Source organism: Spermophilus citellus (genome assembly GCF_964194105.1).
Source record: "Spermophilus citellus genome assembly, chromosome: 2".
NCBI lineage: Eukaryota > Metazoa > Chordata > Mammalia > Rodentia > Sciuridae > Spermophilus > Spermophilus citellus.
The window spans coordinates 154994293-155138471 of NC_138183.1; the positions used below are offsets into that span (position 1 = coordinate 154994293).

At 37.8% G+C, this 144179-nt stretch overlaps 3 protein-coding genes across 3 annotated transcripts; 1 reads left to right on the top strand and 2 right to left on the bottom strand.

Annotated features, from left to right (window-relative positions):
- Positions 1 to 5057: 5057 nt before the first annotated feature.
- Positions 5058 to 35034, bottom strand: LOC308641664 (NXPE family member 2-like; the record flags this gene model as incomplete). Its single annotated transcript, XM_081280297.1, has 6 exons — positions 5058 to 5593; positions 5980 to 6195; positions 7857 to 7918; positions 12275 to 12963; positions 34265 to 34379; positions 34991 to 35034. 6 exons carry the CDS (start codon positions 35032 to 35034, stop codon positions 5058 to 5060), a joined length of 1662 nt encoding a protein of 553 aa, XP_081136423.1.
- Positions 35035 to 36911: 1877 nt separating this feature from the next.
- On the bottom strand, positions 36912 to 89120 carry LOC308642259 (NXPE family member 1-like; the record flags this gene model as incomplete). Its single annotated transcript, XM_081281100.1, has 5 exons — positions 36912 to 37447; positions 37837 to 38049; positions 42051 to 42112; positions 44698 to 45386; positions 89025 to 89120. 5 exons carry the CDS (start codon positions 89118 to 89120, stop codon positions 36912 to 36914), a joined length of 1596 nt encoding a protein of 531 aa, XP_081137226.1.
- Positions 89121 to 113906: 24786 nt separating this feature from the next.
- LOC308642579 (denticleless protein homolog) lies at positions 113907 to 116344 on the top strand (the record flags this gene model as incomplete). Its single annotated transcript, XM_081281708.1, is given in 6 exon segments — positions 113907 to 113958; positions 114088 to 114263; positions 114267 to 114326; positions 114330 to 114495; positions 114612 to 114652; positions 114656 to 116344. Coding segments are annotated over 6 exon segments (2184 nt in total).
- Positions 116345 to 144179: the final 27835 nt, after the last annotated feature.

Here is a 144179-nt window from a genome sequence, read left to right on the forward strand (position 1 = left end):
ACAATAATACTATTTTTAAAATTTATTTTTAAGAATCTTTGTACTCTTTTTCATAATGGCTGCACCATTTTATATTTCTACTAATAGTGTGAATAGGATCAACATCCCCACATTCAAACCAACACTTGCTATTCTCTGTTCCTTTGATAATGGCCATCTTGGTGGGTGAGACCTGATATCTCATTATAGTTTGGATTTGCATTTCCCTAATGATTAGTTGATGTTGAGCATCCTTTCACATATTTATTCTTCATTTATATATCTTCTTTGGAGAAAAGTCTATTTAACTCTTTTACTCATTTTTGAATCTTGTTGCTGTTTGGGATCTGGAATGTACCTGTAAAACCCACATGTTAAAGTCTTGGTGTCTGGCCCAAGGTACTATTAGGAAATGGTGGAATCCTTAGGAGGTGCAACTTAGTGGGAGGCAGTTATGTCACTTGGGTAGTGCCTTTGAAGGGGATATTGGAGCCCTTGCCCCTCTTCTTCTTTGCCTACTGGCTGCCATGGGGTAAGAAGCTTTCTCCACCACATGCTCCTCGCCATGATGTACTACCTTGTTATAGGCCCAAAGACAATGTGGCCAAGTGACCATGAATTAAAACTTCTAAAACCAAGAGCCAAGATAATCCTTTCCTTCTCTAAGTAATTTTTTTTCCAGGTATTTGTTTTAACTACAAAAGACTGACTAACACACTGGTCATTTGTTTCTTGTACTTTTTGAGTTGTAGACATTCTTTACATATTTCAGATTGTAACCCCTTATCAGATATAATATTTCTAATTATTTTCTCTCATTTTAAAGGTTGTCTTTTAATTCATTGAAATTGTAGATCCATTGAATTGGTAGATCCATTGAATTTGTAGATCACTTCTGGACATTTTAACAAGATTAAGCCTTCCAATCCACAAGCATTGGATGGTTTTCTATTTATTTGTATGTTCTTTGATTTCTTTTAACAGTGTTTTTTTAGTTTTAAGTTTACAAGTCTTTCATCTCTTTGATTAAGTTCATTTCTAAGTATTTTAACTTTTTTGATCTTATATGGTATTCTTTTCTTCATTTCTTTTTCAGATTGGACATTGTGTGTAAAAATGTTACTGATTTTAAGTGTTGATTTTGTATTTGAAATTTTGTTGAATCCATTTATTAGTTCCAACAAGTACTTTGAAGAACCTTTGTGGTTTTCTAAATATAAGGTCATGTCATCTGTGAATAGAGATAATTTCATCTTTTTCTAATTCTATGCTCTTTATTTCTTTTTTTGTCTAATTGCTTTTGCTAGAATTTCCAATACTATATTGAATAACATTGGTGAAAGTGACATCTTCATCTTGTTCCTGATACTAGAGAAAAAGTGATTTTTTTTGTTCCATTAAATGTGGTGTTATTTGTAGTTTTCTCATATTTGGCATTTATTAAATTAGTTTCCTCTTATTCTCAGTTTGTTGAATGGTGTGTGTGTGTGTGTGTGTGTGTGTGTGTGTGTAAAACAATGTTAAATTTTATCAAATGCTTTTTCTGCACCAACTGAAATGAATTGTGTAGTATTTGTCCTTCATTTTATTAATATGGTACCTTACACTGATTGATTTTCGTATGTTAAATCATTTTTATATTCCTGGTACAAATTCTAATTTCTTATGGTATATGATCCTTTTAATGTGTTGTTGAATTCACTTTCCTGGTATACTTTTGAAGGTTTTGCATCTATGCTCCTTGGGGAATTGGCCTGTAGTTTTCTTTTCTTGTAGTGTCCTTGTCTGATTTTGGTATTAGGATAGTGTCCTCATAAAATCAATGTAGGAATGTTTCTTCATCTTCTACTATTTGGAAAAAATTAAAAAGGATTGGTATTAATTTTTCTTTAAATGTTTGAGAGAGTTCTCCATTGAAGCCATCTTATTCTGGCCTTTTCTTTGTTGGGAGACTTTTAATTTCAGTGTCTTCCTGGTTATAATTTTGTTCAAACATTTTACTTCTTTATAGTTCAGTGTTAGTATGCTTCAGAAATTTATCATTTACTATAAGTTATATAATTTGTTAGTACTTAATTGCTCCAAGGAGTCTCTTATAATCCTTTTTATTTCTGTGACATCAGTTGTATTGCCCTCTTTTCCATTTTTTATTTTAGCTACTTGAATTTCCTCTATTCTCTCTTTGTAATCTAGCAAAGGTTTGTTCATGTTTCTTTTTTTATCTTTTTTTTATTGTTGGTCGTTCAAAACATTACAAAGTTCTTAATATATCATATTTCACAATTTGATTCAAGTGGGTTATGAACTCCCATTTTTACCCCGTATACCGATTAGCTTATTGATTGTTTTCTATTGTATTTATATTCTGTTTCTTTAGCTCTACCCCAATCATTATTATTTCCTTCCTTTTGCTGACTGTGGATTTAGTTTGTTCCTTTTCTCATTCCTTGAAATGTAAAGTTGGGTGATTGACACACAATCTTTTTTTTTGTTTCTTTCTCTAACAAGTCATGTACTACTATGTATCCCCTTTCAGTATTTCTTTCACTGCAAATCATAAATTTTGGTATGTTATGTGTTGGTTTTCATTTGTCTCTAGATATAATTTCTATATCTCCTTGTATTTTCTCCCTTGATTATTTAAGAGTATATTTTAAAATTTCTACATATTTTTGGATTTTTTCCTTCTACTATTGGTTTCTAGCTTTGTTTCACTCCATTGTGCATAAATTGTTTTTGAAAGAGGCTTTATAATAATAGAAAAAACATATCTATGATTTCAAGTTACTTTCTCTTATCTTGTATGTTAACAACCTAGTCAACATCTGTTCTAATATAAAACTATCACTTCAAGGACAAAATATTAAGATATTTAGACACCAGGGTTTTTTAAAAGAATGAATAAGAAGTAAACAACTTAAAAATCAGAAATTTGACAATTACCAATATCCGATGACTTTTTGTGTGTGTGGATTAAATTTTATTTTAGAATCATTTGCCACATATAAAATATATTTAGTATCAAATAAGATAATATATAATAGACAAAATGTGATTTTAAATTAGTAGACCTCACTATTTTTACAGAAATATATAGACTTAAACTTGAAGTTTCATTTAGGTATCTATGGAATGCAAAATTTGTTATTATTACAAATAGAAGATAGAGTTTTGATATGAGAAACTGCAAAGATAATTTGCTAGAAAATTACACAGAAGTAATAACATCAAGTGAAGGTGTTACATTTTAAAGGGTACTACCTGAAAACTATTGATTATTAATTACAAAGGAAAATTTTAAATGAACAATTTAATGACATTTTTACTCACAATTATAAACAATTATAAACTATTACTGTTTTTATTTTTTGAAACATACCCCAATACCACCATCAAACTTTAAATGACTGTCTAGAGAACAATGCAAGCATATATTGTGCTGTCTATACAATGCCACTAGCTGCATGCGGTTATTGAACGCTTGAAATATGACTAGTGGAATTGAAAAAAGTGACTTTTAATTAAATTAAATTTAAATTTAAACAATCACATTTGACCAATGCCTGTTATATTGTATAGGGAAATTCTAGAAGAAGAAAAGTCACAGACCCTCATTATTCTGGGCTGACTTAAATCACAGCATTCAATTTGTTAAGGTAAGAAATGGGGTGGAAGGCATACAGACTAATGTAGGCAAACTTCAGTGCACTTGAAGAGTAATGGTAAGAAAACTAGAAACTGTGTCATAGAAAAACTGGGCTGAAGGAATTTGATGAGACCAGAGCATGAAAATGATAATTCACATAAGCAATTAATGATGCAATGGTTGGAAGTAATTAGATATTTAAAAATATCCTGTAGGAAGAATTAGAGCTAATGGGTAGCTCAATACAGGGAACAATTTTTTTTTTTTTAAATATGAGTTCCCTTATTTAGAGTCTAGTCTTAAGCTGTACAACTTGGGCTTTGTCCTGATGGTATAGCATTACAGTGCTACTTCCTTCCACTTAGAAACACAATTCAAACTGGAAACTTGGTAATAATATTCCAAATTTTTAGAAGTAGAGTATATAAATGGAAAGGGTAGATCCTATTATGATTAGAGGAATATTTAGAGAGAAATCTTATGAAGTGAGGACCTCTAGAGGGGATACCATATCACACTATTGCAGTCAGCAAGTACTAGGGTTTCAGGTCTATACGCTTTCATAATACTAAGTTGGTTTCTTTCAATGAATGTGTGGGTTTGAGATTGTGATCCATGAGTCTTAATGAAATCTAGAGGACAATTGGTTACAAAAGTTCAAGTAATTTTTCTAAGCAAGAAGACATTTTTTTTTGAGGCCATTAAGCTTTCTCCTATAAATCACGTTTTTTTTCTAAATTTGAATCATTTAGACTATGCATTCTGGCTTATACATTTCTTAGATTATGATGATTGTCTATTTATATATCAGGCTCAGCATTGGGTTTCCAGGCCTTTAAATTAATTTTCCTCTTCACAGTAGCACTATTCACAATGGCCAATTGGTAAAAACAACCCAAATGTCCATCAACAGATGAATGGATAAACAAAATGTGGTATATACATGCAAGGGAATAACGTTCATTCTTTTAAAAGAAGGAAATTCTAATACATGCTACAGTAAGGATAAATCTTAAAGATACTGTGCTAAGAGAAATAAGCCAGACACAAAATGACAGATATTTTATGATTACATTTGTATAAGACATCTAGAGCAGCCAAATTTATAGAGACAGAAAGTGCTATGGCAGTTGCCAGGGGTTGGATGTAGGGCAGAACAGGGTGTTATAGGTACAGAGTTTCTGTTTGGAATAATGAAAATTCTCTGAAGATGGGTCATAATGATGATTGCATAAAATTGTGGATGCACTTAACATCACTGAACTGCATACTTAAAAATATTTGAAATGGTAAATGTATACTTACCTACCATTTAATTTCTTTTACATTTGGTTTCCCCATGACTTCAATTGTGCTAAACTATCCTTGCAGTATGTATGAGATCATCTCTAGAGAATGACTAGGATTGTTGTTTTTTTTCTGTATTTTTCCTCTAGCAAATGTAGTTTAAAAACATGCCAATCTGATTTTCAATAACATAATCAGGTGGATGGATATTATTAGTGGAATATGCAATTGTCATGTCCCAAGCATCAATAATACCCACATTAAGATCCACAAAAATATCCTTCATGATAAGATTCTGAATATAGCCATGAAAGTCACTAAACATCTCAGTATTTTCATGTATCTCCCTGGTGTTTTCAGTTTTAAGAATCACTTTGGTCCCTGGGCTTCTCAAAAATAAACGTTTAATGGCCTTTTGAATATTGATGGCCCTACGGATAAAAATGTTGATGGGAAAGGGTCTGAAGTGTTGGCCAAGGGTAATGACAATTACCATGTCATCATCCCCTGGCACTTGGTCAATTTCCTGTTGGATATACTTTTCATTTCTCACAGAGTACAGCTTTTCAGTAACAAATGGATGACTATGTTTTTTCCACTGAATCAAGATTTTTCTTTGGATATCCAGAAGAACATGTGTTTTAAAGAACCCGGTTCCTGGATGATCAAAATATCTTAAGGCTGATGGAAAACAAATCAATAAATCTTTTAACAAAAGGAAAATGTACAACTTAAAAATGCATACAGCTTCTATAAAATCTAACCAAGATCTTTTCTAACTAGAGAATTGCCGTTTAGGCAAGGTAGAGAAGTTTATCAGATGCATCACAATTTTAACAAAGTTTTTGAACTTTTTATCAGCATACATGAAGAGGAAAAATTGTGTTAATATCTGTAATTAAAAAAATAAGATTTAACTCTCTATTAAAACTCAAAGCCAAAAATTTGGCAAACTTCACATAGTAACAAAACAAAGACCAGAAGAGGAAAGCAAAGAATTCTAATTATTATTTTTAAAATATTCTTAAAAGTGAACTATAATTTTAAAATAGAAAGGAAACACATACTTTTCACAGCTTTTAGAAAATAATTCATCCACTGGCGCAGTGTTGAGTCTCCCAGGAGGTAAATAAATTTCATTTTCAAGCAGTCACTTATATCTTGCATTGTATTGAACTTGATCTGTTTGCAAAATGCTGAAATCCAACTTCTCTCCAACGTGTAACCACTGGGGGTGGGATTCTTCATTCCAATCTGACATTTCTTTTTTATGTTTTCACTCTCTGGCAATAAAAATTCCCATAGTAAGTAACTTTTATTACCACAAATTATTTGGGAAATACTTTGCTCACTTTTTGCCCTTTGTTTCCTGTTCTCCTCTCACCCTCTTTTTGTCTCTCTGCCTTCTTTTCTTCAATGAAATCATTTTAAAGGAATAAATTAATAGCTCTCATTGGATAGTTTTTCTTGGAGTGAGGTCAGTTTTCTCTTGTGCCTTAGTAACGGCTCCCTGGGCTCCACCTTTCCCACCAAGACCACTCAACTGTTAGATGGTTAACAAAAGTCAGGGTGAAATGCGTGGTAGTAAAACAGCAGGGCTCAGTGGTCCAGCTGAATATTTCACCCAGGACATTGTCCTTGCTGATAAGACTCCTTCTCATCAAACCACTTACCCATGAAAGAACCATGAACACATTTATGAAATGAGAGTCACACATTGTTTATTTTGTGGGTCCCAGAATCATATTCTCTGGTTAACCAATAAACCTTGATGTCTAATTATATCTCAAACTGAACATAATATTCTCAATAAGGTCTGACTAAAACAGAAAAACAAGCAGGGCCATGACTTCCTTGTTCTGTTAAAATAGCCCAAACTGTATTCAACTCACACTGTACCTTCACTCCAGTAAGGTTCTGAGACCGCTTCTATATTTGCTACCTAAAAGCATATCTTTGTCATCTACTTACATTGTTGGGATTTGAGGTCTAAGTTTAGGAATTTACATTTATTCAATTTGAATTACATCAGATTTTTGGGGGGGGCTCCAAACAATAACAGTCAGTTACTATCTTCTAAGAAATTGCCTGACCTTAATAGAAATTATTGTCCAGGCAAGATGGAAGTCTAAAAAAAAAAAAAAAAGTGTAACGAGAACTTGAGTGGCTCAAGAGTCTCAGAACTTTCCTTGATATAAAAGTTGGGCATAGATGACAGTTGCTTAGACAGAGGAAGGATCTTTTTCACAGACTGAGAACATTAGGTCTAGGTCCAAGGTGTTTGGCAGAGATCTTTGCAAGTTCTAGATTCCCAGTAAACATTTGCTGAATGCACACACACAAAAAAGGTAATTGGTAAATGTGTAACTGTTAATTGTTATAATGGAAGTCATTTGCTTCACTGAAATTCACTTTACTTCCAGTATAACAAGAACATCATTTTACGAATGAGATGACTTTGTGATGACTGTGAAAGTTCATGTGATAAAATTGGAAAACAAAACACAGAAATTGCTAGTTTATAGAATGTTAAGTGAGAAGGTCTGACTGAAAATTAAATTAGAATCCATCAGAGAAATTTCCTAACTGTGAATGTGTGCATCTCGTCAACGATGTTTTCATATAGCACTAGCACTCAACTACTGGTTTGGGGGGAATAAACCTAAAGTTCAAATACAAATGGTCTGTATATTTTGAGACAGGGCAACTGAAATCAATGGTTTCCCCAGACTTTTCCAGCTGACTCAGGATGAAAATTGGTTTACATTGACATGAAAATAATTTGTAGGAAGAAAATTCCTTCTTTAAAGACTAAGGTGATTGATATCATTTGACCCAGGAAATAAAATATCAAAATGGTTAATGTAGAATAAATGTGTCAAAGAAAGAAAGTCCTTTAGAGGGGTAAATTGTGAATCTGGCAGTCAAGAGCACACAAACTTACTGTTACATGGCAACACCTTGATGGAGTTGAAGTTCTTCATCATTTCAACTCCTATTTTGGAACTTCAAGAAATGAAAAAAATAAGTTAACATCTGTCCAGATATTAAAGTAAGAAAGAATCACGGTTTTGGATGTATTGAACCACTCTTAACTCTCTGCAAATGCTTTTTTTTTCATTATTTTGATATTTAAGATATTCTGGGTGAAGTAAATGGGTCAGAAGTTTGGAAAACTTTAGAATTTGTGATTTGCCCTCCAAATGCAATAAATTAAACCTACCTATTTGACCATCCTTTGATTTTTGTCTTTGGGGTGGTTCTCTACCACAAGCAATCTTCTTCACCTTTGCCAAGTGTGGTAATTCAGGCCCTCCTCAATCTTTCACTAGGCCAGTGTTTCTCAAACACACATCAAAATTACCTGAAGTACTTACTGCCAATCAGATTACTGAACCTCAACCCCAGAATTTCCGATTCAGTACTTCTGAGGTAAACCTCAGAATTTATCATTCTAACAAGGTCTTGAAGGTCAAGCTATGGGTCCAGGGCCATTACTTTGAAAACCCTGTCCTAAATCTTATCTTTTGGCTCCTTTGGTTTGGCTCAACCTCTCAGCTACCTGTCTTATTCTCCTATGTGAATCTTTCATAATCTTTCACCATCAACACTCAGGATAAGAACCACTAGCATGCCACCTCCTATGAGTTTCTACCTCTCTAGTTTCACCTGCAGCCATTCCTCACCTTCTCAGGAGTCTATTTTCCTTAGCCTGTTATCTCCTTGACAGCAGGAACCATGTTACTCTATCATTCATTGTAACCTTCCAAGTGGCCAGCACAGTAAGTGTCACCTCCAGGTATCAGTCTTAACAAACATGCTGGTGAATCTATGTGATAAAATCAAATTCATTCAATGAGGATGAAAACCATTGGGGGAAGGTAGAACTTCCAGAAGAGAGTCACAGGAATTTCCAGGAAATATATAAGGAATATTTTCCAAGATTGAGGACAACTGCTTGAATTTTAGGAAAGCAGTTTTAGGTCAACTGAATAATATAACCCCCTATTAAGGGGGTCATACTCTGGAGAAATGAGAGGCCCCAGGGGCTAGGGAATGATAACTTCATGGTGGTGGAAACCCTGGGAGACAGTGCTATGGTCCCCTGACTTGAAAAATAAAGTAGATTGGGGTTCCGAATACTACTCTGCAACTCACTAGATATGTGACTTTGGCCAAGCTATTTAGCATACTTGTCCTTAAATTTCCTCGTCTGTAAAATGGGCATAATAACAGTCACTCAAGAATATTTTCCTAAGGATCATTAATATGAGAGAGGCATCTAGCTCAAAGACTGACACATAGTAGGTGTTCAAAAATGATAATTATTCAATGGAAAAAAATGGAAACTGATCAAACATTCTTCTTCATCTGCCTTGGATAAGGCTGAAGATAATGAGAGAGACCAAAACCTGATAACCTTGTAAATTTGGTTTACAAGGTTTACTAAAACCAAACTTTGATGATGTAGTAAGATTAGGATTAAAAATACGTATCAATGGTATGAAGGCATTCAGTTTAGTATCTTCTGTCTTTGTGATTGTGTACATGAATCATGTTTTAGAAAGTAGATTATAATAGTAACCATGAGACTTGTGAAATGTGTTGTCTATAATGATATCTCCTCCTGTTGTAACCCCATGTTTATTTTCTTATCATGATTATCCATAAAACTCTGTTCAAAAGAAAAAGACTTGGGCTGGGGTTGTGGCTCAGCAGTATTACGCTCACCTAGCATGTGGGAAGCCCTGGGTCCAATTCTCAGCATCACATATTAATAAACAAATAAAGGTATTGTGTTCACCTACAACTAAAAAAAAAATTAAAGCAAAAGAAAAAGACTCTTATCTTGAAAATGTGACTAACTGAGGAGGTAGCATCTCTGATTCTACAGTTAGGGTTCGAAGAGAGAGCCCTAGTAAGGAAATTGATTTACTAGAAGGGAAAGGAAAACAGGCTTAGTACCTAGATTCTTGGGAAAGAAAGACACCAGAGAACCTGGTTTGGGTCCAAGAAGGGAGCAACAGAAAGGTCCATGAGAAGTTCTTGGTTGTGTAAGCTTGTGTGAAGCCAACTGTACCTTGCATATGCACTAAGCACTCATGAAGAGACTCCAATTTCTACTTTCATGCAGTCGGGTCGGGGGTATGGAAATTGATAGCTTGAAGAGAGCAGGGTATCTGGGAAGGAAATGTGTCTTTTGGGAAGTAAAGCATGTTACTGTCATGAGTACAGCTCACTTCAAAAGCATGATTAGGACTTAAAAGATTTGCAGATCTTCCAGACCAGGACTTTGGCTGAGATACAGCTAGAAGACTGTGGTTCTTCCAACTCAAGTTATGATGAGAAGTACCTCAAGAGAGATCCAGATACATCCAATGGGAAATATGGAATCAGACCCAAGTGACCCCTGCCTACCCTGAGAGTCCTTTATATTCATGACCAGTTTCCTTTGTCTATTAATTTAAAAAATTATTTGAAAAGATCAGTCTTTTTTTTTTTTTTTTTGACTGAGCCATAGGATAAAGAGATTTTTCTATACCTTAATGGGTAAAATGAGAAGCGAAGATGAGGTAGTGTTGAGGGAAAATCTCATAGAGATGTAGTCAATTATATTTTAGCCCCTGTGTCATCATGAGGTGTGCATTGGATTTTAACTTGAATTCCCAGGTTATTATTCTATTCAGTTTGCTCTTCTGAACATATAACAGAAAACCAAGGCTTTTGTATAGCAGGTAGTTCCTGAGTGATGTAACTAAAATCCATCAAATTGATCCAAAAAATAAGTGTTCTGCCATTTAATAAGTTTGGGAAATGATCTATCTCTTCAGGATATTTAAGTTAAAGTTTCTGATGAGTTCTTCTGCAAAATAACCTAATTTAATAATTTTTCAAAGATGTGTATTTCACTTATTCCTTCTTTAAATGCACCGTTAATGAGAATCTTCTTGGTGTCATTGTGCTAGGCCTGTGAGACATATTGATGGCCCTCCATGGCTTCCTGATACCCAGAGATGGCCTGAGGTTCTGCCTCCCTTGCAGATGGTTCCTGGAACATTCCAGCATGTTCTTGTCTCAGGTCCTATTTCTATTCATGAAAATGGTGTTTCCCACAAAATTTTCACACCTTGCTCTTTCATTTCAGGTTACTACTTAATCAAGCCTTATCTGATCATTATGTTTTAGAACAATTATCAACCATCACATTCAAATTCCTTACTTTGATGACTCACCTGCTACAAATTTATTTATTTGTTGTCTTTCTATCCCACTAGAAGGTTAATTTCCCACACTTAGAACTTTGTCTAGAATACAGAAGGGGATGACTATAAATTGAATGGATGAAAGAATGTGAAAATAGTTAACAATTATTGAATCTCAAAGTTTATATTTAGCTCAATTTGTAAAAAGAGAATTGAAATTTTAATAGTGTAATACATATTATGTTGTGAAAGAAAAAAATGCAAGAGAATAATATAGGGTTAGCCCTTTACTCTGTAATACAAAAGGCTTCCTGGAGGATGTGCTTCCTAAACCAAGGATTGTGAAGTGCAAGAGATGAGAGACAGTGTATTCATTCATAAAATAAAAGGTGTTCAGTTTGACGGACAGCAATGCAGCATAGAGTGAGACAAGAGGCTGCGGAATTAGGCAAATTCTTGTAAACTTAGTTTGAATTTTATCCTTGATTCCAGGTGGGATGTGGAGGGGGTCACATTAAGGGTTTTAAACAAGGAAAGTAAAAACATTTTCATTTTGGAAACACTAGTCAGAAAATAGATTGAAGGACCTGATTGGGAGCAGAGAAACCAGCTCTGGAGATTGTTGCAACAATCTAATTTTCAGGTACTTTGACAGCTTAAACAAGCATAGAAGCAACAGTGATAAAACAGAAATGACTGGGTTCAGGAGACGGTTAAGAGGTACAATTTACAGAATTTGATGAGTCATTGGATTAAAGGATAAAGTGAAATAATGATAATATTCACCTTTTTTGGGACATGGTATATATTAAGAGTGAGTAGGATTTGTATTCCATGAAACACAGTATAGAAAATATTGACTTATAAAAAAATGACTGAATCTGAAAGTATTTATAAACACTGGAAAACAGTAAGTATACACGGTGCAGGGTACTTTGGTGGTTAGACTCCATTCAGCAAATAGTTCTAGAGGTGACCTGTAAAAGCCCTTTAAACACACTACCAGATGAGCTGACAATGCAGGGTGGATCTGATTATAATTTAGTCAACATCAATTGACATGATAAAGGAGCTGGATCCCACAAAGCTATTAGACAAAGTTTGTTCTCACCTGAAGCCTACCTTTGCTATCCCTTATTGTATTTAAAGACCTGTTTACCTGTGGAAGAGCTTCCATTCTTCCTTGGTAAGATAGGAAACTTTTCTATTCTTGGTGTTCATGAGAGTCAGGGCCTCACAGGGAACATGCTGAGGCCTCAGGCAGTAGAAGGCTTCCTGGTCTCGCGCATCCAGGTACTGGCACAACTCAGCACTGGTGTTTAGGACCAGGCCACATTCAGAGAGGACCAGGGTGGTGCCATTAGCAAATTGGCCCGTGAAGATCACTCTGTCATAGCCTTGGTTCCTTGCCCTCCAGAGAGCCGACACCCCTTCACTGGGGTGGATGAGCAGGAGAGACAAGGAGACCTGGCCCTCCCAGAACAGAGTGAAGCTGACAAGGTAGGTGCCATTGTGGAAGTCTGTCACCTTTCCTGAGGCGCCTGCCTTCAGGGCTGGGGAGGACATCCTGGCCCTGAGGAAGTCCCCTCCATATTCCTTCCTGCGTCCCAGGTGGTCCCTGGCCTCCAGCAGGATGTCCAGCTGGTCCCCCCTGCAGTATGTGTTTCTAGGGTTGAGGAGGGTGGCTGTGCTGTGTGTGGCACTGGTGGTGTTGTCCTCATGGGTGAAGGGTCTGGGCGGGATCAGCTGGTCTAGTTTCCCCAGGATCTCCTTTATTCTCAGCTCAGTCTCTGTTGGTGAAGTTTCCCCTTGTTTCTTGGCAATACGGTTTCTCAAACTGAAGGAGAACTGAAGAATTGAGGAGAAAGGACATATTTACTACCAACAGATAATAGGGCTTGCTTTTCAATATAAATTAGCAGGATTCCTTTTATAAATTTCTGCATGATTAAGTTACATATCAGTGATGAATTCAAACTAGTTTTCAGTTATGAAATTATAGGAATTGATTTCCAGGTAGTGTGACTTCCTCAGCTGCCAACAGATGATTTCTTTTGGGGGTCATTGGCTTAAAAAGTAACTGGATAACCTTAGGTCTGTTTATTCTACAATATATAGAAGCAACATCTCCACTTACATCACTATAATGGACCTAGACCTAGACTACTCACAGCTAACTTTATCTTTTCTCCTCCAAATATATTTCTTCCCGTGTGGTAGGAGAACTTCAATAAAAGGCATCACCAGACAAGCAGTTGTACAAACCTGGAATATAATGCCTGGTTATCCCCAACTCCTCCCCTCCCACAGTCAGTCACTCTTGCTGTCAATTCCATTGTTAAATTCACTGACTTTTCTCCCTCTTTATTATTAGGACCTTATTTCAAGTCACCATTACCTCTCAGATCAGATCACCAAACAGTCTTTCCTTACTTAGTTATTTATCAATTATTCATTAAGCATCTACAGTATGCCAGATACTGTCCTGAGCACTGGATATACCAATGAATTAATAATATCAAAATCCTTGCCTTCTGGGAGAAAAAGATAGGCAATAATCAATGAACATTATAAATCAATAAATTAATTATACAGTATAGTGAAAGTGAAAAGTATTGCAACATAAGAAGTCAAGCAGAATAAGAAGAACGCAAAGAGGTTGTATTAAGGCTGATTCTAGCAGTAAATAAAAAGGTGCGCTAAATGGTTGGAAGGAGGAGAAACTGGAAGCAATATCAGTTAAGAAAAACTGCAGAAAAGGGAAATCTGAGAAACATTAACTGGGCTACTCAGAAAATAATAAAAAAATTAAAACCCTGCGATGAAGATAGAGGACTGAAATAGAGATTTAATCGAATTAGAATCTCCAAGGCCAAGGGAGGAGAGAACCTTGAGGTGGGATGCTTGGCAGTGCTAAGTGGTACAGAGATTCACCTGTCTCCAAAACAAACAGTAATTGTGCATATATTGTCAAAGAACTAATGCTGAACAGAGAACCCTCTCCTCCACATTCTCAGGCTAAGATGATTTGTTTTAAATATTCCTTACTTCCCTCCTTCCTCCCTTCCCTCCTTCCTTCTCTCTCTCTCTCTCTTTCTCTCTCTCTCTCTCTCTCTCTCTCTCTCTTTCTTTTACCAGAGATTGAACTCAGGAGCACTTGTCCACTGAACCACATCCCCAGCCTTATTTTATATCTTTTTTTAAATTAAATTTAATTTTTTTTATTGTTGGTCATTCAAAACATTACATAGTTCTTAATATATCATATTTCACAGTTTGATTCAAGTGGGTTATGAACTCCCATTTTTACCCCGTATACAGATTGCTGTATCACATCAGTTACACTTCCATTGATTTACATATTGCCATTCTAGTGTCTGATGTATTCTGCTGTGTATCCTATTCTCTACTATCACCCCTCCCCTCCCCTCCCCTCCCCTCCCCTCTTCTCTCTCTACCCCCTCTACTGTAAATCATTTCTTCCACTTGTATTATTCTTCTCTTACCCCTCCTTTCCTCTTATATGTAATTTTGTATAACCCTGAGGATCACCTTCCATTTCCATGCGATTTCCCTTCTCACTCCCTTTCCCTCCCACCTCTCGTCCCTGTTTAATGTTAATCTTCTTCTCAAGCTCTTCGTCCCTACCTTGTCCTTGGTTACTCCCCTTATATCAAAGAAGTCATTTGGCATTTGTTTTTTAAGGATTGGCTAGCTTCACTTAGCATAATATGCTCTGATGCCATCCATTTCCCTCCAAATTCTATGATTTTGTCATTTTTTAGTGCAGAGTAATACTCCATTGTGTATAAATGCCACATTTTTTTATACATTCATCTATTGAAGGGCTTCTAGGTTGGTTCCACAATCTTGCTATCGTGAATTGTGCTGCTATGAACATCAATGTAGCCGTGTCCCTGTAGCATGCTCTTATTAGGTCTTTAGGGAATAGACCGAGAAGGGGAATAGCTGGGTCAAATGGTGGTTCCATTCCCAGCTTTCCAAGAAATCTCCATACTGCTTTCCAAATTGGCTGCACCAATTTGCAGTCCCACCAACAATGAACAAGTGTACCCTTTTCCCTGCATCCTCTCCAGCACTTGTTGTTGTTTGACTTCATAATGGCTGCCAATCTTACTGGAGTGAGATGATATCTTAGGGTGGTTTTGATTTGCATTTCTCTGACTGCTAGCGATGGTGAGCATTTTTTCATGTACTTATTGATTGATTGTATGTCCTCCTCTGAGAAGTGTCTGTTCAGGTCCTTGGCCCATTTGTTGATTGGGTTATTTGTTATCTTATTGTCTAATTTTTTGAGTTCTTTGTATACTCTGGATATTAGGGCTCTATCTGAAGTATGTGGAGTAAAGATTTGTTCCCAGGATGTAGGCTCCCTGTTTATCTCTCTTATTGTTTCTTTTGCTGAGAAAAAACTTTTTAGTTTGAGTAAGTCCCATTTGTTGATTCTAGTTGTTAACTCTTGTGCTATGGGTGTCCTATTAAGGAATTTGGAGCCCGACCCCACAGTGTGTAGATCATAGCCAACTTTTTCTTCTATCAGACGCCGTGTCTCTGATTTAATATCAAGCTCCTTGATACATTTTGAGTTGACTTTTGTGCATGGCGAGAGAAAGGGATTCAGTTTCATTTTGATGCAAATGGATTTCCAGTTTTCCCAGCACCATTTGTTGAAGATGCTATCCTTCCTCCATTGCATGCTTTTAGCCCCTTTATCAAATATAAGATAGTTGTAGTTTTGTGGATTGGTTACTGTGTCCTCTATTCTGTACCATTGGTCCACTCGCCTGTTTTGGTACCAGTACCATGCTGTTTTTGTTACTATTGCTCTGTAGTATAGTTTGAAGTCTGGTATCGCTATACCGCCTGATTCACACTTCCTGCTTAGCATTGTTTTTGCTATTCTTGGTCTTTTATAATTCCATATGAATTTCATGATTGCTTTATCTATTTCTACAAGAAATGCTGTTGGGATTTTGATTGGCATTGCATTGAACTTATAGAGAACTTTTGGTAATATCGCCATTTTGATGATTTTAGTTCTGCCTATCCATGAACAGGGTATATTTTTCCATCTTCTGAGGTCTTCTTCTATATCTCTCTTTAGGGTTCTGTAGTTTTCATTGTATAAGTCTTTCACCTCTTTTGTTAGGTTGATTCCCAAGTATTTTATTTTTTGGGGGGATATTGTGAATGGAGTAGTTGTCCTCATTTCCGTTTCAGAGGATTTGTCGCTGATATACAGGAATGCCTTTGATTTATGCGTGTTGATTTTATATCCTGCCACTTTGCTGAATTCATTTATTAGCTCTAATAGTTTCTTTGTAGACCCTTTTGGGTCTGCTAGGTATAGAATCATGTCATCTGTAAATAGTGATACTTTAAGTTCTTCTTTTCCTATTTTTATGCCTTTAATTTCTTTCGTCTGTCTAATTGCTCTGGCCAGTGTTTCGAGGACTATGTTGAACAGAAGTGGTGAGAGAGGGCATCCCTGTCTTGTACCAGATCTTAGAGGGAATGCCTTCAATTTTTCTCCATTCAGAATGATGCTGGCCTGTGGCTTATCATAGATTGCTTTTACAATGTTGAGGTATGATCCTGTTATCCCTAATTTTTCTAGAGTTTTGAACATAAAGGGATGCTGTACTTTGTCTAATGCTTTTTCTTCATCAATCGAGATGATCATATGGTTCTTATTTTTAAGTCTATTGATGTGGTGAATAACATTTATTGATTTCCGTATATTGAACCAGCCTTGCATCCCAGGGATGAATCCTACTTCATCATGGTGTATAATTTTTTTGATATGTTTTTGAATCCGATTCACCAGAATTTTATTGAGGATTTTTGCATCTAGGTTCATTAGAGATATTGGTCTGTAGTTTTCTTTCTTTGAAGTGTCTTTGTCTGGTTTAGGCATCAGGGTGATATTGGCCTCGTAGAATGTATTTGGAAGTTCTCACTCTTTTTCTATTTCCTGAAATAGCTTGAAAAGTATTGGTGTTAGTTCCTCTTTAAAGGTTTTGTAAAACTCTGCTGTATACCCATCCGTCCTGGGCTTTTCTTAGTTGGTAGTCTTTTGATGGTTTCTTCTATTTCCTCTATTGTTATTGGTCTGTTTAGGTTGTCTATATCCTCCTAACTCAATCTGGGCAGATCATATGACTTAAGAAATTTATCTATGCCTTCACTATCTTCTATTTTATTGGTGTATAAGGATTCAAAATAATTTCTGATTATCTTCTGTATTTCTGAAGTGTCTGTTGTGATATTGCCTTTTTCATCCCGTATGCTAGTAATTTGAGTTCTCTCTCTTCTTCTCTTCGTTAGCATGGCTAAGGGTCTGTCGATTTTATTGATTTTTTCAAAGAACCAACTTTTAGTTTTGTCAATTTTTTCAATTGTTTCTTTTGTTTCGATTTCATTAATTTCAGCTCTGATTTTAATTATTTCTTGCCTTCTACTTCTTTGCTGTTGTTTTGCTCTTCTTTTTCTAGGATTTTGAGATTAAGTATGAGATCATTTATTTGTTGGTTTTTTCTTTTTTTAAGCAATGAACTCCAAGCAATGAATTTTCCTCTTAGAACTGCTTTCAATGTGTCCCATAGATTCCGATATGTTGTGTCTGTGTTTTCATTTAACTCTAAGAAGTTTTTAATTTCCTCCTTGATGTCTTCTAAAACCCATTGATCATTCAGTAACCTATTGTTCATTCTCCAAGTGATGCATGATTTTTCCTTCCTTCTTTTATCGTTGATTTTCAGTTTCATTCCATTATGATCAGATAAGATGCATGGTATTATCTCTACACTTTATATTGTCTAAGAGTTGCCCTGTGACATAATATATGATCTATTTTTGAGAAGGATCCATGTGCTGCTGAGAAAAAAGTGTAACTACTTGATGTTGGGTGGTATATTCTATATATGTCAATTAAGTCTAGGTTGTTAATTGTGTTATTGAGTTCTATAGTTTCCTTATTTAACTTTTGTTTGGAAGATCTGTCTAGTGGTGAGAGAGGTGTGTTGAAGTCTCCCATGATTATTGTACGGTGGTCTATTAGACTCTTGAACTTGAGAAGAGTTTGCTTGATGAACATAGCTGCACCATTGTTTGGGGCATATATATTTATGATTGTTATGTCTTGTTGGTGTATGGTTCCCTTGAGCAGTATGTAGTGTCCCTCTTTATCCCTTTTGATTAACTTTGGCTTGAAATCTATTTTGTTAGATATGAGTATGGACACTCCTGCTTGTTTCCGCAGTCCATATGAGTGGTATGATTTTTCCCAACCTTTCACCTTCAGTCTATGTATATCTTTTCCTATCAAATGTGTCTCCTGTAGGCAGCATATTGTTGGGTCTTGTTTTGTGATCCATTCAACTAGCCTGTGTCTCTTAATTGGTGAGTTTAAGCCATTAACATTTAGGGTTATTATTGAGATATGGTTTGTTCTTCCAGCCATATTTGTTTATTAATGTTACTAAACCTGATTTGTTTTCCTCTTTGATTGCTTTCCCCCCTTTACTGTCCTACCTCCCACTGTTGGTTTTCAATGTTATTTTCCATTTCCTCTTCCTGTAATGTTTTGCCAAGGATTTTTTGAAGAGATGGTTTTCTAGCTGCAAATTCTTTCAACTTTTGTTTATCGTGGAAGGTTTTAATTTCATCTTCCATCCTGAAGCTTAATTTCGCTGGATACACGATTCTTGGTTGGAACCCATTTTCTTTCAGTGTTTGAAATATGTTATTCCAGGATCTTCTAGCTTTCAGAGTCTGTGTTGAGAGATCAGCTGTTATCCTGATTGGTTTACCCCTAAATGTAATCTGCTTTCTTTCTCTTGTAGCTTTTAAAATTCTCTCCTTATTCTCTATGTTGGACATCTTCATTATAATGTGTCTAGGTGTGGATCTCTTATGATTTTGCACATTTGGCGTCCTGTAGGCTTCTAGGATTTGGGATTCTGTTTCATTCTTCAAGTCTGGGAAGTTTTCTCGTATTATTTCATTGAATAGATTGTTTATTCCTTTGGTTTGGAGCTCTGTGCCTTCCTCTATCCCAATGACTCTTAAGTTTGGTCTTTTAATGTTATCCCATATTTCTTGGATGTTCTGCTCATGGTTTCTTAGCAGACTTGCTGAGCTGTCTATGTTCTTTTCAAGTTGAAATACTTGGTCTTCATTGTCTGATGTTCTATCTTCTAAGTGATCTACTCTGCTGGTAATATTCTCAATTGAGTTTTTAAGTTGGTTTATTGCTTCCTGCGTTTCTAGGATTTCTATTTGTTTGTTTTTTATTACCTCTATCTCCCTGTGAAATTGATCTTTTACTTCCTGGATTTGTTTATGTAGTTCCTTGTCAAAGTGATCTTTCATTGTCTGATTTTGCTGTCTCATGTCTTCCTTGAGACTCCAGATCATCTGAAGCATGTATATCCTGAACTCTTTATCTGACATTCCATCTGCTGCAGCTATTACCTCTTCTAAAGTTGAGTTGAACTGCATTGCTTGTGGTCCTTTCTTTCCTTGTCTTTTCATACTGCTCGTGTTTCTTTCTGCTTGGTGAAACTGTTGTGTTTTTGAAATTTTCCCCCTATTTATTTATATTGCTCTTGTATAGTTGGGAAATCTCCCTTGCAGGGTGGGTAGTGGCTGTGCTCCTCCTCTAATTAGGGTGATCTGTCTATCATGCTGGTCGGTCACAGGTCTGCCCACCCTGCGGGCATGGGTGGCGGCTCTGCTCTGCCCCACTCCAATTGTGGTGACGTAACTACCACGCCCTTGGGTCGTTGGTCCTGATCTGGATGTGGGCATCGGGTCTGCTCGGCCCCTACTCCAATTGGTGTGATGTGTCTACCACGCTGGCAGGCCTCTAGGCCTGTTCCGCCGGTGGGTCGCAGGCCTGCCTACCTTGCGGGCTTGGGCGTCAGTTCTGCTCAGCTCCCACTCCCAGTGGGGGTACCTGACTGCCTCTCCAATGGGTCGCTGGGCCTTTTCCGGACACAGGCGGCGGCTCTGCTCCACCCCCACTCCAACCAGTGTGACGTAACTGCCTTGGTGCTACTTGTCCACCACGCTGGCAGGCTACCGGGCCTGTCCTGCCAGTGGGTTGCAGGTCTGCCTACCTTGCAGGCTCAGACGGCGGCTCTGCACAGCCCCTACTCCAAATGGGGTGACTTGGCTACCGCGCCGTCGGGTCGCTGATCCTGTTCCAGGCGTGGGCTTCGGCCCCAGCTGCAGTTGGGGTGTCGTGATACCACGCCGGTGGGTCACTTGGCCTGCTCTGGGCGCAGGCGGCAGCTCCCCTCTGACCCCCTGGCCCCCATAACACCCAGCAGGATCCGGACCAAGAAGCAGTCACCACAGGTTCCCCAGCCCTGGGCCAAAGCAGTTTCGGGAGCCAGAACCCGGCCTCTCCAATCCCGGCCATGCTCCACTAGGAGCAGGCTCCAAGGAGCGACCCCCGCGGGTTCCCCAGCCCTGGGCCAAAGCAGCCCGGGGAACCAGAATCCGGCCGCTCAGAGCCCGGCACACACCTTGCCAGGAGCGAGCCCCAAGGAGTATTCTCCACAGGTTCTCCAGCCCCAAGCCTGAGCGATCTGTCTGCGAGACACAGGCAAGTACCAGCCTGAAATCCCCTGTTCCGTAGCTGAATGAGCTGAGATCAGTAGAAAACAGGGATGATTACATCAGCTCTCCAAGATGGCGGCTGCTGTCCTCCTCCGTGGTCCGACCGGTGTCGAGAATCGAACTGGACCGCTTCTCTCCTCTGTCTCAAAGCCGGAACTCAGCACTAAGCACGGCCATTGCACCACTGGCAGGAGCCCCCAGAATCCGCATCGCTGCACTCCCGCTTCGGCACCTCCCAGCTTCCCAGCGCGCGCCGCAGACTCCAGCTGTGGGGCAGTCCACAGATCAGGCAATGCGACCCTCCGTGCGGAGAAATCGCCCGCGACCGAGCCCCCGCAGCCGAACCTCGCGCGATGGAAATCCGTCCACTAGATTCTGGAGCACCTCAATTTCACTGGAAATTCCCAACAAGATAGCCTTCAGCTGTTTCTCCTCGTCTTTCTCCCGCACAGTGACGCGGCGCACTGGGGTGATGCACTCCCTTCGCCGCCATCTTCCGTGAACTCTATTTTATATCTTATTTAGAGACTGAGTCTCACTGAGTTGCTTAGTGTTTTGCTTTTGTTGAGGCTGGCTTTGAGCTTATGATCCTCCTACCTCATCCTACCAAGCTGCTGGGATAAGGGGGGTATACCACTGTACCGAGCTTAACTTTCATTTCTTGTCCTGATAATGAAGAACATTCAAACGAAATCACTGTGACTATCTATGAAATTCTGAAAAAAATCTGAGACAATTCCTACCTTTGTGTGGCCTTTTGAAGTGAAGTAAATGACCCCCAAAACTAAGATAAACATCAGCATCAGCATGCATTTGTGAGCAATTGCATTTGGAAACAACAGCAGTATCCTAGAAGATAAGTAATCACATTAAATCAAACCAACATGGTGTATCTCTGTACACTTTGGTTCCTCCTTTTTAACTTTCACAACAGGGTAATGTTGTCCTGTGTTTGCAGAAAGTTCATTTATATCTGGAAATCAGAAGCAAAGTTCCTCCCTGAGGCAGGAACACATCTATTTGAAGGACTCCTGGCTGCTTACTCTCAGGTTAATTCTCCAGGTATGGAGGCCCATCAGGTCACATCTTCTCTCATCCAGGACTTGGTATGGACAGCAAGGAGTTAGCAATCAGTCACTCAAAGAGATATGTTTCTTTCCTTCCCCCCTTTCCTGTCATTAGAGCTTACCAGTGAGGTCCAAATGTACGTACCTATGGATGACTATCTGCTTCAGCATGTTTTCAGATTCACCTGTACCAATTTCAGCTGTCCAAAGAGTCTGCTTGGTCCAAGAGGTCTTTGCATTTGTTTAAGGGTTGGAGTTTCCTCATAAGCTTCATTGATTTCTCTGAAGCCACAGGAAGCTCTGAAGTTTGCTTTCAGAGAAGAACATCTTGGGGCAGGGCAGGCTCAGTCACCCATGACGGAATCTTCAAGTACCCACACCACGCATTTCCCTTGCTTATGCCTTTGTTTGGTAGTTATGTGCGATCAGTCAGTTATGCCTTGTGTGACAAAAGCACCCAGAAAATTGGAGAAAAAGAAAAACATAAGTCCTATCCTATTTTTGAGCACCTAAGAATTGATCTAGCTGGCTCCTCACAGTATTTGTATGCTTTCCTTATACATTTCCTTATACAAGGGCTCAACATCACTGGTTTTATTAAGCATTATGACAATAATGGCTTAAATGAAATCTCAGGCATAAGGGGAACAATCAATAGATCTAAATCCTACTTCAACTTGCCTAAGGTAAGAATCCAAAATGGTAAACTCTGAGGATGTAGGTTTCATAACACTTGTTATGGTTTAGATATCAGATGTCAACCAAAGCCCATGTTCAGAGTGAAATTGTTACATGAGGAGACTTGTAAACTAATCATTGAATTAAGTGGGCAGTAACTGTAGGCAGGTAGGGTGTGGTTGGAGGATTTAGATTTATATTTTATATCCTCCTTGGTGAGTAGAGCTCTTTCTGCTTCCTAGTTTCCATAACCTTCTGTCGTAATATTCTGCCTCCTTCAGGCCCACAGCCATCTACCAATCATGGACTGAATCTCTGAAACCATGAACCAAAATAAATGTTTCCTCTTGTATGTTATTTTTGTCAGGTATTTTGGTCACAGTGATGAAAAAAACTGACTGAAACATAGGAGAAAAAAATCAACCTGTTTTTGTTTGTTTGTTTGTTTGCTTCATTTTAGGATTGGCTTATTTCACGTGACATGATGGTTTCCAGATCCATCCATTTACTGGCAAATGTCATAAAATGATTCCTCATTATGGCTGAGAAATAGTCCATTGGGTATATATACCACAATTTATTTATGCATCATTATGTATTAGACAAAGGGGAATAAAGGGAAGGGAAAGGGATAGGAAAAGGAAAGTCAGTGGAGTGAATCTGACATAACTTTCCTATGTACATATAGGTATACACCACAGTGAATCCTACTTTATGGGGTGCCACTCCAGAAAGCACTCTTAAGTCCAAATTTCAAATCAAAAGAGAGCTTTATTTACCTGGCCAGGGACTGTCACCCACTGTGAGACTCTAGCTCTGTGGGAGGACAGCAGCTTCCTGGTCCATCCAAGGAGAACATAAGGACAAAAAACAACAACTCAGTGACTTGCATATCGTCATGTAAGCTAGCCAATCACAGAAATTAAAACATTAATAAGTGGGACCTGTGGGCTCTAGGCAGGACTGGACTTTTCTAGTTAGCAAGCAAGCGATGAAGAGAAGCTAAAAAAAAAAAAAAAAAAAAAAGCATTAGCTTTGCAGTTCAGTTGACCACAGTCCTGGATTCAAGCAAGTCCAAGTTCTATACTGAATTTGGGTGGGGGTCAGCAGGGCAAGAATCTACTTCAAAGTCATGTAGACCTACAATGGCATTCAAACCCAGAATGTAGCTCATCATGACCACTGCTGCATCCAGAATAGGGTACAATTTGTGGGGTACAAAATACAGAAAAACATTTTTATAAGAAAACAGATTTAGTGTCTATTTCCTAGAAATGGGTCATACAGTTCACTTCACAAAGAAGAGAGAGTAACAAAGAAACTAAGATGGAGTTTCTATAGTCACATCTTTTTACTCAAATGACTACAGTGACCCTATTCCCATAATCCCAGCAAGGTGGGAATTGTTGCAAGTGACTAATGAGACTCTACCAGAGCAATTGATTTACACACTCAGTACTAGTAACTTATTTGATGCCTATTTATAACTACAGTTATCTTATGGCATATACACACATTTTCATCTGTCATTTTACTAATATCTATAAACCCTATGTCCTTTATTGTATACAAGGCTATAAGATCAAGTTGCTATGCTAATCTAACCTTATCTATATTAACCCACTTGCTTATATTTATTTATAACTATACTGACATACTGGCTTATGCTATGGCTTAAATCCTATGTTTTACAGTTATATGATTTTTCTACTATTACTGAGACTTATTCCTGATGAACTTATGTTTTACATTGCTTATCTATGTTATCTTATTCCTACAGTCTTTAATCTATGTTTTTTGCTTATTGATTATCTATTCTGTTTTGTCTTATACATATAACCTATATTGATTATATTGATCATTTCACACCATAACATTACCACCTTGTACAACCATAAGAAATTAATTTAAAATAATAATAATATCTGAAAGGACACTCACAGAGTCCATGCTAAGTTTAAGGACCACACCACACACCGGAATGTCACACAAGAGATTTCATTGTGGTAACATGAGGTATACCTTTGACAAGGCTGTCCCTTTGGCAGCCTGTTGGCACTCACAGAGCAGCTTTATATCCTGCAAGAAGAATCTCATAAACTGCTTAGGAGTTTAAGCTGGGTAGGGTTGATCGTATTTTTTTTTTTTAAACCAGGCACGTTCTTACAAGAAGTTAACAGCATTGCCTCAGGATCAAAACTTTGGAACCAACCTAAAATGGTGAATTTGATGGCAATATTTCTCCCTTTTTGTTTTTATAGATACCTGGGGTAGGGTTGATGGTCTTTCTTCTGTAGCTTCTTCCTGTTGGTTAGAGACAAATAATTTCATTCCTGTAAAGGGGGTTAGGGAGGGTGTTAGGTGGGAGCAGAGTCTCTGGAGTTGGAGTAGTTGACAATGAGTCATATGTCTCAGTCTTGGACGTCAAGGACTGGTAGTCTTTGTAGCAGCCTCCTCTGATGGAGAAGAGTTCTTTAGGAATCAGCAGGGAGCTTCAGAGGTCCTGTGAGGGTTGCCATATAGTGAGACTGATCTGTAAAGAGGGGCTTCAAAGGAGGAGGTCATCTACATATTGAAGAAGTTTAGATTAGGGGAGTGAGAGGAAAATTCCTAGAAAGGGTTTGGCCAAATAGATGGGGACTATCTCTAAATCCTTGGGGTATGACAGACCAAGTTAACTGGGTAAAGATATGAGTGTCTGGGTCTGTCCAGGTGAAGGGGAAAATGTTCTGGGATTAGGGGTGTAAGGGAATGGAGAAAAGGTATCTTTAAAATCCAAAACTGAATAATGAGTGGTGCATGAGGGAATGGTACACAAGAGTGTGTATGGGTTGGAAACTACTAGATGAATGGGGATTATAGCCATATTAATGAGGCAAACATCCTGTATGAGTCTGTAGGATCTATTTGGATTCTTGACTGTTAGGATGGGTGTGTTAAAAGGGGAGATCATTTTGTGTAGGAGGCCTTTTTGGAGAAGATCAGAGATTAAAGGTTTGAGACCCCTGAGACTCTGGATGGAAAGTGGATATTGAGGTCATGCTGGGAAATAGGTGGAGTTCTTGAGAAGTACTATCAGGGGAGGGTGGTGGGCAGCTATGGAGAAGTTTTGGAGCCCCCAGATTGAAGGATCAACCTCTGATGCAGAAGGGGTAAGAGGGGCCCGCAGAATGTGTCTGGAGTATGAGCAGGAGGGAGACAGAAGGCAAGCTGGAGTTGAGGCGAGACTCAGGAGTGAAGGTAATGGAAGCTCCAACTTTGGCTAGGAGATCCCTTCCTAAGAGAGGAACTGGGCAGCAGGCATAACCAGGAAGGAATGGGAAAGGGTAATGCCTGGAAGATACAGTAAAGCAAAGGGGTTTGTAGGGGCTGGTAAGGTAGTCCTCCTACCCCCAAAATAGAGAAATGAGATAGAGAAGTAGGTCCCCAAAACTCCTTTAGGACCAAGTATGTGGCTTCAGTGTCCAAGAGAAAAGAGATGGGCCTACCTGCTATCACAATGGTTACCCTGGCTCCTGAGAAGTGATGGTAGTGGTCAGGTAAGGGGATCCTGGTCTTCTCAATCACCCATTGCCAAAGATCTGCTTGAAAGCTTTCAGAGCCAGATGGCCTTTCACCTCTTGGTGTGTGAGAACAGTGGACATCCCAGTGTCCTTCCTGATGGCATTTGGGACTTGACCAGGAAGATTCCAGGGATTCGGGCACACTCTGGCCCAATAACCCATTTAACCACATTTGAAGCAGGGGCCATGGGGTCCCCCTAGCTGCTTCCTTGGGAGCAGGGATGCTCAAGCGCCAGTGGATGGGACAGGTTGAAAGGCCTTGGCCAGCATCTGGTATTTGTGTTTACAGGCCTTCTCATCCCTCCCATTATACACCGTAATAGCCACTGCCAGAACCTCTGCTAGAGGAGTTAGGGGTCCCTTCTCTAGGCATTTGAGTTTAGTCTTAATGTTGGGGAAGCTCTGGGAGAAAAAGTAGATGGTTAGTAATGGTCTCCCATCTGGGGTTTTAGGGTCTAGATTGGTGTTCTTAAAAGGGCCTTTGTAAGGTGGTCCAATAACATTCAGAGTTTTCCATTTTGGTCCTGAATAACTTCTGGAGTTTCTCATAGTTAATAGCCTTATGGGCCAGTTTTCTTAGTCCTGCCATGAATCAGATAATAAATTTTTTTGGTACTAGTTATCTGTCCAGCTAAATTTAATCCCAGGTGGGGTCATAATCAGGGACGGCTCAGTACTAATTGGGTTAGTGGGCAAGGTTTGGTGGACGTTGTCTGCATAGTTTTTGGCCTGTTTCCAAACTTGCCTGCGTTCCTCAGGTAGGAGTGTGTTGGGTAGGATCATATGGATGTCATGGAAAGTTACATGGTAGGATTGGGTTAGCTATTGAAATTCCTTAATGTACCTTGAAGAATTGGAGGTGAAGGACCCTAGCTTCTTTTGATTTGGGAAAGGTCACTAAGGGAGAAAGTGATGAGTACCCAAACAATTCCCTCTGACCCTGCTACTTACGAAGGGGAAGCAGAGGTGTGGTTCTGGGTAGAGGGGGTCCATGTGAGAGTGAGAGTGAGTAATGGGTGGACTGAAAGTAGATGAGGGGGGTCCTGGAGGAATTGGAGCAGAAGGTAAAGAATGGTGGGGAGGGGTTTAGTTGGCAGGGTCAAAGTCTGGGGTTTCAGGAGAGTCCTGAGGTCGAGGTGAGAGGTTTTAAGAGCAAGGAGAACCTGGGCCATAAAGCAGGAAGAGCAAAGGAATGGTTTGAAATGAGGAAAGAGAAGACCTGAACATAGGGGATCTTTTTCCATTTCCCTGAGTGCCCACAAATATTACAAAGGTCCCTCAAAATATTGGGATCCATAGTGCTGTTAATCAGCCATTTGGAATCATTGTCTAAGGTAGAGAGGGGCCAAATTTGGTTGCGAAGATGAAATTTTTTTCTGTACCTTTAAGTCAGGAGTAAGGCAGAGTGAGTCTAAACTTGCTAAAAGGCAACCCAAAGGGGTGCCTGAGGGGATGGCAGAGGTGGCTGTACCCATGGCAAGAGAGAGTCAGTAGGGAGAAGCCGAGCCATCCTCTGTGCTCTCTTATACCCAATGAGGAAGAGCTAACTTCTCTGGGAATAGTCACTACCTCATGGTGGTAGATTGGGCTAAGGCCCATAGGGGTTCTCAGTGCCTGGCACCAAGGGTTTTGACTTGAAAGAGTAATGAAGACCCAAGAGAGAGACCTTCTGCCAGAGGTGAGACCTTCCTACCTTATGGACTCAGTTGACTGTAGGGATCAACTGTAGCTCTGAAAGCTGTGGTTGGGAGTGCAACGGGAACCCTGGGAGTGATGGACATTCAAAACGGTCACTTCCTGGGACTCACAGGGCGTTTGAGTCACCAAAGGCAGGGGCCCTTACTGGAATCAGCCAGTGGTGGATGGTAAGTGGAGTCTCAGTGAAATGAAAGGCAAGTTCACGTGAGGATGGCCTAGGACAGAGTGTCGGATCACAAAGCAGCTCAGATCCCCAAAGGCAGAGCAAGGTCAATGGGAAAGCCCATCCAATATGGGTAAATGGCAGAAAGATGAATATTGGGAAGCAAGCAGGGTATGGGAAAAGGAGAGGTAGTGGAATAGGATATATCTCCTGCTTGTATAATTATGTCAAAAGGATTCTACTGCTACATCTAACTAAAAGGAACCAATTTAAAAAATTGACTGAAACCACATTAAAAGTGACAACTGGTCATAGAGATGCTATCTTCCAGGGGACCTGTTACCCCCATGTCAAAACTAACCTTATTTCCTTTGGATATAGACCCAGGAGTAGGATTTCCAGATTATATAGTGGGGCTGTTTTTAATTGTTTGAGGAATTCTGTATTGCTTTCCCACTTGCCATACTAATTTAGATGGCACAGCAGTGCACTGGGGTTCCCTTTTGTACCCGTCTTCATCAACACTTACCTTTTGTCTTTTTCATAACAGCCATTCTAACACAGTGTGAGGTGATCTCCACTGTTCCTTTAATTTGCATTTCCCTGATGATTAGTGACATTCAACATTTTTTCATACACCTATTGGCCATTTATATTCCTTCCTTCAAGAAATGTCCATTTAAGACCTTTCCCCATTCTCTAATCAGATTATATTATTTTTTTTTGTAATTGACTTGAGTTCCTTAGATACTTTGAGTATTAATTCCCTATCAGATGTATGGATTGCAAATATCTTCTCCCATTTTGAGACTATCTTTTCATTCTCTTGATTGTCCCTTTTCTGTATGGAACCTTTTTAGTTTGGGATAAGTTTCTCTATTTTTGGTTTTGTTGCTTGTGTTTTGGGATAATATCCAAAACACTCAGTGATCAGGCCAATGTCAAGAAGCTTTTTTTCTGTCAAGAGATAAATATGTCGATTTCTTTCTGAGCTCTCTATTCTGTTCCATATCTGCCTGCTTTCATGCAAGTACCATGCTATTTTGATTACTAGACCTTTGTAATAGATTTTAAAATTAGGTCATTTGAGGCTTCCAGGTTTGTTCTGTTTTCACTTAGGGTCTTTGTAGTTCTGTCTAAATTTTAGGATTGCTTTTCTATTTCTGTGAAAAATATCAGTAGTATTTTGGTTGGAATTACATCAAATCTGTAGACTGCTTTGGATAATATGCACATTTGAACTGTTAATTCTTTTGATTCATGAGCATACAGTGTTTTCCCAATAATTTATATCTCCAGTTTCTTTCATTAATGTTTTATAGTTTTTACTGTGAAGATCTCTTACCTACTCAGTAAAATTTATTCTGAATTATTCTTTCATTCTATAATAGTGGGATTATTTTTCTGATTTATTTTTCAGATAGCTTATTGTTAGTGCATAGATACTCTACTAATTTTTGTATTTTAATTTTATATCCTACAACATTACTGAATTTTTTTTAGTTCTAACAGTTCTTGATGGAGTCTTTATGGTTTTTAATATGTAAGATTGTCTTATTGAAAGAGATAATTTTACTTCTTTTTTTCTGATTTACATGACCTTTATTTCTTTTTCCTGTCCAATTTGCTCAGCCAAGGACTTCCAGCAGTGTTATATGAAGTGGTCAGTGTGGGAATCCTTCTCTTGTTCCTCAGCTTGGAAGGAAAACATTCAATTTTTATTGTATTGAGGTACATTTCTTCTAAACCCAACTTGTTAAGAGTCTTGATCATAAAAGAATGTTGAACTTAGTGAATATTTTTTCTGTGTCTGATGGTTTTCACCCTTTATTCTGTTAATGTGCTGCCTTACATCCATTGCTCTGTGTATGTGCAACTTAAACTTTTCTCCCTAGATAAATTCCACTTCATCATGGTGACGCATCCTTTTAATGTGCTGTTGTACTCAGTATTTTGTTGAGATGTATTCTGTCTATGTTCAACATGGATACTGGCCTATAAGTTTTTCCTTGTATGTCCTTGTCTGGCTTTAGAAGTAAAACGCTGGTCTCATAAAATGCTCTTGGAAGTATTCCTCTTCATCAATAGTTTGAAAGAGTTTGAGAAGGTTTTACATTATTTCTTCTTCAGTGTTTGATAGAATTCAGCAATGAAGCCATTGAGACCTGGGCCTTTTTTTTTGGTGGGGGAGATTTTTGTTTTCTAGTTCAATCTCCTCATTATAGATCTAACTAGACTTTCTACTTTTCCATGCTTCCGTATGGGTAGTTTGGGTGTTTCCAGGAGTTCATCCATTAAATAGAAGTAATCCAACTTGTTGGCATAAAATCGACTATAATATTTTATGATCCATTATGTTTCTATGATATCAGTTGTACTGTTTCCTTTTACATTTCTTATTTTATTTGAGTTATTTTCTTTTTCCAATGAACATTTATCAAGTTTATTTGTCTTTTTTTAAAAAAAATCTTAATTTTTTTGGTCTTTCTATTTCTTTTCTAGTATCTGTTTAATTTTTTGGTGCTGTGATCTTTATTATTTCCTGCTTTCTATTCTCTTCAGGCCTACTTTGTGATTTTTTTTTTGGGGGGGATGAGTAATAGTAAATTTGGGGGGATTAGTTCTCTGTGATAGTTAATTTTAGATGTCAAGTTGAGTGAATTAAGGAATACCTAAGAATTGGTAAACCATTATTTTTGTACATGTCTGTAAGGGTGTTTCCAAAGATTAGTGTGAGTAAGTGGATAGAAGGGGGCAGATATGTTCTCAATGTGTTGGGGAATATTCCAGTCAGCTAGGAGTTAATAATATAGGACAATGTCACTTGGAGCTAGGACATTGCTGTTCTACTATTGTCTTTGAACATGAGAACTCCAGGCTTTCCAGTTTTGGACTTGAACTCTTTCACCCAGCTTCCCCCAAGGTTCTCAGGCGTTCAGCCTTGGACTGAGAATTTCACCATCAGCTTTCCTGTATTGAGGCATTTCAGACCTGTACCAAGTCAGCTACAGGTATCCCAAGTTCTCCAGCTTGCATACAACCCATTGTGAGACATTTTGGCCTCCATGATTGCATGATTGAGTCCCTAATAAATCCCCTCTCATACAGTCAATTATTCTATCTGCAAGGTTTACAACCTTGGGTTAAACCAACTGCAAATCAAAATATTTAAAACAAGAATCATACTAAATTTGTACACTTTTTGTTGCCATTATAATTGTCATCATTTATAATATAATATAGCAACAATTTATATATAATATAACAACTGTTTATGTATCATTTCCATTGCATTGTTAGCTATGTAATCTAGAGATGATATATTGGAGCATGTTCACAGGTTATACACGAAGCCTGAACATCTATGAATTTTAGTATTCACAGGGAGTCCTAAAACTATTCCCTCTTAGAAATCAAGGGACAACTTATGTGTGTGTGTGTGTGTGTGTGTGTGTGTGTGTGTATATATATATATATATATATATATATATATATTTCTGGAGAACCCTAATACATTCTCCATTTGCTTAGTCATTTCTAATTTCTCAGCTTATTCAGAACTCAGCCTAAAGGACAAAATACTATTTATTGGAAGTCATTTAAAAAAAATGAATATTTTTTTTCAGTGTATGCCAAAATTGCACTTGAGTTTTTTGTTCATCTTCTCATTTAATTATTAAACTTGGAAAGTTATAAAGCATTATTCCCATTAGGGTCTGGAAATAGGGAGACGAGACAAAATAAAATAATCTTCTTATACTTCTATTCTCTATCCCTGTATCCAAGTTGAGAAGAGGATGGTACAAATTTATTGATTTTTGTACCTTGAACCAACCTTACATCCCTGGAATGAAATCCACTTGATCATGGAACATTATCTTTTTAACGTGTTTTTGTATGCAATTGCCAGTATTTTATTGAGAATTCTCACATCTATGTTCATCAAAGATATTGGCCTTAAGTTTTTTTTCCTTGATGTATCTTTGTCTGGATTTGGTATCAGGGTAATACTAGCTTCATAGAATGTGTTTCAAAGAGTTTCTCTTTTTCTATTTCAAGGGATGATTTGAGGAGGATTGGCCCAATATTCCAACATATTTTCTTAGGAACTGACTTCCTTAACAAGACTCCTAAAACACAAGAAGTAAAATCAAGAATCAATAAATGGGATGGAACCCATCTTTTGAAAAGCTTCTTCAAAGCATAGGAAATAATTAAGAGTGTGAAGAGAGAGCCTACAGTATGGGAGAAAATCTTTGTCACCTATACCTTAGATAGAATATTATTTTTCAGGATATATAAAAAACTCAAAAATCTTAATCCCAAACAAATAAACAACAAAAATCCAAATAAACCAATCAATACATGGGCAAAGAAACTGAACAAACACCTCATAGAAGAATACAAATGGTCAACAAATATGTGAAAAAAAGTTCAACATCTCTAGAAGTTAAAGGAATGCCAATTAAAACTACACTCACTTTAATAAAAATGGCAATTATTGAGAATACAAGTAGCAACACATGTTGGCAAGGATTCAGGGGAAAAGCTGCACTCATATATTGCTGGTGGGACTGCAAATTGGTGCAACCACTGTGTAAAGCAGTATGGAGATTCCTTGGAAAACTTAGAATGGTACCACCATTTAACCCAGTTATCCCACTCCTTGGTATATAGCCAAAGGACTTAAAATCAGCATACTATAGTGACACAGCCAATCAATGTTTATAGCAGCTTGATTTTCAATAGCTAAGCTATGGAACTAACCCTAGGCACCCATCAACAGATGAATGGATAAAGAAAATATAATATACACACACAGTGCAATATTACTCAACAATAAAGAAGAGTGAAATTATGTCAATTGCTGCTAAATGGATGGAGCTAGAAACTATCATGCTAAGTGAAATAAGCCAATCCCCCCCAAACAAAGGCTAAATGTTTCTTCTGATATGCAGTTGCTAGCACAGAATAATGTAGGGGGTAGGGAAGAATAGAAATTCATTGGATTAGACAAAGGAGAAGGGAAGGAAGGGAGGGAAATGAGAGTAGGAAAGATAGAACAATGAATCAGATATAACATTCCTATATTCATATATGAATACATGACCAGTGTAATTCCACAGCATGTACAACTACAAAAATGGGAATTTATACTTTGTGTATGTATAATATGTCAAAATATGTTTTACTGTCATGAATAACTAAGAAAAAACAAATAAAAAAATTAAAAAAATAAAATTGTGGTTCCCTAATTCTGTCATTTCTTTCACATGCATTATGATAATTTTTCTGCAAAGAGAGACTTTCCTTCAATTTTTATGTCTACTGGCTGTTTTTTAAACAGGAAAGAGAACATGTGCTCATATATTTCCTTTAAATTGCCAATTTTCAGAGTAAGAAGTTTGCTATCTTCACTAATGACTCATGAGCCCTTTAGTTTTTGTTTTTCCATATACCTCTCCTTTTTCAATATTATTATGAACTCAGGGATTTTGTATAGTGTATATTTTAATCAACTATAACTATTATTCCTTTTGTTGATAAATTTGTCCCATCTTTGGCCAATGAAGAGAGCCTTTGGATTACTCCTGTGTGCTATTATATGACTCCCTGTGTCTTTGATAATTTGCTTTCTCGCATAAGAAGATGCTGAGATTCATCCTTTCTATACATACATGTCTGTCCTGCCCTTATCCTGGATTCAGCCTTTCCTCTAAGGATGCCTTCTTGTTATGGGAGTGATTCCTGATAATATTACTATAGTATCTAGGCCTTTTATGAATAGAGCTAGGAAATATCTACGTAAAAAATAGAATCATGAATTTTTCACTCATTTTCAAGTTAATTAAGCATGTTTTTAAAACTGAAAACTTTGCATCTCATTTTTACACTGAAAGTCTAATTATCTAATGTCATTAATATATTCATTTACTTTATCCAATAAAGCAAAAATACTTGCATAATAATAATACTAGTATTACTTATCTATGCATGTATTTAAGAATGGTAATAAACAATAAATTAAGTTCATTGGATTAGACAAAGGGGAATGAAGTGATGGTAGGGGGATTGGGAATAAGAAAGACAGTAGACTGAATTGGACATGTCTTTCCTGTGTTCATTTATGAATCCACGACCAGTGAAAGTCCACATCATGTACGTCAACAAGAATGGAATCGCAATTAGAACAAGTTATTTTCCAAGTATGTATAATATGTCAAAATAGATTCTACTATCATCTATATCTAAAAACCCAATGTGTTAGTGGTTTATACATTTACTTTTACAATTATTTTATAGTGTTCTCTTTATACTTAAAAAAAGTTTACTGTACTTGCTGAACTCTTTTTGTCAATGGTTGTGGTCTTGTCAAATTCAAATGGAGTGTCAAACTGTGCACCAGTCATGGAGGAGTAGTCTTGTGCAGTAGGACCAGCACGGATCCTAGAAAGTTTAGAAAGATTTACAAAGACTGTTGCTTTGGTTTTCAGGATTAGTTGTGTAATATCTCTGTACTTTATATATTTTTTTGTGAGTAGGGTAGGGATGCAGTTTTTTTTTAATGCATGTATATTTTACTTTCTGAGAACATTTGTTGTGAAGACTGTCTTGTCCTCATTGCTCCATTTGTCAGAAGCACATGTCCATATTTGCAGGGCCTTTACTCTCTCCTCAATTCTGTTTCATTGATCTTTGGCTTTTTTTTTCTTTTTTGTACCAGTGCTACAGTATTCTACAGCTTTAAGGAAAGTCTTGCTGTTTGGAAATTGAGTTCTTTAAACTTATTTCTTTCTAGCAGTAATTTGATTACTTTTAGCATTTTATGTTTTCTTAGAAGGTTTGGTGCTAAGAGCCACAGCCAAGTAATATGATGCATGGCATTTTTGGTTGAAAGGTGACCCCACCTAGCCATTGAGATGATATGATTATGTTAAGATTTGCATTCATATGGATATTGGACTCCTGCTGTTCACCTCGGCCTCCTCCGGGACTCCTGGAGAGTTCCCATTGGTTGGGGAAGTACAGTAGGAGGGAATTCTGGGGGGAGGAATTACCTCTGGGGTTCCGGGAGGTCGATCGGGATTTTTCCCAGGGGCATATTGGGGATTGGCAGCAGTTTCAAAAAAATAAAATTTGTTTCTGCTTGAGTGGCTCGTGATTTTGTGCCTAGCCAGACTGCGGCAGTTTGGAATCATATTTTCAAATTATATACAACTCCATGCACACATATAATGATTGGAGTTGCATTGAATCTACAGAATGCTTTAATCCTTGAGGTTGTGGATTGTGTATATGTATATAGAGATCTTACATATCCTCTATTCTGTTTAATCCTAACCATTGAGTTAACCACTGTTTTTAAATTTTTTAGTTGTAGTTAGACATAATACCTTTATTTCTTTTTTTATGTGGTGCTGAGAATCAAACCCAGTGCCTCACATTGTGCTAGGCAAGTGCTCTGCCACTGAGCCATAACTCCAACCAAGTGTCTCTTTTTGATAGTTTATTGAGCTGTACTTTGAAGTTTTGTGCATATTTGTAAGACATAATAAATATTTGACAATAGTAAAAATTTTAAAAATACAGTAGATCAAAAGTACCAAATATCTATGATTAAGTATAATGAAAGATGTATACAAACTTTATGAAGAGATACCATGTAGTTTTAATTGTGTCATATAATTTTGACTTTTAAAGAAGCTGTTAGGTTTTGTATATTGAACTTGTGTGAGGGCACCTTCTTCTACTTAGGCTTTTGATTGTTTCCTAAGAGGATGATGAAATAGGAGCAGTTACTCTGTTCTTTTCTGACATGTACTGCAGTTGATGGGTGGATAGAGCTAGTGAAAGGTTCTTGGGTTTGTATCTGACTAGTAAGAAATGATTTTTGTGCTTCATTCAAGAAGTGATGTTGCTTGTAGTTTGGGGGTAGATAAATTTTCTCAAGTTAGGTAATTTTTGTTTATTTCTACATTATTATTAGTTTTCTACACAACATATGAAGGATTTTTGTTCAGTTTTTCTGAATTGTTAGTTTTAATTTTATCAAATTTTTTGTTTTAAATCAGGTAACAGTGAAATATTGTCTAGAGCGGCTGGGGATGTTGCTCAAGCAGTAGCGCACTCGCCTGGCATGCGTGCGGCCCAGGTTCAATCCTCAGCACCACATACAAACAAAGATGTTGTGTCCACCGAAAACTAAAAAATAAATATTAAAAATTCTCTCTCTCTCTTTTTTCTCTCTCTCTGTTTTTTTTTCTTTAAATAAGAACCACACTGCAATGTGGAACTTATTACAAAAAAAAAAAGAAATATTGTCTAGAGGATAAATACAACTACCACTTTTTTTAGTGCCTATGATCTCAGAATAGTTTTTGCATTTATGAACAGTTTGTGAAAATCAAAATAATAATATTTCCTGACAAGTATAAATCATATGAAATACAAGTTTCCTTGTCCATTCATTAAATTTTATTGAAACACAACACACTCATTTGTTCACATGTTATCTGTGGCTGCTCTTGCACTACAAAAGTGCAAAAGTGGAGAGTAGAGCAGTTGTGACAGAGGCAGGATAGCCTGCAGATTCCAAAATAGTTACTATCTATACCTTTACAGAGAATGTTATGTGACTGTTTTAAAGCACCATGACAATGACATGTTTATTCTTTTCTACTTTTCCATTGGTTCAGCCAGGAGTAACCAAAGATCATTACCCAAACTTGCTTCAAATATGAAAACACTCATTATCACACATATTCATGCTTCAGGCATGGTATGGTCATTCTTAATATATGATTTTTTAAACTTTGTATCTCATCTCCATTCTTATTGTCTTTCTTTTAAGTTTCTCACAAATAATTCCATGGATAGGTTCTTTTAAGTTTGATTGTCTTAGTCCTTAAAATGAATAAAATTTCATTGACAATACACAGATGTGAAAATTGGTTCCTAGTGACTTTGCAAATATTTTCTTTAGCAAATGTAGTTTAAGAACATGTTAATCTGACTTCCAATCACAACATCAGGTGGGTGGACATTATTGGTGTCATATGCAATAGTCATGTCCCAGGCATCAATGACACCTACATTGAGATCTTTGAAAATGTCATTCAGGGTAAGATACTGAATGTAACCATGGAAGTTTCCAAACCACTCTGTTTCTACATGCATCTCCCTGATATTTTCTGTCTTAATGATCACTTTAGTGTCTGGGCTTCTTAGGAATAGTTGTTCAATAGCTTTTCGAACACCGATGGCCCTGCGAATGAAAACGTCAATGGGGAAGGGTCTGAAGTGTTGGCCAAAGGTTATGACAATGGCTGTGTTTTTGTCACCTGAAATCTGGTCAATTTCCTGAGGGATATAACCTGCATCTCTCACAGAGTAAAGATGAGAAGTGATAAAAGGATAGCTATGTTTTTTCCATTGTATCTGAGTATGTCTTTCAGCATCCAGAAGCAAATATTTCTTAAAAGGTCCAGTTCCATGAAGATCAAAAAATTTCAGTGCTGATTAAAAAAAAGTAAGATCTTTAACTAGAAGGCAGCGATTGATACTTTTAAAAAGAATATCTACCATGTCATGTATAATCACCATCTATAGTATTTTGGGGGGGAGCATTCTACCCTCTAGGATAAATTACCAGTTTATATGTATGAAATGTCAATCAAAATGTAAAATTTTCATTGGCATTTATAAGGAGGAGCAACATTTCTTATGAAAGAGGGAATGAAATGGATTTTAAATTACGACTTAACTCTAGAAAGAAAAATGAAATTACCAACCAAACAACAACAACAACAACAACAAACGGCCTAAGTGAGAATAGATGGAGACCTCACTGAAAGTACTTTATGGTTAGCCTGAACTTCCAAAAGAACATAAAGTAACTACATACTGTTTGCAACTCTGGGTAAGTAGTGGATCCACTGACGCAGTGTGGAGTCTCCCAGAAGGTAAATGAGTTTTCCTTTCAAGCAGCCATTGATCTTGTTTGTATCTAGTTGAATCTGGTTGCAAAATGTTGTTATCCACCTTCCTTGTAAAGTGTATCCACTGGGGACTGGAGTCTTCTTTCCAATTTGGCATTTCTCTGTGCTCTTTTCTCTCTCTAGTGACAGAGATCTCATGGTGAGTGGTGTCAGTGGCATGTGTCAAACACCCAGCCTCCTCTTTTGGTCCTTCCCTTTCTTGGTCCCTTTCTCTCTCCCTCTACTTTTGTCTTTTGTCTCTTACTGGAGATTTTTATTACCGCCAGCTTGTTTTAGGCACTGCTACTCTTTCTTCTGAGAGATTTTGAGTCATGCTAACTCCTCCCTGTTCATTTCCTCCCACCTGTGGCCATTAGCTAAGTCTCCATGTCCTTCCTTTCTTTGCCATTCCTCTGATTCTGCAGTGACTTAATTTGGTTCTCTAATCTGAATGTCAGTGAACTACCCGTTGGTGTCTTTGTTATTGAGTCATTTACATTTGTTCCATCAATGAAGGAATAGTATGAGTTTTTTCATGTTTAAAAGATGGCTTAAATGTAACGTGTACCTTTTGAAAACCTTATAGGGCAGTTTCCTGCCCTATAAAATACCTAGATTGACTTAATGCAGTTTTTAATAGGAGTATAATAAAATGTGTCATGCAGCACCCAGCAGAAACCATGATTCTGAGATATTGTAGCCTGTTCCTTTGTAGCTGCAGGCTCTGTCGTTGTCTGCCTTCAAAGGTATCCCCAGTGGCAGAGCACCAACTCTTCGATGTGGCATAACAAAGGTTATCAAATGTCTACATCATATTTCCTTGCCATTCTCTATGCTGTTGCCCTTCTGCTGAGCATTGTCTCATCTTTTAGGTTTTTTGTTTTTATTTTATTTTTTTTTTGCAATGCTTGCAATTAGACCCAAAGTCTCATACATTCAAGGCAAGCACCCTTCCACTGATCTGTATGGCCAGTACTCATAATTTAGATTTTGTTACATCAGCATTTCTGTATTACATTCACTTCCTATACTGGATAGGAAACAAGTAGAATGCTGTAAAATAGGCCAAAATAATGTCTTAAAATTGGAAAGGTACTGTCCCTCACAGAACTGTTTCAGAGTGACCAGGCCAAGGTTAATGTGTTATTGCATCTTGTGAGGGATTTCTCTTTCTCTTATCTTGTTGTTCTACTATTGTTAACATATGGTTTTAGTCTTTCAGTCTAACAGGGCAGTTTCCTTTCTCACATTTAATCTACAGTTCAGCTAGTAGCAAGGAGACAAAAGGAAGAGGAAGGCAAGTTGTTTTGCCTTTAAAGGCATTACTTATAAGTTCCCCAGGCAATTCCTGTTCATACTATTAGAAAAAATTTAATGTGAGCACAAAGTAGCCACAAGGAAAAGTGGCCATGGTTCCAGCTCAAATAATGGTTACTCTTACTAAAAAGGAGGAAGGTATGGATATTGGGAAATTACCAGCACTCTGTGCTTTATCTTCCTTGTTAAGTCCCTCATAGACCTTACAGTCTCTGGTTGCTTATGTCCACAGAATGGTATACTACACATGGATATACTGAATAGTCAGCCCTCTATATCCATGGGTTCTCTATCAGTGCGTTGCACTCAATAATGGATGGAAAACATTCAGGAAAAACTTTTACTTTTATCAAATGTGTAAAGATCTTTTCTTTTTATTTTCTAAACAAAATGGTATGACAACTATTTACAAAGAATTCACATTGTTAGGCATTGTAAGTAATCTGGAAATGATTTAAAGTATATGGGAGCATGTACCTAGGTTATGTGCAAATACAATGACATATTATGTAAGGATTTTGTTGAACACAGTGGTTCTCAAAACCAAACCCCCATGAATACCAAATCTAGTTGTAATTGGTAGACAGAGTGGCAAAATGGTACTGTTTTCAGAACTAAAAAATGTGGACTGGGGGTGTCATAGAGTGCTCGCCTAACATGGGTGAGGCCCTGGGTTTAATGTGCAGTACCACACTCAAATTGAAAAATGTACTTAAAATACTTCTTAAATCCTGGTGGTTTTGCTTGCTAAATGGAGCCTTCCTAATCCTATGATTTTGTTGGAATTTCAATGTGACCTTGTTGGGCTCCTAGGGGGCTTGATAGCTCTGCATTATGGATGATTGAATACTATAACCCTAGAAACTTGAGACCCACAGTTACTAAATATTTTCCATCTCCATATTTTTATTAGATTACAGATTGTGATGGGTACACTATACCCCCCCCCAAAGATATTTGGATTCTAATTCTTTAAATCTATGAATATGTTGCCTTCAAGGGGGAAAAAAACAGATGGCAAAAGGGATTTTCCAGATGTGACAAAGAATATGGGTTTTCAGATGGAGAATCTAGGAAAAGGAGTTCAGTCTAATCTCATTGGTTCTCCATGGTGGAAGAAGGAAGCAGCAGGTAGACTAGAATGTTGTAACTTGAAGACTTGACCTACCATTGTGGCTTTGGAGATGGTAGATGGCACTAAAAGAAAGGAAGGCAGCCATTATAAAGAAGCTGAAAGTTACAACAAATTCTTCCTTAGAACTTCTAGAAAGGAACACAGGCCTGTTCCACCTTGGTTGTAGCTCAGTGAGACAGATGTTGTGCCTTGGGATAATAACACTAAGATAATATGTTCTTTTTACTTAAAGTCACTTGTTATAGCAGCAAGAAAAAACTAATGCTGAGGAAATACCTTCTCAACATGAAATCATCCCAAACAGAAAGAGTATATTTTCTTTTATGTATGAATTTTATTTTATATCACATAGTAGCATTTTAAATTAAATTGTCTTTGTGTAGGTCATGCTTATTATTTTCAGTTGTGAATTTGCTTTTTAAAACACAAGGAGGATCATACCACTGTCTTGCATGGTTGGTCTCAGTGGCTTTCTTTAACCTTGTAAGTAAAAACTCTAATCCTCAGCACAGTTTATTTACTTAGCTTATTCCTGTTTTTCTAGCTCTATATTCTGCTACATTCTACCATATGCTCACTCCATTGGCTTATGAACACAATGTCTCACATAATTTTGCTTATGAGTAATTGTACAGTAAAAAAGTTCTCACACTAAAAATACAGGACACTTAATTATTCTAGTGAAGGACTTTTTTTTTAGTGTATGAGTTATGCAATATTTTTCCTTTATCTCAATGTATATATATACAGTGGCAATAAGAAATTAGTTAAATTTAACTGATTCCCTGTATTATGTATTTCAATCTGGCAACTCTACCCATGATCTTTTTGAAGTTTCTGGCTATTGATAACCTTCAGGGCTCGGTCAAATATATTTAACTTTAAAATAATTTTAAAATGATAAGTCCCAGCTTCTTATGATGATACATAAACCCCTTATCACAGAGCCTCTGCTTCCCTCTTTAGCCATATTTCCTAATATGTTAAACTTTCCTACATACTTGTATTTTGTATTTTGCTTTCTTCATAGAGTTGGTACATTTATAGCAAGAACTTTTTTTTAGATCACAAGCTCAGTTTTTTTTTTTTCATTTGCTCATGGTGCCTCATATCTATCAGACCCTCAGTAAACACTTGAGGAATAAATGAATAAATATTGACAATATATCATTATAAGTTGCCTAGGATACTAATGTTACTGGTAAACTCAGGCTTTATAAACAGTTATTTAAAGCTAAGTTATAAATAAATATAAACAGTATACTTTCATATATAACATTGCTCTGTATTTTCCATTAAAATATTTAATAAGATGGAAGCTCCATATAAAATTAAGTATACCAACTAAAATCAGGAGGTTATGCTGGCAGATATCAGGAAACTAAAACCACAGTATTCCCACTCTGAAGCTATCAAAGGTATTTGCACAGAACCTCAGACTCTGGGAGATGAATATAGGATATTTTACTTTCTTTTTTAGGATAAATCAAGCTGAAATCTGGAATGAACAGTCTGAACTAATTTCCTTGAGTCGATTTCTCCCTATGAAGTCTTGCATGATTAAGATCACTGACACCCTCTAGGGATTATGCTCCCTGAAAAGCACCACTAAAAGAATTAACACTGATAATTTTTCTCTGTGTAAGACACATGCCAAACATTACCCACCATAGGAAAAAGTGGACTTACTGTTACAATGGGAGACATTAATATGTTCAAGATCTTTCATCATTTCAATTCCCACTTTGGACCTTCAAAAAACAAGACAATAGATTAGCCTGTTGTGTGTCCACATAGCATAGGCACCAGGCAATACTAGCTTATTTTTAAGCAAGGATATTTTTAACTTTCTTTAACTAAAAATTATTATTTCTGCTGTATATTTTGGATAAATTGAGTACTGTAGATAAATTGGGATTTTGAAAGGTTTTCTCTCTTGCTGGGAGCACCTGAAGTCCAGGGCAGCTCTACTCATCTGTTACATGTAATGATATGCAATAGTGTTAAATTCATAATATTATTTAGTCTGCATAATCTCTATGTGCCTTCACATCACCTATTCAAGTTCATGAAATACATTTTTAAAATTACTGTGAATCTCTAATTGGTCAACCTAATTTTTATCTCACCTAATTTCTCCAGCACAACTAACAGAGCACCCTGTCCAATTGCAAATGCAACTGCTTTATTCTTTAAAAACCTTGATTGTCTCCCTATCACTGCAGGAGGCCAGGCTCTTTATCATGGCACATAGACCCCTTATCACAGAGCCTCTGTTTCCCTCTTTAGCCATATTTCCTGATATGTTCAATTTTCTTACATATTTGCTTTCTGAGGATCATGTGAAGAAAGGTAACATATTGTCTGTGTTCACTGCTGTATCCTCAATATCCATCAATGTGGCTGTCAGAAAGTAGTGATCACACTGATGTGTGAATAAAAGAACACTGTATTTCTTTCCTCCACTTGATGAAGACTGACTCTTCCTACTTAAAACTTATTTTCTTACCTCTACCCTCTCTTTTCTTCAACCCAACATACATTGTGTGTAAATAGAGGGGGCAGGGAGAGGTTATGGGGAAGAGGGCTCAGGTGCCCAGTACAACAGATGTACTCTGTTCTCTGTAGGGGGGTCTTTTTAGACCCAATCATGAAAGGAAAAGGTAAAACATGATCTCATCCTTGATGTGATTTAGACATGAGGATGATTAGTGCTTAGAAGGAGATTAAAAATAAAACAGTGAGTACAGAGAGACTCCTCATGTAATTGTGTTTTTTTTTTTTTTGTGTGTGTGTGTGTGTGTGGTCTTTCCTAGGACTCTCATCATTTCCTCATTATGGTGAAGATAGTGAATATGATACTTCAAAGAGCTCTGCTGATGTTAACATTCAACATCTCTTTTAGTTATCTGGATAATGTCTATAAATACTCCACAAAAGTAGGAACAGTTTTCTCCAGTTTGGTCTGAAGCTTCCACCTGTGACTCCAGCAACTTAGAACTAAAGTCAGTTCTTACCCTTCCCTCCCACTCCAGCTGTGCTTTCTTTCTTTCCTTCTCTGCCTCATTTCAGAATGGTGAATAGTTTGAGATTTAGTGAGTTGAATAGATAAGAAGTCAAAATTTTGAAAACTGGGTAAGATTCTGGAATACATTTTATTTTCCAGGCTTGGTCTCTGCTCTAATTTCTCATAAGCATATTTTTTTGAAAGCTTAAGGAAAAAAAGACTCTGAGCTTGACTTTGAAATTTTCTAAGAAAGAAATTGCTCAGAATATACTGTCACCAAATGAAGGGAAAATAAGTCATCATGGCCTAGTCAAACAGATTTTGGCAGACTGGAAAGTGAAAAGGAGGTAGACTGAGGCTTATGGAAAGTTTGAAAATGAATAAAAGATTCTAGGACTAATAGGTGTCCAGGTTGGCTCACAGTTTTTGGATTTGTGATGACAATCTCCTTTTGCAAACCATCAAAGTGGCCCATGAAGAAGTCCCAATAGTTCATTCTCAGGAATAAAGCATTTCCCATTTCAATGGAGAATAAGGAGATTAGAGAGTGAGCATCTGTTTGTGAGCAGGGGGAGAAAAACCTAGTGTGGCTACAGCCAAGATGGATAGGGGAAACACGGGCACCGAGGTTAGAGGAGTCTGTTCTCCCAGGGCTTCCAGGAACTGATAGGTCACAATGTGGAGAGGTAGAAGGACTCCTCCTGGAAATGACCCACAGGAGTTGGCATTTTAGAGAGATTGCTCAGGCTGCAGTATAGAGTAGATTCAAGGAGGATGTGATTGATGATGGGAGGGAGACCAAGTGGGAAGCCATTACAGTCATGTAGGTGAGATGATGATGGTCTCAACTTGGATAGCAGCACTGGAAATGGAGAGAAATGGATGAATGAAAAACACACTTCAATGCCAGAATCTGTGAAACATGACATGGGAAGTAAAGGAACTTGATCTTATGATATGTTTATCAAGGAATCCTTTTTTGGTGATGTATTTGAACATACAATAGAACTGTTTTCCATAGAGCATATTTTTTAAAAAAACCTATGTCTATAGTAAAATATATGGTCAAATGTGACAATACTGGTTTCCTTGAGAAGTACAGGCATATATATTATATAGTTACAACTTATGTAGCCCGCCTTCAGCTTATTTCAACCAAAATGCACACTATGGTGTGCTGTCATGAACACTGGTCTCCATGCAGATACTGTGTGTCTGATTTTAACCTTTAGAATAGAGGAGGCATCTGAGAAGATCCTGCTTAATATTGAGACAGGCAGTGTAGCTCTGCTTAGGGACACCACTCATTATATTAAAACATATACTCACTTATGGAAAAGACTTTTTTCCTTGACAGAAAGATAAGAAATTTCTCGGTTCATGGTGGTCACATGGGTCAGGGCCTCACAGGGCATGTTTTGAGGCTTCATGCAGTAGAAGGCTTCCTGGTCTCTCCCATACAGGTAGGTGCACAGTTCAGAGCTAGAGTTTAGGGTCAGGCCACATTCAGTGAAGACTTGGGAGGTGCCATTAACAAATTTACCTTTGAAAATAATTTTATCATAGCCTTGGTTCCTTGCCCTCCAGAGAGCCGACACCCCTTCACTGGGGTTGATGAGCAGGAGAGACAGGGAGACTTGGCCCTCCCAGAACAGAGTGAAGCTGATAAGGTAGGTGCCATTGTTGAAGTCTGTCACCTTTCCTGAGGCGCCTGCCTTTAAAGCTGGGGAGGACATCCTGGCCCTGAGGAAGTCCCCTCCATATTCCTTCCTGCGTCCCAGGTGGTCCCTGGCCTCCAGCAGGATGTCCAGCTGGTCCCCCCTGCAGTATGTGTCTGTAGGGTTGAGGAGGGTGGCTGTGCTGTGTGTGGCACTGGTGGTGCTGTTCACATGGGTGAAGGGTCTGGGCGGGATCAGCTGGTCTAGTTTCCCCAGGATCTCCTTTATTCTCAGCTCAGTCTCTGTTGGTGAAGTTTCCCCTTGTTTCTTGGCAATACGGTTTCTCAAACTGAAGGAGAACTGAAGAATTGAGGAGAAAGGACATATTTACTACCAACAGATAATAGGGCTTGCTTTTCAATATAAATTAGCATGATTCAGTTTATAAATTTCCACAAGATTAAGTTACATGTCAGTGTTGAATTCAAACTAGTTTTCAATTATGAAATTATAGGAATTGGGCTGGGGATGTGGCTCAAGCGGTAGCACGCTCGCCTCGCATGCATGCGGCCCGGGTTCGATCCTCAGCACCACATACCAACAAAGATGTTGTGTCTGCCGAGAACCAAAAAATAAATATTAAAAATTCTCTCTCTCTCTCTCTCTCTCTCTCTCTCTCCTCTCTCACTCTCTCTTAAAAAAAAAAAAGAAATTATAGGAATTGATTTCCAGGTAGTGTGACTTCCTCTGCTGCCAACAGATGGTTTCTTTGGGGGTCATTGGCTTAAAAAGTAACTAGATAAAATAAATATCTGTATTTTCACTATTTGATCTTATTGTTTTCACTTTGCCATCTTTCATTTATGTTTTCCTTATAAAAATCTTATAACCATTTTATACACAATATGGAAAACAGAGCAAATATTATAAAATATGATCATAAGTTTTGCTGTCCTTTTCATACTGTATATTTTAATATTTTCATGCTTTTCCTATCATATGTATATTTTACCTATTTGTAATCATACTGTATATGTGACTTTAATACTTTTGCAAGTAACATCATGTAGTATAAATATTTTAATATTGTTACATAATTTTTGACTATTGTTTTTAATTGTTACATAATATTCCACCAATAACATGTAACACAGGTGCACAGCATATGATATTGGATAATTGGATTATATATATTTCTTTTCATTTTACTTAACATTTGAATATTTTCTCCCCTTTTATATAAAGATTCAGGATTATATCTTCATGACAGATTCCTGAAGATGAAATTACCAGATCATTTATTACTGAAGTAAATATTAAAGAATAGTTTTATTCATTTTGACTGATGAATTCTAAAGATTATATTTTATATTATCATCAGCAATGTGTAAGACTACCCTTCATGTCACACCAATGTCTCATTGATCAGTCTAGCAAATAGGATGTAAGGGCTATAAATAATGTAAAGTAAAATAAGAGACTTAGTCAATGGAAATATTCATCTACCTAACAATAAAGACCACCATATGCATCTGCATAATGAAGTAACTGGAGGGAATGTTTCTACCAATTTAAAACCTGTTCAGGTTCCAAGAGTTTCCCATGCCAGAGAGGCCACTTACCCAGAGGCCTTCATGATAGCAGACTAAAATCGCTCAGGGGAACCAGGGTTAGAAGCCCAGCACAAGTTAATAACAAGAATCAACAAATGGGACTTAATTAAACTTAAAAGTTTTTTCTCAGCAAGAGAAACAATAAGAGAGGTAAATAGGGAGCCTACATCCTGGGAACAAATTTTTACTCCTCACACTTCAGATAGAGCCCTAATATCCAGAGTATACAAAGAACTCAAAAAATTAGACAATAAGATAACAAATAACCCAATCAACAAATGGGCCAAGGACCTGAACAGACACTTCTCAGAGGAGGACATACAATCAATCAACAAGTACATGAAAAAATGCTCACCATCTCTAGCAGTCAGAGAAATGCAAATCAAAACCACCCTAAGATACCATCTCACTCCAGTAAGATTGGCAGCCACTATGAAGTCAAACAACAACAAGTGCTGGCGAGGATGTGGAGAAAAGGGTACACTTGTACATTGCTGGTGGGACTGCAAATTGGTGCGGCCAATTTGGAAAGCAGTTTGGAGATTCCTGGGAAAGCTGGGAATGGAACCACCATTTGACCCTGCTATTGCCCTTCTCGGACTATTCCCTGAAGACCTTAAAAGAGCATGCTACAGGGATACTGCCACATCGATGTTCATGGCAGCACAATTCACAATAGCTAGACTGTGGAACCAACCCAGATGTCCTTCAATAGATGAATGGATAAAAAAAAATGTGGCATCTATACACAATGGAGTACTATGCAGCAATAAAAAATGACAAAATCATAGAATTTGCAGGGAAATGGATGGCACTAGAGCAGATTATGCTTAGTGAAGCTAGCCAATCCATAACAAACAAATACCAAATGTCTTCTTTGATATAATGAGAGCAACTATGAACAGAGCAGGGAGGAAGAGCAGGAAGAAAAGATTAACATTAAACAGAGACATGAGATGGGAGGGAAAGGGAGAGAAAAGGGAAATTGCATGGAAATGAAGGGAGACCCTCATTGCTATACAAAATTACATATAAGAGGTTGTGAGGGGAATGGGAAAATAAACAAGGAGAGAAATGAATTACAGTAGATGGGGTAGAGAGAGAAGATGGGAGGGGAGGGGAGGGGGGATAGTAGGGGATAGGAAAGGTAGCAGAATACAACAATTACTAATAGGGCATTATGTAAAATTGTGGATGTGTAACCGATGTGATTCTGCAATCTGCATTTGGGGTAAAATTGGGGGTTCATAACCCACTTCAATCTAATGTATGAAATATGATATGTCAAGAGCTTTGTAATGTTGTGAACAACCAATTAAAAAAAGCCTACCCCTGATGTTCATTGACTTGTTTGATTTTTGCTTTGTTCTATTTTCTAACAATAGACTGCTGTTTGATATATATATAGAACCTAGTATTTCCTCTGTTACAACTTTTGTCCAAGATTTTCCTGGAACAAGATATTTAACTGTGCCCACATAATTACATAGCATCATGTACATCTTAGTCTAAAATTAGATAGCTGTTTGGATAAAGGGTCATACAAAATTCACCTTCTAATTAATGACTCTGGATAACACCATGGTTACTTAGAGAAAGGGATTATCCTCATATATCACAGTTACATTTTTTGAAACATTTATTTTTTAGTTGTAGGTGGACACAATACTTTTATTTTATTTTTATGTGGTGTTGAGGATCAAAGCCAGTGTCTCATGCATGCTAGGTGAGCTCTCTTCCTCTGACCCACAATACCAGTCCCTCAATTTAAATTTTTGATTAAGTTATTCAACACTGTTAATAAGACTGATTTTAAATTTGACCAGTGAAAATGGAAAATTACTATTACATTCATTTTAATATCAGTATGTTTTCAACTTTATTTTTCTTGCAGTAGTTGTTTTACTAATGTATTTTTTTTCTGAATTGCCCCAGTTACCTCACTCTTTTAACAACCTGGTATAACACACACACACACACACACACACACACACACACACACACACACACAAACTAGGATTGCCATGTGGAATGTTTGTAGGTATCCCCATCAAAAAATATTCAGATATTACAGGTGTATCCTGCAGTGAAGTGGTGTCAGGAGGTAGAGAACTTTAGGGAGGTGATTAGACAAGGGGGTAGGGCCCTTATGAATGAGATTAGTGTTTTTATAAAATAAGACACAGCAGAGAAACAAAACAAAAATAAAGAGATCCTTGAGAGATCATTTGCCCCTTCCACCTCATGAGGACACAATGAGAAGATGACTGTCTGTGAACCAGGAAGCAGGTTCTCCCCGGATATTGAATCTGCCAGTGCCTTGGTCTTAGACTTCCTGGCTTCCAGAAATCTTAAATAAATTTCAGCTCTTTATAAACCACTCAGTCTCTGATATTGTTAGAGCATCACAAACAGACTAAGACAAGGGTTTTATACAAATATACACATGTGCACAGGCACAAATTTCTCACATGTACATACATATCCTTCACATATATGCATATATTAATATATATGGACCCTTTTTAGAAAACCTAATATATTTTGCTCCTCTTGATTCATCTAACTATATATCACCAATTTAGTACATAATCCTTTTCTTTTTCATTTTCTCATCCAATATGTTCCATTCACTTGCCAAAGATTTTGAAGGACCTGGCTTCTAGTTCTCTTCATTACTGAAGCCCTGACATCCTCTAGGTAGATGGCAAGATCCATGGAGGCAGATCCTCTAACACCTAGATTCTTTTTGCTTCTGAAGGTCTCAGACATCATATGACATATGGCAATTCAACTTCCGATAATCCTGCCCAACTTAAGTACAATCACACTTTTTCTTTCCTACTTTCCATACTTTTTTTCTGTCAGCTTCTTTTGTAAGAATTTAAATGTATTATAATGTCTCCCATATTATGGAGAGAAAACATTTAAGCCCCTTATCTCCTTTAATGGCTACCGTACCTTTTGTTTGTCCTGTACCCCTACCAATCAAGTGTCTCAAGAAATCTCTTTTATCCCCATTCTCTCTCACTTTCTCCTCAGCCTGCTTCTTATTTTGCTCCTCAGTTATGTCATTAACAAACTTTTTCTTCTCACTCTACAGCTCACCCATGGGGATGTCTCAGACTCCAATGACTTCAGCTGCTATTTGTAGTCTAATACTTTCTAATTCTAATATTTTCTAAGCCAGGTCTTTTTCAGCCATAGGTCTGTTTATTCTACAATATATAGAAGCAACATCTCCACTTACATCACTATAATGGACCTAGACCTAGACTACTCATAGCTAACTTTATCTTCTCTCCTCCAAATATATTTCTCCCAGTGTGGTAGGAGAACTTCAATAAACGGCATCACCAGACAAGCAGTTGTACAAACCTGGAATATAATTCCTGGTTAGCCCCAATTCCTCCCCTCCCATAGTCAGTCACTCTAGCTGTCAATTCCATTGTTAAATTCACGGACTTTTCTCCCTTTTTATTATTAAGACCTTGTTTCAAGTCACCATTACCTCTCAGATCAGATCACCAAATAGTCTTTCTTTACTTAGTTATTTATCAATTATTCATTAAGCATCTACAGTATGCCAGATACTGTTAATGAATGAATAATGTGTAAATTCTTGCCTTCCTGGAGACCAAATAGATAATAATCAATGAACACCAATCAATAAATTATATAGTATAGTGAAAGTGAAAAGTATTATTGCAACATAAGAAGTCAAGCAGAATAAGAAGAATGAAAAGAGGTTGTATGAGGCTGATTTATTATTAAATAAAAGGTGTGCTAAATGGATGGAAGGAGGAGAAACTGGAAGCAAGATCAGTTAAGAAAAACTGCAGAAAGGGGAAATGTGAGAAATGTTAACTGGACTACTCAGAAAATGATAAAAAAATTAAAACCATGAGATAAAGATAGAGAACTGAAATAGAGATTTAATTGAATTAGAATCTCCAAGGCCAAGGGAGGAGAGAACCTTGAGGTGGGATGCTTGGCAGTGCCAAGTGGTACAGAGATTCACCTGTCTCCAAAACAAACAGTAATTGTGCATATATTGTCAAAGAACTAATGCTGAACAGAGAACCCTCTCCTCCACATTATCTGCTAAGATCATATGTTTTAAACATTTCTTTTCTTCTTTCTTTCTTCCTTTCTTTCTTCCTTTCTTTCTTTCTTTTGGGGATTAAACTCAGGGACACTTGCTCACTGAACCATATCCGCAGTCCTATTTTTTATCTTATTAGGAGACTGGGTCTCACTGAGTTGCTTAGTGCCTTGCTTTTGCTGAGCTTGACTTTGGACTTGTGATCTTCTTGTTTCAACCTCCCAAGCCACTGGGATTATAGGTTTGCTCTACTGTGCCTAGCTTAACTTTCATTTCTTGCCCTGATAATGGGGAACACTCAAATAAAGTCACTGTGACTATCTATGAAATTCTGAAAAAAATCTGAGACAATTCCTACCTTTGTGTGGCCTTTTGAAGTGAAGTAAATGACCCACAAAGCTAAGATAACCATCAGCATCAGGATGCATTTGTGAGGTTTGTCATTTGAAAACAACATAAGTATCCTAGAAGATAAATAATCACATTAAGTCAAACCACCATAATGTATCTCTGAACACTTTGGTTCCTCCTTAGTAATTTTCACAACGGGGTAATGTTGTCCTGTGTTTGCAGAAAGTTCATTTATTCTGGAAATCAGAAACAAAGTTCTTCCCCGAGGCAGGAACATAGCAGTTGAAGGACTCCTGGCTGCTTACTCTCAGGTTAATTCTCCAGGTATGGAGGCCCATCAGGTCACATCTTCTCTCATCCAGGACTTGGTATGGACAGCAAGGAGTTAGCAATCAGTCACTCAAAGAGATATGTTTCTTTGCTGCCCCCTTTCCTGTCATTAGAGCTTACCAGTGAGGTCCAAATGTACGTACCTATGGATGACTATCTGCTTCATCATGTTCTCAGATTCACCTGTACCAATTTCAGCTGTCCAAAGAGTCTGCTTGGTCCAAGAGGTCTTTGCATTTGTTTAAGGGTTGGAGTTTCCTCTTAAGCTTCATTGATTTCTCTGAAGCCACAGGAAGCTCTGAAGTTTGCTTTTAGAGAAGATAATCTCAGGGAAGGGCAGGCTCAGTCACCTTTGGGACAGTCTTCATGTACTCACGCCACGCATTTCCCTGCCTTGTGCCTTTGTTTAGCTGTCACATTGGATCAGTCAGTTATGCCCCATTTGGCAGAAGCACCGGGAAAACTGGAAAGAAGAAAAACACAAGTCCCATCCTGTTTCTTAGCCCTATCACAAGAATTGATCCAGCTGGCTCCTCACAGTATTTGTATGCTTTCCTTATACATTTCCTTATGCAAGGGCTCAACGTCACTGGTTTTATTAAGCATTATGACAATAATGGTTTAAATGAAATCTCAGGCATAAGGGGAACAATCAATAGATCTAAATCCTACTTCAACTTGCCTAAGGTAAGAATCCAAAAGGGTAAACTCTGAGGATGTAGGTTTCATAACACTTGTTATGGTTTAGATATCAGATGTCAACCAAAGCCCATGTTCAGAGTGAAATTGTTACATGAGGAGACTTGTAAACTAATCATTGAATTAAGTGGGCAGTAACTGTAGGCAGGTAGGGTGTGGTTGGAGGATATCGATTTATATTTTATATCCTCCTTGGTGAGTAGAGCTCTTTCTGCTTCCTAGTTTCCATTACCTTCTGTCGTAATATTCTGCCTCCTTCAGGCCCAGGGCCATGTAGTCAGCCAATAATGGTGTGAACCTCTGAAACCATGAACCAATATAAATGTTTCTTCCTGTATGTTATTTTTGTCAGGTTTTTTGGTCACTGTGATGAAAAAAAAAACTGACTGAAACATAGGAGGGAAAAAAAGCAAGCTTTTGTTTGTTTGATTGGTTGGTTTTTATGTTTTATTTTGTTTTAGGATTGGCTTATTTCACTCATCATTATAGTCTCCAGATCCATTCATTTATAGGAAAATGTCATAAAGTTATTCTTAATTATGGCTGAGAAATATTCCATTGGGTATATATACTACAATTTATTTATGCACTCATTATGTATTAGACAAAGAGGAATAAAGGGAAGGGAACGGGATAGGAAAAGGAAAGACAGTGGAGTGAATTTGATGTAACTTTCTATGTACAAATATGTATAAACCACAGTGAATCTCACCATTTGTACAACCACAAGAAATTAATTTATATCAATATTAATAGCTGCAAGGACACTCACAGAGTCCACGCTAAGTCCAAGGACTACATCACACACCAGAACATCACACAAGAGATTTATTGTTGGAAACACGAGGAATACCTTTGACAAGGCTGTCCCTCTGAGGAGAGTAGAAGTCTGTTGGCACTCACAGAGCAGCTTTATACCCCACAAGAGGAATCTCAAAAACTGCTAAAGAGTTTAAGCTGAGGTGGGGTTAATGACTTTTTTTTAAGTAGGCACATATTCTTACAAGAAGTTAACAGCATTGCCTCAGAATCAAAACTTTGGAACCTCTAAATAAAATGGCTCCTACCTAAAATGGTGAGTCTGATGCCAATACTCTTCTCTTTTTGTTTTTATAGATACCTGGTATGGGGATGATGCTCTTTCTTCTCTCGCTTCTTCCTGTCGGTTAAGGGCAAATAATCACATTCCTATAAAGGTAGTCAGGGAGGGTTTTAGGTAGGAGCAGAGTTTCTGGAGTCAGGGAAGTTGACCATGAATTGTAGGTCTCAGACTTGGGTATCAAGGGCTGGTAGTCTTTCTAGATGGGGACTATTTCTAAATCCTTGGGGTAGGACAGTCCAAGTTAATTGGGTAAAAGTATGAGTGTCTAGGTCTGTTCAGGTGAAGACAAAAATGATCTAGGATTGGGAGTGTAAGACAATAGAGAAGACGACATCTTTTAAATCCAGAAGTGAAAAATGAGTGGTATGTGAAGGAATGATATAGAAGAGTGAATATGGGTTGGAAACTACTAGGTGAATGGGGATTATGGCCGTATTAATGAGGCAAACATCCTGTATGAGTCTGTAGGATCTGTTTGGTTTCTTGACTGTTAGGATGGGTGTGTTAAAAGGGGGAGATTGTTTTGTGTAGGAGGCCTTTTTGGAGAAGATCAGAGATTAAAGGTTTGAGACCCTTGAAGCTCACAGGGCATTTGAGTCACCCAAAGACAGGGGCCCTTATTGGAATCAGCCAGTGGTGGATGGTAAGTGGAGTCTCAGTGAAATGAAAGGCGAGTTCACGTGAGGATGGCCTAGGACAGAGTGTCGGATCACAAAGCAGCTCAGATCTCCAAAGGTAGATCAAGGTCAATGGGACAGCCAATCCAAGTATGGGTAAATAGCAGAAAGATCAATATTGGGAAGCAAGCAGGGTATGGGAAAAGGAGAGGTAGTGGAATAGGATATATCTCCTGCTTGTATAATTATGTCAAAAGGATTCTACTGCTACATCTAACTAAAAGGAACCAATTTAAAAAATTGACTGAAACCACATTAAAAGTGACAACTGGTCATAGAGATGCTATCTTCCAGGGGACCTGTTACCCCCATGTCACAACTAACCTTATTTCCTTTGGATATAGACCCAGGAGTAGGATTTCCAGATTATATAGTGGGGCTGTTTTTAATTGTTTGAGGAATTCTGTATTGCTTTCCCACTTGCCATACTAATTTAGATGGCACAGCAGTGCACTGGGGTTCCCTTTTGTACCCGTCTTCATCAACACTTACCTTTTGTCTTTTTCATAACAGCCATTCTAACAGTGTGAGGTGATCTCCACTGTTCCTTTAATTTGCATTTCCCTGATGATTAGTGACATTCAACATTTTTTCATACACCTATTGGCCATTTATATTCCTTCCTTCAAGAAATGTCCATTTAAGTCCTTTCCCCATTCTCTAACCAGATTATATTATTTTTTTTGTAATTGGCTTGAGTTCCTTAGATACTTTGAGTATTAATTCCCTATCAGATGTATGGATTGCAAATATCTTCTCCCATTTTGAGACTATCTTTTCATTCTCTTGATTGTCCCTTTTCTGTATGGAACCTTTTTAGTTTGGGATAAGTTTCTCTATTTTTGGTTTTGTTGCTTGTGTTTTGGGATAATATCCAAAACACTCAGTGATCAGGCCAATGTCAGGAAGCTTTTTTCTGCCAAGAGATAAATATGTCGATTTCTTTCTGAGCTCTCTATTCTGTTCCATATCTGCCTGCTTTCATGCAAGTACCATGCTATTTTGATTACTAGACCTTTGTAATAGATTTTAAAGTTAGGTCATGTGAGGCTTCCAGGTTTGTTCTGTTTATACTCAGGGTCTTTGTAGTTCTAAATTTTAGGATTGTTTTTTCATTTCTGTGAAAAATATCAGTAGTATTTTGGTTGGAATTGGATCAAATCTGTAGACTGCTTGGGTAATATGGACATTTGAACTATTAATTCTTTTGATTCATGAACATGGGGTATTTTTCCAATAACTTATATCTCCAGTTTCTTTCATTAATGTTTTATACTTTTTGATGTGCAGATCTCTTCACTACTCAGAGAAATTTATTCTGAATTATTTTTTTCATTCTATAATAGTGGGATTATTTTTCAGATAGCTTATTATCAGTGTATAGATACTCTACTAATTTTTGTATGTTAATATTATATCTTACAACATTACTGAATTTGTTTATTAGTTCTAACAGTTTTTTTGATGGAGTCTTTAGGGTTTTTAACATGTAAGATTGTCTCATTAGAATAATGAGATAATAATAATAATAATAATAATAACTTCTTCCTTTCTGATTTAGATGACATTTCTTTTTCCTGTCCAATTTGCTCAGCCAAGGACTTCCAGCAGTGTTATATGAATTGGTCAGAGTGTGCTGCAGTCTGGCTGGGCAGAAAATAACTGGGCGGTCACGAGCCACTTGTAGGTTCAAACAGGAACTACTTTATTACCCGAACCCAACAGGAACTCTCTAGAACTCCACGGAAATTCTGCGAGAACCAACGGGAACTCATCAGGAACTCCGCGAGAACTCAAAAGTAGTGGACACCCGAGGAAGCAGGAGCTGCCTTATTGCCGGACAGAAGAGGCTTATATACACAACTGAATACACAGCCTGTTTCAATTTAGCATCATCCAGCTACAGCAATCAGTCATTATCTTAATAATTATACACAGCTTAACTTAATCACCATCATCCCAATGGTCGCTGGTGTCACTGCCCAACCACTCCTTCTGGAAAATGCCAGGCGCCATCCCGTCTTGCCTGTGGCTCTCAACAAGACTGGGCATCCTTCTCTTGTTCCTGAGCTTAGAAGGAAAGTTTTCAACTTTCATTGTATTGAGGTACATTCCTTCTTAACCTGACTTATTAAGAGTCTTGATCATAAAAGGATGTTGAATTTAGTGAATATTTTTTCTGTGTCTGATGTTTTTCACCCTTTATTCTGTTAATGTGCTGCCTTACATCCATTGCTCTGTGTATGTGCAACTAAACTTTTCTCCCTAGATAAATTCCACTTCATCATGGTGACGCATCCTTTTAATGTGCTGTTGTACTCAGTATTTTGTTGAGATCTATTCTGTCTATGTTCAACATGGATACTGGCCTATAAGTTTTTCCTTGTATGTCCTTGTCTGGCTTTAGAAGTAAAACGCTGGCCTCATAAAATGCTCTTGGAAGTATTCCCCCTTCATCAATATTTTGAAAGACTTTGAGAAGGTTTTACATTATTTCTTCTTCAGTGTTTGATAGAATTCAGCAGTGTAGCCATTGAGACCTGGGCCTTTTTTTTGGTGGGGGAGATTTTTGTTTACTAGTTCAATCTCTTCATTATAGATCTAACTAGACTTTTTACTTCTCCATGCTTCAGTATGGGTAGTAGTTTGGATGTTTCCAGGAGTTCACCCATTTAATAGAAGTCATCCAACTTGGTGGCATACAATTGACTATTATATTTATAATCTATTATGTTTCTATGATATCAGTTGTACTGTTTCCTTTTTCATTCTTATTTTATTTGAATTCTTTTCTTTTTCCAATGAACATTTATCAAGTTTATTTGACTTTTTAAAAAAAAATCTTAATTTTTTTTGGTCTTTCTATTTCTTTTCTAGGACCTGTTTAATTTTTTGGTGCTGTGATCTTTATTATTTCTTGCTTTCTACTGTCTTCAGGCCTACTTTGTGATTTTTTTTTTGGATGAGTAATAGTAAATTTGGGGGGATTAGTTCTCTCTTATTAAAGGATAGTTAATTTTAGATGTCAAGTTGAGTGAATTAATGAATACCTAAGAACTGATAAACCATTATTTTGGTACATGTCTGTAAGGGTATTTCCAAAGATTAGTGTGAGTGAGTCACACCTCAATGTGTGGGGTCATATTCCAGTCATCTAGGAGCTAATCATATAGGACAATGGGAGAGAGAAGACAAGTTCCTCTTTCTCTCTCTGTCTCCCCCTCTGTCTCTTGGAGCTAGGACATTGCTGTTCTACTATTGTCTTTGAACATGAGAACTCCAGGCTTTCCAGTTTGGGACTTGAACTCTTTCACCCAGCTTCCCCCAAGGTTCTCAGGCGTTCAGCCTTGGACTGAGAATTTCACCATCAGCTTTCCTGTACTGAGACATTTCAGACCTGTACCATGTCGTGCTGTAGGTATACCAAGTTCTCCAGCTTGCAGACAACCCATTTTGGACCCATTTGCATGACTGGGTCCCCTAAATTCTCTCTCATTCAACCATTATATTTGCAAGGTTTACATCCTTGGGTTGAATCAACTGCAAATCAAAAATATTTAAAACAAAAATCATACTAAATTTGTACACTGTTTTCCTTGCCTTTATTCTTGTCACTATTTATGGTACAATGTAACAACTATTTATAAACATTTCCATTGCATTGTTAGTCTGTGTAATCTAGAGATCATTTAAAGTATATGGGAGCATGTTCACAGGTTATACATGAAGCCTGCACCATTATATATAAGGCACTTAAACATCTGTGAATTTCAGTATTTATAGGAAATCCTAGAACCAATCCCCCTTATAAATCAAGGAACAACTGTGTGTGTGTGTGTGTGTGTGTGTGTGTGTGTGTGTGTGTGTGTGTATAGTTGGTTCTGTCTTTCTGGAGAACCCTAATACCTTTTTCATTTGCTTAGTATTTTCTAATCTCTCATTCAGAATTCAGCCTGAAGGACAAAAAACTATTTTTTGGAAATCCTTTAAAAATGAATCATTTTCTCAATATATGCCAAAATTGCACTTGAGTTTTTCATTCATCTTCTCATTTAATTCTTATGAACTTGGATAGTTATAAAGCATTATTACCATTAGAGTATGGAGATAGGGAGACTAGACAAAGTAAAACAATCTTCTTATGCTTGTGTTCTGTATTTCTGTATCTAATTTGAGAAGAAGATGGTACACACTTATTGATTTTGGAACCTGAAGCAAGCTTACATATCTGGAATGAAACCCACTTGATCATGGTGCACTATCTTTTTAACGTGTTTTTGTATGCAATTGCCAGTATTTTATTGAGAATTCTCGAATCTATGTTCATCAAGGATATTGGTCTGATGTTTTCTTTCCTTGATGTATCTTTGTCTGTATTTGGTATCAGGGTAATACTAGCTTCATAGAATGTGTTTGGAAGAGATCTTCTTTTCTATTTCATGGAATGATTTGAAGAGGATTGGCTCAAAACTCCAACATATCGGGTTAGAACTGACTTCTTTAATGAGACTCCTAAAGCACAAGAAGTAAAATCAGTAATCAATAAATGGGATGGCATCCACTTCAAAAGCTTCTTCACAGTAAAGGAAACAATCAAGCGTTTGAAGAGAGAGCCTACAGCATGGGAGAAAAACATTGCCACCAGTACATTAGATAGAATATTATTTCAAGGATACATGAAGAACTCAAAAAAAAAAAAACTTAAAACCCCCCAAAAAAAGAAAGAGAGAAAAAAGCCAATCAAAAAATGGGCAAAGGAACTGAACAAATGCTCTACAGAAAAAGAAATACAAATGATCAACAAATATATGAAAAAAATCTTCCACTTCTGGCAATTAAGAAATGCAAATTAAAACTACACTGAAATTTCATCTTATTTCAGGCAGAATGGCAACAATCAAGAATACAAATAACAATAAATGTTGGCAGGGATGTGGGGGTGAAAGGTATACCATACATTCCTGGTTGGACTGCAAATTATTGTGACCATTTTGAAAAGCAGTATGGAGATTTCTCAAAAAACTTGGAATGGAACCACCATTTGACCTAGTTATACAACTCCTCAGTATATATCCTAAGGAGTTAAAATCACCATACTACAGTGATGAAGCCACATCAGCATTTACAGCATCCTAATTCACAACGACTAAGCTAAGGAGCCAACCTAGGTACCCTTAAACAGATGAATGGATAAAGAAAATGTGGTATATACACACAATGGAGTATTACTCAGCCATAAAGGAGAAGGAAATTATGACGTTTGCCAGTAAATGTATTGAACTGGCAATCTACTAAGTGGAATAAGCCAGTCCCCCCAGACCAAAGTTTGAATGTTCTCTCTGATATGTGGAAGCTAATCCACAATAAGGGGATGGAGGCAAATAGATATTCAGTATATTTTTGTTTATCTAATATTCAAAGAGCAATAAAGGAAAGGAAAAGGCATAGGAAAATGAAAGTGGAATGACTCTGAAATAATTTTTCTATGTACATATTTAAAAACATCACAGCGAATCCCACCCAAGTGTCCATCTACCAGAATGAGATCCTATCTAGAATAAGATATATTTCATGCTTAAATAGTTATATCAAAATGGATTCTACTGTCTTGTATAACTAAAAAGAACAAAAAAATGCCCCACAAAATGGAGGTAATCACTGAAGGGTTACCTCCATTTTGTGGGGCATTATATTGATAAGGTAAGCCAGACATAAAAAAGACAAGTACTACATGTTCTGTCATATGTGGAAGCAAAAAATGAAAAAAAAAAAGTTGACCTGACTGTGGAATAGTGGTTAATGGAAATGGAGAGAGGTAGATAAATGGTTGTTGGACTTGATAAGTATACTCTGTGTGCACATGTGGAATTATTGCACTTAACTCTTCAGTATATACAATTAATTCTTGTTTGTCAATAGTAGACTAACTATTTTAAAAATATTTTCTAATTGTGCTTGCATGAGGTATTCAGGTGTTTAACATATAATGAATAAACCAAAATATTGTGCTTTCTGTGATCACCAAAAGTATCAGCATGCTTACTGAATAAAGAACAGATTGAATTAGAAAAAGGAAGAAAAGGAAGAAAGGAAGGAAGGGGGGTATAGAGTTATTATGGGTACTAGCAGAATAAAATGACCCTTAAAGCCAGGATGTTCATTAAAGAGTGTGGAGATTTCATTATTTGAAAGCAACACTATTGGTAACAGCCCTGCTTTCCACTGAAAGTGGAATGAATGTGGAATGAATCTGAAATAATTTTTCTATGTATATATGTAAAAACATCATAGTGAATCCCACACAAGTGTATATCTTCACACTCATGCTGAAACATCTGATACTCAATGCCTGTATGGAGCCATCCTAGTTCATCATGGTCTGTGAGCTTCTTTGTCCTTGATTATTACTAACAAATTTCTAGGCATTTTGATTTAAATTATTGTTAAAGGAAATATATAAATGAGATATGTGACCTTGGAAAACCTCCTAATTCCACATAATACTGTTGTTCATAATCTTCTACATAAAAGTTTTTATAATACCATTAAAAAAAACCAATGTGGATTCTTCACTGTCAGAACTACACAACACTTACATGATCCTTTCCTGGGCACCATTCTCAGAATGGACTTGGCTTAAATTCTAACCTCAGTTAAATAGTATATGACTATATCTAAGGTATTTTGGGGGAGTTGTTTAATAAAGATAAAATCAAGAATGTTCATTAATTCCAAGGATTACAGTAACATTTTCCAAAGAATATTCCATGGAAACCTGGATGCACTGAACTCTATGCTCTGTGGACAAAGGAATTCACTGTAAAATAAGATCAGAAACATTCTGCACCCTAACATTCTAATTTTGAGAAATATATTAATTATTATATGAATGGTTCTGAGAATATTTGCAGATGAACTTGTTTCATTTTTCATAACCAATCATCTTCCATATTGATTTACTAAAAACTGCCTTATTCTCCCAAAGTACATATTGATCACAATTCACTTACTTACTAAGCTTATTTAATTGTGAAACTATTACCAATTTTAGAATATTTCTATCATCCCCCAAAGATCACTCATACCCATAAGCAGTCACTTCTTGTTTCCACCTCCAGCCCTAGGCAACCGTTAATCTGCTTTTTGTCTCTAGACCTATTCTGTTTATTTTATATAAATGTAACCATTTAAAATTGGCCTTTTGTGTCTGACTTTTTTCACTTAGCACATTTTTGAGGGTTTATCCATGTGGCAGCATGAATAAGTATTTTATTCCTGTTTATTTCTAGATATTATTCCACTAGGAAGATATACCATATTTTATTTATTTATTAGTCAGTAGGCATTCAGGTTGTTTCCACATGTTGGCAACTCTGAATAATTCTGCTATATAAATATTTATGTACAAATTTTTGTGTGTTCATAAGTTTTCACATCTCTATGCCTAGGAGTGGAATTGCTTTGTTTATAACAATATTCAGCCTTTTGAGAAACTGCCAGGTTGTCCTCCAAAGTGGCTGTTCCATTTTACAGAAGCTCTATTCCATGTATGACACTCTGAGAGGATAGGGCCCTAATTAGTCCCCAAATCAGCTTTCTGTATGAGGAAGAAAAAAAAAAGCCCAAGAAGAACTAAAAATAAATGGGCCACTGTCCCTGTCTTGAGTTTTGGAACAGCATCAGAGGTTTAGCTCAGGTTAAAAGGCAGGACATAAACACAGTATGTTGTAAAGGTCTTCCCAAGAGAAGTGTCTTCACTTAGAACATAATGAGGGGAGTTTGATCCTAAAGAAACTCTCAAAAATTAATAGAGATAATGATTTAAGTAATCAGAGGTGACTGGTAGCTCCTTAAGAGCAACAATAAAAACCACAGGCCAATAGTTTACCAGAGGAAATCATGCAGACATCTAAGCAGGGCCCTCTGGTATTGGAACAAACCTCAAATGCCTGTTGCAAAGGGGAGCCCATGCAAAAGGGCTTGTATTTAATTGGATTAGACTGTGGAGTAATTTATGTCCCAGAACATTGGAGGGAAGAGTGAAGCAACCAGTCAGCAATTAATGGAGGCTAACATTAATTGCTGGGTGTCATACCTGTAGTTAGACAGCTTAACAAATAAGGGCAAGCAATGGTCAAAGAGAAACATTATAAAACCACTGTTATTTCAAGATGATTGTATATGTGCCAAAGGCTACACCTGAGAAACAACATGAGATACTCTATACAGAAGTGGGGTTTACAAAATCATCTGGTCAAATCAATTAAAAAAAATAGTAAACAACAAAAACATTAAATTTTACATGGTGGACACTGGTGCATAAGTTGCTTAATTGTTTTCTGAAATATCCATTTTTTATAAAAAAATGATCAGACATGCAAAGACACAAGACAGTGTGATCCACAAACATGAAAAAAAGCAGGCAATAGAAACTTTCTTAAAAAGGCCAATGTATCAGCCCAGATCCACCCACACCAGCCTCAGTGATGCCCAGGTGCACAGCAGGCTGGGTCCACCCCTTACCCAGTGGGGCACACACTCACCAGAGCCTAGCTTCTGTTGTAGGTCCACCCCTTCAGACCAGTGCACTACCTCAAGAGCCGAGATCCAGCTCAGACAGCTCATTACAGCCCACACAGGATCCAGGATTTTATTAGGCCTGGTTCACCCCTCTCCTGGCAGAGCAGACACTGTCAGAGCCTAGCCTTTGGTGCAAGACCGTCCCTTCCTACCAGTGGACTACCACCAGAGGTCAAGTCCAGCAGCTCAGATCCACCCACTCCAACTTACTTAGGTCCAAGACACAGGATGCAATAGCATCCATTAAGGAACACCAGCAGGGCTGGAATGCCAACATCAAGGTGAGGTACAGACAATTTGCACAGGTACTACAAGAATATAGGGAAAAAACTGTAACATCTCAGATGCATACTGCAAGAAAGGAAGACACATAGACAACATGAAAAAACAAGGGAGAAAAGTGTCCCAAACAAACCAGTACACTGTAATAACAGAACCTAAGGACAGTGAAGTTGATGAAATGTCAGAGAAAAAGTTCAGAAGGTTTATAATTAAAATGATCTGTGAATTAAAGAATGACCAAAATGAGCAAATACAGGCCAAAATTGAACATTCCGATAATGAGATAAGAGAGAAAATACAGGTAACAAAAGATTACTTTAAGAAAGAAATAATCTTAAAAAAAGTTAGAAACCCTTGAAATGAAGTATACAATAAATAAAATAAAAAACTCAATAGAAAGCATAAGCAACAGACTAGATCACTTGGAAGAAAGAACATCAGATAATGAGGACGAAGTATACTATCTGGAAAATAAAGTTGATCACTCAGTGAAGATAGTTGGAAACCATGAACAGAATGTCCAAGAATTATGGGACAGAATCAAAAAACCAAATCTAAGAGTTGTTGGGATAGAGGAAGGCAGAGAGTTTCAGACCAAAGGAATGCACAATCTCTTCAATGAGATAATATCAGAAAATTTCCAAGCATGAAGAACGAATTGGAAAACCAAATACAAGAGGCTTACAGGACACCAAATGTACAAAATTACAGATCTACACCAAGGCACATTATAATGAAAATTAGAGCATACAGAATAAGGATAGAATTTTAAAAGCTGCAAGAGACAGGAATCAATAGGGGGACACCAATTTGTATCTCAGCAGATTTTTCAACCCAGACCCTGAAAGCCAGGAGATTGTGGAACAAAATATACCAAGCTCTGAAAGAAAATGGTTGCCAACCAAGAATCTTATATCTAGCAAAACTAAGCTTTAGGTTAAATGATGAAATAAAAACCTTCCATGATAAACAAAAGTTAAAAGAATTTACAATGAGAAAGCCTGCACTTCATAACATCCTCAGCAAAATATTCTAAGGAGAGGAAATAAAAAACAATGAAGAAAATCAGCAGAGGGAAGGTTACACTAAAGGAAAATATAATCAGAGGAGAAACCAAGTCACATCAAATACCAAAAATAAACAAAAATGGCTGGGAAAACAAATCATGTCTTAATATAACCCTCAATGTTAATAGCTTAAACTCACCAATCAAAAAAACATATAATAGCAGATTGGATTAAAAAAGACCCAAAAGTATGCTGCCTTCAAGAGAGACATCTCATAGAAAAAGACATTTATAAACTGAAGGTGAAGGATTGGGGAAAATCATACCACTCACATGGACTGCAGAAGCAAGAAGGAGTTTCCACCTCATATCAAATAAAGTAGACGAACTAAAGCCTGTCAAAAAAGGATAAAGAAGGACACTACATACTGGTCAAGGGAACCATACACCAACAAGACTAAACAACCATAAATATATATGCCCCAAACAATGGAGCATCTATGTTCATCAAACAAACTCTTCTCAAGTTCAAGTGTCAAATAAACCACAATACAATAATTTTGAGTGACTTTCACACACCTCTTTCATCACTAGAGTGATCTTCCAAACAAAAGCTGAACAAAGAAACTACAGAATTCAATAATACAATCAACAACTTAGACTTAACTGACATATATTAAATATTCTAACCTTCAAGGACAGAATTTTTCAGCAGCACATAGATCCATCTCTAAAATAGACCATATACTATTCCACAAAGCAACTATTAGCAAATGTAAAGAAGTAGAGATACTACCCTGCATTCTATCAGATTATAATGGAATAAAATTAGAAATCAATTTAAAATAAGAAATAAAATCCACTCCAACACCTGGCGACTAAATAATATGCTACTGAATGAACAGTGTGTTACAGAAGATATCAAGGAGGAGATTAAAAAGTTTTTAGACGTGAATAAAAACACAGATACAAGATATTGAAATCTCTGGGACACTACAAAAGCAGTTCTAAGAGGAAAGTCATTGCATGGAGTTCATTTCTTAAAAGAAGAAAAAGTCAACAAATAAATGACTTAACACTACATCTCAAAGCCCTAGAAAAAGAAGAACAAATCAACACCAAAAGCGACAAAAGATAGGAAATAATTAAAATCAGAGCTGAAATCAATGAAATTGAAACAAAAGAAACAATTGAAAAAACTGACATAGTTTCACTTCGCTCCCGGCAGAGAAGCTGAATGGGTAATCAGCAGTGGATTGTAAGTACCTGAGGCAAAGAAAGCTCAGTACACCCCGCCCTCTTTTTTTTTTTTTTTTTTTTTGAATATTGTCTATACAGGGAGAGTTAGTGGATTGGAATTGTTGGCGGGGCTGTAGTTTCGGGGCCGAAAATCCACTCCGTGGGAGCCGCCATTTGCTTTCTGCATGCTGTCTTGATGGCCCTGTCTACATGGTCCAGCTGCCGCATCTAGAGACTGGAACTGGGCTGCGTGCCGAGCCCTGTCCTCCGAAGGCTGGACCACGGCCTCAAGTGCCTCGGTCGCCTGTTCCCTGCTGCACCTTGGGGCATAGCCTGCTCTGGGGTCATTCGGCATCCCTCTGCGAGGGGACAGGCGCGGCGGCAGCCGCTTGGGCCCTCCGCGGCAGCGCTGCTAAGGTCGCAGACAAGCGCGGCGCCCAAGAGCGCGGACCAGAGGTGGAGGCGACGGCAGCAGGATTTCAGTTCTAGAAAACTGGACTGGAAACAGAAGCAGCAGTTTGTATAACCCCAAGATCTTGCTTATGCCAGGAAACTGTAAGGGTAACATGAATATCATTGAGGAGGTCTAACATGACGGCAGACATGGAGAGATCATTTCTCTGACCTCTTCAACTGCGCGGGCATAGGGAGCTGTAAATTATCTAAAGCCTATTTGCTCAGGATTACTAGGCAATGCTGAGCTGACGTGCAGCTAGGGCGTACACTTTGGGCCCCTCAGAAAACACACACTTAGCACGAATTTGCTGCATTTAAGCCCCGGATCGCCTGCTTCTCGTGACTCAGCACTAACGATCCTGCTGAAATAACTAGTCGGCCCACCTGATCTCACAGAGGTAAAAGCCAATTGAGCACCATAGCCAGACCCAGGGAATCAGGAGTGACGTGGGACTAGCGGCGCAGAACCCCCGGCTATCACTCCCACCAGGGATGACAACAGAGGTCCCATGCACCAGCTACCAGGGGAGTTAGAGGGCTCCCAGGAGCAGCAGACCCGGCGTGTAGCCAGTAATGTGGTAAGCGTCACAGGTGAGTGGGGCCTGGATTGAGGAACCACAAGAGAAGGACCTAGGCACTCAGGACTAGAGACTCGCACAGTCTGGGAAGAAGAGCTGAGGCACAGTGATTGGTTCCCACCTATCACGAGGAGAAGCCTGGCCCAGTGGGCATAGCTCCACCTACTGGAAGAGAAGTTAATCGAGCTCTATGACTGCATTTATTATTATTACTATTTTTTTAATGATTATTATTAGTATTTTTTTTATTCTCACTTTTTGTAGTTGATGTTGTTGTTGTTCTTTAACTTTCTTATTAATGGTTTCAATTTTTTTAATTCTTTTTATTCTATTATTATTATTATTTTTTAAACTTCAATTTCCATTTTTCTATTATCATTATAATTTTTTTGTTTGTTTTAAAATTTTTATTTTTTGGTTTTTTCTTTCTTTCTTTTCACTTTCTTTTCTTTTGTCTTTTCATTTCTTTTCAATTTTCTTATTCCCCCTCTCTTGAATTCCACGTGCCTACACTCACTCTATTTAGTCACTTCTTCCCTTCCCTTCTAATACCTCTCCTCCCAAGCATCAAATAAATTTATAAGAGTAAACAGTAACTCAGCAGTCAAACAGAACAAGAAGTATCATGAGCATAAAAAAGCAAGGAAGAAAAGGAGTACAAACAATGAAAGACAGCCTAAATATTCAGGAGGACCTGGAGTCATCAGAAAAATGGCCATATAAAGAACTCAAGGAACACCTTAGACAGATGGAAAGGAACCTAAAAGAGCACATTGAAAATGAATTACATAAACAGATAAAAGAAGAAGTTAAGCATCTTTATCAGGAGATAGAGATTATAAAAAAAATCAAACAATAATTCTAGAAATGAAGGAAACGATAAACCAAATTAAAAACTCAATCGAGAGTATCACTAACAGAGTGGAGCAAGTAGAAGCCAGAACGTCAGATAATGAAGACAAAATATATCATCTTGAAAAGAGTCTAGCCAACTCAGATAGACTGGTAAAAAATCATGAGAAAAACATCCAAGAGATTTAGGATAATTTAAAAAAATCAAACTTACGAGTCATTGGGATAGAGGAAGGCACAGAGATTCATGCCAAGGGAATGAGTAACTTGCTGAAGGAAATAATTACAGAAAACTTCCCAGAAATAAAAAAGGAAACAGATATACAAATTGTAGATGCAACAGGAAACCGAGCACACAAAATCACAGTAGACCAACGCCAAGACACATTGTTATGAAGCTATCCAATATACAGAACAAAGAGATAATATTAAAAGCTACAAGAGAAAAGAGGCAGATTACATTTAGGGGTAAACCAATAAGGTTGACAACGGATTTTTCATCACAGACGCTGAAAGCGAGAAGATCCTGGAACAACGTAATTCAAACACTGAAAGACAATGGATGCCAACCAAGAATTCTGTATCCACCAAAATTAAGCTTCAGATACGACAACGAAATAAAAATCTTTCATGACAAACAAAAGCTAAAAGAATTTGTAGCCAGAAAACCAGCATTGCAAGGCGTCTTGAGCAAAACTCTACACGAGGAAGAAATGGAAAACGATAACCAAAACCATCAGCGGGAAGTGCCTCGATAAAGACAGAGGATGGGGGGAAAGCTAGTCATGGAGAAACAATCTAAATTAGGGGGAAAAAAAAGAGATAAATAATCAAACATGTCAGGAAGTACAAACCATATATCAATAGTAACTCTAAACGTTAATGGCTTAAACTCTCCAATAAAGCGACATATGTTGGTAACATGGATTAAAAAAACAAATCCAACAGTATGCTGCCTCCAGGAGACACATCTGATTGGAAAAGACATACACAGGCTCAAGGTAAAAGGTTGGGAAAAAATATACCACGCACACGGTCCTCGTAAGCAAGCAGGGGTGGCCATTCTCATATCGAATAAAATCGACTTCAAGACTAAGTTAATCAAAAGGGATAAGGAAGGACAATATATACTGTTAAAAGGAACCATTGACCAACAAGGCATAACAATTATCAATATTTATGCACCAAATGATGGCGCTGCGACGTTCATAAAACAAACTCTCCTCAAGTTCAAGAATCAAATAGACCACAACACAATAATCATGGGTGACTTCAACACACCTCTCGCACCATTGGACAGATCCTCCAAATAAAAGTTGAATAAAGAAACTATTGACCTCAATATCACAATCAATAACCTAGACTTAACTGACATATATAGAATATATCAACCATCATCAAGTGGATATACTTTTTTCTCAGCAGCACATGGAACCTTCTCAAAAATAGATCATATATTATGCCATAGGGCAACCCTCAGTAAATATAAAGGGGTTGAGATAATACCATGCACTTTATCAGATCATAATGGAATGAAACTGGAAATCAATGATAAAAGAAGGAAGGAAAAATCCTACATCACATGGACAATGAACAATACGTTACTGAATGATCAATGGGTTACAGAAGACATAAAGGAGGAAATCAAAAAATTCTTAGAGATAAATGAAAATACAGACACAACTATTTGGAATCTCTGGGACACAATGAAAGCAGTTTTGAGAGGGAAATTCATCGCCTGGAGGTCATTCCTCAAAAAAAGGAAAAACCAACAAATAAATGAGCTCACACTTCATCTCAAAGCCCTAGAAAAGGAAGAGCAAAACAATAGCAAATGTAGCAGAAGGCAAGAATTAATTAAAATCAGAGCGGAAATCAATGAAATTGAAACAAAAGAAACTATTGAAAAAATTAACAAAACTAAAAGTTGGTTCTTTGAAAAAATAAATAAGATCGACAGACCCCTAGCCATACTAACGAAGAAAAGAAGAGAGAGAACTCAAATTACTAACATACGGGATGAAAAAGGCAATATTACAACAGACGCTTCAGAAATACAGAAAACAATTAGGAATTATTTTGAAAACCTATATTCCAATAAAATAGAAGATAGTGAAGACATCGATAAATTCCTTAAGTCATATGATTTGCCCAGACTGAGTCAGGAGGAAACTCACAACTTAAACAGACCAATATCAATAGATGAAATAGAAGAAGCAATCAAAAGACTTCCAACCAAGAAAAGCCCAGGACCGGATGGGTATACAGCGGAGTTCTACAAAACCTTTAAAGAAGAATTAATACCAATACTTTTCAAGTTATTTCAGGAAATAGAAAAAGAGGGAGCTCTTCCAAATTCATTCTATGAGGCCAACATCACCCTGATTCCGAAACCAGACAAAGACACCTCAAAGAAAGAAAACTACAGACCAATATCTCTAATGAACCTAGATGCAAAAATCCTCAATAAAATTCTGGCGAATCAGATACAAAGGCACATCAAAAAAATTGTGCACCATGGTCAAGTAGGATTCATCCCTGGGATGCAAGGATGGTTCAATATACGGAAATCAATAAATGTTATTCACCACATCAATAGACTTAAAGATAAGAACCATATGATCATCTCGATAGACGCAGAAAAAGCATTTGACAAAGTACAGCATCCCTTTATGTTCAAAACATTAGAAAAACTAGGGATAACAGGAACTTACCTCGACATTGTAAAAGCTATCTATGCTAAGCCTCAGGCTAGCATCATTCTGAATGGAGAAAAATTGAAGGCATTCCCTCTAAAATCTGGAACAAGACAGGGATGCCCCCTATCACCACTTCTATTAAATATAGTTCTAGAAACACTGGCCAGAGCAATTAGACAGACAAAAGAAATTAAAGGCATAAAAATAGGAAAAGAAGAACTTAAATTATCACTATTTGCAGATGACATGATTCTATACCTAGAAGACCCAAAAGGGTCTACAAAAAAACTACTAGAACTAATAAATGAATTCAGCAAAGTGGCAGGATATAAAATCAACACACATAAATCAAAGGCATTTCTGTATATCAGCGACAAAACTTCTGAAATGGAAATGAGGAAAAACACTCCATTCACAATATCCTCAAAAAAAATAAAATACTTGGGAATCAACCTAACAAAAGAGGTGAAAGACCTATACAATGAAAACTACAGAACCCTAAAGAAAGAAATAGAAAAGGATCTTAGAAGATGGAAAAATATACCTTTTTCATGGATAGGCAGAACTAACATCATCAAAATGGCGACATTACCTAAAGTTCTCTATAGGTTTACTGCAATGCCAATCAAAATCCCAATGGCATTTCTTGTAGAAATAGATAAAGCAATCATGAAATTCATATGGAAAAATAAAAGACCCAGAATAGCAAAAACAATTCTAAGAAGGAAGTGTGAATCAGGTGGTATAGCGATACCAGATTTCAAACTATATTACAGAGCAATAGTAATAAAAACAGCATGGTACTGGTACCAGAACAGGCGGGTGGACCAATGGTACAGAATAGAGGACACAGAGACTAATCCACAAAGCTACAACTATCTTATATTTGATAAAGGAGCTAAAAACATGCAATGGAGAAAGGATAGCATCTTCAACAAATGGTGTTGGGAAAACTGGAAATCCATATGCAACAAAATGAAACTGAATCCCCTACTCTCGCCATGCACAAAAGTCTACTCAAAGTGGATAAAGGAGCTAGATATCAAATCAGAGACTCTCCGTCTGATAGAAGAAAATGTTGGCTCCGATCTACAGATTGTGGGGACGGGCTCAAAATTCCTTAACAGGACACCCATAGCACAAGAGTTAGTAAGAAGAATCAACAAATGGGACTTTCTTAAACTGAAAAGTTTTTTCTCAGCAAGAGAAACAATAAGAGAGGTAAATAGGGAGCCCACATCACAGGAACAAATTTTTACTCCTCACACTTCAGATAGAGCCCTAATATCCAGAGTATACAAAGAACTCAAAAAATTAGACAATAAGAAAACAAACAACCCAATCAACAAATGGGCCAAGGACATGAACAAACACTTCACAGAGGAGGACATACATTCAATCAACAAGTACATGAAAAAATGCTCACCATCTCTAGCAGTCAAGGAAATGCAAATCAAAACCACCCTAAGATACCACCTCACCCCAGTAAGATTGGCAGCCATGACAAAGTCAAACAACAACGAGTGCTGGCGAGGATGTGGGGAAAAGGGTACTCTTGTACACTGCTGGTGGGACTGCAAACGGGTGTGGCCAATTTGGAAAGCAGTATGGAGATTCCTGGGAAAGCTGGGAATGGAACCACCATTTGACCCAGCTATTGCCCTTCTCAGACTATTTCCTGAAAACCTTAAAAGAGCACACTACAGGAATACTGCCACATCGATGTTCATAGCAGCACAATTCACAATTGCTAGACTGTGGAATCAACCCAGATGCCCTTCAATAGATAAATGGATAAAAAAAAATGTGGCATTTATACACCATGGAGTATTACGCAGGACTAAAAAATGACAAAATCACGGAATTTGCAGGGAAATGGATGGCACTAGAGCAGATTATGCTTAGTGAAGCTAGCCAATCCCTAAAAAACAAATACCAAATGTCTTCTTTGATATAATGAGAGCAACTAAGAACAGAACAGGGAGGAAGAGCAGGAAGAAAAGTTTAACATTAAACAGAGACATGAGGCGGGAGGGAAAGGGAGAAAAAAAGGGAAATCACATGGAAATGGAGGGAGACCCTCATTGTTATACAAAATTATATATAAGAGGTTATGAGGGGAATGGGATAACAAACATGGAGGGAAATGAATTACAGTAGATGGGGTAGAGAGAGAAGATGGGAGGGGAGGGGAGGGGGGATAGTAGAGGATAGAAAAGGTAGCAGAATACAACAGTCACTAATATGGCAGTATGCAAAAATGTGATGTGTAACCGATATGATTCTGCAATCTGTATTTGGGGTAATAATGGGAGTTCATAACCCACTTGATTCTAATGTATGAAATATGATTTGTCAAGAGCTTTGTAATGTTGTGAACAACCAATAAAAAAAAAGAAAAAACTGACATAACAAAAATCTGGTTTTTTGAAAAAATAAATAAAATTGACAGATCCTTAGCCATACTAATGAAGCGAATGAGAGGGAAAACTCAAAACACTAACATACTAATAAAAATGGAAATATCACAACAGACAATACAGAAATACAGAAGATAATTAGAAATTATTTTGAAACTTTTTACTCCAATAAAATAGAAAATATCAAAGGCATCTACAAATTTCAGGAGTCATATAATTTGCCCAAATTGTATCAGGATGATATACATAATTTTAACAGACCAATTTCAAGTGATGAAATAGAAGATGCCATCAGAAACCTACCAACTAAAAAAAGCCCAGGACCAGATGAATACACAACTGAGTTCTATAAGACCTTTAAAGAGGAACTAATACCAATACTCTTCAATTTATTTCAGAAATAGAAAAAGAGGCAGCATTTCCAAACTCATTCTATGAGGCCAGTATGACCCTGATTCCAAAACCAGTCAAAGACAGATCAAAAAAAGAAAACTTCAGACCAATATCTCTAATGAACATAGAAGCAAAAAGTTCTCAATAAAATTCTGGTCAATTGAATACAAAAGCATATCAAAAAGACAGTGCACCATGATCAAGTGGCATTCATCTCAGAGATGCAAGATTGGTTCAACACATGGAAATCAATAAATGTAATTCATCACATCAATAGACTTAAAGATAAAAACCATATGATCATCTCAACAGATGCAGAAAAAGCATTTGACAAAATACATCACCCCTTTCATGTTCAAAACACTAGAAAAATAGGGAAAACCGGAACATATCTCAGAATCATAAAGGTTATCTATGTTAAGCCCCAGGCCAACATAATTCTAAATAGAGGGAAAATTAAAAGCATTCCCTCTAAAAACTGGAACAAGGCAGGGATGCCCTCTTTCACCATTTCTGTTTAACATAGTTTTTGAAATACTTTCCAGAGCAATTAGACAGATGAAAGAAATTAAAGGGATATGGATAGGTAAAGAAAAACTCAAATTAGCACTATTTGCTGACAATATGATTCTATACCTAGAAGACAAAAAAAAAAAAAAATCCAACAGAAAACTTCTAAAACTAGAAAGTGAATTCAGCATGGGAGCAGGATACAAAATCAGTACCCATAAATCAAAGAAATTTTGTATATCAGTGATAAATTCTCTGAAATGTAATTGAGGAAAACTACCCCAATTATAATAGCATAAAAAATACTTTGGAATAAACGAGAGAGGAAAAATACCTCTACAATAAAAACTACAGAATGCTAAAGAAAGAAATTAAAGAAGACCTTAGAAGATGGAAAGATCTACCTTGTTCTTGGATAGGCAGAATTAATATTATCAAAATGACCATACTACTAAAAGCACTATACAGATTTAATGCAGATTCAATCAAAATCCTAATGGCATTTCTTATAGAAAGAAAAAGCAGTCATGAAATTCATCTCAAAAAATAAGAGACCCAGAATAGCTAAAGCAATCCTTAGCAGGAAGAGTGAAGCAGGTGGCATCACTATACCAGACCTTAAACTATACTACAGAGCAATAGTAACAAAACAGCATGGTATTTGCACCAAAATAGACCTGTAGAAAAATAGTACTGAATAAAGGACATAGAGACTAACCCACATAATTACAGTTATCTTATATTTGACAAAGGCACCAAAAATATACATTGGAGAAAAGATAGCCTCTTCAACAAATGGTGCTGGAAAAAATGGAAATCCATATGCAACAAAATGAAATTAAACCCCTATCTCTCACTATGCACAAACTCAAAACTGGATCAAGGATCTAGGAATTAAACCAGAGACACTGCATATATTAGAAGAAAAAGTAGTGCCAAATCTAAATCATGTCACATTAGTCCCCAGCTTCCTTAATAAGACTCCAGTAGTGCAAGAATTAAAACCACAAATCAAGAAATGGAATGGATTCAAACTAAAAAGCTTCTTCTCAGCAAAAGAATCAATCAGTGAGGTGAATAGAGAGCCTACATCTTTGGAGCAAATTTTTACCACTTGCACATCAGATAGAGCACTAATCTCTAGGGTATATAAAGAACTCAAAAAGCTAAACACACACACACACACACACACACACACACACACACACAAAACCCAATCAATAAATGGGCCAAGGAACTGAACAGACAGTTCTCAGAAGAGGATATACAATCAATCAACAAATATATGAAAAATGTTCAACACCTCTAGGAATTAGAGAAATGCAAATCAAAACTATTTAAAATTTCATCTCACTACAATCAGAATGGCAGCAAACAACAATAAGTTTGCCGGCAATGTTGGGAGAAAGGTACACTCATACACTGCTGGTGGGACTGCAAATTGGTGCTGCCAATATGGAAAGCAGTATGGAGAATCCTTGGAAAACTGGGAATGGATCTACCATTTGACCCAGCTATCCCACTCCTTCGTCTATACCCAAAGGAATTAAAAATAGCATCCTACAGAGACACAGCCATGTCAATGTTTATAGCAGAAAAATTCACAATAGCTAAACTGTGGAACTAGCCTAGATGCCCTTCAGTAGATGAATGGATAAAGAAAATATGGTATATATACACAATGGAATAGTATTCAGCATTAAAAGAGAATAAAATCATGGCATTTGCAGGTAAATGGATGGAGCTGAAGAATATAATGCTAAGTGAAATTATCCAATCCCCAAAACCCAAATGCTGAATGATTTCTCTGATTGAAGGATGCTGATTCATAATATGCTGCAGAGGGCCAGATGGGAGGATTAATTGACCTCTAGATAAGGCAAAGAGGAAAAGGAGAGAGAGGGAAAGGGAAGGTGCATAGGGGGAGGAAAGACATTGGAATTCGATGGTTATCATTACCCTATGTACATGTATGATAACATAAAGTATGTGAGTCTACATTGTGCACAACCAGATATATGAAAAATTACAGTATGTATGTGTAATATGAGTTCTAACAATTCAAAAGGTATCAAGAATATACAATGGGAAATGCATTATGTTGTCATATATATCAAATTAAAATTTTTAAAATGCCAAAAATATCAGTTAAAAATAAAAAGAAAATTACAGGCCAATATTCCCAATAAACCATAAATGCAAATATCCTTAACCTAAAATAGCAAACTAAATTCAGCAGAATCACTAGGATCTAGTGGGATCACTTCCAGTGATTCAAGGATGATTCTGCAGGTAAATCTATAAATGTAATTAACACAATGAAGGGCAAAAACCACATGACCATCTCCTTAGATGCAGAAAAATCTATTAACATCTTTGTGTGTGTTGGGGATTGAACGTAAAGGTGCTACCAGTAAGATACATTCCTATTCTTTTTTTATTTCTAGATTGTGTCTTGTTATGTGGCTGAGGCTTGCCTCCAACTTGAAATCCTTCTTCCTCCATCTCCTGCTTTTTTGGATTTAACATCTTTTCAAGACAAAACTCTCAATGAGTTTGGAATAGAAACAATGTACCTCAACACAATAAAGGCTATATATGACAAGTCCACAGCTAACACACTCTATACTGAATAGTTGAAAGTTTTTCCTCTAACATCAGGGAACACTTTTAGCACTTCTGGTCAACATGGTACCGGAAGATATAGTCAGAGCATTAGGCAAGAGAGAGACACACAAGGCATCCAAGTTAGAAGGGAGGAAGTTATGTCATTCTTGTTTTCAAAGACATAATCTTTTAAATAGAAAACCTTAAAGATTCTGCCAAAAAAACCCCCTTTTTAAATAAACAACTTTAGTAGGTTACAGGATACAAAATCAGCACACAGAAATAAGTAATATTTCTGTAACTAACAATGAATTTTCTGAGAAAAATCAAGAAAATATCTCATTTACAGTAGCTGCCCCCCCAAAAAAAAGATAAGATAAAAATATTTAGAAATAAATTTAACCAAGGATGTGAAAGACCTGTACACTGAGAGTTACTATACATTGATGAAGAAACTGATGAAGGCACAAAAAGATGAAAAGATACTCTATGTTCATGGATTGGAAGAATTAATAGTGTTAAAACATCCATACTACCCAAAGCAATCTACAAATTCAATGCAAATTCTATCAAAATACAAATGATATTTTTCATAGAAATAGAAAAAATAATCCTAAAATTTACATGGACTCACGAGACCCTGAATAACCAAAGCTAGAGGTCACAGTACTTGATTTCAAAATACACTACAAAGTCTACTGATCAAAACCACATGGTACTGTTGTAAAACAAATCCATTGACCAACAGAACACAGCAGAGAGCCCATAAATAAATACATGTATTTCCAGTCCTTTGACTTTTTAAAAAAGTATCAAGAATATACAATGGGGAAAAAAACCAGTTTCTTTAAAAATAGCTTTGGGACAAATGAATATCCACATGCAGAATAATGTAATTATACCCTTACATCACACTTTATACAGAAATCATCCCAAAAGGAATTAAAAAGTTAAATGTAACACCTGAAACTGAAAAACTACTAAAAGAAAACAGAGGAGAAAAGCTCCTTGACATTGGTCTGGAGAATGATTTGTAGATATGAGTGCAAAATATGTTGGTCACAAATTTTCACTTAGGAGAAATAAGTTCAAGAATAAGTTCAAATATATTGTCTAACCTAGTGACAAAAAATAGCAATGCATTTGCATTCTTTTTTTTATTTTTTATTTTTTTATTTTTATTTTTTTTATTGGTTGTTCACAACATTACAAAGCTCTTGACAAATCATATTTCATACATTAGAATCAAGTGGGTTATGAACTCCCATTTTTATCCCAAATACAGATTGCAGAATCACATCGGTTACACATCACATTTTTACATACTGCTATATTAGTGACTGTTGTATTCTGCTACCTTTCCTATCCTCTACTATCCCCCATCCCCTCCCCTCCCATCTTCTCTCTCTACCCCATCTACTGTAATTCATTTCCCTCCATGTTTGTTATCCCATTCCCCTCATAACCTCTTATATTTGCATTCTTAAAAATTGCTGAGGCTGGAGATGTAGCTCAGGTATGGAGTGCTTGCCTATCATGTATGAGGCTCTGGGTTTGTTCCAAGGTACCACCAATGACCCTCTCCCCAAAATACCCCAACAAAACAAAACACAAGAAAAAATTGCTTAGAGAGTAGATTTGAAATATCACCACCAGCACCAAATAATAATAATAATAATAATAATAATAATAATAATAATAATAATATCCTAATGTTAATTAGCTTGATTTAGTTATTCCATAATGTATTCATATTTCAAATCATGCACAATACATATAATTTTTATTTGTCAAGTAAATATACATTTGAAAATAAGAAAGAAAATGTTTAACATGCATGGGGCTTTTACGTATAATATCATTATTTCTATTTCATCTTTTATATTTTGATTGAACTTCTATGTTATCCTTAGTGTTTTTTCAGATTGTTTTTTCTAACATAGGAGATACTGAAAAACAGATTTATAGAATGTTTATTTTCTAATTATAAATAATACCAACATATTATTAAGAATAAAGAGAATGTGAAAAGTGTATAAGAAATAAAATCAACCCAAAATCATGCCAACCATTGATAATTACTGTTAAAATTTTGGTGAACTTCTCATTCCTTGTGTACCACTTTGCCTGAGAGCAAATAAATATTCATCATTAAATTTTGACTTTTAAGCAATGACATCAAAATCTCTCAACCTTATGTCAAAGTCCTTTATTATTCCAGCCTACAGGTATAGCTTAATATTTTACTCATTCTTATCTTTTTGGATATATATTGCTTACGGTTTTTATCATATATTTAATTTTATGAAGAATGACTCTTCTTACAAGTCATTCTTTGCAATTCAAGAAATTACCAAGAATCTCAGAAATAAAATAACTAGTAAAATGGTGAACTTTGTTAAAGGATTTGATACATACCGGGAATTTTTAAAAATAAAATTGTTCCATTTTACATCCAGACCAGCAGTGCATGAGAATTCTAGTCTTACCGTATGCTCACAACAGTAGATAGCTCCTTTTTAGAGACATTTGCCTTTGATGAAAGCTTAGCTTTTCCACTATCTAGCTATGCAGTTTTGGTCAAGTTCTTAACCTCTCTTGATTCAGTTTTATCATTTGAGTATCAGGGCATATAAAATAAACAGCTTATGTATTTACTGTGAAGATTGATGGAATAACATGTGAAGCATTAGGAAAGATACTGGCACATGCTAAATATTCATTATTAGAGTCTCTATTACTTGATAACTAAAGATTTTTTGGTTAAGAATATCTTGGCATATCAAATAATAAAATAGTAGGATGAATAATTACTATTAATCATTTATCAGGATTTCTAATAAAGGCAGAGTAGTATGTACTGGACCAATTCTCCTGTAGACACTAATAATAACCCCCCCCCAAAAAAAATATATATATATTTTTAAAATCAACTCTCTAAAAACAGTGGAGAATGAGCACAAGCAGATAGGGATGGGAGGGCAGTTGATACCCTGAAGAATGGGCAGCACAGGACTTGCATTCTAAGTGCTGACTGAAGTTCTTTAGGCTGTAGGAAACTCAGAACCTCAGCACCAGAAGCAGGAAATATAGATAAATATAAAAGACTGTTTCTATTTCTTTAAAGTACTCATACTTATTTAATAAATTAAAGTTAAAGTCCCAAAATACAGCAGGAAAAGAAAAGCAGAGGGAATAAAAAAATAGAAGGACCAAACAGAAAATAAATAGCAAAGTGATCAATCTAAAATATTCTCATTTTAATAATTCCATTGGATGTAGGTGGACTGCCTGCCTCACTAAAAGGCAGAAACACAAAAAGAAAGAGCCAACCATTTGCTGTCTACAAGGAACACCACTAATGTATAGGATACCTGTAGGATGAAAGTTATATGTCATATTTCATACAGACAGCGATTGACTATATAAGCATACAAAAACCCAATATTATTAGTTTTGGGGACAAAGAGTATCACTAGAAATAAAGATGACTATTTCATCCTGATAGAAGAATCATTTTATCAGAAACCATAGCAATCATACATGTGTGTACACTTATACACACATGTACCTATAAATGAAGCAAACTTTGACAAATTAAAGGGGAAAATGGAAAAATCCACAATCAAAATTAGAAATTTAATAATCGTCTCAGTAGTTGCTACATGAACTATATGATAAAAATGGGCAAGGACTCAGAGGATCTAAATAATGTTTTCATAGTAATGTATTTGAGCCATCACACCACATTATCAGATAATTATATATGATTGCAAATTTAAATAAAAATAATAAATGATTTTTAGAATGATAGAATTATTTTCTGTGCTAAAATTTTTGGTAGAAATAAAATAAGCAAAGTCTGATTTAAGATGAAAGTCTAAGCACATATTGAGGTCTCAATATTTTGCCATAAAAATCCTATAAAACACAGAAAAGAACTTCACAAATCTATTTCTGGGAAAACAGAAATTCCTTAATTGAACCAGAACTAATGGAAAATCTCCAGAAAAAATGAGATTAAATCAAGATGAGATTAAATTAAGAAAGTAAATCATAGCTCCAAGGCAGGTAAGTGTTCTGGAAAAGATGGAAGCCATAATACAAATATACTTTCCATCCTCAAAGAGATGCTGGTGGCATTAATGAATCAAGTAGAGATCCTGGAAAGTTAAAATTTTATTGTTCAATATGCAACAGTCAATTGTGCTCCTCTATACCACCAATAAGCAATTAGAAACTCTCACTTTAAAAAGAACAGCATATACAAACAAAATATTATAGCAACATGTAATTATAAGGTACCTAGGAATAAATCTAACGGAAAATGTTCAAGACCTGTAGGCAGAAACTGTAAGATTTACTGAAACACTTGAAGATGATGTAAATAAATAGGTATCCAATGTTGCTCAACAGAAAAATATAAACGTCAGTTTTTCCAACTGGACTTATGTAAGTTGAGGTCATGCTTATAGAATTTAACCAAGGTTTTTCTTCAGATTTGATATGCTGATTCCAAAATGTGCAAGGAAGAGTGAAGAGCTACAATGGGGCCAAATCTTCTGAAGTGAAACAAACAATGGTAATGTGACCTGCAAGCTTTCAAGACTAATTTTGAAGCTCGGTCAGAAATAACAATGTAGTGTTGGCACAAGGAAGACAAATTGGTCAATGGAACAGAACAAGAGCCCCAAAAGGGACCTACACTTGGTAGACCTTTTGAGATACGAGGTGGCATGCCCTAGAAAGAAAGGACTACATTAAATAAAAGGAAGTAGCTATATATATAGAAATAAAAGAACAACAGAAAGAAACAAAAACAAAACAAAGCACATGCATTGAAAGGTTAAATGTCAAAAGTAAGAATTTTTATTAGAGCTTCATAATTATACATAGCAGTTGGGTTCACTTGGACAAATCACACATGCAAGGAATTTGATTTCAATTCCCAGATACCCTTTTCTTCCTTCCTTCCTCCCTCCCCCTAATCTCCCTCCACTACTCAACTAAATTTCCTTTCTTCTACATATACATAAAAGTGAATTTCCCTTTGGCACCTCTATATAAGAATATAAAATGATTTTATTAAATTCATTCCATTTATCTTCCTCTTTCCCTTCCTTCCTCACTCTTGACCTCCTTCTTCTACTCCACTGATTTTCTCTCTGTCTTTCTGGTATCCCATCTCCTCCCAAACCATCTTATTTCCTGTGCTCTGCTCTAGCTTTCACATATGAGAGAAAACATTCCACCTTGATTTTCTAAGTCTGGCCTGTTTCACTTAGCATGATGTGTCTGTATTTTCATCAATTTACTGACAATTTCCTTGTTCCAATACCATACAATGGCAAATACCATTATTCCATTCTTCTTTATGGCTGAGTAAGACTCCATTATATCTATGTACATGTTTTCTTACTCCATTCATCTGCTGATGAACATCTAGGTTAATTCCAAAATTTGACTATTGTGAACAATGCTGCTATAAACATTGAGGTGGCTGTATTGCTATAATATGCTGATTTTAGATTTTCTTTTTTTATATATTTTTTATTGATTATTTAAAGCATTACATAGCTCATGATATATCATCTTTCATACATTTGACTCAAATTGTGTTTTGAACTCCCATTTTCACCCCAAATACAGATTGCAGAATCACATCTGTTACATATTCACATTTTTACATAATGCCATATTAGTGACTGTTGTATTCTGCTACCTTTCCTATCCCCTACTATCCCCCCTCCCCTCCCCTCCCCTCCCATCTTCCCTCTCTACCTCCCCTGCTGTTGTTCAATTCTCTCCCTTTTTTTCCCTCCCCCTTGCCCCTCATAACCTCTTATAATTTTATGTATCATTGAAGGTCTCCTACTATTTCCATGTGCTTTCCCTTCTCTCTCTGTTTCTCTCCCCCCATTCGTCTTTGTTTACTGTAGTCTTTTCCTCATGCTCTTCCTTCCTGTTCTGTTCTTAGTTGTTCTCTTTATATCAAAGCAGACATTTGGCATTTGTTTTTTAGGGCTTGGCTAGCTTTGCTTAGCATAATCTGCTCTAATGCCATCCATTTCCCTGCAAATTAGTGCTGCATAATACTCCATTGTGTATAGATGCCACATTTTTTTATCCATTCATCTATTGAGGGGCATCTAGATTGGTTCCACAGTCTAGCTATTGTGAATTGTGCCGCTATAATCACTGATGCAGCCGTATCCCTATAGAGCGCTTTTTTAAGGTCCTCAGGGAATAGTCCGAGAAGTGCGATAGCTGGGTCAAATGGTGGATCCATTCCCAGCTTTCCCAGGAATCTCCATACTGCTTTCCAAATTGGCCTCACCATTTTGCAGCCCCACCAGCAGTGTACAAGTGTACCCTTTTCCCCACATCCCCGCCAACACTTATTGTTGTTTGACTTCATAATGGCTGCCAATCTTACTGGAGTGAGATGGTATCTTAGGGTGGTTTTGATTTGCATTTCTCTGATTGCTAGAGATGGTGAGCATTTTTTCATGTACTTGTTGATTGATTGTATGTCCTCCTCTGAGAAGTGTCTGTTCAGGTCCTTGGCCCATTTGTTAATTGGGTTATTTGTTATCTTATTGTTTAATTTTTTGAGTTCTTTGTACATTCTGGATATTAGGGCTCTATTGGAGGTGTGGGGGGTAAAAATTTGTTCCCAGGATGTAGGCTCTCTATTTACCTCTTTTATTGTTTCTCTTGCTGAGAAAAAACTTTTTAGTTTAAGTAAGTCCCATTTGTTTATTCTTGTTAACTCTTGGGCTATGGGTGTCCTATTAAGGAATTTGGAGCCCGACCCCACAATATGTAGATCGTAGCCAACTTTTTCTTCTATCAGACGCAGTGTCTCTGATTTGATATCTAGCTCTCTGATCCATTTTGAGTTAATTTTTGTGGATGGCGAGAGAAAGGGATTCAATTTCATTTTGTTGCATATGGATTTCCAATTTTCCCAGCACCATTTGTTGAAGATGCTATCCTTCCTCCATTGCATGCTTTTAGCCCCTTTATCAAATATAAGATAGTTGTAACTTTGTGAATTAGTCTCTGTGTCTTCTATTCTGTACCATTGGTCCACCTGCCTGTTTTGGTACCAGTACCATGCTGTTTTTGTTACTATTGCTTTGTAGTACAGTTTGACCTCTGGTATTGCTATACCTCCAGATTCACACTTCCTGCTTAGAATTGCTTTTGCTATTCTGGGTCTTTTGTTTTTCCATATGAATTTCATGATTGCTTTGTCTATTTCTACAAGAAATGCCATTGGGATTTTGATTGGCATCGCATTAAACCTGTAGAGAACTTTGGGTAATATCGCCATTTTGATGATGTTAGTTCTGCCTATCCATGAACAGGGTACATTTTTCCATCTTCTGAGATCTTCTTCTATCTCTCTCTATAGGGTTCTGTAGTTTTCATTGTATAAATCTTTCACCTCTTTTGTTAGGTTGATTCCCAAGTATCTTATTTTCTTTGAGGATATTGTGAATGGAGTGGTTTTCCTTATTTCCATTTCAGAGGTTTTGTTGCTGATATACAGGAACGCCTTTGATTTATGCGTGTTGATTTTATAACCTGCCACTTTGCTGAATTCATTTATCAACTCTAGCAGCTTCTTTGTAGACTCTTTTGGGTCTGTTAAGTATATTATCATGTCATCCGCAAATAGCGATAGTATAATTTCTTCTTTTCCTATTTTTATGCCTTTAATTTCTTTTGTCTGTCTAATTGCTCTGGCTAGTACTTCAAGAACTAAATTGAATAGAAGTGGTGATAGAGGGCATTCCTGTCTTGTTCCAGATTTTAGAGGAAATGCCTTCAGTTTTTCTCCGTTTAGGATGATGCTAGCCTGAGGTTTAGCATATGTAGCTTTTACAATGTTGAGGTAAGTTCCTGTTATCCCTAGTTTTTCTAGTGTTTTGAACATAAGGGGATGCTGTACTTTGTCAAATGCTTTTTCTGCATCCATCGAGATGATCATGTGGTTCTTGTCTTTAAGTCTATTGATGTGGTGAATAGCATTTATTGATTTCCGTATATTGAACCATCCTTGCATCCCAGGAATTAATCCTACTTGATCATGGTGCACAAGTTTTCTGATATGTTTTTGTATTCGATTCGCCAGAATTTTATTGAGAATTTTTGCATCCAAGTTCATTAGAGATATTGGTCTGTAGTTTTCTTTCTTTGAAGTATCTTTGTCTGGTTTTGGGATCAAAGTGATGTTGGCCTCATAGAATGAATTTGGAAGAGCTCCTTCTTTTTCTATTTCTTGAAATAGCTTGAAAAGTATTGGTATTAAGTCTTCTTTGAAGGTTTTGTAGAACTCCGCTGTATACCCATCCGGTCCATGGCTTTTCTTGGTTGGTAGTCTTTTGATGGCTTCTTCTATTTCTTCTTTTGTTATTGGTCTGTTTAAATTGTGTGTGTCTTCCTGTCTCAATCTGGGCAAATCATATGCCTTAAGAAATTAATCTATATCTTCATTATCTTCTACTTTATTGGAATATAGTGTTTCAAAATATTTTCTAATTATCTTCTGTATTTCTGTAGTGTCTGTTGTGATGTTGCCTTTTTCATCCTGTATGTTAGTAATTTGAGTTCTCTCTCTTCTTCTTTTCATTAGCATGGCTAAGGGCTTGTCTATCTTATTTATTTTTTCACAGAACCAACTTTTAGTTTTATCAATTTTTTCAATGGTTTCTTTTGTTTCAATTTCGTTGATTTCTGCTCTAATTTTAATTATTTCTTGTCTTCTACTACATTTGCTGTTGTTTTGCTCTTCCTTTTCTAGGTTTTTGAGGTGTTGCGTGAGTTCATTTATTTGTTGGTTTTTTCTTTTTTTGAGGTAAGAACTCCAAGAAATGAATTTCCCTCTTAAAACTGCTTTCATTGTGTCCCATAGATTCCGGTATGTTGTGTCTGTGTTATCATTTGATTCTAAGAATTTTTTCATCTCCTCCTTTATGTCTTCTATAACCCATTGATCATTCAATAACATATTGTTCATTTTCCATTTGATGTAGGATTTTTCCTTCCTTCCTTTGTCATTGATTTCCAATTTCATTCCATTATGATCAGATATGGTGCATGGTATTATCTCCACGCCTTTATATTTACTAAGAGTTGCCTTATGGCATAATATATGGTCTATCTTTGAGTAGGATCCATGTGCTGCTGAGAAGAACGTGTATCCACTTGATGATGGTTGATATATTATATATATGTCGGTTAAGTCTAGGTTATTGATTGTGCTGTTGAGTTCTATAGTTTCTTTATTCAGCTTTTGTCTAGAGGATCTGTCTAATGGCGAGAGAGGTGTGTTGAAGTCACCCATAATTATTGTGTTGTGGTCTATTTGACTCTTGAACTTGAGGAGAGTTTGTTTTATGAACGTTGCAGCTCCAATGTTTGGTGCATACAAATTGATGATTGTTATGTCTTGTTGGTGGATGGTTCCTTTTAACAGTATATAGTGACCTTCTTTATCCTTCTTGATTAACTTAGGTTTGAAGTTGATTTTATTCGATATGAGTATGGCCACTCCTGCTTGCTTCCGAGGGCCATGTGAGTGGTATGATTTTTCCCAACCTTTTACCTTCAGCCTGTGTATGTCTTTTCCTATCATATGAGTCTCCTGAAGGCAGCATATTGTTGGATTTGTTTTTTTGATCCAGGTTACTAGCCTATGTCTCTTGATTGGTGAGTTTAGGCCATTAACATTTAAGGTTACAATTGAGATATGATTTGTACTTCCAGTCATGCTTCTTTATTTATTTATTTTAGTTTGGCTAGTTTTGCTTTTTGGTTATTTTCCTCCCCCTTTACGGAGATACCTCCTGATGTTAGGTTTGGGCACTATTTTTCAATTCCTCTTCTTGTAGTGTTTTGTTCAAAATGCTTTGCAGAGCTGGTTTTCTTGCTGCAAATTCTTTTAGCTTTTGTTTATCGTGAAAGATTTTAATTTCATTGTCAAATTTGAAGCTCAATTTTGCTGGATATAGTATTCTTGGTTGGAATCCATTATTTTTCAGCGTTTGAAATACATTATTCCAGGATCTTCTCGCTTTCAAAGTTTGTGATAAGAAATCGGTCGTTAACCTAATTGGTTTACCCCTGAATGTAATCTGCCTCTTTTCTCTCGTAGCTTTTAATATTCTCTCCTTGTTCTGTACGTTGGCTATCTTCATAATTATATGTCTTGGAGTTGGTCTATTATGGTTTTGAATGTTTGGGGTCCTGTAGGCTTCCAGGATTTGGCAATCTATTCCATCTTTCATCTCTGGGAAGTTTTCTAGAATTATTTCATTTAATATGCTGTCCATTCCTTTGGTTTGAATCTCTGTGCCTTCTTCTATCCCTATGACTCTCAGATTTGGTTTTTTTATGACATCCCATATCTCTTGAATAGATTGCTCATGGGATTTAAGCATCTTTTCTGTGTTGACTATATTCTTTTCAAGTTGATAAACCTTGTCTTCATTATCTGATGTTCTGACTTCTACTTGATCAAGTCTATTTGTAATATTCTCGTTTGAGTTTTTAATTTGGTTTATAGTTTCCTGCAATTCTATCATTATTGTTTGATTTTTTTTAAAGATCTCTATCTCCTCATAGAGCTCGTTCTTTGCCATTTGAATTTGTTTGTTTAATTCATTTTCAAAATATACTTTTATTTCTTGGACTTGCTGTCTCATGTCTTCTCTAATATTCCTTTCCATTCGAGTTAGGTATGCCTTGAGTTCTTTCCCTATCCCTGTTTCTGATGTTTATATGTCCTCCTGTAGAATTGAGTTGTCTTGCATTGTTTGTAATCCCTTTTTCCCTTGTTTTCTCATGTTGTCCACGTTACTTTCCAGCTCTTTTTGATTGTCATGTTTCTGCTCTCTTCTATAGATTTGTTTTGTTTCTGTATTACTCTGATGTCTCTCCTTTGTGTTGTTAAACTATGCCTGCTAACATGGATTCCGCTGGGAAGGAATTCTGACGTCCGAGCTCCAGTGACGACACTACTCTGCTATGACGGGCCCCAGTCTCCTTGCCAGGGTGCCCTAATGGGGGTGTGTGACTGGACTGTCTCTGTTTGGTTTCAGCTCCCGGTTGCGGCAGGCGGGCAGTCTCCAGCCGCCCAGTATCACAGGCCGCGGGCAGGTGATCAGTTGCCAGCGGGTGGGCGTTCTCCTACCGCCCAGTTACACAGGCAGTGGGTGAACTGTCGCCGGCGGGCCTGCAGTTTACAGCTGCCCAGTCGCGAGGACCTTGCCTCTAGTCTCCTGGTTTCTCCTTCTAGTCTTGGTTTCTCCTGTTTTGTTGTTGCAATCTGTCGGAGAGTGGCGGTGGATACTTCAGCTCTCCAAGATGGTGGCCGCTGGTTGCCTTAGTGGAGTGTCCCTTGTGGGGGATGGGACTGTACCGCTTCCTTCCCCATCTGCAATCCCGAACTCAGCCCGGGGGTCAGTGCGGGCTTGGCTGGTGGGATACCACCGTGTCGCAGCCACTTATCTCCCTGCTTACTAGTTAATCCCTTCTCTGCGGCGCCGCGCCTTCTGTAGCCGTGGGGCAGGCCGCGCGAATCAGACAGCCTGGATCTCCGGGGTCACACCGTTGGCTTTTGGGATCCCTGGCACTCTATGGTAAGCAATTAGAAACTCTCATTTTAAAAAGAACAGCATATACAAACAAAATATTATAGCAACATGTAATTATAAGGTACCTAGGAATAAATTTAATGGAAAATGTTCAAGACCTGTAGGCAGAAACCATAAGATTTATTGAAAGTCTTGAAGAAGATGTAAATAAACAGATATCCAATGTGGCTCAATAGAAAAATATAAACGTCAGTTTTTCCAACTGGACTTATGTAAGTTGAGGTCATGCTTATAGAACTTAACCAGGATTTTTCTTCAGATTTGATAGGCTGACTCCAAAATGTGCAAGGAAGAGTGAAGAGCTACGATGGGGCCCAATCTTCTGAAGTGAAACAAACAATGGTCATGTGACCTGCAAGCTTTAATGATGGTGGAATGTGATGATCATTATTATCCAAAGTACATGTATGAAGACACAAATTGGTGTGAACATACTTTGTATACAACCAGAGATATGAAAAATTGTGTTCTATATGTGTAATAAGAATTGTAATGCATTCTGTTGTCATACATAAATAAATAAATAATAAAAATAAATTTTAAAAAAAGACTAATTTTGAAGCTCTGTCGGTAATAACAATGTAGTGTTGGCACCAGGAAGACAAAGTGGTCAATGGAACAGAACAAGAGCCCCAAAGGGACCTTCACTTGGTAGACCTTTTGAGATATGAGGTGGCATGCCCTAGAAAGAAAGGACTACATTAAATGAAAGGAGGTGACTATCTATATGGAAATAAAAGAACAACAGAAGGAAATAAAAACAAATTAAAGCACATATATTGAAAGGTTAAATGTCAAAAGTAAGAATTTTTTATTAGAGCATCATAATTACACATAGTAGTTGGGTTCACTTGGACAAATCACACATGCAAGGAATTTGATTTCAATTCCCAGCACCCCTTTTTTCCTTCCTCCCTACCCTTAATCTCCCACCTCTACTCTACTAAACTTCCTTTCTTCTACATATACATATAAATGAATTTCCCTTTGGCACCTCTATATAAGAATATAAAATGATTTTATTAAATTCATTCCTTTTACCTTCTTCTTTCCCTTCCTTCCTCACTCTTGACCTCCTTCTTCTACTCCACTGATTTTCTCTCTGTCTTTCTGGTATCCCATCTCCTCCCAAACCATCTTCTTTCCTGCGCTTTGCTCTAGCTTTCACATATGAGAGAGAACATTTCACCCTTGATTTTCTAAGTCTGGCCTGTTTCACTTAGCATGATTTTTCTCCATTCCCATTAATTTACTGACAATTTCCTTGTGCCAATACTACACAATGACAAATACCATTATCCCATTCTTCTTTATGGCTGCATAAGACTCCATTGTATATATACATATTTTCTTAGTCCATTCATCTGCTGATGAACATCTGGGTTAATTCCAAAATTTGACTATTGTGAACAATGCTGCTATAAACATTGAGGTGGCTGTATTGCTATAATATGCTGATTTTAGATTTTCAAAAGCACCATTTAAAATTTCAGTAGAATATTTAGTCAAGTAATCTAATGTTGGAGTGTGGAAATATTTCTCTTCAAAGTAAAAAGGCAGATAAATTTTACTATATAAAAGTAAACATATTTTCTTCTTCAGTTGTTTTGTAAAAGAAGGTGAAAAAACAGGGCCTGTGTGTAAACACACACAGTGTTACCCTCTCAGATGCTGCTTAATGATTTTCAGTCACTCTGCTTCTTAAAAAGTGTGCACGCCTTTGAAACTCCCCTACTATGTTTTATAGGTCTTGAAGTTTGGACTTTCCTAGAACAGGGGAGGTATCAAGTAAAAAATATACTTTTGCAAACACAGAAAGGAAGCAATCCCTACCTTTGTGGACTTTTGGAGAACTGTAAAAGTGATCAAGAAGGCTAATATCAGCAGCAGTAGCCACAGTGACTTCCGATTGGTCACAGTTGTTTTCATGATCAAGATCCTACAAGAGACAACAAAACACACAATGCAACAAAACAGAAAGAAAAACATGGAGACACCCGAAGTGCTTGTGCCTCCTCAGATGAGTTCCTCCCAGAGGTAAACCTTGGCCCCCCCAGCTGCCCTTGAGCTCCCCCAGCAGCTGTTCATGGTGATCAGCTTGTACTTTGCCCAGGAAAGTTATTCCACGCAGCCCACCATGGACTCTAAGGAACTGAGCAGCTAAGCACCTACAGGGTGCAGGGATGCTCATGGTTAAGGTGAAGCCTCCAGCATATGTGTCATCTGACGTGCCTCCTATTCTCTTGCTTGAAACATCAAGTCGAAGACCTTGAATAAATATTGACCCTGAGATTCATATTAGCTCAGTGGCCTTCTTATGTAAATTGATCATTCACCCTCCTCAATCCCTATCTGTTAATTTGTTCCATTTTCTTGTTTTACTTGGAGACTTTCTAGCACCCATTAACCTTGAAAATAATTATTTTAAAACTCATGTTTATTACTTCCTTTTAAATTTATTTCAGGCTTTATCAGTCTTTTTCTTCAATTTATATAATTTGTCTTTGATCTGGAATTTCAACTTGTGATTTAAAATCAGATTGCTTGGGCTGAGGGAATTGCTCAGTGGTAGAGTGCCTGTCTAACATGCACAAGGCCTTGGGTTTGATCCTTGGCATCATAATAAGTAAATAAATAAAATCCAGGTGCTTGATTGATGCTTTCTAAAATGTTTCATCCTGAAAATTCACTTCCTCTTCTAAAAACAACTCCTACCCTGTACTCTCAGTTTACATATAGACTTTAGAAGTTTTTGCACTCAAGAATAAATGTTACCACTCTCCCTCACCTGCTCCACTTTGAAAATGTTTTCTTACCTTTAGTTGTAAAGACTTCTTCAATCCTACACCTAGGAGCTCCTGTGAGTGGGGTGGATATTTTCTTCTGAAGTCCCCAATGTGTTACTAAGGCACTTCTTCTCTGTAATAAAATAAATTACAAGCATGAGTTGTAGACTGGATACTTTTTAAAAAACATTTTTGTTTGTAGTTGGACACAATGTCTTTATTTTATTTATTTATTTTTTCAATGTCCTAAGACTTTAGTAGTCTAATTCTAGGAAGGACATGATAAATACCTGAGAAGACAAAAGAAAATATAGCCAGAAGTTCAAGTGATCAAGAATAAACTGTCACTCATGGAGAGTTGAACTTCCTATTTTCCATGTGAACCTTGTTATGAAGTCCCCTTTGCCTTGTTATGAAGACCCTGTTGCAGATTCTTATATTCAATAAAATTTGCTGAGTAGAACTGAAAGAACCTCAAAAACAATAAAGGCAAGACATCTCAGACTGAGAGAATAACAGCACATTTGTGAATTGTAATTTGGAAGACCAGAGTGATGTCTATACAGGAATTCTGAAGTCTGGTCTTTCAAGATCGAATCCAAGTCATATAAACTATAAACTGTGTTAATTCCTCATGTGTGATGCTAGGCTTTAAAAGGACTCTGTGTTTGAGGAGAAATGGCTCTCAAATATTCCTTTCCAAGACTTAAAACACTTTAGCATTTCAGCAAATAAAATAGAACAATTTGGAAAAACAAAGCAGATGTCCTTAGGATAAAAAGGAGATTGTGTTAGATTAAATAGTGCCAGTCTTTTGTATTCGTTGGTTCTGCAGCTGAGAATTCAACCAACCATGGATGGAAAAGTTTTGAAACAGGACATTGCACATGTACTGGACATATACAGACTTTTATCTTATTAGTCCTAAAAGAGTACAGCATAAAAACTATTTATAAAAAATACTGCAACACTTGGTGCAACCACTAAACATTTTTTCTTAAAAGATACATGAATAATAAAATAATAATGGAGATTAAATTAACTAATTTTAAAATGTTTAATTAACCCAATATAAGGGTAAGGAGGAAGTAAGGAAAGAAGGAAAGAAGGAAGGATGGAAGGAAGGAAGGAAGGAAGGAAGGGAGGGAGGGAGGGAGGGAGGGAGGAAGGAAGGAAGGAAGGAAGGAAGGAAGGAAGGAAGGAAGGAAGGAGAAGACAGCTCTCAGGATAGCAGATTTAAATCCAAAGACAGAAATAGTGACCTGATATATGAATGTTCTGATCCAGAGATAGACAAACATTTTCTGTAAAGAGACAGATAATAAATCTTTCAGGAGAATGAAATTACAAATAAAAAATAAAAATGGGTATATTAAAGTGAAATGGGAGGTGTACAGTGAGATAACTAGACCAGCTGCTCCCTGCACCACAGGCTGGACAGGTCGGGCAAGGTCTCAGACCTGCAGATCCCATACCCAGGGCTTAAAGCACCACGAACCTCCCCTCTCCTCACCTGGATGACCTGATGGCTGCAGCCTGTGCAGCCCAGACCCTGCTGGCTGCTGGGTATCTGGATGCAACCCTGTTGCACCCAGGCAAAGTCCAGGGAGGACATGGCACATTTGGGTGGCAGCAGCTTAGCTTGGGAAGAGACTTCGTGACTACCAGAGAACTACGAGGGCAGTTGGGGATTTGCTTTTTTGTTTGGTTTGGTTTTTAAACTTGTAATTTATGGAGTATTTACCATAGATAATAGCAAAGAGTCTTAATAACCAAAATTTCCAACAATAGGGGCCTGAATATATTAGAGTATAGCATATATTGAAATTTATACAACTATGAAAAATCATGGTTTCAAAGAACATTGACTTATAAGGCAAAGTAGAATATTTTTAAATTTTTTCTTTTTATTTTCTCATTTCCAATATTTTCTATTTTTTATTAGTGCATTTTAATAATACATAACTATATAATTCATTGCTACATATTAGTACATGCAAGTAATACAATAATATAATTTGGTCAATTACAATCCTCAGTACATTTCCTTTTCCTCCCCTCTTCCCTCCCCTTATTCCTTTTTATCTTTGCTCTCTGGCCTTTCTTCAATTTTTATGCGACCCACCTCTCTTTCTTTTTCTTTCTAACTTCTACATATGAGAGAAAATATATGTGCCTTGACTTTCTGAGTTTGGCTTATTTCATTTAACATAATGCTCTCCAATCCCAATTATTTTCCTGAATATGCTACGATTTCATTCTTCTTTGTGGCTGAATAAAATTGCATTGTGTTTATATACCATACATTATCCATTCACATGTTGATGGAAACCTAGGATAGTTCCATAGTTTGGTTATTATAAATTGTGCTGCTATAAACATAGGTATGCATGTATTGCTATAGTATGTGACTTTAATTCTTTAGGATAAATGCCAAGCAGTGGCATAGTTGGGTCATGTGGTGATTCCATTTCTAGTCTTCTGAGGATGCTCCTTACTGATTTCCATAGTGGTTCTACTAATTTACAGTCCCGCTAACAGTTTAAAGGCTCTCTATCCCCCTCACAAAATCTTCTCCAGCATTTTTCATTATTTGTATTCTTAACAACTGCCATTCTGACTGGAGTGAGATGAATGAAGTTTTAGTGTAGTTTTGATTTGCATTTCTGTAATTGTTAAAAACATTGAACATTTTTTCATATATTTATTATCAACCACTGCTTTAGACAATAGAGCCACACAGATCTGGGTCCACTCTATGGCTGTTGGGCCAGACCTCATCTTGTCCTAACAATGACCAACAAAGACCTTAATGGTTCTGGAAAGTGAGCAAAGCCCCAGACAATAATACGAATGGCCAGTGGCCATCAGGCAGATTGTCTTCATTTTATCAAAGAGAGAAACAGTGAGTAACATACCACATTTTGCCAAATGGAAATGCCCACCACTCTCTGGGATATTTACTGCCCATTTGGAGAAGATATCTTCTAAAGTAAGCCCTCCTTTGTTGTTACAATTTTTCAGGTCCATGTACCTTTTCCTCATATGCTGTTAAGAATCAATAAAATCAGAATACTACAGTGATGCAGCCCATCAATGTTTATAGCAGCTCAACTCACAATGGCTAAACTATGGAAATGACGTAAGTGCCCTTCTACAGATAAATGCATAAAGAACATATGGTATGTTTACACAGTGGAATATTTTCAGCCATGAAGAAGAATAAAATTATGACATTTGCTGGCAAATGAATGGAACTGGAGACTATCATGCTAACTAAAATAAGCCAATCTGCCAAAAGCAAAGGCCAAATGTTTTCTCTAATATGTGAATGTTAACTCACAATAAGCGGGGGCTGTGTGGAACAATAGAAGTACAGTGAATTAGACAAAGGGAAATGAAGGGAAGGAAGGAGAAATGGGAATAGGAAAGACAGTAGAATAAATCAGACATTACTATCCTATATGCATATATGATTATACAACTAATATAATTCTATATCATGTACAACCAGAAGAATGAGAAGTTATACTCCATATATGTATAATATGTCAAAATATATTTTAGTCTCATGCATAATTAATTAGAACAAAAACAACAAAAAATAATCAGTGTTCTTAGTAAGGTAGCAAGATGGGAAATTAATAGATGAGATGGCATTGAATTAGAGTTTCTGCACAGCAAAGGAGGCAATTAGGAGGATGAATAGAGAACCTATAGAATGGGAGAGAATGTTTGCCAGCTACTCCTCTGACAGAGAGTTAATATTCAGAATACATGACAAACTATATAAACCACCCAAACCCAAATAACCCATTCGACAAATGAGCAAATAAACTAAACAGTTTCTTCTCAAAAGAAGAAATAGAAGTGGCCAAAAACATATGAAAAAATATTCTACATCTTTAGCAATTAGGAAAATGCAAATCAAAATTACCCTGAAATTTTATCTCACTCCAGTTTGAATGACAGCTATAAAGATACAATTAATAATACACGCTGGGAAGGATGCTTGGGAAAAGAAACATTTTACCCAGCTGCTGAGACTGTAAATCTGTATAACCACTATGGAAATCAGTATAGAGGGTCCTCAAAGACTAGAAATAAAATCACCATGACTCAACTCTACTACTCCTCTGTATTTATCCTAAAGAATTAAATTCAACATACTGTAGCCATACATGCTCACCCAGGTTTACAGCCACACAATTCCCAATAGCCTTCAGGTCTATAAATGGATGAATGAATGAAAAAATATGTGGTATATATACACAATGGAATTTTATTCTACCATAAAGAAAAAAGAAATTTTATCATTTTCAGGAAAATGGATGGATCTTTAGAAGCAAAATAAGTCCAACTCAGAAAGTCAGTGTATACAAAGATGGGAATAGGAAAGACAGTAGAATTAATCAGACACAACTTTCTTATGGTCATATATAAATACTCAACCAGTGTAGCTCCGCATCATGTACAACCACAAGAATGGCATCCTGATTAGAATAAGTTAAACTCCATTTATGTCTAATATGTCCAAATACACTCTACTGCCATGTATAACTAAAAGGATCAACCGAGAAAAAGTAAAATAATAAAAACTGTCAGTGGTTATGTTTTCTCTCATATGTGGAAGCTAGAAAGAAAAAGAGGAAAACCTCATGAAAATAGAAGGGAGATCAGTATGGTGTAGGAAGGGAACCAAGGGGAGGAAGGAGGGAAGGGCAAGGGGGAGGTTCTGGGGAATGTGAATAACCAAATCATATTTTTCTATTTTATGCATGTGCACATATGTAACAACAAATGCTGCTATTATGTATATAATGCACAAAAAATTGTTTAAATGGAGAAAAAGAATATTTCATCTTCTTCAAATCCTCTTCTTCTTCCTGTAACTGTGTTTGTGAGTGGCATCTCCTTTCAGACACAGCTTTCTGCATCCTTTGTCTCCTTTGCTCATCTGCTGTCATCCTCAGACATTATCAAGTAAATGTGCAGAGATGGCAAGCATTGACCCTTCTATTGCTGATAATAGAAACTTGTAGCTGGACATGTGACAATGCAGTTAAACAACATTTCCCAGGTGCCATGGTGTTCAGGTATGGCCCTGGGATTGCTGTCTCTGCAGTGGAATTATAAACAGAGGCAACACATGACAGGCTCTTCCTCTTCCTGCCTGCTGCAAACAAGGCATGCCACCAGCCTCACACTGACAGTGGGCATAATGAAAACATCCTGGAGCAGGGGGTTCCTAAAACTTCTTTGTAACATGGCACCCTTGGTCACCTTGTGAAGCCTTTGACCTTCTCCAAATAACATTTTATAATGTGTAAAATAAAATATATGGAGTCATAACAAACCCAGTTAATTGAGATATAATAATCAACAGTTTAAATAACTCCATTTGTTACATGTTTATATAAAAATTCTTTTTAAAATGTTTTTATTTTTAGGACACAATACCTTTATTTTATTTATTTATCTGTGGTGCTGAGGATTGAACCCAGGGCCTCACACATGCCAGGCAAGCACTGTACCACTGAGCCACAGCCACAGCCCCTAAAAATTCTTTATTAACACAAAAATACAAAACTTAGTAACAGGCCTGTATGTACAGTAATTCCAAAGCTGTGATATGCATGGATGATATTTTAAGATTCTTTAATAGTTGTGTCATATGCCACAGGTATTTTAAAACTCCTGTGGTTTGTTGTCAGCATTCATAACTGAGATTAATAAACTTCATGTAGAGGCTGGTGATAATAAAAATGTAATTCTTTTTCCCATTTGAGATCACAAACCTCCTAAATTCCCTCCATGAACCCATAAGAGGGTACCCTAACCTCAGGTTGAGATCACAGGCAGAGGATGGCAGAGCTTTCAGAATACCTGGCTTCCTGGATGACCTCTATGTGATGAACCTGTCTACATAGTCACAGGAGAGATAAATAAACACCTATATTGTGTTTTTTTGTTGTTGTTGTTGTTATTGTTTGGTTTAGGGGTGTTTTTTTAGTTTTATTGATTTTATTTTTTAAATACATGACAGCGGAATGCATTACAATTCTTATTATACATATATAGTACAATTTTTTGTATCTTTGTATATAGAGTATGTTCACTCCAATACATGCCTTTATACATGTACTTTCTTTTTTGTTTATTTGTTTGGTTTTGCATTACACTTCTTATTACACATATATACCACAATTTTTCATATCTGTTTGCATGTAAAGTATGTTGACACCCAATTCAAGTCTTCATACATGTACTTTTAAAAGCAGTATGGAATTTCCCTAAGAACTCCCCGGGCCTTTCAGACATGGCAGCAGGCAAATTGCCAGTGGACAGCTAGAACTCCCCGGGCCTTTCAGATAAGGGGCCCTTAATGTAACATGGCGGCGGGCAAATTGCCAGTGGGCGGATAACAGTTGTTTTGAAAACCTTCTAATTGGCCCTCCAGTCTTCCGAGCTTGTGAACAGTTCATGCCCCCCATTACTCTTATGCAGGGCAGATGTGCATGCACCTTAGGTGATGACCTGACCTTTACTATGATTGTCCCGGGGAGCTTCCTGGTTTAAGATAACTGACTTTCACTTTCTATATAAGCTAGCACCAGCTTGCAATAAAGTACTTCATCTTTGTCACTGCTATCCCTGTGTGTGCATTTTAATCTCCGTCGACGAGCCTTGGCCTTTCAGAGATTCCTTGGAAATCTGGGAATGGAACCATCATTTGACCCAGCTATTCCTCTCCTTGGACTATACCCACATGACTTAAAAACAGTATACTACAGGGACACAGCCACATCAATGTGCATAGCAGCACAGTTCATAATAGCTAAATTGTGGAGCCAACCTAGATGCCCTTTAGTGGATGAATGGCCAAAAAAAAAATGCAGCATATGTACACAATGGAATTTTACTCAGCAAAAAGAGAATAAAATCATAGCATTTGCAGGTAAATGGATGACGTTGGAGAAGATAATGCTAAGGAATTCAGCCGTCCCCCCCCAAAAAAATGCTGAATGTTTTCTCTGATATAAGGAGGTTGACTTATAGTAGGTCAGGAAAGGAGAACATGGGAGGAATAGATTAATTCTAGATAGGGAAGAGGGGTGGGAGGGAAAGGGAGAGGGCAGGGGATTAGCAAGGATGGTGGAATGTGATGGACATCATCATCCAAAGTACCTGCATGAAGACTTGAATTGGGTGTCAACATACTTTGTATACAAACAGAGATACAAAAATTGTGGTATATATGTGTATTAAAAACTGTAATGCAAAAAAAAAAACAAAGTACATGTATAAAGGCATAAATTTGTGTGAACATAATTTATATTCAGAGATATGAAAAATTGTGCCTTATATGTGTAATAAGAATTATAACACTTTCCACTGCTGTCATGTATGGTAAAAAATAAAAATTATAAAAATAAAACAGAAAAGAATAAAGACTGAGGGCAAGTGGCATCTCAGATGTATGGATCAGACAGAGCTTTAAGAGCAAATTCATTTGTTAGACTGTGTCAAATACTATTTAAACCATTTGTGTGGGAACTGGAAATCAGACAATTAGGTAAAATAATTGATTCCCTTAAGTGCTTTACACACACACGTACAGTTAGCCCAAGGAAACATTGCTAGTTTAGATAAAAAAAACTGGCTGGTGTTCTACAGGGCAGCAAAACCATAGCATGTTTGAAGGTGATTTCTCTAAAGATTATGCAACATACTTCCTGAGCAAATCCTTCAGGGTAACCTCTAACTTCACAATGCTCTAGCACCGTTTGCTATTTTATCAATTGTGGGTTGTTAGTTAAATATACTTTGGAAACCATGTAATTAAGCCCAGTAGAAGATAAGGTAGGCAAATCAGGACTGCACAGCCTGACTCCCTTGAGCTTTGGAAGTTCTCAAAATTTCTCTTTGTAAAGGAGCCAGGATTCTCCTGCATCAGAATTGCTAGACTTGTATACAAAATTGGAATACATGGACTCTAAGAGTCATATGTAAGGTCCCTACTCATGAATTTTAGTATTTGGAATATTTGAAATTCATTTTTGCTGCTGAGAAATGTCTTTTGTTTACCAGCTAATTTCATAACAAGTTATATTTAAGCAAAATGTCAATTCTCTTTTCAGATGCCTTTATAAATAATTCTGCTTCTCTTAAGTACAAGAGTCAGAGATCTGTTTTAATACAGGCGTGAGAGAAATCTTGCATCAGGATCAAGGCAACACTTTACTATTGTGTCCCTGGTGCTAACATGGGACTGGCTTACTGTAGGTATGCTTAGTAAATGAAGTCAGTATACAAACAGTATGAAGTAGTAAATGAAATCAGCATATGAACTTAGCTAGATGATAAATTCTTCTCACTGATGAAGTTTACCTAGGGCTGGAATGTGTTGGAGTTGAATAAATGGAGTCTGTGAATTGCTTATTAAAATTTCAGTATCTTCTCAGAAAGTAGGTTATTATGTCTTTGATTTTTCACAATTTCTTCTAATTTCATTTCCCTGTATTTGGGAGAATAAGTTTCCCAAATATTGTCCCTAATAAATGCTCCAAAGCAAAAAAAAAAAAAAAAAAAAAAAGCTTCTTCTCAGCAAAAGAATCCATATGTGAGGTGAATAGAGAGCCTACATCTTGGGAGCAAATCTTTACTCCTCACACATCAGATAGAGCACTAATATCTAGGGTATATAAAGAACTCAAAAAGCTAAACACCAAAAAACAAATAACCCAATAAATAAATGGACAAAGGACATGAACAGACACTTCTCAGATGATCATGTACAATCAATCAACAAATACATGAAAGAATGTTCATCATCACTAGCAATTAGAAAAATGCAAATCAAAACCACTCTAAGATTTCATCTTACTCCAGTCAGAATAGCAGCTATTATGAAGACAAACAACAAAGGGAAATTGCATGGAAATGAAGGGAGACCCTCATTGCTATACAAAATTACATATAAGAGGTTGTGAGGGGAATGGGAAAATAAACAAGGATAGAAATGAATTACAGTAGATGGGGTAGAGAGAGAAGATGGGAGGGGAGGGGAGGGGGGGATAGTAGGGGATAGGAAAGGTAGCAGAATACAACAATTACTAATAGGGCATTATGTAAAATTGTGGATGTGTAACCGACGTGATTCTGCAATCTGCATTTGGGGTAAAATTGGGAGTTCATAACCCACTTCAATCTAATGTATGAAATATGATATGTCAAGAGCTTTGTAATGTTGTGAACAACCAATAAAAAAATAAAATAAAAAAAAAGTATTGGTGAGGATGTGGGGGAAAAGGTACACTCATACACTGCTGGTGGGACTTCAAATTGGTGCAGCTAATATGGAAAGCAGTATGGAGATTTCTTAGAAAATTGGGAATGGAATCTCCATTTGACCCAGCTTTCCCTCTCCTTGGTCTATATCCAAAGGATTTAAGAATAGCATACTACAGGGACACAGCCACATCAATGTTTATAGCAGCACAATTCACAATAGCTAAACTGTGGAACCAACCTAGATGCCCTTCAGTAGATGAATGGATAAAAAAATGTGGCATATATACACAATGGAATATTACTCAGCAATAAAAGAGAATAAAATCTTGGAATTTGCAGGTAACTAGATGGAGTTAGAGAAGATAATGCTAAGTAAAGTTAGACAATCCCATAAAACCAAATGCCAGCTATTTTCTTTGATATAAGGAGGCTGATTCATAGTGGAATAGGGAGTGGGAGCATGAGAGAAATAGACAAACTCTAGATAGGGCAGAGGGGTTGGAAGGGAAGGGAGGAGGCATGGGGTAATTAATGATGGTAGAATGTAATGATCATTACTATCCAAAATTCATGCATGAAGACACAAATTGGTGTGAATATACTATGTATACAACCAGAGATAGAAAAAATTGTGCTCTATATATGTAATAAGAAATGTAATCATTCTGCTGTCGTATATAAGTTAAAAATTTTACATAAAAATAAGAAAGCAAACATATCAGACCAAGTTAGACAAAAAATTTCAAGACAGCCATTATAAGTATGTTTGAAGAACTAAAGGAAGCCCTTTTTAAAGAAGTAAAGGAATATTTGATGATAACATCTCATCAAAGAGATTATCAATAAAAAGATGAAAATTATATTGAAAATACAATATGATGTTACATTTAAAACATGAATTAGAGAAAGGCTGAGAGAGCATTTAACCTTTTTTTGTGGAAAAACGTCAAGTTGTTTTAGTGTTTACAATATTAACTTTTGAACAGTTTAGGCTCTTATGACCTTAAAAATATGTTTAAATTTTATCCCAGTGTAAAAGGTAACATAAAACTTTATAAATCTTATTGATAACAGGTCTAGTTATAGAACACTAAATGACATAAATAAATCCCCAATAAAATTTGTTATCCTTATAAGTCTAAAATTATTAGACAACTTATTTTGGAAAACACCAGCTTGATACAATGTTCCTATAAACCTTTTACCTTGGGGCTAGTATTATGGCTCAGTGGTAGCCCTCCTAGCACATGTGGGGCACTGGTTTTGATCTGCAGCACCACATTAAAAAAAAACAAATAAAAGTATATTAAAAAAAACCTTTACCTTAAAGACTTGTTTACTTGGAAGATATGAATGTATTTAAAATAATATCACCACAATTACATTGTTGTTGTTAAATCAACCAAGTTTAGCTCTTAAAGAAAAAACTAGACTCTGTAACATAGTATGATACTCCAAAATAACAATTGTTGTTTAACCATAGTTGTATAAGCCTTTATTTTTTCTAGATTACTTGCTCTAAAAGCTAAAACTTAACAAACACAATGTTAAGAGTAAATTAATGTTTTAAAAAAATCCTTGTCATTTTAACATATAGATTACTGTTGTTTTACATCAGTACATTAACATTTTACCTTAGGGAAAAACCTTAAATAGATTTGACTGATAGTTCCATATATTTATTTATTTATTTCTAATTTAGTTACATATATATATATATATATATATATATATATATATATATATATTTCTAATTTAGTTACATACAATCTTTTTGAAATTTCTATTTTTCTTACACAGATTTTTTTATCACTTACTTAAACTCTCTTGTTATTTATTTTATAAAGATTTCTTTAGCCCATTTATTGATTGGGTTTTTTGTTTGTTTGATTGGTGTTAAGTTTTGAGATATATATATATCTCCTGGAGATTAGTGCTCTCTCTGACTGGTGTGGGGCAAGAAATATGCTCTCAAAATGTAGGCTCTCTGTTTATATCATTGATTGTTTCTTTTTCTGAGAAGAATCTGCTTTTGAGTTTGAGTCCATCCCATTTTTTAATTCTTGATTTCATTTCTTGTGCTTTAGGAATCTTGCTAAAGATGTCAAGTACTAATCCGATATGATGAAGATTTGGACCCACTTTTTCCTCTAGTAGGCTCAGGGTCTCTGTCTAATTCCTAGGTTCTTGATCTACTTTAAATTGAGTTTTGTGCATGGTGAGAAGTAGGGGTTTAGTTTCATTTTGCTGCATATGGATTTGCAGTTCTCCCAGCACGATTTGTTGAAGAGGCTATCCTTTCTCCAATATATGTTTTTGGTGTGTTTGTCTGGTATGAGATAACTGTATTTATGTGGGTTTGTCTCTGTGTCTTCTATTCTGTACCACTGGTCTACATGCCTATTTTTGTGCCAATACCATGCCATTTTTGTTACTATAGCTTTGTAGTATAGTTTAAGGTCTGGTGTTGTGATGCCTCCGTATTTACTCTTCTTGCTAAGGATTGCTTTGGCTATTCTGAGTCTCTTAGTTTTCCAAATGAATTTCATGATTGCTTTTTCTATTTCTTTAAGGAATGACATTGGAATTTTAATTGGAGTCACATTGAATCTTTATAGTGCTTTGGGTAGTATGGTCATTTTCACAATATTAATTTTGCTTATCCAAGAGCATGGGAGATCTTAGAAACACTTTTTTCCTTCTATTAAATATAGTTTTCATACCTAGAACTTTCTATTTTTCTTTCCCATCTGTTAACCCCTTTTTCTATTTACATTATGATACAATTCTTATAAATTTCTGAATTTAGACAAATTACTCCATTTTGTTAATAACTTTTGTTATTTAAAGTAGTCTAGTTGAAACACAGCTAAAAGTTTGGGGCCTTTATATATAGAAATCTTCTATAAAACTTTGTATTTAGAATCACATTTGTTTATCATTTCATGAAAACACAATATTCAAGTATATAGAATTATTCATGTTGGGACTTTAAATTTTTAGTAACCTTGTTTTTAGTGATGACACTCAGCATTTTTTAACACCCCCCCTTTTTTTCAATCTATGAAATCACCAGTAATGTTACTCTATGGAATTTAAGGAGCTAAGAGTACTTGATGTTATATTTAATAGATAGAATTTTAACTTTGTAGATTAATCTAGATATCTTTAATAAACACATTTATGAGTAATCCCATACATGTCAAACCTAATTTACTTATTTTACTGTAAAAACCAAGGATATAAGACAAGTGTATTGAGCAGTGTTACCCACTTCTCCCTTGTTGAAGAAAAGTCTATAAACTATGGAAATTAGACATTTTATAGATGTTAACATTTCATTAGTTTTTTTTACCAACTAGAGAGACTGGTGAGTTAAGTAATTTTAAAGAAATCTTTACTTTGATTAATTTACCCAATTTAAATTGAATATGTTTTAAAAATGTGAATTAAAGGTATTTGAATCCATATTTTTTAAAAATTTTAGTTTATGAGCACTCTATATGTTGGTTCTGATACACACATGTCAACAAGACAGTACACAGAACAAATAAGCAAAGACCTTATAACTTTTAAGACTCATTAGGTAAGAGTCAACTTTTGTAAATTAGCCTCTGAGTACACCAGAGTATAAAAATTTTTATAGTTGGATAAAACAAGTCTTATCAGAAATTCTAATTTAGACACACAGAATCAAAATTATGAGCTCAAAAATATAGACTTTAAAAAATAAGAGTCCTAGGGAAAAATGATATGGCCATTAATTATTTCAGTAAAGCCTTATGAGAGAGTTCAAATGACAGAGTGAGAGAGAGTATTGATATCAGTGTTCTGTGTTGCAGCCAGGAAGGAGTTAAATAGAACTTTTTTTCACTTTTTTCTTTAGTTTTAGGTTGGTTCCCCACTGAACCTATTGGCTTTTTCAGTTTACATTCCAATGTATACTTCAGTGCTCTGGCCAGGGAGATGGCTGCCTAGGGGTTTTTAATTCTTTTTTCCAGTTGGTGATCAGGCCAGGTTTGGATGCAGAAAATTATGAGACATTATCTCCCATTATTTTTAAAGGATGATGCTAGGAGCCACAAGCATATATACGATGTATGGCACCTTTGGTTGTAAAGTGACGCCAGCTAGCCACTGAGATGATTATGTTAAAATTTACATTCATATGCAAACTGGACTCCCGCTGTTCACCTTGGCCTGCTACCGGACTCAAGTTACGGGACTTTACGGGACTGCTGGAGAGTTCCCATTGGTTGGGGAAGGATAGTAGGAGGGAATTCCGGAGGAGGTGGGAGGAAACGGGGGGGTTCCGGTCGGCGCGCGGTTCCGGTCGGACACCCTCGTGGGAGGACCGGTTTTTGACTTGCTGGCGCTGAGAGTGTTAGCGGCTTTTTCAAAATAAAGTTTTGTTCCTGCTTGATTGGCTCGTGATTCTGTGCCCAGCCAAGACTGCGGCATTTGGTGGCCCGTACGGGGAACGCCTGAAGCTTAGAGGTGAGTAAATTGCTCGCCCCTGAGGGAAGGCGACAGGATGGATGACCTTCTCAGAAAACAATGTGTTCTTGTTTTGATTTATTTTGTTTTCATTTCGAGCTCCCTAGCCCTAGAATTTTCTCAGGCGAACTGGAAAAAATGGTTGGCTCAAGGTTTGAAGTTATTCAGCCCTGAGAAAGAGAAAATTGATACAACCATTGTCTGCTCCGTCTTTGTTTCATTCTGCTTCGGCTTTGTTTTATCCTACCTTATTGGGTTAGGTTATAGTAGATTAGAATCCAATAAAAAACAAACCGAAAAACTGTTAAGTAAATTGTTAGAGGTCCAGACTATGGTAGAAAAAACGCTAGGTCAAGCAAAAGAGAAGGTCTCTCAAGCTAGTCAGACAGAGGAGAATTTAAAGAAAGCAAGCTTAGAGGACAAGCAGCCATCAGGTGGAGAATTACAACAGGAGGTTGCTACCAACTCCGTTCTATCACCAGAGGGCGTAACTCAGCCAACAGCTCCATCTACCGCTGAGCGGCCCTCAACTACCGTAGTTGATGGACGGAATTCTGAGGCAGGACCCCAAAGATTAGCATGCCCTGTACTTGAGCAGGCAGGAGGGCAACGAATTCACCGTGCTTTAGATTTCAAAACAATAAAGCAATTAAAGGAGGCTGTAACGACCTATGGGCCGCAAGCTCCCTTCACAATAAGCATGGTTGAATCTGTTACCAACTTGGACATGACACCAGCAGATTGGGCTAACATGTGTCGATCTGTGCTAAACGGAGGACAATATTTGTTATGGAAGGTTGCCAATGAGGAATTTTGCATGGAGACAGCTAGGCGAAATGCAGAAGCTGGGTACCCTCAAAGAAATATGGACATGCTTTTGGGGAAGGGACCTTATGAGGGTCAAAGACAACAAATTGAATATGACCCTGGTGTGTACGCACAAATTGCTGTAGATGCAGTTAGGGCATGGAAAACTTTACAGGGGCATGGAGACTTACAAGGTCAATTATCTAAGGTAATACAAGGAACTAATGAACCTTATGCTGAATTTGTAGATAGACTTATTCAGTCAGCCTCTAGGATATTTGGAAATACAGAACAGGTAATGCCATTTATAAAACAACTGGCTTATGACCAAGCAAATCGTTGCTGCAGAGAGGTCATTAGACCATGGAGACATGAGGATTTAAACACATATATTAAATTATGTAGAGACATTAATGAACAGGGGCAAGTCTTAGCAGCAGTACAACAGGCTTTAGATGCCAGGCCAAGAACATGCTATAATTGTAATCAAACAGGACATTTTAAAAGGAGTTGCCCCATAAGAGGAGGGTTTAACAAAGCTGGATATCAAAGGAATAGAATACCAGGTATTTGCCCACGATGCCGTAGAGGGAGACATTGGGCTAATGAATGCCGTTCTCAAACCACCATAGAGGGTATTCCGTTATCAAAAAACGGACAAGGACCAAGTGTTTACCCACGATATCGTGGAGAAAGGTATCAAGCTCCATTGCCAAAAAACGGACTAGAGGGCCCAATGCCCCGGGGCCCCAAACCACAAATATATGGGGCAATGGAGGAACCCAACAGCCCCATCAAGGTAGTGCCCAGGACGCATTATCCATTAAATCCCTCATCAGACAAACTAGAGGGAGCGCAGGGCTGGACATCTGCGCCTCTGCCAGAGCAGTACTAACCCCAGAGATGGGAATTCAAATCATTCCCACAGGAGTAAAAGGACCTCTTCCCCAGGGAACAGTAGGCTTATTATTGGGACGCAGTTCTTCTACACTAAAAGGACTTATGATAAGTCCTGGGGTAATTGATCCCGATTATGAAGGTGAAATAAAAATTATAGCTAGTTCTCCAAGAGGTATATCAGTAATTTCACCAGGAGATAGAATAGCACAGTTATTAATAATACCCAGCCTGCATGATAAATTTTCCAGTTGTAATGTAGAAAGAGGTTCCAAGGGATTAGGCTCCACAGGTGTAGATTGGGCTATGCTGTCTTTAAATTTAGATTCTCGCCCAATGCTAAAATTAAAAATTCAAGGACATGACTTTAATGGGCTGCTGGACACAGGAGCTGACCTCAGCATCATATCTCGTCAAGAATGGCCAAAACATTGGCCATTACAACAAGCCACTCAAACGCTTCGAGGCCTAGGAGTGGCAACAAATCCCCATAGAAGTGCTATGGTATTAGATTGGAGGGATCCTGAAGGATGTGAAGGAACTATACAGCCCTATGTATTGGATCATCTTCCTGTAAATTTATGGGGACGAGATGTCCTAGATCAATTAGGATTGACATTAACAAATAACATCAATCCTAACGCGCCCACTACTAGGGCTAAACAAGGCTTTAGGAAAGAAAAAAGATTAAGAGAACAAGAACAAGGTATGACAGCACCTATTCAAATAGATCAAGAAATAAATAGACATGAATTGGGTTTTCAGAAAGGGCCACTGAGACAATCAAAATTACTTGGAAATCAGAAAGACCAGTGTGGGTTCCTCAGTGGCCCTTGACTAAAGAAAAGATACAAGTAGCCCATGACTTGGTCAGACAACAGTTAGCGGAAGGACATATACAACCTTCCGTATCCCCCTATAATACTCCCATTTTTGTCATTAAAAAGAAATCTGGTAAATGGAGATTATTACAAGATTTAAGAGCCATTAATAATGAGATGGTTATTATGGGACCTGCTCAATCAGGGATTCCTCAATTGTCTGCTTTACCAAAAACCTGGCATGTTTTAGTTATAGATATTAAAGATTGTTTCTTTTCAATTCCAATTCATCCCGAGGATAGTCCACATTTTGCATTTACTATCCCTGCACTGAATCATGAAGGTCCTGATCAGAGATATGAATGGAAAGTACTCCCTCAAGGGATGGCTAACAGCCCAACTATGTGTCAAATTTATGTTAATAAAGCAATCCAGCCACTTAGAAACCAAAATCCTGAACTACAAATATTTCACTATATGGATGATGTGTTACTGGCACATAAAGATAAAAACACATTACTAGAATGTTATGCCACACTTACAAATTTATTGAAAAATTATAATCTAGAGATAGCAATAGATAAAGTACAATTAAATCTTCCAATTAATTATTTAGGAGTTCTATTATCCTCAACCATGGTCCGTCCACCAAAAATTCAAATACGAGTAGATCAACTCAAATCACTTAATGACTTTCAAAAGTTATTGGGAGACATAAATTGGATAAGGCCTTATCTAGGCATACCAACAGGAGAGTTAGGACCTTTATTTGATATTCTAAAAGGTCCATCAGATCCAAATTCACCCCGCATGTTAACGCCTGAAGCAAGAAAAGTATTAAAAATCATTGAAACATATATGGAAAATATGCATTTGGATAGAATTGATATAAGTTTGCCTTTATTATTTATTGTACTACCAACAAAAAATATTCCTACAGGAGTATTTTGGCAAGAAGGTCCATTATTGTGGATACATTTATCTTATTCCCCTAACACTATTCTTACTAGATATCCTGAGGCTGTAGGACAATTAATACTCAAAGGAATAAAAGCAGCTAAGGGAGTGTTTGGGATTTCTCCCAATAAAATTATTACTCCATATACTATGGATCAAATTGATGAGTTAGCTAATGAGTTAAATACTTGGGCAATAATCCTGTGTAAAACTAGTGTTTCATTTGATAATCACTTACCATCTAATCCTTTGTTGTCTTTTTGGTCTAAGCATCCTGTAGTTTTTCCAAAAATGACAAGAAAAACCCCTATCATAAATGCTCCAAATATATTCACTGATGGGTCAAACAATGGTACAGCAGCAGTAGTTACTCCTGATCAAACTTTTACATTTTTAGTACCCAAACAATCAGCTCAAAAGGTAGAGCTTAATGCAGTATTACAAGCTTTTATGATGTTTAAAGATTCTGTATTTAATTTATTTTCTGATAGTCAGTATGTAGTTAATGCTATTAATTCCCTTGAAGATGCTGGTAGGATTTCCCCTTCCTCTACTGTTTTCTCTTTGTTTTCCGCTATACAAAGTCTAATCTGGGACCGAAAAGATCCATTCTTCATAGGTCATATCAGGGCACATACAGGATTGCCTGGAGCCCTTAGTATGGGCAATGAACTAGCAGATAAATCTACACATGACATACATATTTTCTCCACAATAGAAGAAGCTATAAATTTTCATAAAAGGTTCCATGTCAATGCTAATACTTTACAAAAGCGTTTTAAAATAACTAAAGAACAGGCCAGACATATAATAAAACAATGTCAAAATTGTGTGACATTTTTACCACAAGTTAATCTTGGAGTCAATCCTAGAGGACTAATACCTAACCATATTTGGCAGATGGACGTCACACACTTGCCAGAATTTGGAAAATTAAAATATTTACATGTTACAGTTGATACCTCTTCCGGATTTTTGATGGGCTCCCTTCATGCCGGAGAAAAAACTAAAGATGTTATAGCTCATTGCTTACAAAATTTTGCCACTGTGGGCGTTCCAAAACAGTTAAAAACGGACAACGGTCCTGGTTATACTTCCTCCTCTTTTAAACAATTTTGCTCATCATTTGGTATTACTCACATAACAGGAATTCCATACAATCCACAAGGACAAGGCATAGTTGAAAGAGCTCATCAAACTATTAAAATGTACTTATTAAAACAAAAGGAGGGAATTGGAAAGGGGTATATATCCCCCAAAGATAAACTTAAAATAACCCTTTTTACTCTAAACTTTTTAAATTTAGATTCATCGGGACTTAGTGCTGCGGAAAGACATTTGTACCCCAAAAATGTACATAAGCCTAAGGTACTTTGGAAAGATATTCTAACAGGACAATGGAAAGGCCCGGATCCAGTGATAGTCTGGAATCGGGGCGCTGTCTGTGTTTTCCCACAGGATGAACAGCAACCGATTTGGATTCCAGAGAGATTAACTAAAACAATTTCTACAGAAAAAGAAGATGATTTGACTCAAATCCATAACAGCTGACATCCAGAGCTCCAGCTTGGCTATTCTTACATCTGCGACAGTGATTAACCAAGGTTTTTTTTTTTTCAGTATCTATTTTATTATTGCATTTTTCCACATCATAAAGTTCTATTTTATTTTTGAGCTCATACAAACCTAGGTTAATGTTTTTCTGATCAGTTTTATTTTTTGACTGTGTTTTATTTTTTATTTATTTATTTATTTATTTATTTATTTATTTTTTTTTTTTTTTTGACTGTGGAGTTTTTAAACATTGCAATGGAGATTTCACCTAAGTATAGTTACAAGGCCTTTATTTACTATTGTCTTATGTGTTGTATGTTGTGTGCACACTTCTGTTTTGTGTTGTATGTCTGTATGTGTGTATGTCCATATTTCTTATATGAGGAGCGCTCATGAAAAAATGGATCCGAATTTTTTCTTTATTCACGTGATTTATATGGTTTAATTTAAATTAGGTGAACAGCTGTTTATGATTGTTGTTAAAGATGGTTAACAGATCTGTTTGTTTACTAATTTAAATTTGGTAAACGGCTGTTAAGGATTGTTTTTAAAGGAGTTTAACAGATCTGTTTGTTTACTTTCACCTTTTCTTTTTATTATATTTAATAATTCTGTTCAGGATAATGTCTCTTTACCATCATTGCCAGAATTTCCATCTCCATCCCAATTCCAGTGAAGACTGAGATAAAACCAAACTACAGCTTCTATGATAGCTATCACAGTAAACTGTATAAACTGATGCATCAATAAATATAACTCAACAAGTAATGCTATCAAGGACTTGATTTACTTTGGGAGGATATGGACATATTGATAGACTCCTCCAATTTGAACTGCTTGCAGAACTTGCCTGGACTATATATCAGTTGCATACATTGTGAAATATCATCTGGTGCACCGAATTGTGGTACTGCTGGCATATTTTTGCTGATGGTGTCACCAGTGATGCAATTTCCTTGCCAGCTCACCCCATGTTTATTGTGGTAATACTGGCATATCTTTGCTGATGGTGTCACCAGTGACGCAATTTTTCCAAAGGAGCCGTCAATTGGCTTGGTGTCGTGGCATTTCTGTATCCTCCTCCCTTCTACTAGTGATGGTCTAAATTTGGGGGCCAACAGAGGTGAGGCAAAGAACCTCACCCCCCCACTGGCACCAAGGCTAAATTTGGGGGCCAACAGAGGTGAGGCAAGAACCTCACCCCCCCACTGGTGCATAGGCCTATCCACAAGCATGGCTGAATGCTGGACCGGTAGTCAGCGACGGGTTGCTCTGATTACAGTGGATTCAACCTAAGACAGGAAGCTGACGCCTAAAGGTCAGTTCTCCCATGACGGGTAAGAACCATATGTTAAATTGGACAACCTACCAGGCACGGTCCCTAGCCACATTGCTTGTTGCTTAATTAAACAGAAGGGGGCAGATGCTAGGAGCCACAAGCATATATACGATGTATGGCACCTTTGGTTGTAAAGTGACGCCAGCTAGCCACTGAGATGATTATGTTAAAATTTACATTCATATGCAAACTGGACTCCCGCTGTTCACCTTGGCCTGCTACCGGACTCAAGTTACGGGACTTTACGGGACTGCTGGAGAGTTCCCATTGGTTGGGGAAGGATAGTAGGAGGGAATTCCGGAGGAGGTGGGAGGAAACGGGGGGGTTCCGGTCGGCGCGCGGTTCCGGTCGGACACCCTCGTGGGAGGACCGGTTTTTGACTTGCTGGCGCTGAGAGTGTTAGCGGCTTTTTCAAAATAAAGTTTTGTTCCTGCTTGATTGGCTCGTGATTCTGTGCCCAGCCAAGACTGCGGCAGGATGAGGCTATTATGTCATGCTCCTTATTGAGACATATCATTGGCTGCTGGGCTAGTCAGGGTTTAGGAAGGACAGTTAGAGAACATTTATTAGCTAGTTGTGTCTTTCAAATGCCTTTAGAAGAGAATTATTTGTCTGCTGCTTGGCTATTTACCATCCTTGTAATTTGGGGCTCCTTGGATGTATTAGGGGACTTGAGAAACTGGCTGCACTGAGGAGAGGGGTGTTTTTCCTTGGGGACAGTCCACTTTCCAGTGTCTCCATTGTTTACACTTGGGACAGGGTTGGTGAAGGGCATCAGGTTAGAGCAGGCTTTTACCCAGTATTGAGTACATCCATGTCAGAAACAGTGCCCCCAGGGTATTTTGGAGGTTCAAGACACTTGGGTTGGGGCATGAGCCACAAGAACTTTCTTTGGTCCTGAATTGTGGAAACAAGGAGCTGATATTTAACTTTAAGAATTTTCCCCCCTTTTTGGCTTCATCCTCCTGGTTATTAAAAACCTTGAAAGCCTTGACCAGATGAGGAAGCCCAGCGCCAAGCCAGACAAGACCAAAGGAGAAAGCACGGCACCAAGCTGGGCCAGACCGGAGGAGGAAGCCCGACCCTTAAAACCCATTAAAGGGGGTATGACTACCAACATGGTTCTGCGGCTGATCCAGGTACCCAGTTTCCAACTCCTCCACCCTTAGCTGTGATAACTCAAAATATTTCCCACAAGCTTTTGGGGGGTGTAGCTATCAACGCAAAACAACAACTGTACAGGCACCTGGTTTCTACCTCAGAGACTAGAGTAGGGAGGATACAGGTGGAAGCTCATATCCTTTCACACTGGCTACATCCACCACCCTGAACACAGAGGCTCAAGCTAGGAATAGACAATGCCACCTACTGGAAGAAAGGAAAACAGAGTTCTGAGAGACTCTTTTTCTCTTTTCTTCTGTCTCTTTCACAACCTCAACATTTGTGAAACCAAGAACTGTGCATGAACAACTGAATCACCAAAATAATATAATATAGAGGAATTGCATATGCCCCACCTTCCACCCATTTTTTCCTTATTTTTTCTTACTTTCTTTTTCCTTCTCTCTTTTTTCTCTTTTCTTCCATGTTATTTTTTTCTTCTTCATTTTACTCCCTCTATCCCACTTTCAACCACCTAAATTTTACTATCTATATGTAGGGTAAATATCTGAATACAGATATGAGGTTGAATCTATACATTCTTCCATAAATTACCAGTCTATTGGTTAGAGTTCTCCAAAGTTCCTAAGTTAGTTTAACCTCATACCCTCACTCCTTTCCCTCTAAGTATAACATCTTTCATCTGAAATTTAGTTTTCTATATGCCACCAGATATGGTATGCCTTTTATGAAACTAATGACTATATTTTTAAATAATAATTGAAACCAATATCTCTAGACTTAGATTCTAACTATGAATGTATTAATAATGAAAACATGTGCTTAGATGATGTACTGTTGATATTGGGAACTGTTAACATTGTCTTTCTCTGCAAAAGAGGGATTTTGAAGCTATACAAGAACAATTTAAATATATAAAGGGAAAACTTTTAACACAACAGTTTCACAAATCTAGAAAGAAACATGAGCAGTATGAAAAGACAAGGAAAGAAAGGACCACAAACAGTGCAGGTCAATTCAACATTAGAAGAGATAATGTCTGCAGCTAATGGAATGTCAGAAAAGAGTTCAGGATATGCATGCTTCAGATGATCTGGAGTCTCAAGGAAGACATTTGACAGCAAATTCAGACAATGAAAGATCATTTTTACAATGAATCACACAAACAAATCCAAGAAGCAAAAGATAATCTCTACAGGGAGAGAGGATATTAAAAAAACAGAAATACTGGAAATGCAGGAAACAATAAAACAAATTAAAAACTCAAATGAGAGTATTACCAGCAGAGTAGAACACTTAGAAGATAGAACATAAGACAACAAAGACAAAGTTTTTCAATTTGAAAAGAACATAGACAGCTCAGCGAGAATGTTAGGAAATCATGAGCACAACATCCAAGAAATATGGGATAACATAAAGAAATCAAACTTAAGAGTTATTGGGATACAAGAGGGTATAGAGGTCCAAACCAAAGGAATGAGCAATCTGTTCAATGAAATAATACTAGAAAACTTCCCAGACTTAAAGAATGAAAAAGAAATCCAAATACTAGAAGCCTGCAGGATGCCGAATGTACAAAATCATAAGAGATCCACACCAAGACACATAATAATGAAGATGCCCAACAGACAGAATAAGGAGAGAATCTTAAAAGCCACAAGAGAGAGGAAGCAGATTACATTTAGGGGTAAACCAATCAGGATAACGGCTAATCTTTCAACACAGACTCTGAAAGCTAGAAGATCCTGGAATAACATATTTCAAATGCTGAAAGAAAATGGGTTCCAAACAAGAATCTTGTATCCAGTGAAATTAAGCTTCAATATTGAAGATGAAATAAAAATCTTCCACGATAAACAAAAGTTAAAAGAATTTGCAGCAGGCAAACCAGCTCTTCAAAACATCCTTGGCAAAAATATTACAGGAAGAGGAAATTAAAAATAAAAATGAACTCCAACAGTGGGAGGTAGTACAGTAAAGGAAAAACTAATCAAAGAGGAAAATCAAATCATGTTAAGTATCATAAATAACCAAATATGGCTGGAAATACAAACCATATCTCAATATAACCCTAAATGTTAATGGCTTAAATGCACCAATCAAAAGATATAGGCTAGTAGACTGGATTTAAAAAAATCAAACAATATGCTGCCTACAGGAGACTCATCTGATAGGAAAATACATACACAGACTGAAGGTGAAAGGTTGGGAAAAATCACACCAGTCATATGGACTTCGGAAGCAAGCAGCGGTGTTCATACTTGCATCAAATAAAATAGACATCAACCCAAAGTTAATCAAAAGGGATAAACAAGGACACTACATACTGCTCAAGGAAACCATGCACCAACAATACTTAATGATCATTAATATATATGCCCCAAATAATGGTACAGCTACGTTCATCAAACAAACTCTTCTCAAGTTCAAGAGTCAAATAGACCACAACACAATAATCATGGGAGATTTTAACACACCTCTCTCACCACTGGACAGATCTTCCAAAAAAAAGTTGAATAAAGAAACCATAGAGTTGGAGGCTATAATGGGCGGTGGTGTGAGGGGCGCAAGCTGCGACTCCTAGTGAACTCGAGGGCATTTTCACGGCTTTTTCCTCAGCCGAGTCGTTCTTCAGGTCCAGATGCTCTTCAATTCAGTGCTCCACCAGCCCCAGCTTGGCGTCCTAAGAAATGGTGAGTAACGGTCTTAACCGCTGCTCCTTGCTGGCGGGATTCACCGCCCCCAAAACACTCCACCTTGATCTGGGCCGACTCCAGTTTAGTTTCCCAGGCTCCAACTTCTCCAGGGCCAAAGTGAATTAGGCTGGTCTTCACACTACCCTTTACAGTCCCTTCTAACTGGTTATCAATGCAGCTGTCATGATGAACACACTTCTTATGGAGAAACAGGGGTCCCAGTTCCTCCTTTTGGCTGCACCTTCTCTTCTGCTCCCAACATGGAGCATATATTAGCAGTTGCCAATGAGGAAGGCTTCGTTTGATTATATAACACGGAATCACAAACTAGTAAAAAGAAGTGCTTCAAAGAATGGACGGCTCACTGAAATGCTGTCTTTGATCTTGCCTGGGTTCCTGGTGAATTTAAGCTTATTACAGCAGCAGGTGATCAAACAGCCAAATTTTGGGACGTTAAAGCTCGTGAGCTGCTTGGAACATGCAAAGGTCATCAATTCAGCCTCAAGTCAGTTGCCTTTTTCAAGTTTGAGAAAGGTATAACTCTCATGACCCAAACATGTCTTCAAGACTCCACCTCCTAACACTGCCAAAATGTCATCAGATTTCAACATGGATTTCGGAAGGGACAAGCCATACTCAAACCAAAGCAGCTGTATTCTGCACAGGAGGAAGAGATGGCAACATTATGGTGTAGGACACCAGGTGCAACAAAAAAGATGGGTTCTATAGACAAGTGAATCAAATCAGTGGAGCTCACAATACCTCAGACAAGCAAACCCCTTCAAAACCCAAGAAGAAACAGAATTCAAAAGGACTTGCCCCTTCTGTGGATTTCCAGCAGAGTGTTACTGTAGTCCTGTTTCAAGATGAGAATACATTGGTCTCAGCAGGAGCTGTGGATGGGATAATTAAAGTATGGGATTTACGCAAAAATTATACTGCCTATCGACAAGAGCCCATAGCATCCAAGTCTTTCTTGTACCCAGGTAGCAGCACTCGAAAACTAGGATACTCAAGTCTTATTTTGGATTCAACTGGCTCTACTTTATTTGCTAATTGCACAGATGACAATGTCTACATGTTCAATATGACTGGATTAAAGACTTCTCCGGTGGCTATCTTCAATGGACACCAGAACTCTACCTTTTACGTAAAATCAAGTCTTAGTCCAGATGACCAGTTTTTAGTAAGTGGCTCAAGTGATGAAGCTGCCTACATCTGGAAGGTCTCCACACCCTGGCATCCTCCCACTGTACTACTGGGTCATTCTCAAGAGGTCACATCTGTGTGCTGGTGTCCATCTGACTTCACAACGATTGCTACGTGCTCTGATGACAATACACTGAAAACCTGGCGCTTGAACAGAGGCTTAGAGGAGAAACCAGGAGTAGATAAACATTCTATAGTGGGTTGGGCCTCTCAGAAGAAGAAAGAGGCAAGAGCTGGCCTAGTAATAGTAACGAGTAGCCAGAGTACTCCTGCCAAAGTCCCCAGAGTAAAGAACAGTCCGTCTATTTCCTCCCCATCATCTGCAGCTTGTGCTCCAAGCTGTGCTGGAGACTTTCCTCTTCCTTCAAATACTACCACATTCTCTATTAAAACTCCTCCTGCCAAGACCCGGTCTCCCATCAGCAGAAGAGGCTCTGTCAATTCTGTCTCTCCCAAACCACTCTCATCTTTTAAGATGTCAATTAGAAACTGGGTGACCCGAACACCTTCTTCATCACCACCCATCACTCCACCTGCTTCTGAAACAAAGATCATGTCTCCAAGAAAAGCTCTCATTCCTGTGAGCCAGAAGTCATCCCAAGGAGATGCTTGTTCTGAGTCTAGAAATGGAGTGAAGAGGCGGCTAGACTCAAGCTGTCTGAAGAGTGTGAAACAAAAGTGTGTGAAGAGTTGCAATTGTGTGACTGAGCTTGATGGCCAAGTTGAAAATCTTCATTTGGATCTGTGCTGCCTTACCGGTAACCAGGAAGACCTTAGTAAGGACTCTGTAAGTTCTACCAAATCAAGCAAAGTTGAAGGAGCTGGTACAAGTATCTCAGAACCTCCTTCTCCTATGAGTCCTTATACTACAGAAAACTGTGGAACACTGCCTCTTCCTTTAAGACCTTGTGGAGAAGGGTCTGGAGTGGTAGGCAAAGAAAATAGCTCCCCAGAGAATAAAAACTGGTTGTTGGCCATGGCAGCCAAACGCAAGGCTGAGAATTCATCTCAACGAAGTCCATCATCCCAGACACCCAATTCCAGGAGACAGAGTGGAAAGACATCAACAGGCCCGGTTACCATTACACCCAACTCCATGAGAAAAATCTGTACCTACTTCCATAGAAAGTCCCAAGATGACTTCTGTAGTCCTGAACACTCAACAGAATTGTAAATTCTAATCTGAGTGAGTTAACTGAACTTGATTCCACTAAAACAAGGTGCAAAGACAGTGACTTCATAATTCTGGTCTTTAAGAAAGCTGCCACCTTTCATTTTTTTGAGAAAAATCTTTCAACTCTGAACAATGTACCTAATCTGGTATACTACCTAGTGTATATGCAGCTTCCTCAGAGTAAGTGCTGTGTTTAAATTTCATAAAGTAAATTTGTCATTTTTGTAGCATTTTGAATGAATAGTCTTTACTTTTTAAATTATGCATCTTCTCTACAATAATAACATCCCAACTCATAGAGGCACAAAACAGGACATGTCTCTTGTCATCCTGAAACTTCCTTGCATAGTAGAAAGTGCTGGCAGCCACAGCAGAAGGCCTGTCTGTGAAGGCCAACTGTTAAAGGACTCTATGGAATATTCCTGGATCTGTCTTGCCTCAAAAAACTATACTTTTGTTTGAAATATATAATCTTTTCACTATGAAAAAAAAGAAACCATAGAGCTCAATAATACAATTAATAACTTAGACTTAATTGACATATACAGAACATACCACCCAATATCAAGCTGATGCACATTCTTCTCAGCAGAATATGGATCCTTCTCAAAAATAGACCATATATTATGTCACAGGGCAAATCTTAGCAAATACAAAGGAGTAGAGATACTACCGTGCATTTTATCTGATCATAATGGGATGAAATTGGAAATCAATAATAAAATAAGAAAGAAAAAATCCTACATCACATGGAGAGTAAACAATATGCTACTGAATGAACAAAGGGTTACAGAAGACATCAAAAAGGAAATTAAAAAATTCTTAAAGGTAAATGAAAACTCAGACAAAATATCAAAATCTCTGGGTCACTATGAAAGCAGTACTAAGAGGAAAATTCATTTCATGGAGTTCATTCCTTAAAAGAAGGAAAAGCCAACAAATAAATGACCTCACACTACACCTTGAAGCCTTAGAAAAAGAAGAACAAATCAGCAGCAAATACAGTAGAAGGCAAGAAATAATTAAAATCAGAGCTGAAATCAATGAAATTGAAACAAAAGAAATGATCGAAAAAAATGACAAAACTAAAAGTTTGTTCTTTGAAAAAATAAATAAGATTGATAGACCACTAGCCACGCTAACAAAGAAAAGAAGAGAGAGAACCCAAATTACTAGCTTATGGGATGAAAAAGGCAACATCACAACAGACACTTCAGAAATACAGAAGATAATTAGAAATTATTTTGAAAACTTATACTCTAATAAAATAGAGGGTAGTGAAGGCATTGATAAATTCCTTAAGGCATATGAGCTACCCAGATTGAGTCAGGAGGATATACACAACCTAAACAGACCAATATCAATTGAGGAAATAGAAGAAGCCATCAAAAGACTACTGACCAAGAAAAGCCCAGGACCGGACGGATATACAGCAGAGTTTTACAAGAACTTTAAAGAAGAACTAATACTAATACTCTACAATCTATATCAGGAGATAGAAAAAGAGGGAGTACTTCCATATTCATTCTATGAGGCCAACATCACCCTGATTCCAAAACCAGATAAAGACACCTCAAAGAAAGAAAACTTCAGACCAATATCCCTAATGAATTTAGGTGCAAAAATCCTCAACAAAATTCTGGCAAATTGGATACAAAAACATATCAAAAAGATCGTGCACCATGACCAAGTGGGATTCATCCCTGGGATGCAAGCCTGGTTCCGTATACAGAAATCAATAAATGTAATTCACCACATAAATAGACTTAAATATAAGAATCATATGATCATCTCTATAGATACTGAGAAAGCATTTGACAAAATACAGCATCCCTTTATGTTCAAAACTCTACAAAAAATAGGGATAACAGGAAATTACCTCAACATGGTAAAAGCTATATACACTAAGCCTCAGGCCATCATCATTCTAAATGGAGAAAAATTGAAGGCATTCCCTTCAAAATCTGGAACAAGACAGGGATGCCCTCTATCTCCACTTCTATTCAATATAGTTCTCGAAACACTGACCAGAGCAATTAGACAGACGAAAGAAATTAAAGGCATAAAAATAGGAAAAGAAGAACTTAAATTAGCACTATTTGCCAATGACATGATCCTATACCTAGCAGACCCAAAAAATTCAACCAAGAAACTTCTAGAACTAGTAAATAAATTCAGAAAAGTGGCAGGATATAAAATCAATACCAATAAATCAAAGGCATTCCTGTATATCAGTGACAAATTCTCTGAAATGGAAATGAAGACAACTACTCCATTCACAATATCTTAAAAAAAAATACCTGGGAATCAACTTAACAAAAGAGGTGAAAGAGCTATACAATGAAAACTACAGAACCCTGAAGAAAGAAATAGAAGAAGACTTTAGAAGATGGAAGGATTTACCTTGCTCATGGATTGGTAGAATTAATATTGTTAAGATTGCCATATTATCAAAATCACTTTACAGATTCAATGAAATTCCCATCAAAATCCCAATGACATTCCTTGCAGAAATAGAAAAAGCAATCATGAAATTCATTTGGAAAAATAAGAGACCCAGAATAGCTAAAATAATTCTAAGCAGGAAGAGTGAAATTGGTGGTATCACGATTCCAGATTTTAAACTATACTACAGAGCAATAGTAAACAAAAACAGCATGGTACTGGCACCAAACCAGGCTGGTAGACCAATGGTACAGAATAGAGGACACAGAGACAAATCCACAAAATTACAACTACCTTATATTAGACAAAGGTGCTAAAAACATGCAATGGAGAAAGGATAGCATCTTCAACAAATGGTGCTGGGAGAACTGGAAATCCATATGCAACAAATGAAATTAAATCCCTTTCTCTCACCATGCACAAAAGTCTATTCAAAATGGATCAAGGAACTAGGAATCAGACCAGAGACTCTGCGTCTAATAGAAGATAAAGTTGGCCCTAATCTTCATCATGTGGGGGCAGTACCCAAATTTCTTAATAAGATGCCTATAGCACAAGAGTTAAAACCAAGAATCAACAAATGGGACGAATTCAAACTAAAAAGTTTTTTCTCAGCAAGAGAAATAATATGTGAGGTAAATAGGGATCCTACATCCTGGGAACAAATTTTTACCCCTCAAACATCAGATAGAGCTCTAATCTCTAGGGTATACAAAGAGCTCAAAAAGTTAAACAACAAAAAAGCAAATAACCCAATCAACAAATGGACCAAGGACTTGAACAGAAACTTCTCAGAAGAGGATATACAATCAATCAACAAATACATGAAAAAATGCTCACCATCTCTAGCAGTCAGAGAAATGCAAGTGAAAATTACTCTAAGATATCATCTCACTGGGCTGGGGATGTGGCTCAAGTGGTAGCGCGCTCGCCTGGCATGCGTGCGGCCCGGGTTCGATCCTCAGCACCACATACCAACAAAGATGTTGTGTCTGCCGAGAACTAAAAAATAAATATTAAAAAATTCTCTCTCTCTCTCTCTCTCTCTCTCTCTCTCTCTCTCTCTCTTTAAAAAAAAAAAGATATCATCTCACTCCAGTAAGATTGGCAGCCATTGTGAAGTCAAACAATAATAAGTGCTGGTGAGGATTTGGGGGAAAAGGTACATTTGTACATTGCTGGTGGGACTGCAAATTGGTGCGGCCAATTTGGAAAGCAGTATGGAGATTCCTTGGAAATCTGGGAATGAAACCACCATTTGACCCAGCCATTCCCCTTCTTGGATTATATACCCAAAAGACCTAAAAAGAACATATTACAGGGACACAGCCACATCAATATTTATAGCAGCACATTTCACAATAGCTAGAATGTGGAACCAACCTAGATGCCCTTCAATAGATGAATGGATTAAAAAATGTGGCTTTTATACACAATGGAATATTATTCAGCACTAAAAAATAACAAGATCATGGCATTTGTAGGCAAATGGATGGCATTAGAGAAGATTATGCTAAGTGAAGTTAGCCAATCCCTAAAAAACAAATGCCAAATGTCTTCCCTGATATAAGAGGGGTGACTAAAAATGGGATAGAGAGGAAGAGCATGAGAATAGGACTACCACTAAATAGGGAACAGAGGTGGGAGGGAATGGGAGGAAGAAGGGAAGTTGCACAGAAGATGGGAGGAGAACCTCATTGTTATACAGAATACATATATGATGTTGTGATGAGAAAAAGAAAAAAGTGTTTAGGTTGGATAGAGAGAAAGGATGAGAGAGGAGGGGAGGAGTAAGGGGGATAGGAAGGGCAGAAGAATAGAACAGACATTATGATTGATGTATGTACATTCTATGTATGTATTATATGTCAAAATACATTCTGCTGTCATGTATGACTAAAAAAAATAAAAATAAATCGTATGGTAAAAGAAAAACAAAACTTGAAAGCCTTATCTAAAAGTAACTGCGAAGGAGACTCAGGACCCTTCTCTAATTATGTGAGTGTCTTTCAGATGTCAGGTGTAGACCCACAGATAAAGTTAAAATGTAGAAAGAGCCTATAATTAGGATTGTTGGTATCTAAATTTGTATATTTGGTGATGGCCTCAGTTAGTCAGGTGAAAAATTGTGTGGGACTTTTATGGGGTCTTTTGGCAAATTTCTTTATTTTTTTCCCAGTTTACATGGATGTGAGAATTTGTTTGACTTTTTTTAAGGAGGCAAGTGACCATATGCTGTAATCTGATTAGTGAAGGGAGGATGGGGAAGCTGTCTTCCTCCAAAAGAAAAATAGAGATGGAATAGTGTGTAGAGGCCCAGATAATTAATACCTAGCAATAATCTTTGGATGATTGATCAATTTTGAGAGGCATGTTGGCTAGCCCTCCAACCAAGAAGAGGGTAATAAGAATTATGATTTGAAGAGCTAAAATCATGGGAGCCGAATGGTCAGGAGAGTGGAGGAAAGAAATAAAAAGAGAAGGAGACTGTGCAACTTCCTCAGGGGAGAAATCAGAAAGTGTCTTGGAGAAAGAGGGACTGGATCCCAAGGAGGACCCATGGAGGGGAACAGGACTGGCATAGATTGTAAGAAGAATAGAGGCAATGTTTCGACTGGAGAAAAGAGAAAGCTTTCATGAAAGGGATTTTCTTCCATTTATCCGAGCACTCACAAGAGTTGTAAAGATCTCACAAAATGTTGGGATTGAAGGTGCCATTAGGTGGCCATTTGGATCCATTGTCCAGTTCATAGAAGGGGCATGACTGAGTGGAAAGTTGAATCAGTGGAGCTTTTTTAGATTTGGAGCCACACAGAGGGGGACTAAGGGGGCAAGGAGGCCACAGAGAGGCGGGACTTTGGATCAGGAGTTCCCCCATGGTGGGTTCTTAGCTACAGTGGCTAGAGGCAGCCGTCCCCAGCTCTAAGCAAACCAGAGTAGACGGTACGACATGAAGTGGGGTCATCACCACATGATTCACTGGTCTTGAGATAAGCCTTTCCAAGACCAAGAGAAGAGGATCATCACCTACTACTTCTGTAGTCAAGCCAAGGCAAAAACCCCATAAAAAGGTTAACTGCTGAGGTTAGCCTATGTGAATCTTGGCACCCGGCTAAGGCTTTGCAAACTCTGCTGAGGAGCTGAGAACCAAGACCTGAGAGCAAACTTGCCAAGGGGAAGGAATGGGAAGAGTCCTGGTGCTGAGCCAGGACCTAAGTTCACTGTTGTCTCTAGAGAGGAGACTTGTGAGGAGGAGGGGAGGGGAAGGGCAAGCTCACCTACCCAATTGGGGCCAGTGTATGGATGAGGGAGAGTGCTTGGTGGATAAAAGGGGTGTGTGGTGATCATCCAGGGCTCCATGGGCCAGGATCCCAAAGCAGCTCAAATCCCCAGCTCAAGGTCAACTGGAGGACCTGGATCAGAGTCATGGCACCAATGAAAGGAAACTGGGTGCAGGACTGACTACACACCCAAGGCCAAGAAAAGCAAATTTGTCAGAAGCCTGACAGCTTCCTTGCACAGAGAGAAGAGCAGCAACTTCCTTCTTAGAGTTTCCTTTTGTAAGCAAGGTCATGGTTAAGAGCAGGAGGACTCCATCAGGGGTCCAGTTAGTCTTGGTTAGCACAGCAGACTTTACCTGATTTCATGAAAAGCAAATTCCTATTTTTTAAGGGCAGAAACAGACAGGTTTCTATTTCTCAAGAACATAAATAGGCAGCTATTTCTTAATAAGAAGAATAATAGTTATAAAATGGAAGGGACGAAAGAAAGATGGCTGTAGTTATGCCACTGTTAATAACAGGCACACCTTATATCTGCTTACAGTTACTCAAATATGATTTCTAGAAAGACTTCCTAAATATCCTTGGTTATGCTTTAGATATGAGGTGTTCTCCATAAGCTCACAGTGCAAGAATGTTCAGAGATGAAATGATTTGATTATGAGAGCTGTAACCTAATCATAGGATTAATCCCCTGAAGGATTAACTGAACAATAATTCTAGGCAGGTGTAATGTGACTGGAGCAGGTAGGTAACTGGGGACATGACTTTGGGGTTTTATTTTGTCCATGGTGAGCAGAGCTCACTCTCTCTCTCTCTCTCTCTCTCTCTCTCTCTCCCAGACTTCATGTTATAAGCTGCTTTCTTCTGCCATTCCCTTCTGTCATGATGTTCTGTCCCACCTGGAATCAAGAACTATGGAGTTGGACAACCATGGACTGAACCTCTGAAACTGTGAGCCAAAATAAACCTTTTCTTCTCTAAGTTGTTCTTGTTGGGTATAATGCTCACAAAAACTCAAAAATACTTAAAACATCCTTCTTCCTGATCCAAGATGGATCTCTTTTCTCCTCATATCCAAAGATCCTCAGCTGCATTTCTATCATAGCATTTATCACATTTTTTGTTTGCTTGTTTTTTTTTTTGTGTGTGTGTGTCTAGGTCAAGAACTTTGTCTTTTACTTTTGTATCCTCTGTATATTAATTGTCTTCTCCTGTGTGATTTAGTGGTTTCAAACAGCATTATAATTATCTCTCAATGTATATGTTTTAGAATTTAGGATTAGCTTAGCTGGTTAGTCCTGGCTTAGGGTCTCCAATGAGGTTGCTGTCAGTATGACAGCTAGAGATAACTGTCGCGACCCCCTTGCCCGCAAGGAAGACGCAACACCGGGAATCTTCTTACAGCTGTTTATTCAAGCTCTCGAGAGTTCTTCTAATCTCCCAGAAGCCCCTCCCAGCCTTAATAAAGTATCCAAACACCCAATGCGAAGCTGCCACGTGGAGCTTTCTCGTAGGGTGTCAAAGAACCATGTGCCAACTCTCCCAAAGAAGGAGTTGTTTATCACAGACCACCACAAGGCCAGCGCCATCTTGTAATGGCGACCACAGTCCGCAGAAGCGGCTCGCCACAGTTCCCCCTTTCGTTTACTAAAAACAAAACAGGCAAGAGTAGAGGTGAATCGCCATTACTCATACGAAGCCTTCAACCAGGAACCTCATCAGACCCAAGCAGGTCAGGACGTTCCCACATGACCGTTATTGGCTGAATATGAAAACAGACACCACAAAGCTGTTAAGGCCCTGTGAGCTGGCCTCCTTGACGTGCATACAAATCAGGGCTGGATCCAAGCCCTGGGGGCCGGGGGGAATCCACTGCCAGCAGTTTTTTCCTTCTGTTTATAGCACGTCAAAGGGAATCAAGTAGCCCCTGTCTTAGGTCGTTCACTGCCCTTACATTGCTTACCCGTCTTTGGGGAGGCCCCATTCCCCTGTCTTAGGTTGCAGTGCAAGCGTGAAAGTTGCCCGTCTCTGGGTACTACAAGATCAGCTCGTTGTTGCCAAGGCGTTTAATGGTATCTACTCAGCCAGTCATGATTAGGTCTCTGAGGCTGAACTGTGGCTGTATAGAAATACAACGACAAACAAGTTGGCAACACCCTAAAAGAAAGGCACGGGTCATAGAGCGATAGAAAAGTACTAGCGTGGAAACCCATCTGTGTGCAATGGCAGTAAAGCCGGCAGAGTGCAAGGGCTTTCCAACACTAGGAGAATAACAAGGAAGGACATGTCGTTCCCAGTGCAATGTCCGTAAAACTTGGGGTGCAACGACCATGTCAAAGGTTTACTGTTTAATTTGTGCAAGCCAAACTTGAGGTGAGTTGCCAGTTTCCAAAGCTGCAAGTGCTTGTATAATCATAGCTTTATCGCGAGCATTGCGGGCCTTAAGGCGGCAGAGAAACCACAAGCAGAGAACCATACCGAAGCAACACATTGCGCCAAAAATGCCTACCCCCACCCACTCTTTAAAAAAGGAAAAGGCAGAAGATATCCAATCAGTGAATTGACCCAACGTTATGGGATCAACGTGGGTACTATTCAAGACAGCTATCTGGGTTAGTTGAGACTGGATCATGTCTTCCGCTGCCATGGACCAATTTCCGGCCAAGTATTCTCCGATGATACGGGAGGCATTCCTGGAATCATTAAATCTGACAGAGGTTATGCATAAATGTGCACGTTGATCAACACAGCCCAAAAGCACCAAATCAGCCAATTCTTCTACCTGAGCTTGGAGTAAATCTATTCTTTGGTTGGCAGCTAAGATCCCTGACAAAATATGTTGATTAATTGCATTTTGGGACTCAAGTATCATAGAAGTTTGTTGAACAACTTGATTAACGGAGGCAGCAGTCTGCACTTGATTGGCCATGGCCACTCCGGCCGCGACCGCTGCAGCAGCAGATACCGCCACGGCTGTCACTATAGCAGCTGTGATTCCAAAATCCCTGCGGACTCTAAGTAGCTCAACAATGGGGAATTTATCAGGGTCCGCAATAACTGGGATTGGAACAAAGGTTGGAATTTTCATAACCACTGCTACAGCCGAAGAACCATCCCAACATTCAGATAAGAAACAATTAACATTAAAACAATCCAGCATTTCTGACGAGGTGTCATTAGCCAAAAGGAGTAAGAACGGAGATTGAACACAAACCGCTGCAGGGGGCAATGTGGCATTATCCAACAGAGAGTTGAACGAAACAGATGTGAGTCTACTACCTCGCTCACTCTCGTAAACAGTGCCAGAAACATTAGCCAACCAACTTTTGGCTCCCAGCAATTGAGCCAGTGCAGAAATATCAGCTGAAGCCCCCTTTGTGTTGGAAATCAGCCATTGAAACCAGGACCAACCCACTCCTGTAGAGGAGTTGGCACTGTTGCTAAAGTCATAAACATACCTCTTAAGAGAGGGGGAAAGGGAGAAACCTTTAGCAACTTGACGTTTCTCCCAAGAATAATCCTGACAAGGCGTGAATGTTGGGGGGAAACCAAGATTAGGGGTACAGTAAGGAGAAGCCTTAAAATGAGTGGCATAAGGAAGTCCACTAGAATATGGGGGCATTGGAATTAGTACCTCGGAGATACTAGCCAAGGTAGTTATGGTTAAAGCAGAGCTATTTACGGAGGTTCCTGAGCCTGATTGTTCCCCTGAGACTACTTGGCCCAATACAGTACTGAGAATGCTCCCTGAGACTTGACTGGACTGCAATGGATTGTCCCAGTTAGTCAAATTCTTGGTCTTAAGACGGATACAATGAGCGTTCCCAAGGCTAAAACAAAACACTCCTGTGAGATTAACTTGAGATTGATTGTAAATGCGTTCCACGTCCCCTCTAGGAGAGGCACAGGGCGCAGACATCTCACACGAGGTAGAGAAAAGAGTGGGAAGGACACTGGAATTACCGTGAACCGGCATCGGCATTGGCCAAGCCCGTGCCACCGCCCACCATTGCATTGGTGTCGTCTGTGTCATTGGCATCAGCACCAGAGCCAGAGCACTCAGCAGAATGAAGATCCTCATCACGGGATTGCTGTGGTAATTCTTGTTGCTGAGTAGCTGGCGTCAGGACTCTTCTTGTCAGGCGTTCAGGGACCCACAATGGTTCCGTGCGATCCTGGGGAAAAACACATACGGATCCTCGTGCCCATGTCAGCACGGGGTCGGGGCCGTTCCATTGGCCCGTAAGAACATCTTTCCACTTAACATAGCCAATCACAGAGGGCTGAGGGAACACATGTCTATCGGCCGCAGAGCGACCATGAATATCCAAATTCAAAAAATTAATAGTAAAGAGAGCTAAGGACAAGCATTCTTTAGGAGTATGTCCAGCTCCTATTCCCCCTTTTTGTTTTTGTAAAGGTTCCTTTAAGGTGCGATGAGCACGCTCAACAATGCCTTGTCCTTGAGGATTGTAAGGCAGACCATGAGTAAGTTGCACTCCCATAGTAGAACAAAAGGACGTGAATTGTCTGCCAGTATAAGCAGGTCCATTGTCAGTCTTAAGGGACGTGGGCGCACCCCACGCCGCCCAGGCTTCCAGGCAATGAGTGATGACATTACGTGCCTTTTCTCCTGATAACGCAGAAGCATGAATAACTCCAGAGCACGTATCAACAGAAACATGGACATACTTGAGGTTACCAAAGTCAGGTATATGTGTCACATCCATTTGCCAGACAACCAGTGGCTTCAACCCCCGTGGGTTCACTCCATAAGTAGGGGGATGAAGAAATGTGACACAATGGGGACAGTGCAATACTATCTGCCGAGCATCTGCTCTAGAAATGGAAAAACGCCTGCGCAGTGTTAAAGCATTAACATGGAAATTTTGGTGAAACAATTTAGCCTCTTCTAAGGAGGAAGCCAAACAGATCAACTGACCTCGAGTGGCTGAGTCCGCACAGGCATTACCCTGTGATAATGGACCAGGGAGAGAGGTGTGAGCCCGGATGTGCATTGGATAAAAGGGAGCAGTGCGGCTACAGATAAGCTGTCGAAGCTGATTAAAGTAAGCAGATACATTACGGGCATCACTAATAGCTCCCACAGCCTCTAGGATTTTTAGTGCTTGCACCACATAGATGGAGTCCGAAATGAGATTAAAAGGAAAAGAACACTGTTTAAACACCTCAATAACAATTTGCAGTTCTACCCATTGTGGATTTCCAGGAGCAAATTGATGCTGGACAGGGGGAGAATCCTTAATGACATAAGCTCCCATTCCAGACTTGGAACCATCAGTAAAAATATTAACAGCCCCCGGAATTGGACTGGATGAAGTTACTTTAGGGAAAATAATAGGATGTTCCTTAACAAAATGGAGTAACGGATGAGAAGGGTAATGATTATCAATATCCCCTTGAAACGAACAACATAGAATAGCCCAGTTATCTAGAGTAGCACACAAAACATTAAGTTGAGCTTTAGTATAGGGTATAATAAGAGAAGAAGGTGATTGTCCGAAAAATTGAATGCTTTGTTGAATCCCTTTAAGTGCTAATGCTGCAACAGCATCAGGATAATATTCTAAGGATTTTCCTGGGGATACATGTGGGTGTATCCATAGCAAAGGTCCATCTTGCCATAGTACTCCAGTAGGCTGCCGCATAGTGGCAAGCACACATAATTGAAAAGGTTTATCACTCTGGAGCCTGCATAAAGTGGCATGTTGTATAGCTTCTTCTACTGTCATAAGGGCCGCTCTAGCCTCTTTGGTGAGGCTACGAGGGGAAGTAAGATCTGGATCACCTTTAAGAGTAGCATACAAAGGCTGTAGTACAACATTAGAAATATGTAAATATCCTCGTATCCAATTAATATCTCCCAGCAGTTTCTGAAAATCATTTAGAGTTTGAAGATCCTGAGTTCGTATGGTGATTTTTTGTGGTTGTAATTTGTCATACCCAATTGTTGCTCCCAAATACTTAATAGAATCTCCTGTTTGAACCTTTTCAGGTGCTATATGCAGCCCACATTGTGCTAACAACTTCACGAGGTCGTCATAGGCCTCATGAACTGTTTGTTCTGATTTAGCAGCCAATAATACATCATCCATATAATGAATGATCTTGATGGAGGAGTACTTTTGTCTGAGGGGCACAAGTGTCTTCCCTACATACATCTGACACATTGTGGGACTATTAGCCATTCCCTGCGGCAACACTATCCACTCAAACCTTTGATCTGGTTCCTCGTGGTTACACGAGGGAAGGGTAAAGGCAAAACGCTGCGAGTCTTTAGGATGTAAAGGAATAGAAAAGAAACAGTCTTTAATGTCAATAACAATAATGTGCCAGCCTTGAGGAACAGAAGAGAGCAGAGGCAGCCCTCTCTGAATGGGCCCCATAGGTTGCATTTGAGCATTAACCGCTCGTAGATCATGCAGTAGGCGCCACTTCCCTGATTTTTTCCTAATGACAAATATGGGAGTATTCCATGGAGAAGTAGAGGGTTGGATGTGACCCAAGTCAAGTTGTTCTTTAACTAGAGCATGGGCTGCTGCCAGTTTAACCGAGGGAAGAGGCCACTGAGGCACCCAAACAGGCTCCTCGGTGAGCCATGTTACGGGTATTTGAGCCTCAGCGGCCCCTAGGAAAAACCCAGACCAAATCTGTCAAGCTTTTGATGACCTTGTACAGGATGCTTACGTCCCTGTAAATGTTTTCCTAGTCCTAAACCTGGCCTATACCCCATATTGTGCATAATTTGTTGGGACACTGGGGAATAGTCATTACTAAGAGTGAACCCCATGTCTTTCATCAGGTCACGGCCCCATAAAGAGATAGGTAAATTAAGTACATAAGGCTGAAAAGTACCATGATGTCCTTCCGGGTCCTTCCAGGAAAGATGTCTACAGCTAACCTGAGGAGCCTGGGCATATCCAAGTCCTCTCAGAGATTGATCAGAAGTCTGCACTGGCCATCCCTTAGACCAGTCCTTAAGTGCAATGATGCTACGATCTGCACCTGTATCAAGTAAGCCCACAATTGATTTACCTTCTATGCTTAATTCCAAAGTAGGGCGATTACTCATATCTAGTGACAAATAAGCACAATTCCCTCCGGTGGTACCAATCTCATTCCTTGTCCGTGACTTTGAGTCTGCAGGGAAATGATCATGTAAACTAGGCAAAACCAGTAATTGAGCAATCCGATCTCCTGGGGAGATGGACACAATGCCTTTTGGAGCTTCCACCATAACCTTTACTATCCCTACAGTATCAGGACTTATGACTCCAGGGAAAACATGAAGACCTTGCAAAATGGAAGATGCACGTCCAATTAGCAAACCTACAGTGCCAGGTGGTAGAGGCCCTTTGAACTCAGTTTCCACCAATTGGACTCCCATCTTAGGTGTTAACACGAGTCTGGAGGTGGAACAGAGGTCCAATCCCGCGGCACCTGTAGTGGCTCTCCGCGTTTCATGGGATGGCGTAGAGATGGCCATGTCTCGGGTTCGGGTGTGACATTCTCCACTGCCCCATATATTTGCGGGCCCTGGGGTCGGGGGCCCCGTCGGCCGTTTTTTGGCCCAGCTGAAATAAGCTGTCCATGGATGTCCCTCACTGATGTACACTCTTTTGCCCAATGCTTCCCCCTTTTGCACCTTGGACACAATCCCGGTGATCGAAGGCCAGTGGAAGGGCCACCGTGAGGAGGTCCAGTAAAATTGACATTTTTGGGACACTCACGTCTGATATGACCGGGTTGACCACAATGGAAGCATGTTCTGGCGGCAGGATTGCCCCCTTTTGCAATCCGAAGGACAGCAGCTGCAAGACCTGCATTAGTTAAAGGCCCTCCAATCTCTCTACACACTTTCATCCATACTTCTATGCCTTTGTTCTTATAAGGAGCGATTGCTGCTTTACATTCCTTGGTGCATTGCTCAAAGACCAATTGCTTAACAAGGGGCATGGCTCTATCAGGATCCCCAAAAATCTTTCCAGCAGCATCCACCATCCTTGCTACGAAATCTGAAAAGGGTTCTGTAGGGCCTTGTAAAATCTTGGTCAAATTACCAGACACTTCTCCTCTATTTGGAAGTGACTTCCATGCCCGAATGCAAATGTTATTAATTTGATCATATACCTCAGGAGGGAATCCTGTCTGTTGATTAGCAAATCTACCTTGCCCCAAAAGCATGTCCTTATCCCAATGAGGATGTCCTGCTGCATGGTTTTGGGCGGCCTGCTCTATTGCGCCCTCTAGCATAAATGCTCTCCAGTCCAAATACTTGCCCGGAGAAACACAAGCCCGAACAAGGCTAGCCCAATCAGAGGGAGTCATACAGAATCTAGACAGACTCTCCACCTGAGTTAATGTGAAGGCGGCATCCACCCCATAAGTGCGTACAGACTCTGCCAGGGTCTTCACAATTTTGAAATCTAAAGGCTCCGAAAATCTTCCCCTATTCTCATCCTGAAAAACTGGATAAGCAAGACCCATCTCAGCGTTAACAGCCTTCCATGTTTGAGCATGGAAAGCTCTCCCCGAAACACCCCCACCATACGGCGGTGGGTCCGGAGGATCACATTTCTTGAGCCCCGGTCTATCTTCGTTCCCTTCTCCAGCAGCTAAACTCCCTAGCTGGCGAGACAGCCTCCCAAGCTCCTCCTCCTCATCCTCCTCTTCTTCTGACCCGCTTCCACATGGGGGTGTGCGCAGCGCACTGAGATCTGGATACAAGCGTCTCCTCCCCTGCTTCTCGCTCCGCACGCTCCCATCCTCCCGAGATACCTCACCTTTTGTCAGAGATAATCGTCTCCTCCCCTGTTTCACGCTCCGCACACTCCCATCCTCCTGAGATATTGCACTGCCTGCTGTCTCCGATTTCTCCTCATGTAACTTTTCTAAAACCTCCTGTCCTTTAGCAAGTGCGTCATGACATCTGCCATCTGTGAGGCAACTACGGACTATCTTCCAAAGGGGAATCACCCCACCCTCCAATATGCCCTGCTCACAAGCAAAGTCAAGATCCTTGCCCAATTTATCCCAACAAGGCATAGTAAGGCTGCCCGAATATGCAAACCACGGTGCAGCAACATCTACTTTCTGCAAAAATCTCTGTAAGATACTATGTTTCACTTTCAGGCCTTTGGAACGTAACAGGCCGTCTAGTGCCAGAAGAAGCGGGCTTGAAGATGTGACACCCATGACACAGCAACAGAACAGATACAGAGGACAAAACGAAAGTACACAGAAACAAAAGAAAAGTACACAGTGCAGCTGCAATAAAATATGAGGCTCTCTCTGTCTTTGTAGAGGAGCTGACTCCGCTTTGATTGCGGGTCCCACTAACCGGGACTATCAGGTCCCGCCCACCGGGACTATCGGGTCCCACTCACCGGGACTGTCGGGTCCCACCCACGGGGACTATGGGGTCCCACTTACCGGGACTGTTCAGTGCACCACCTCTGACGACTTGCAAGTTTTGATTCTCCCGGGTCTCGGCACCACTTGTCGCGACCCCCTTGCCCGCAAGGAAGACGCAACACCGGGAATCTTCTTACAGCTGTTTATTCAAGCTCTCGAGAGTTCTTCTAATCTCCCAGAAGCCCCTCCCAGCCTTAATAAAGTATCCAAACACCCAATGCGAAGCTGCCACGTGGAGCTTTCTCGTAGGGTGTCAAAGAACCATGTGCCAACTCTCCCAAAGAAGGAGTTGTTTATCACAGACCACCACAAGGCCAGCGCCATCTTGTAATGGCGACCACAGTCCGCAGAAGCGGCTCGCCACAGATAACAATCATCAACTGAGAGCTTGACTGGGGCTAGGAGATCCACTTCCAAGATGGCACAATTATACTGCTGTTGTCAGGACCTCTCCATGGATAGCCTGAGTGTCTTAACAATGTGACAGCTGGCTTCCCCCCATAGAAGCAATATAAAAGCAAAATCAGGAAGAAACTGCAATGCTTTTTATGGTACCATTGCTTCCATCAAATTATGTTTGTTAGAAGTCAAGTCCAGTCTCAAAGGAGAATTAGAAGCAGTATCAAATAATTTATCATTACTATTCTTGTAATGTATTTTAATTAATGAATGACCATCAGCTTAATTAACATTTACAAATATATTCTATCAAAATTAATCTTGATATTGATATTTTAGGAGACTTGTCCAGTTATTAAATGTAATTATATTTATTAAATTATATTTACTGTTTTTATGTTTACTTTGCCATTCTTTGTCAGTTTCATGATTGGTAAAGTGAAAACAATGAATAAGAAAAGTTCAGAAAGATTTTTTCAAGTTCTAGAAAAGGAAAACCAATTACATTACTCTCTGTCCATTAATCTCTGACAATCAAGATCTGGATCTTCACGTGAAGATCTTTGGATAATTAGAGAACTTGCTACACCATATGGCCACCACAGCACAGGTAGAATAACACCAGACACATAATAGGTACTCAATAAAATTTTAATAAGTGAATAAGAAATATAGAGAGATACATTTTAAGGGCAATAATTTAGGTGTTCTTTAATGTTAAACCTCACTTTTGTGTTTCTAAGATTTGTGAGTGTGATATATGTGTTGTTTGTGTAGGGGAATGCATATATGTTTCATGTAGAGGTATACATAATGTGAATTATTTGTTTTTCCCTTGACAAAATTTCTTTCCATTAGGACTGAAATAAGAATTTAATTCAATTAAAGGCTCTAAATACAAGGAAAACACAATCACACTAAGAACATTCCAAAACAAGCTTATTCTCTAAATTTATTTATCACACGCACAAGCCAGCAATTTGAGTCTCTAAGACCTCTCTTGAAATTATTTGTTGAAATAATGCCTGGTTTTTCCCATCAAAGAAACCAAAGTACAAAGTAATTGTATGACTTAAGGCCATGTAACAGATTAAACAAGAGCTTTAGGATAGAACAGGTCTCTTGACTACTAGTCCAGTGAATTTCAGTTTTGCCATTGTAGTATTTCTGGGGATGGGAAGAAAAAATTTTTTTTGTTTGAAATTTGATAGATAACAGCATTTTAAAACAACTCAAACTGATTTTGATAGTAACAATCAAATTGAATTACCTTTATGGGGAAAAGTTTCCCTGCCTCAGAATTAAGAGTAATTATGGAGCTGTGGAATCTTCATTATAAAGAAGTCCCCAGCACAGACCTCAGACTACCAAAGAGTGCTGTACAAAGTAAAATGCTACTGTCTGTCCAGGAAGAAGAAATTATAAAAAAAGAGTGAACCGATACAGGGGAGCTAAGGTTGCATGGGTTTCAAAAAAGCCAAGTGGAGGAAAATGTCAGGGTCCCAGATGGGATGAGAGGGCCAGTGGGAAGAGTGGAATGGCTGTCTGAAGATGTGTAGAGTTTACGAAGTCTGGAAAACATATAGTAGGGAAAAATAAGCCTGAGTGCCGGGAGGTTTCTCATAAGATGCAGAACATTGTGAAAAAAAGTAAAAACACTGGAGTCAAAAAGTTGTGTAATTAACTCCTAATCCTGCCACTCACTCAGTTTCCTCACCTGTAAAACAAATAGCAAAATAACTACACACTGGTTTGCCATGGAGATAAATGTGTAAATGCAAGCCGAGGCCCCCATTCAATAAATGGTAGCTTTAATTGGAGCTGTGCAACCTAAGAAGGGGCTTCTAAATTGCCATAGCCTTCCTCCAAATCCCTGTGTTCTGACCTTGACTTTTCCTCTGGACATTTACCACCTACAAGCTAAAATTAAATTCTTCTAATGTACTGAACTGTCTTCCACCTACACTGAGTAGGCATCTGTTCTGGTTCTCCATGTCCCCTCCAGCTGATAACTTAAGATTAACCATGTGGGCTGACACAAACATTGTTGAAATATTTTTTTTCATTGTTCATGTTTTACTTTAATTACTTCATTGTTATTTTATTTTTATTGATTTTTAAAAAAAATAAATGACAGCAAAATGCATTATAATTCTTATTACACACATACAGCACAATTTTTAATATCTCTGGTTATATAAAAAGTATGTTGACACCAATTCTTGTCTTCATACATGTACTTTGGATAATGATGCCCATCACATTCCACCATCCTTACTAACCCCCTGCCCTCTCTCTTCCCTTCCCACCCCTCTTCCCTATCTAGAATTCATCTATTCCTCCCATGCTCCCGCTCCCTACCCCACTATGACTCAGCCTCCTTTTTGGGGGGACTGGCTAACTTCACTTAGTATTGTCTTCTCCAACACTATCCATTTACCTGCAAATGCCATGATTTTGAAATACTTTAAAAGATCATGTCTCTTTGCATGGTTTGAGACCTTCAGATTTTTCTAACTCTTCATTTTCAGTACTTATATATTGACAATTGGTATAATGATGGTTTTCACAAAATTTTTCCATGAATGTGGTAAAACTCCACATTCATAAAAATTTTGAATTTTGGGCAAGTTCAGAACACACACCATTGTGAACAGATCAATCAAGTTGTGATAGACTTATAACCACAGCATTATAATTGGAAAAACTGTTGGAGAAAATTGGCATCTCAAATTATCATGTAACTGGATGAGAGAATATTTTAGAAATAAGCAAACATTTTTTGAACTTATTTTAAATAAACTTATTTTCTATATTTTGCTAAGAAAATGGCATTCTCTTAAAGAAAATGGGGAAAAGTGGCAAAACTATTTTATATATTTCTAATGAAACACTAACATAAGTTTTATTTGACAGAAGAAAATGTAAGATATTCTATGTCATAAATTTCAGTTCATACAATATTATTGTGTACATCACTTTAAGGAAATTGTACTTTCATAGAGATCATTTTTTTTTCAGTGTTTGCAGAATAGACTGTCAGGGAAGCAGATGTTGAAAATGACATTCCATACAGGTCTTTAAAAATTCCATGTATTAAGGGACAATTTATACAGTAAAATTCACCATCTTTTGTATATAGTTTTATGAATTTTGATAGTAAAAACCACAACCAAAGCATAGGAGAATCCCACAACCCAGAGCATTATCTCATATCCCTTTGTGGTCAATTGTTCTTTCTTCTCCCAACCGTTAGCAGTCCCTCAATTGGTTTTCTATTGCTATAGTTTTGCCTTTTCTAGAAGGTCACAAAAGTCTTTTTGATTCGTGTTTTTTTTCCCCCTTGACATCATGTATTTGAGATCCATATTATTTGTGTCTTACTTTTTACTGCTACATAGTTAATTCCATTATATAGACATATCTCCTCACTTGTTCATGCAGCTGAAGGACACTTGAATTATTTCCAATTTGGAGCAATTGTGAATAGAACTTTTATAAATATTCACCAAGAGGTTTTTCTGTGAAGGTAGGTTTTCATTTCTCTGATGTGGTGGTGCTGTGTATTAAATCTATTTTAGTACTCCAAGAAACTGTCAAACTGTGTCCCAAAGCATCTGCACCATTTTTGTATCCCCTAGCAATGGATGAGAGTTGATGTCCTAATAGGTACATAATAGTATCTCATTGAGATTTTAATTTTCATATTCCTAATGATAAATAATGCTGATCATCTTTTGATATGTTCATTTACCATCTGTTTTTCTTCTTTGATGGAATGTTTAAACCCTTGACCATGTTTTACTTCAGTTGTTTATTTTCTTATTGATAGTTGGGAATGAATATATATATATTAATTATATTAATATATTATATATAGAAAATATATATATATATATATATATATATATATATATGTATATATACATGAATATGTCTATTTTTCAGGATACAAGTTCTTACATGTGATTTGAAAATATTTTCTCCCAGTCTGTGGCTATATTTTTATAGCAATGCCTTTTTAAAAAACAGAAATTTAATTTTACTTATCAACTCTTTTTTATGAATTGTGCTGATGGTATCATATCAAAGAAATCTTTGCATAATGCAAGCTCACAGAGATTTTCTCCTGGGTTTACAGGTAGATTATTAGTGTTTTAATTTTGCATTTAGGTTTGTGATTAATTTTTAGGTAGTTTTTGTACCTGCATGAGTTAAGTTTCAATATTTTTACATATGAATTTACAATGATTTCTCTTCTTGAAAAAAATTTTTTTAAATTTTTCTCCATTTAGTTTCCTTTGCACTTTCATCAAAAATACATTGATCATATACATGAGCATTACTATCTGGAATAGAATATTTTCTATTGATTTGTGTCTATCTTTTCATTAATTCTATATTCTTCTAATTACTACAGCTTTATAGAAAGTCTTGAAATACATATTGCAAGTCTATAGGGGAATGGTTCCTGGGTGGCCTTGATCTTCCCCCTCTTCTTTGACTCTTGGGAAAAATGTACTGAGAATGCAAAAATCTTGAGACAAGGAGGAATTCTTTGGAACAGCTCAGGCTGCACCCTCATTATTTCCAGAATCAATGCTTGCAATTCAGCATTCCCAGTGGCATTCAGGGAACTAAACCCAGAATGGAGTGCCTTGGGGTCCCTTTGCTACAGTATGATACAGGGTACGTACAAATGAGGTTCAAGCAGCTTTCCTAAATGTTGGAGGCCTGGTGTGTCATGGGTCTTAGGCTTCCGCTATGCAGCTGTCTACCTGAGTAATAAAGTTGATTTGTCGTACTAGACTAGGTCCAGGAGGCTTTGCAGAGTCCTCAACATTGCTCTTCCTCTTAAAAACTGTTTATTCTAGTCCCTTGTCTTTCTATATAAAATTTAAAATCAGGTTGTTGGTTTATATAGAAAAATACCCTGCTGGATTTTGATTTAAATTTTATTGAGTCTATAGGTCAATGTGGGAGAATTGATGTTGTAATAATACTGAGCCTTCCCATGCATAAACATTGTCCACTTATTATGTCTTCTTTGATTTCTTTCATCAGAGTTTATGATTTTCAGCATATAGATCTTGAGTATTTTATTAGATTTCTTCCTAAATATTTTATGGGTTTGATGCTATTCTAAATCATTTTGTTTCTAACTTCAATTTTAAATAGATGATTTGTAAATAGCAATAAAGCTTTATTATCAACCTTAAACATTATAATATTATTGACACTAACTAGCTCTGGTAGATTTTTTGTAGATTCTTTGGAATTTTCTATGTAGTCAATGTTAACTGTAAAGAGTTTGTATTTCTATTTTTTCAATGTGTGTGTTTTTATTTCATTTCTTAATAAGACCTCCAATATGATGTTGAATAAAAGCAGCAAAACAAATATTGTTGCCTTTACCCTTATCTTCAGGAATAAGGTTCTGTCTTTTATTCTGCAGTATGATATTAATACAAGGTTTTCCTAGAGGCCTTTGTCAAGTTATGGCACCTCCTGTTTCTAGTTTATTGCAAGCTTTTATTATGAAGAATACTAAATTATGTGAAATGATTTTTTTTGGGTACTAGGGATTGAACTTAGGGTCACTAAACCATTGAGCCACATCTCCAGCCCTATTTTGTATTTTATTTAGAGACAGAGTCTTGGTGAATTGCTTAGTGCCTTGCCATTGCTGAGGCTGGCTTTAAACTCATGGTCCTCCTCCCTCAGCCTCCAGAGCCTCTGGGACTATAGGTGTGTGCCACTGTGCCCTACTTAATTTTTTGAGATTATTATATAGTTTTTCTCCATTAGCCTAGTCATATAGTGATTACATTGACCTATGTTGAATAAGATATGTATTACCAGGAAAATAAACCCCACTTTTTTTGCAATATATTATCTATTTTGTAAATTGTTGGACACTGATAGAGTTTAAAAAGGAAACCATCTATACCTGGACTTGTGTTTGTTTTGCAGTGGGGTTATTATTATAGTCTATTGGTGGGAGGGGCAGATTTGGGATATAATTTCTTTCATAGATTCAGAGCTCATGAGGTAATCTACTTTTCCTGAGCAAACTTTGGTTATCTGTGCCACTCAAGGAATTTAATTTCTTCTAAGTTTTAGAATTAAAGAATACAAAGTTGTTCTAATGTTTCCTTATTAGACTTTTAATATCTATAGTACCTATACTAATGTTCCCTCAATCATTTCAGATATTGGACATTTGTTCCTTCTCTCTTCTTTTCTTTGGTTCACTGATAAACAACATTGATCTTAACAAAAAACTAGCTTTTGGTTTCATTGATTTTTCTTGTGCTTCTGCTTTTAATTTCATCAATTATTTGATCTTTCCTTTATTATTTTCTTCTTTTGTTTACTTTGTTTTGATTATTCTTTTCTAGTTTCTTAAGGGGAAAATGAGTTCATTGATTTTAGACCCTCTGTTATTTTCTAATACAAGTACTTAAAGGTAACAATTTTCCTTCAAGCCCTACTTTACATGCATCCCACTTATTTTGACATTCTTGTGTTTCTACCCACATGCCATTAAAAATACTTAATTTCCTTTGTGACTTCCTGTCTATCCTATGAGTTATTTGTAGAAGTTTATGGTTTTTATTTCAATACATTGAGAGATTTTCCAAATATCTTTCTGTGAGAACATCTGATATTATTCTGCATCTCTTGGGTATTCATACTATGTTTTCTTCACTCCCTTTCTTTTGTTTGAGTAGGATAGTTCTCCTTGACTCATCTTCACATTCACTGCTACCATCCTCATCTTTGGTAAGACTACTGATAAGGCCATCAAAGGAATACTTCCTGTCAGTAACTGTCTCTATAATCTCAACATATGGGGCATCTCTGGAGCTGAGTCTGTTGATTGCCTTGCTCTTTACTATGGGTTACTTTTTTCTTCCTCTTTTTTTTGGTATCCTGTTATTTTTTAAAATGATGGGATAATGTCAAACATAATTTTTAAACAATCCAGACTGACATAAACAGCAAAGAAACATGTACATGTCTTCTCCTAAGCCTTTAATAGGAGAGGATGTAAGCTGACATTGTCTAGCTTTGAGTTTTGTTTTCTGTGGGCTACCTTCAATTCTGTATGAGGTTTCTCTTAGTATTTCTATTTCACTCCTAGCCTAGTTCTTCCTTGCTGTACATGTGTCTAAAAATGTATTCTTGCCCTTGTTTATTCTCTACTGGGAGACTACAATGCTTTTCCCTTAGGGTTTCTTGGCCCAGTGGGGAGAAGGAATGAGATTCTCGGTTGTTTTGGCTAATCCTCAGACTTAAGCATGTCTCTGTCTGATTTTTCTGAGTTTCTGGCTGAGCGAGGGAAAAGTCTTTCTCTGTGGTCTTGTCCTCTCCTTCTCCCCTTCCCACCAACATTAGGAAAATCTCTACTGCTCTCAACCAAGGACGGCTTCCTGCCCATCCCTGAGGAGCTCACAGTTCATTTATTGTCCATTTTCCATTTCTGGCATGTGCTATCTCTCATCCAGCAAGGAGGTCCACAGAACAGGGTAGAGGAGAGCGGCTGCAGAGTCACTAAACAAGACCTCCAGAGACCAAGTAGGAAGCAGTGCTGATTTTATTGTACAGCATATATATACATACACATACACACACACATACACTCAGGCAGTAGCTAAGCAGATTACAGGAAGCCACCAATACAATTTTTGGCCAACTGTCCCTGCAGTGACCAATCAAGGAGGGGCCCATGGAGCAAGTTCAGGGACTGCAACACTTGGCCTCATGCCCAGGGCTATGCCTATGGGGTAATTGGTTTGCCATCACACACCTAGCATGGGGAGTGGTTTGCCACTCAGATGCCCTTAATGTATGCCATGTATGCAGTACTCCATGCACTTGTCCCCCACATCTCCTCTCTATGACTGTGCAGCAAGGACTTCAGCCAGCATTGCTGTTTTTCATTCAGTGGCCTTTACATGGTTACATAAGTGTCTCACAACAAAAGAAAAAATTATCACTATTATAAACAGCAGGGCCAGGGTAATAGCATTATAAGGATTAGTTAATTTGGTTATCAGGCTTTTCCAATGTTCAGTCAATCCCTGGAAGAAAGAAGAGGCTGTCAAGATAGATACCTGAGTCTCATTGATTTTAACAATTGCCTTGTTAAGGTTATGTATAGTCATAACTTAGCATCCCAAGCACCCTTAATATACTGAAAAAAAATTGGAGAAGTGTAAGGTTACATTTTCAGATACAGCATATCGGGTGATAAAAATACTGTGGATTCAGCATCACAAATGAGCCTTTGCAACATAAACAGAGTATCTAGTTGTTCCTGGTGGAGTTCTAGTTCTTGCTGAATGACTAAAATAGCAGCTCAGGACAGTTTATTTAAGTCTCTTTGAACAGCAAAAGCTTCTATGGAAGTAGACAAATTATTTACAGTCTGAGTAGTCTGGATACTCTGAGTGAGCAAAGCAGTATCAGTGGTTGTGGAGGTGATGGCAGCTACCAAGGCAATAATTCCAGGAATGGTGCAGCTAATTGCATGCCTTGTCCAGTGCAGGATCTCATTCAGAAATTCTTCAGCTCCATGTCCCATGGAATTCTCCACTCTCTGGATAGGTTCACTGGAAGCCAGGTTGCTGGGAGTACTCTAAGGATAAATATACATTTAGATTTCATAGGGTTTAGACAATTTATGAGCCAGCAGGATGTATTGACTGCACAAAGGATCTCTGTATGAGTTATATTTATGCCATCAGTATCATTGATTATTAGCATGGCAAAGGGTGGTGTAAAACAAGCTTGTGCATTGTGGGTATGTGTATAATTTAGCACAAAGGCAAATCCATGATCAGGGTCTGGACTCAATATAGACCCATTTATCCAGACAGCTGCTGCCTATTTGATGGGTCTAGCAGCTGGTAATATTGGCGTGATATCTATCATGCAATACTGATTTCCTACATAACGGTTAGTAACAGCTTGTCCCATGTAGCAGTTACTGCAGAAGCTCATATAGCTTTGGGGCACATCAGTTACATTCCACAGAGCTGTGCCCACTCAGGTGCATAGATGTTGTTCTTCCCCAGAGAAATTCCTCTTGTCAAGGAGATAAGGCATGTCAGTGACACATTGATTCCACGGGATGCTATCATTATCTGAGGGGGGGGGGTTCCTAAAAGCTTTGTTGGACATATTGGAAGCAAGAGTTTCTTGCAGTTGCCATGGGGGAGTTTATGGCTATAGGTAGTATTAACTATAACTCTAAGATCAGTGAGAGATAGCCCAACACATGACTTATTATATTTATCTACAATAGTTTCATTGGCAAGAATAAAACAGAGGGGACTGCCTGGATTATAGGTCTCATTTTCTATTACAGAGAAACAAATAGGAAGAATGGGTATGGAAATGCTGGTATTCCAAGGTACAGTTACCTCCTGGATAGATAACTCAGGATGGAATTATTGGATAAGAGCTTAGATAAAACCCCTTCCCAATTAGCAACAGCCAGAAAGGTGGTCTAGTGACCAAGACCCAATTTACCTGGGCCATGGCACTGTTGGTGGTTAGAGCTGTGCATAAGAGTAGAAAGAAGACCTGTCCAGGAGGATTAGAACCATGACCCTGGCTTTTTCCAATATCATTGGCCTGCTGTATTAGCCCTTTTACAGCACCCCATGTGACCCTGTGATGGAGTCTCCTCTGACGTCCTCTTGCCCTCTTGTAGTTTTGTTGTTGTTGTAGTTGTTTGGTTTTGGTTTTGGGTTTTTTTTTTTAGTTGTAATTGGACACAATATCTTTATTTTATTTATTTATTTTTATGTGGTGCTGAAGATTTAACCCAGTGCCTCTCACATGCTAGGCGAGTGCTCTTCTACTGAGCCACAACCTCAGCCCTGCCCTCTTGCAGTTTTGCTTCCTCTCATCTTGGAGCATGCAGCTGGCTATCATGGTAGGTAGGCATCCAGGTTCAGACATTGCAGGCTGGAATCCAGATGGGCTGTGGAGTTTTTTCTTGGAAGACACAAGCAAAAATCCCTACCTAACACCAGGAGCAGTGAAGGCTCTGACCACTGATTAGTTAAGGGGTCTTTATATTGCACTAAGGGTAAGTGGGATGGCCCCATCAAGGGGGCCCAATGCTTGAAGGCAAGTGTGCAATCATCATCCATAGGCACAGTTAAAAATCTTAAAGTAAAGAGGATAGTATTAAGAATATCATGGGGAGAACTTTTGTTTTAAAATGGCAGCCTTTAGCTCTTTGTGGGCTCTTTCCACTATCCCTTGTCCTGGGGATTATAAGGAACATTAGTGGATTGTTTAACATTCCACTTGGAACAGAACTCCTCAAAAGCTGTACTAGTATATGTGGGGCCATTTTCTGCTTTTATTTGATATGGTACTCCCATGGTTGTAAAATAGCCCAAGAGATGAGAACACACATTTGTATTTTTCTCCTGGGGTCGCTGTTGCCAGGAGGAGCCACAAGTAGGTGTCTATGCATACATGCACATATTTTAAATGCCCAAAGGATGGCACATGAGTGATATTCATTTGCCATAGGGCATTGGACTTTAGACTCCTAGGATTAACACCTGGTGGTTGTAAAGATCCTATGGGCAAGAAGAGAGTGCATTTAGTAATTAGCTTGCAATTTTCTTTTGTTAATTGAGGAAATAGTTTGTGCAAACTATGGGCTGGTTAATGGAACTTGCTGTGCAGCCTGATTGCCTTTTCAGGCAAGGAGGTTTCATAGACTTCACAAGCCAGGTTATCAGCCTCCTGATTTAGTTGTGACAAAGGCCCATGCAACCCAGAATGGGTTCAACAGAATGTAAAGAGAATTAGTCCTTCCTTCTAGGAGAGTTTGAATAGATTTTAATGGGTATCATTTTTTGTGAAAGCAAAAGGCAGTCTAAGAATAGCCGTGGCACAATATTGACTATCAGTTACAACATTAATAGGTTCAGGGAATTTTTGCAAGACCAAGTTTATAGTTGATAATTCTATTCCTTGGAAATACCCAGGGGAGTAATTATATTGGAAGGTCCTTTTTACCCTGGTATCAGGGTGGAAATAGATTATGCCAATTTTCCCCGTAGAGCTGGAATCCATGAACACCAAGGGTACACAAGGAATAGGCTGACCCACTATTATCTTTGGTTGCTTTAGAGGCAAAAGGGAAATGGTTTGCAGGATTCTTGATGGAGGCATATTACAGCCAAGGACCCCAGTGAAATTAGCCATGGCCACTTGGAAATTAGGGCTAAGCATCATGAGATTATTCACCTCTGAAGTTGTGAGAGGAGTTATGAGCCTATCTGATTCTTTCCCCAGCACTCACAGTAGGAACCTTTTCAATGAGATAATCCATCTGTGAGTTGCTTTTCACTTGGCTTTGGACTTTTCTTTGTTCACTTGAGGAATAAGTGCACCAATGATATGATATTGTCTGGCTCTTGCCAGATGACTTCAGTAGGAAGCCCAGGAGTTAGGCATTCTATTGCCCAGACATCCTTCTTAGGGTCATAGAGATTTACCACCATGTTGTTTAGGGATATATTAACCAATTCCAAAGCCTCAAGACCTTCTGGGGTAACCTGTCAGGGGGAGTTTAAATGTGGGTCTCCCTTTAGCAAATCAAATAAGAGCCTCATTTGTTGAGTAGTGATCTTTAAAGAAGGTCTAACCCAATTCAGATGCCCCAGGATAGTTTTCAATTGGTTCAAGGTAGATTTTTCAGGGAGAGCCACCTGAGGAACTACTTGCATAACCACTCCTGGCAGGATGGCATGTCCTAAAAATTTAAAAGGGGGTTCCCTTCAATTCCAATTCATTGAGGTTGTCAATCAAACTTGCAGTATAGCCTCTTTTTCGTGTGCTAAGAGTAGGGCATCCATGTAGTGTACGACAAAATACATTTATATTGTTCAAGACCTCTTAGGGCTTGAAAAACAAACAACTGACAAAGAGTGGGGCTGTTTTTCATGCCTTGTGGTAATATTTTCCACTGAAAACATTGTGCGGGTACTGAGTTATTGATGACAGGTACCATAAATGCAAATGTTGTTTATAAGCTGGAAGCAGTGGAATTGAGAAGAAACAGTCCTTTATGTCCACTATGCAAATTTTGTAGCTTTTTGGAATACATTGGATCAATGGAAGCTCAGGCTGAGTGGTGCTCATCTTTTGCATGGTCTCATTTATGGCCCACAAATACTGATGTAATCTCCATTTGCATTTTGCCTTTTTTTAAAATACAAAAGATAGGGGTA